Source organism: Trifolium pratense, linkage group LG4 (genome assembly GCF_020283565.1).
Source record: "Trifolium pratense cultivar HEN17-A07 linkage group LG4, ARS_RC_1.1, whole genome shotgun sequence".
Taxonomy (NCBI): Eukaryota; Viridiplantae; Streptophyta; class Magnoliopsida; order Fabales; family Fabaceae; genus Trifolium; species Trifolium pratense.
Genome location: NC_060062.1, coordinates 52,937,779 through 53,064,682, shown reverse-complemented (window position 1 = coordinate 53,064,682; position 126,904 = coordinate 52,937,779). Strand labels below are relative to the sequence as shown.

Here is a 126,904-nt window from a genome sequence, read left to right as displayed (position 1 = left end):
AGAGAAAATTTTCTCTAAAGCATGCTACATAGGCAAAAATTTGGAGGCTTCAAAATAACCAAGAGTAAAATACACAGCTTGTTGAAGACGAACCGTCACATACATGTTATTGGTCATATATCTAGCTCCAAAAAATGCATGTTGATTTTGACCGCACACATAACTCCATTATAGAAAAACGTAATCCACAATTATTAGAAGACATAATTCATAATGATTATGAATGAAAGATGTAGAACATAAAGACGGTTGTAGTTTTAGCACTTTTTTTTTTACCGGAAAGTTTTAGCACATATACAATGTAATATCCACAATATTATGAAATAAAATAATGGCAAAAGATTTGGTTAATCTAAATATATAGTGACTTCAGCTTCAATCCTATAAGAAAAGCCAATGAAAAATTTTAAGAGTATCATCAAATAGTTGTTTGAATAAAGCGATGATGATCCAAAATCAATTTTTTTTATTATAGATAGATAGATAGATAGATAGAAAGTTGTAGAATTGTAAAAGTTATATTATTTATTTATTCACCTAGAATAAGAAGTTGCATGAAATTTTTTAGAGGTGTCAAATCATCACAATGCTTGCTTAATAGATAGAAGATAGATAAATAGATTTGAAAGTTGAAAATAAATACAATATTCTAACAATTACTTAAAGCTTGCAACTGTGGAACAAAACACTAAATGACAATTTTCAACCTGAAAAAAGATAGAGATAATTAAAAAAGTTATTAGATATGATGTCTTATAAGATCATAAGAGCAATCAAACAATTATAATTTACAAACTTAAATGAAAGACAATTATCTCATACCTATGTATATCAATTTCTTAAACATTGAGTCGCATGCTTGGGAATGTAACTATATATATATAGAAACACACACTAATGAATTTATGTAATCTTTAAAATAAACTAACGCAAAAAAATGAGAATTTGAAACAATGATGCTTAGATTGTTGAAGTTCCTTTGAGCAAGAAACACATTTCAGTACAAAGAGGTTGATAGATTAAGAATGAACACACAAAATGAGTATTACAATTGCATGATGTGAGAAAGTGGATAGGTTATTGCACATTTATACAGGATACTACTCAACTACAAATATGTTTAATTTTGTAAACGTTTTTTATATATGAAAAGTTGTGCTCTTTCAAGTTCTAGAGGATTAACACAATCATAAATTATATGAAAATTTTCCGTTTTGTTTTAGGAGTATTTAATTTTAGTTGGTCCCTTTTAATTTAATTTTTCATTTTTTCATTTTTTAGTATTGATATATCCTTTTGTAAGCAATTTTATTAGAGGTGCCACATCATCACAATGAAGGCTTTGGAGCAACTCAACCTTCCTTTTACTAGTAAAAGATTGCCACTATTTATTACACTTTCTTTCATCAACTCTGCATATTATTATTGAAGAGTAATTTTGTAAATTAAGTCGTATGTATATATTTTAGTTACTATATTTTTAGGGTCCGATTGGTTCGAGATAGATGGAGGGGAGGGTAGGGTAGGTGAAGAGGGTAATCTTGACAAAAAAATATTTCTTTTTATTAAATCATTTTAAAAAAAAGAATTTTTTATTCTTGAAAAAAAGAAACAAAATTTAAAAACAAATTTTTTAAAAATGTTCCTCACAATTTAAAATGTTCTATGAATTTAAAATATTTCTTTTGCCAATTTAAAACGTTTTTTTAACCAATCAAATCTCTCTAATAATTGAGATTTTTTGTTTTTTTTTTTAATTTTTTTTTTCAACAATAAAAAATTCTTTTTTTAAAAAAAAAATGATTTAATAAAATGAAATATTTTTTGTCAAGATTACCCCCCTCGCCTCCCCTCCCCTCATCTACCTCGAACCAATCGGGTAAGGTTTAAAAAAATGATCAATTCTAAAAATATAGCACATTTTGATTTTAGTTTTTAAAAATTAAAGTAGGATGTTTTAAAATTTTCCTACTTTGTTTTTTGTCTCTAATAATAATTTATATTCATGTTGGTTTGTTAACTTGTGTTTTGTCCCCGGAATTCGAACCCGGGATTCCCATTTATTCATTTTAAGAGGTGAATTTCTAACAATTAGACTGCTAAAAAGAAAATTGTGCTCCAAAAAATATATAAATTTTAAAGAATTCAAAAGGAATGTATAAATTTTACATTAAAAAAATGATTTTTAGTAGTAATTTAAAATAGAATAATGCTAGCAACACACTTTTTAACGAACACACTCCAACACACTCTCTTTTATTGGTTGAAATTCACATGGGTCCCATAAAAAATGTGAACCCATATAACTTTTATGAGACCCATATAAATTTTAACCAATCTTTTATATTATAAGCTTGTATACACAAGCAAACTCTAAACCCTAATTTGTTTTTCCTGTTTTCCCTCCATTTTATCTTGCAATTTTTATTAAAAAATAATACAATTTTGTTTTGAATAGGATTCGAACTCGCAACCCGTCAATGCAAGACAATATTTCCAACCAATATGGCATGTATACCAATCGTGATTAAAATTATGTGCAATAATTGATAAGCACCATCAATTTTAAAAGTATATCATATCAAAATTATTGTTGACTATATTATTCATCACGAAATATTTTTATGTCTTTCCTGATCAATATTATTTTTTCTACCGGATCATAAATTTAGAGAATAATTATCATGTGAGATTTGGAAAGTTATTATCACGTGTAATTTGGAAAGTTATTATCAAACTCAATTCTGCTAAATCAATTTTTTTTTTTTGCAATACAACCCAAACACAACCATAGTCATGTCACTAATCACATTCATTATTTTGATTTTAACATTGCAGATTTAATATTAACAGATGATCAATTGATACAATATGCACTAGCAGACCAATTGTGATTTAAATTATGTCCATAAAGTGTTAAGTTCCATCAACTTTCATAGGAAGGATTTCATACGACAATTAAACACCATCAATTTTCATTGCACAATTTAAACAATTAAAAACCGATAATCTCTTATATTATAAGCTTGCTAACATAAGCTAACCTTAAACCAAATTTTTTCCCCTCTCATTTTCTCTTTCTTTATATTGCAGTTTTATATTAAAAAAATACAGATTTGTCATCGAACCTGCATCCCTTACTTACAATAAAATCTTTCAACCGCTAAAACATGTGCTTCAATTATGAAAGAATTTAGGAATCCTAATATGTTAACCCTATTTTCAATAAATTTGAACGGCAGAATTAATCAAAATTTTTATTTATTTATGAATGTCTACTTAAGTTTATGTTATTGATTATGTCATTAATTTTTTTTTAACCTTTAATTATCATCAATTTTTTAACCTTTAGTTATCAGCAATTTTTTTTAATAAGTAAATAAAACGATGGGGTTCCAGAATTATTTAAAAAATATATAAAATATAAAATAAGCACATAAACAAATATAGAATAATTAGTCCATGAAATTCCCTATACTACTCTTATTGAAAACGCTCTTAGAATTTTTGTATTTTATTTTTTATTGTTACATATTACACCTAATTAGACCCATGCACCGCATGGGTCAAAGTTCTAGTAGAAGAGAGTGTGTTTATTAAAGAGTGTGTTACTAACACTTCTCTTTAAAATATTCATGTTGGTTTCAATTTCAAGATAATTTTGTTTCATATATATATATATATATATATATATATATATATATATATATATATATATATATATATATATATATATTACGTATATACTCTCTCCGATCTTATATGTAATAAAAAAATTATTTTTTAAATTCATTAGTATAAAATTAATGTATTTAGACAATATTAAAGTCTAAATGCATTAACTTTACCTTAAGAACCATATAGGATTAACAAAATAAAAGGATGATACATATCATATTTATTTACTTTACTTGTACATGCACAACTGTGAATATATCATATTGACTAATTGAGAATATAGCCAAAATGATTAGTCGTTTTGTCAATCATATCATTTTTATATAAGATTCTGGGTTTATCCTTTTGGCTCATTTGTCATATGTATCGCATGAGACACAAAGACCATCGCAATTAGTACATTAACTACTAGTATTTTGCCTTTAAATCTTGAATGTGAAAGATGAAAAGATGTAGACGTTTAGAGTAAGATATTTATTTATTTATTTTCAGCTTAACTACTCATTTGGTCCTTATATTTATTTTAAGTTTTAATTTGATCTCTTACGTTTAAAATTTATCAATTTGGTCCTTACGTATATTTTAGGTTTCAAGTTAGTCTTTTCCGTCAATTTTGTCACATGTGGTAGTCAATTTGCATATGTGGAGGACATATGACACTTGGACACACTGACACGTGTACTGTTCAAACGGTGTTAGTGACAAAACAAATAGAAAAGACTAACTTGAAACCTAAAATAAACGTAAAAGACCAAATTGATACTTTTTAAATGTAATTGATCAAATTGAAACCTAAAATAAACGTAAGAGACCAAATGTGTAGTTAAGCCTTTATTTTCATTAAATTAATATTTTCATCACTAACAGTAGAGATTAATATTTTGAAATAACATAGATCTATTAAGGAGTTGACATCTCCTAATAAATATATTTTTTCATATGCATCGAAAAATAATAATAAAATGCAAGATAAAATAATTAAAGATTCAAATATCTATTACTCATGTTCCATTTTTTTTTTAAGAAGCCAAAACTACAAACACAAGTTGTACTTAATCGGGAAGAAACAAGAGTCATACGGAGGCTAAAAAGCACACCCCCACGTAGAAACAATTACATACAAAGTTATAAACTCAAAAAATACAACTAAATCAAGTGATTTCAAGCCCTAAACATAGTGGGTTAAACCACCACATATTCAAATCGTAGCTAAAACTTTTTTTCTTAATCTTCAGCCGCCAACAAAACACCGAAATTGCATAGAATCACTTTCACGAAAAATTCTTTGGTAAACACAAATATAAAAAAGAGGTGTTAGACACACTCACAAAACAAACAAAAAATAAAAAAAAAATAAAATAAAATAATGTTGATTGATGTGATTATATTATTTTTGTTTTAAATTTTTAGTTTAGTAGTATGTGTGGCTAAATAAAATATTATTTGGATATGTCCCTATGTAATTCTTCCTCCACTTTCACGTCTCTTTGTTACCCAAATTGCAAAGAAACACTCATGTTCCATGTTGTTTAGTAAGTAAGATATTTAATTTGACAAGTGACAATCAAATTTAGTATAACGTACGAAAGTTGTTCAACAAACATACGTGGATTGGATTTTGATCGATTATCTCATTCACCATGTTAATTAAAGCAACGGGTCACAGCGCATTACCGTTTTGCTAATGAGATTCATAGTATTCGGAGGATGCTAGAAAATGACTGAGAGGTGGTTATTACTCACACGCTGCGTGAGGAAAATGCTTGTGCGGATGTTTTGACAAAAATGTGTGCTATCTCGAACTCGCCTTTGGTGAAGATCTCTACTCCGCCTAGTGATCTGTTGAGACCTCTTTTAGAGGATGCTTGGGGTGTAGAGTTTATTAGGGAGTAATCTCATTGTTGTCTTCTTTTCTTTTCTTCTCTTATGTAACCAAAAAAACCATGTTAATTAATTAATTTGCATAATTGTACTTAAATTTATTTATTTATTTTTTGCATCAGCACAAATGTGAGACAATTGCTTCATGTTAAGACTTAAGAATTATATATGTAATTAATAATTGTAGTGGTTTGGATGAGGAGGATTAGATGAGATAATACTACTATTGTATACCAGGTCTTTAATTTCATTTTCACAATTTTGTTTTTAAATGAATGATGAGACCAACTTATCACCAACTGTGGACATATTCCTGAATTATAGGATTTATTTTATTTTATTCATATAATTTTTTTTTTGTTGTTTCTCAACTATTGATCTTTTTATATGATATATTCTTTCAACTATTTTACTTTAATTTTAAATTATTAATTAAATTTATTTGTCTTTCAACAATAATTATTTTTATATTAAATTTTCTCTACCTTAAACTAATGCACCATTTCTTCATCCTAAAATTTTGTTATAAAAAAAAAATTTTTACATGGGAAATATTTTTTTCCTCTGACTATTTCTTTTCCCTAATAATGTCTTGTGGAATGATTTTTAGTTGATCAATTAAATATGTTTTTAGTCTTTACATAATTATGAGTTTTTGAATTTAGTCCTTCAAAATAGAGTATTTTGAAATGATTTTATTCACTTTTAGTTCTATTTATATTTTATAGGGACTATTTTCAGGGACTAAAAATATTATTTTTTATAAAAAGTTTTTAAAATAAGGGCTATTGTTACAAATTTTAATATTATTGAGAACTAGAATTACCATTAAAATTTTATAGGAAATAAATTCGAAATTATATGAAAAATGTTAAACAACGTTCCTGGGTCAATAGTTAAGAAAACTAAATAGTAATATAATCTTGAAAGTAGTGCATTCAACGTCTTGAAATTTAACCAAAACATTGAGCTTAAGTGGTTAATGAGCTCCCCTCAGATGAATCGTTCGGGAGAATCTGAGTTCGATTTTCGGTGAGAACAATTTTTTGTTAGACTTTACTTACTTTCCGTTCAAAACTCTGGATTACTAAGACCCTTTTTCCCTAGAAACCAGAGGGTTAACGCTAATAAAAAAATGTCTTGAAATTTTAAAAGAGAATATTTTCAACTTAAAACTTTTGCTTTTGTTTCTATTTTTATTTTCTTAACCATTACCTCAAATCAATGACACTATTTAGCATGACCCAAAATATATTTAGCATTTTTATTTTTTTTAGTTGACATCATATATCATTTATTGGTCCACCACAATCTGAACGTTTCCTCAATATTTTTTTCGACAATTGTTCTATAAAAACTTGAGATCGAATTCTAGTAAACGATTTATTATTATATTTTAGTCAAATTTTAAATTACCAGATCTCATATACATGAGAATCGGCAAGTTAAGAGTTAACACAAAAAAAAAAAAAAATTAGATGTAATTAGGGGCGGATGCACATAGAGCACATTGTGGCTAAAGCTACGCCAAACATGATTGTTTGTTTAGTGTATTAGATTTCCAATTGCGTGAGCTCAATGTTAGATTTGATGAAGAGAATATTAAATTTTTACAATGTGTTTCATGCTTGAGTCCTTCATTGTTATATGCAGCTTTTGATGTGAAAATATATTGTGGATGATTGAGCTTTATCCAAATAGTTTTGTAGATGTGCCGGAAGTGGTGACATTAGCTTCAGAATTATGTTAGAAATGTTCGATGTGACCTAAAATTTGCAAAGTTAAGAAACTTTGAGATCTTTGTGCAAAACTTGTGGAAACAAATAAGTGCATCACTATGAAGCCCCGATACGTGACACGATACCGATACAATATGACACCGATACAATTTTTTTTCAAAATACCCGATACGATACGTCCGGGATACGTTATTTAAAAATTAAATTTAAAATTAAATATATAAATGCACAATATATAAACATAACTGAAATCGATAATGATAAAAATTAACATTCAAATTACTTATCAAAATAAAAAAACAAAGTGACAATTACATATATTAAGTACTACCCAAAAAGGAAGGTGAGATGAGTGGTTCAACTGGTTAAGCTACTTGAGTTAAAGGTTAATGAGTTGGAGGTCCAGAGTTCAAATCATGACAAGGAGAAAAACTAATAAAGACATAGTTGGTAACATCATACTCTAACATTCAATACTTAAGAGAAAATACAAATTGCATCAGTCTCCTCTCATACGTTTCCATCATCAAAGAGCATTAATTGTCCGATATTTTTTCGATCGATATGCGTATCAGAGAAGTATCCGACAAGTATTGGTTATATTTTATTTTAAAAAATAATATTAATTGCTGATACTTCTCCGATACGATACTTCTCCGATACGTGTATAAGAAAGTATCAGACGAGTATCGGTATCGAGTACGTATCGAACACGATACTTTGCCATTTTTGGAGTATCGGGGCTTCAAAGGTGCATCACATTTGATATGGTTATAAGCTTATGAAGTTTGGTCTTTGGTCTTGGCAGTAGCAACCACAAGCGTGAAATGTGTTTTTTCATCTATGAAGTTTATAAATAGCGGTAAATTTTAATATGGACCACTTCATCAAGTGATCCATGGTGGACCAGTCACGAATAATCTTATAACGAATACGAATTTTACAAAATTCACCGTTGAATTGAAAGTTTAGATCATATAGATCATCCACGGAAAAATTTAGAGAAATTGAAAACTATTTGATATGTTATTGAGACACATCAAGATTAACGGTTTATTAAATAACGTAAATCTTGATGGGTCTCAATAACACATCAAATGATTTTCAAAAAAATTTAAAAAATTTATGAATGATCTATACGATATAAACTTTCAATCCAATAATGAATTTTGTAAAATTCATATTCGATAGATCACTTGTCCACGGTGGACTACTTGTGAAGGTGGTCCACCGTAGCATTAGCCTATAAATAGGTAGCTACGTAACAAAATGAGTGATCAATGGTTAAATAGACATCTTATAATTGTTAATTTATAGAAGGAGTTGTTCTTGGTACAATTAAAAATGATGTTATTTTTTTTTAACAAGCTAAAATGAGATATATTAAGATAAAATAGTCTACCTAGCACAAGACGTACCAATGTAGACTACAATTATTTACATAGAGTCAAGTAATTGAAATCCAAAATACAAAAAAATCAAACAAGGCCCAAACAATGATGTTATTTTTACCGATCTTTAAAAAATAGACGGTAGACTATTTTCATTGCAAATGCATTGCATTAAACAATATTATTATTATTTTCTTATTCATAGTTTCTTTCATAATTAACCCCACTAATATGTAATGTCTGCCCCTGAATACATTTTTTTTTAAGAAAATGTAATCTATTGTAAAAAATATATTATACTAGTTTCTAGTTCGTAAATATGACACATACACCTACACTGTAGTGGTTGGATTAAGAGGATTAGATTAGATCTATCAGATCTTTCATGTTCATTGTTTTTCTCTTTTGTAAATGATATTAAATATTAAATTATGTATGAAGCTGAAGATTTGTCATTATTATTTAACGTAGAAGTTTTTTTATACAATAATAATTTAACGAGTAAGCTTTAATTTGCTCCTTATTATCTAATTTGAATAAAATGGAACAAACTGCCTACGTAAGTGAATATTTTTTTTATGAACACGCAAGTGTCAATTATTACTTTAATTTGTTTTTCAACCTACGTACCATTGACATGTAATAGGCACAACAAGATATTACTACTATTTAATCTCTGAGTTTATTATAAGATTAATATCTGAATCGATAATAGGACATTTTGCTTTTGTTTTATCGATGTTGAGCTATCTCTTAAAATGACGATTTTAGAAATTGAATTGAGATTATTATTTTTAGAGATGAGTAGTTATGTTGTAAACTCTCTTAATACCATATCGATTGTAACAATATTGTTTAAGACATGTATAGTAGAATATTTATAACTATTTATCAAATAATGAGATAATTTTATTTAACAATTGCACATTAACCTAGAATCTTGAATCTTTTGAATTTGGAGTTTCACATGCTTACAACATAACTCATTTGTTGATGAGCAAAAAAAGAAAATGCTAATTTTATGTTAATTTGTTGCAGTGAGGTTCATAGTTCATACCATTCTCACGATTATATGAAACTTGATTAGGGTTAGGCATGACAATGCGGCGGGACGGGTTTTGTCCTCCCCAAACCCAAACCCATAAAATTTGGGTTTTCCCAAACCAATCACAAATTCGAGCGGGGATAAAAATGATAACCCCAAACCCATACCCAAATGGGGATCGGGTATCCCCATTACGCATCTTTCCACATGAATTTAGATTATATTTTAGTATTTTTTTATTAAAAAAAAATTAAATGTCCAAAATTATTTTTTTTCAACAATATTTTTTTAAATAAAGAAAAAAAATAGAGAAAATGGTTTGTTTAATACTCAAATTAAAATAAAAAATAAATACATGAACCTAATTTAAGAGATTGTTTAAGCGTTTCTAATTTAAAAGAGGTAAAATCTAATTTTTAGTATAAGCGGGACGGGTTCGGGATGGGTATCATTGTACCCATTACCCGCCCCAAACCCATCTTTTGAAATCGGGGAAAACTCAAACCCGAACCCAAACCCATCTTTTGAAATCGGGGAAAACTCAAACCCGAACCCAATCCCAGTCAACTCGGGTATTTCCCGTCAAAACGGATATGATTTGGATGGGTACCCGCGGATATGAGTTTTATTGTCATGCCTAAATTTAAGGTATATATGTTTGAAAAATTATAGTTTCCATCTTTTCTTATTCTTAGATTCTCACACAACAAAATTTGCATGATTTAGCTATTTGAGAGGTGAATGTTGTCAACAGATAACACACCAACAAATGATACATTCAATTCAATTTTGTCATATGGCAATCTTTAGACTAACACAACAGCCGGGGCATTTTAGATTCCTAATATTATCACCAGTAAGTTCAACTTGATACCTCACAAAAGTTTCAAGAGTAACACATCGGCTATGAAAGTTTGGAATTTGATCTTTAGGTTGAAATCTTCTTGAACTCATGATACCGAAAAAGACCTTCTCCATGGTATGCAAAACAAATTTCTTCGTTCTGATGTAGATCAAATACCTCCCTCATCTCATTCCATCCATCCATAAGAAGAGGATGATTTTGGTCTTTGTTGAATGTCACAAGATGGTGTTTATATCGATAATCCATGATTCTTCATTTTGCAGGAAGTTCTTCGCCAAACTCAAGAACAAAAGCTGGATCCACCTCTCCAAATCTCTGATTCAAATTTAACCATTCAATTGATAAATTAGTTTAAACAGATATGAATATATTGTCATTCAACATTATTAGAGAATCAAATCAAATTTTCATAAATAAAACAGAGTATATTGATTTACCTGATTAGTGAAAAACATGGTTGTAAAAGTACCGATTGGTGTGAGATCGATGTAATCACTGTAGTAAGTCTCCATGAAGATGAGAAATGTTGCTACCAAACTCTGTTTTACACAAATGAAATAAAATGGTTGTTAATGGGGTGATAACGATGAAGCTTTATCAAATGGTAGATAACACTATATATTATTTGATTTTACACTATTATGACCCACGAGTTCTAACATGAACAAGTCTATCAAGTTGTGTATGGTGCACAAATAGCGATTTATATTATAATCGATACGAATTTTACAAAATCTACCGTTGGATTGAATGTTTATATCACATAGCAGGGACGGATCCAGGCATAAAAAACTGGTGTGGCTAAAATTAAATATCTCTAATATAATTTTGAAGTTAATGTCGCACCACCATTTTTGGCTCATCTACAAAATCACTTGGTTAAATTAAGCTCAACTATTCTCAATAATTTTTCACATCTAAAGCTCCAAATGACAATGAGGGACTCAAATTTGGTGAGTGGTGGCTATGGGGAGGTGGGCGATGAAGTTGATTGATGAAAAGGGAGAGAAACATACGTGTTTTGTGTTCACTACTTCAATTAAAGACAATTCTATTTTTTTTTTTTAGCTAAATTGGACAATTGGTCTTTTAACTTATTTATTGGTTTCATATTGGTCCATTAACTAATTAAGGTTACAAATTGGCCCCTTAACTTTAATTTTGTTTGTCATGTTAATCATTTTCGTTAGTTTTTCTCAAAAAAAAGTTAACTTTGTTTTATGTTATTCGTTATATGTACGCATAAATGATTTATTTATGAGTAATATTGGTAGGCGTGTTAAGAAATACGATTACGAGTTCATAAATCTTTCTTAGACCAAAGATAAAATTAACGTTTTTTTTAGTAAAATTAAAGGAAATGATCAATATGCCAAACATAAATAAAGTTAAGCGATCAGTTTGTAACTTTAATTAGTTAAGAGACGATTTGTAACGTTAATTAGTTAATTGCCCAATATGAAACTCATAAATAGTTAAGGGACCAATTGTCCAATATAACCTTTTTTTTTTTATGAGTCATGCTAGCTAAATAGTACTTGGGAGCACTTGTTAAACATATTAAAAAAGGAAATCAAAGATAAAATTAATATTGAAAAGATTACTTTGTAGTAGTTTATTTTTAAAGTATTAAACACACAAAATAAAAGATAAAATTTCCTTATTAATATATTTAAGTAGTATCCGAAGACAATATTTAACACAATATATATATATATATATGTTTATAAAAAAAAATATCAAAAAAATCTGGTGTGGCTAAAGCCACACCATGCCCCTTAGTGCATCCGTCCCTGTCACATAGATCATCTATAAAAATTTTGAATTTTTTTGAAAATCATTTGATATGTTATCGAGACTCATCAAAATTAACGGTATTCAATAAAAACCCATAAACCATTAATTTTGATGGGTCTCAATAACATATCAAATGATTTTTTAAAAATTTCAAAATTTTTATAGATGATCTATATGATATAAACTTTCAATCCAACGGTAAATTTTGTAAAATTCGTATTCGTTATAATATAAATAGCTGCTTGTGCACCATGCACAACTTGATGGACTTGTTCATTTTAGACAAAGTCTGACTTTATATTCTTTTAGAGTCAAAAGAATCAATACAAGTACATAATAATAATAATAATAATAATAATAATAATAATAATAATAATAATAATAATAATAATAATAATAATAATAATAATTACCTTATCAGATATTCTATCAAATTATTCCCTCCATTCTTAATTACAAGCAAAAGTCAACTATTCAGGTTGATTTAATAACTGATGAATCAGGTCTATAATATATACCATATACATTTAATTATTCAACAACAAATATTTAACAATGAATCTATAAATATATACCTCATCCGTCCCAACACTTTAGTCTTTTTTAAGCTTTGCACGAATAAAAAAACATTATAAAGATCGATAAGTTATATAATTTTTAACCTGACTTTACTTTATTCAGAAAAAGAAAATATATAATTAAAAAAAATAAATATCTTTAATTAATGTTTTGATTTTTATTTCACTATTTTACTTTTTAATAAAATAAGATAATTCTAAGGCGCGTGCAACGCGCCGAATAAACTTGACGACCTAACAACCCAACGAAATAAAACGCGCCGCGTCCCGTGCATATGCACGGGTATGTACCTAGTATGTTTGAAAAATTATAGTTTCTTTCTTTTCTTATTCTTAGATTCTCACACAACAAAATTTGCATGATTTAACTATTTGAGAGGTGAATGTTGTCAACAGATAACACACCAACAAATGATACACTCAATTTTGTCATATGGTAATCTTTAGACTAACACAATAGCCGAGATATTTTGGAACTTTTCTCTTCCCACCCCCGTGTTTCTTTTCTATATTCCATGTTTTTTTTTTTTTTTTATTTTTACTCTTGTATAAAAATTTCGGCACATGTTTTTTGAAACTTTTCTAATTCAAATTCGGAAACTTTCCGAAGTTTTTTTCCAAGACAATAAAAATTTGAAAAATACATTCAGAAATATTTCTTTAAGAGTAAAAATGAAAAAATGGGGATAAAAAAGAAACACAAGGTGGGGAGAGAAATCTTTGGGATTTTGACACTAACTTGGGCTGGCCCAAGAAAAAGATCGCATAACACCTTCAAAAAAATAATTTTTTACTTAAAAAAAATGTCACATATTCTACTATTTTTAAAGTAATAAAATTTTATCAAGTCCAAAAAAAGTAATAAAATTTTAAGATTAATATTCTCAACAAAAATTAAATCGATTTATTTTATTATCTGTTAAAAAAGAAACCAAACCAAAGATCTTGCACTCAAATATTAGAGGCTACCATTAATCTATTGATACATATTTAATATTTTATGAATATTACAAATATATAACTATTATTATATGGACTCAAAATTTTGAGACCATTTTCTCAAAATGACCTCAAAATTTTGAGGTCCGATGCCGCTGCACACCCGGAACATGGGTGTGGGTCAGCTATGCTCTTTGCCCCTTAAATTGACTAAAATTCTCACATATCTCTAGGGAGATATCTTCCGGTAGTACAAATTTTACCGAAAATATCTCCCGATAAGTGTGAGTATGCGGTCATGTGGGGAGGGGGAATAGCAACCATCTTTGAACATGTTTTATCAATGATTGAACGTTTAAGGAACCATTGAACTAGATTGAGTAATCAATGGAAGGAGATGAAATAATATAGAAAAGGGGAAAAAGTTATACCACACAGACACATACGGGAAAATAAAAAAACTCAATTTAATACCATGTAGTAAACTTTGTGTTAAGAGGAGAAAAATCACAGTCTAATTATATAGTTGATCATTATCAACTATACAAACTTGTATACAATATTTTATGGAGTTATGTTTAGTTGATTTTGCATGATGTACAATCTTTTTTCTTCTCCATAAGGATCCAGCTACTTACATTTTATCATAGTTTATATAGTCAGAATGAATGAATGAACAAATAATAGCACCTTAACTATAGCTAGCCAACGCAATGAGGATTAACAATCATTGTGAGCTTTTGCTTTTATAACCAAAAAAAAAACAGTGTAAACTTGTTGGCTCAAAATATTTCATAGTTCGGAAGATAAAAATTACCTTTCAACGAGAAATCCGCATTTGTCCAAAAGTACACATCTAGACATAAGAGAAGAAATAGGATGAGCCGAACTAGGTTTTGCAATGTAAAAATCTGCATTTGTGTCCAATAGTACACATCTATACATAAGGAAGGAAATAGGACGAACCGAACTAGGTTTTACAAAGTCTGTCTTGTTCAATTAAAGTCAAGTTTAGTATGTTATTTGAGTAGGTCGGTTTGGTAAGTTCAAATTTTTTTTTTTTGAGATTTAATATGTTTTTTAAACTAAGTAATCTTTTAAGAAACCTTAACCTTGTTGATTAGAAATAAAAAGAACGGCTTAGTCTTAATCTGACATAGGGAAGTACGTAAATTATATCGATTTGCCTGACCTATTCTCACTCTTATCCAAACTACACAAAAGCTGTGCTTATGGACAGCATTTGTGTATATAACCTAATTCTTTTACAAGCCAATGTAGCTCAATTTTGTCAACATCATTTTACGTAAAAATTCTTGCTAATTCGATTTCTTATTGCTTCTGAACTTAATTTTTCTTTCTGGGTATAATCTGATCTTTCTTTGTCAAAAAAAAGGAGTACACGCATTTATTGAACATTTTGTAAGGAATTTGATAGAAAGCTCATGAAATTAAATGTTACCAAAGCGGACTTTAAGATACAAAACACATAAAATTGATGGATGGTTTATGGTTAAAATTTATTGTGTATTTGTCATAATTTTAAAGTATTTAAGCAAAATAGAGAACTGTTAACGAAATATACCACTATTTACCCTCCAATTTTTGTGAATGTGCATATCCTGTCATGTTTTAAGTAAATATATCTAAATAAAACTTTAAGCATGAACATAATTGTTATACATATTCTTTTTTCTATCACAATCACATTGGTATGTTAGATCATCAGATTTTAACATAACCATCTGACCCCATAATATAATATAGGTCTTATGTAAATATAATTGGTAAAATTATGTTCTCACTAACATGCAAAACCAAGATTCTGATTTCATTGGCCCCTTGATACATGCTTTTTCCACTGTTGACATTCTAAGTTGGATTATCAGTAGAGATGTTGCAACTACAAGAAGTGTACATTTCTTCTTTCACCATATCATCTACATCTCTAAGTATTACATCTCAACCAAATTAACTTTTCATAATACATAAACCATACTCTATAAATAACAAGCTAAAACACACTAACAAATCAGTGAAATCACACACATCCTACAATGGCTGCAGTGTTTTGGGCATTGGCATTAGCAAGCCTGTGCTACCCTCTAGCCTCAATTGATGCACAATCACATGCAGCAGCACCTTCTAAATTGCCAATTGAAACTTCACCATCTGTAGCCAAACAACAACCTGTTGTAGCAGCAGCTACTCCTACTTATAACAAACCCGTAACCGCAAACACGGCAGCTGCACCGTCAAAGTTGCCAACCACAAATCCATCTGCAACTTTACCATCAGTAGCCAAACAGCAACCTGTTGTGGCAGCAACTTCACCTACTTCTAACAAACCCGTAACCACGAACACGGCAGCTGCACCATCAAAGTTGCCAACCACAAATCCATCTGCAACTTCACCATCAGTAGCCAAACAGCAACCTGTTGTGGCAGCAACTTCTCCTACTTCTAACAAACCCGTAACCACGGTCACGGCAGCTGCACCATCAAAGTTGCCAACCACAAATCCATCGGCAACTTCACCATCTGTAGCCAAACAACAACCTGTTGTGGCAGCTACTCCAGCTAGTAGTACAAAGAAACCACCAGCAGCAACTTCTCCTACTTCTAACAAACCCTGGACCACAATCACGTCAGCAGCACCTTCCAAATTACCAACCATAATCCCTGCTGCACCTTCCAAGTTGCCGACGGCAGCATCGCCAACTTCTGGCACTCCTTCAGCGGCTAAAAAACCACCAATTGTGGTAGCAACTTCTCCCTTTTCGAGCAAACAACCAACCACCACTCAACCGCCTGCAACTTCAAAATCATCTCCAGTATCTAGCCCTGTAAAATCACCAGTTCCTAAAGTTACGTCACCAACATCTTCCCCTGTGAAGTCACCAGTCCCCAAAGTCACAGCTCCAGTGAAGGCACCAGTTCCCAAAGTTACATCTCCAACATCTTCCCCTGTTAAGTTACCAGTTCCAAAAGCTACAACTCCAACATCTTCTCCTGTGAAACCACCAGTTCCCAAAGTAACAACTCCGACATCTGCTCCTGTGAAACCACCAGTTCCAAAAGTTACAACTCCAACAGCCGCACCTGTGAAACCACTGGTTCCGAAAGTTGCAACTCCGATAGCTGCACCTGTGAAACCACTTGTACCCAAAGTTACAACTCCAACAGTTGCACCTGTGAAACCACCAGTTCCAAAAGCTACCGCTCCAAAATCTGCACCTGTGAAACCACCAGTACCAAAAGTAAAACCTCCAACATCTGCTCCCGTGAAATCACCAGTTCCTCCAAAACTTGCTCCTGCAAAATTGCCAGTCCCAAAGGTTACACCAGCATTAAGCCCCAAAACTCCATCCCCTAAAATTCAACCACCGCCACATCCACCCAAAAAAGCACCTGTTTCTCTTCCACCTATTTCACTTTCACCATTACCATTGCCACCAGCTTCTTTACCACCAAAGGTATCCCCGACACCTGCAAAGGCACCAAAAGCACCGGCACCAGCCAAAGAAACACCAGCACCAGCCCCAGCACACAAAAAGAAAGCACCCGCACCAGCACCCAAACACAAAAAGAAAGCACCAATATCATCACCTGTTCCTTCCCCGGAAATTAACCCACCATCACCTGCACCAACACCAATAGACGCACCATCATCAGTACCAGCACCAGCACCTGAAGATGATGCGCCACAACCACCACCCCACAAGCACAAGAGAAGAAGACACAAGCATAAGCATAAGAAACATCACGCAGCGGCTCTAGCTCCAGAACCTACAAGTTCAACAATCATTAGGAGGAGTCCCCCAGCACCATTAGCTAATGATACTACTCCAGTGGAATCAGATGAGCCACCATCACCAGCACCAAGTCCCAATGCGGTAAAACCCTTTTCCATCTTTATTTAAGTTACACTACTATAATTTTGGACCTCTTTGGTCTGGATTATGCTGCATTACCACATTCATGCAATCTCAGTCATCTGATTTTCACAGGAACATTTGTACTCTAATTTTGTAAAACGGATCTAAATCACGCAGTTAAAATGTGATTTGATCAAAGATCGGATGGTCAAGATTCACAACAATGTGAATGTGTAATTGCACCCAATCCATTTCCTATACAAACATATATAAATGTCAATAGAATACGACATGTATCATGAAATTGGATTAGTTCAAGTGGAGAATATTTTGGTTCTCCTTATATAAGATCTTCATTTGAATCTTGTAGATATAGATATTAGATGCTAAGAGAGATTTGTCCCTAACAAGAAGAGACCACTTGGCTTGAATTGAACTAATCAGGGTCCAATGTGAGTTTCAGTAATGAGTGTATATCAAAAACAAAAAGGACAAAAATATACATAGTTAAATCTTTAACAATACTTTAAAATTTTGAATCTTGAAATTGTGAAAATGACCGTATAAATTATTTATGTGTCAAATACAAAGAGCTTTGTGCATGAGATACCAAATCTTATGATTTTATGTTTCACAGAGTGGTGCAACATCTTACCAAGGGCAATGGAGAAAGATGTTGGCAACTAGTGGACTTGCTATCGCCATTTTGTTATGTTGAGTACCTGCAGCAGATGCTATATATACCAGGCTCATATGACAAAACAAGGATTGATGCGAAGCGGATATTTGGTTTGCAAAAATATAAAATTATTTCACATGTATGGAATTGAACATGAAAAATTACACCCATAAATTATTAAATTTTTTTATCCTTTTGTTCTTTCATTGTATTGTGGTCTTTCTTCAAACAACATGAATAATATGAGATTTTGAGTTATCAGCAAAATGCAAAGCGAAATGTGAGTGTCTAATTTACAATTTGTGAATCGAAATTCGAAAGCCGAAGGCATCTTCTTGCACACTAATTAGATCATGAACACCCAATTGCTTAAAATAAAATAATTATGTGTAAACTAGTACAGTTGCTCCACTTGACATCAATTTTAAGCTTAACCTATGAAGTACATGCATAGACACACTGACACGAGACACGCCTAATCTGAGAGGAGTACGTGCTTCATAGCTCACAACCCTTACAACCCCTAATATTGTAGTTGCCAATGCAATTTAAAGCAAGTATATATAAAACTCTAGAATCTAATAGCTAGCTATATGTAGTGAGGGTCAAGTAAACATCAAAATTGGTTTAGATCAAAGTTAAGAAATCAATAAAATTTAAAAATGATCATAATAATTGCAAGAAAGTTATTAAAGTTGTAGTATCATACAAGTTCAGAACACTGGCTAGGCTAGCTACAATAACCAACTACACAAATACATTTAGTACCCTAAGAAAAATGTTAGAATTAGTCTTAGGTTTCATTTTCAAAATCCAATCCTTGGTCTAATCAAATGATTAATTGAAAATAATTGTAATTAAGAAATGGTTACCAAAACCTCTGACCCTGTTCCGCCGATTGATTCCTCAGCCGCCCCCTTCACCGCCCCCTTGACCCGGTTTGGGAACTGTTTCAATTTGAAGAAATGAAGAATTGGATTTTATTTATGTTTTGCATTTTTCATTTGTTTTTTACTTTGTATTAAAAAAAAAATTACTATTTCCTTTGCAAAAAGAAAAATAATTTATTTTACTTATTTATTTAGGTGAATTTTTTTGGTACTCTAATGTTTTATTGTGAGAAAATTTATTTTAATTTTAACATAAATTTATTAAAATGAAAATATGACATGGTATTAAATTTTGTTTAGAGAATACTGATATGATATCCGACTAAACTTCGAAGAATCCATTCAAGTGTTAACTTAAATTAATTATTTGATTTGACTCTGATTGAATTGATTGAGCTACTGAATCATAATTTAGAGATTTTACAATTTGATCTCTTGTTCAATTTTTGCATCGATTGTTAATGTACGTTCATTAAACTCCTTCTAATGATATGCTCTATGTAAAGTTATTAAATTTATTTTTTAATTTATGAAGTTCTTTTTAGAAAATTGTATTGGTAAAAAAAAAATCAACTCATGTTCTATTTCTATGCCCATCTATTTATTTAATTACTTAAAAAAAGAGCAGTCTTTACTCTGTATTTGTAAATTTTACATAATGTGGTAAGTATAGGAAATAAAGTACAATACAAGACAAGGTAGAAGTATATGCTAAGATATTTAGTAACATTGCACTTTCTCATTAAATATTTATTTATTTATTTATTGTTAATGAAAATTGTGTATACATACATATGTGGATGATGATATATTCCTACAAATCCACTGAAAAAAATAATCAAGTTGATCAATGTTACATCAACTTGAATGAGGATAATTAATTAATCTATATATACTCCTCATCAATGCAAAATATGCCAATTGGCATTATTATTATTATTATTAGTCTTCTTCTTCATCTTCCACTTCATGAAAAGGAAGAGGCACTGTCTTCACTGCCCTAAACTTGCCTGCATTATTTAGATGCTCATTCTCCAATCTGCATCAATCAAATATTTATTTATTTATTTATTAAAATATTGTTGAAAGTGATGTATCATGTAAATGCTACAAGTATCAAACAAAACAAATTATGCATTTATGTATAGTCATAGAAATTATGTACCTGAAGAAATTCCATAGTCCTCTTCTAATAACTTCAAGTGCTGCTAGAAATAAGCTTGTTACTCTATAGTCAACATTTTCAAAACTTGAATGGAGGACAGTTTGCAACCAAGCAAGCCTCAGAGTAATATTTAACACCTGCATAAGATAAAAATAATCCATATTTATAATCAGAAAATAATCATGATTTAATGTCTTCTTAATATTTAGGTGCATGGTATAATTATCTTATCAAAATTATATATCACACTTTTGTGACATTTTATCTTGAACACCTAATATTAAAGTTGACTATTCTATTTGACAAGTATCTTGGATATGATAATGAGTAATTCTTATCTATCAAGCATTGGTACAGAAAGGGAAACCAGATACGACATCGACACATGCATGTAGACACGAGAAATAGTTTCAAAAAATAAAAGTAATTGAATGTAACTATACACGTGTCGGTGTCTATGTGTGACACTAACACATATCAGACATCAGACACGCTTTCAATCTGAAGTGTCGATTCTATATAGACACGAGTAATAGTTTGAAAAGGTAAAAGTAATTGAATGTAACTACACATGATGTTGTCATGCCGATGTCTGACACTAACACATATCAGACACCGGACACGTTTTTAATTTGAATTGTCGATTCTACATAGATCGTTATCAACATTTAGCAAATGAGTGTGATTTATGTACCATGGAGAAGTAGTAACTAGCTTTTCTTCTTAGCACTAATTCATTCCTTAGCCAAGGATTCTTAGAGTTCATTTGGAGCAAACCCCAATCTTTTACAAAGTCCCAATACAATTGATACAAAGTTGCTACACTTGACATGATCACAACAACACATAACCATCCAACACTTTTATCTTTTTCATAAGCAACTTTAGCACCTGCAGCTAACATAGCTGAAACATATTTGCCTAGATTGATAAGGTGACTTGTTTCCCCTTCATCAAACCATCTCCTTGCACACTAAAAACAAATCAAGGAACATTAATTAGTTCTTCACATTTCTTAATTCAAAAGTAATTAAGCCTATGTTTGGTATCACGGTGGACACGCCAGAATCACGGTGATCTACTGTGATTTCATAGAAGCTACAAAGTGTAGCTCTTAAAAAAACACGGCAAATCATCGTGATTTTGGCATATCCACTGTGATATCAAAGGCTAAGTTTGAGAATAAGGTTAAAGAAAGGTATAACTATAAAATGTTTAAAACTTTTTACCTGCATTGCTCTCCAATAATATGGAAGAAAGGACACTGCATAAAAAAGATCTCTATAGAGTTTTACCCTCATGCAGTATCCATAGTCTTGAGTCTTGTAGCTCCCAGTTACATAGTAACATGCCATAAACTCTAGGGTCCTTAGCATTGGAACCTATAAAAAAATTGTAACTGTTAATATAAGAGATTAATTCTGAGTCACTGTCACTGTAAAATCTTTTACACTGTCAACCAATCACAAACTGTCATTTATATGACTTTTAAGACATATATGATATATGATTTAAGTCAAATACTTCAATGATTGAACGGTTAGGATTGATCGACAGTGTAAAAAATCTTTACACAAGCAAAAGCACTACCTGACTGCAAAGTTGATCAGCCATAAAAAAGTCCAGCATGACAACCTAAGGAGCAATAGAAAATCCAATGAGATCATGAACAAAATATTAACAGGACTAGATTTTTTGACTAGTGACATGATAATATAGTAGGAAAAAATATTGTACCTTGTAAAGGGGTGACCAAACTATGTTCCTTATTACACAAATGAAGTTGTACCGGCTTGACCGATATATAATGTTGAAAGGGCATATAAGTAATAGTAAGAAGGCCTGCACATGTAATAAATAAAAGATTATGAACTGACAATGTAAAATCGTTTCACTCATCCGTCTAATATCGCATCTCAGTGTATAGATATTTGTTGAGATATTTTACAAAGTAATATAACAATCGGTATCATGATGATCGAAATATGATTGAAAGTTGATATAATGTACAAAATTAAGAACTTACCAGAAAAAGTAGGCCAAGAAGGAATTGAACTTGTGCATAGGAATACCCTTTTGTGAGTAGAGTCAAATGAAAAAGTAAGACTCCAACCACAGAAGTCATAGACATTGTACAAATCAAGAAGACATCTTTGTACTTTAGTTCCTTTGTTGGAACTATCTCGAAAATAAATCTATAGTTTATACGAGTCTTTCTCCATGCATAAATGTTGCAGCCATAGAGGAAGAAATGTAGAAATATGAGACTAAACACACTGCAAAAACATAACAGAAACATATGATTAATTTGCTGCTTTAGTACAATTGCAGATAACAAAGCAATCTTTTAAAAATCGATCGGAGGTCGAACTAGTCAGACCTCCGAGCTATGGTTCAATCAGTTGAACCATGATTGAACCAGATAACTAATAAATAATATAAAAGAAAATGAATTGATTGCGGTTCAACCAGGTTTGATCTGGTTCTGACAAATTAAAAACCGACTTTGGTTGAACTAACCGGCCGGTCCAGTTTTTAAAACAAGACAATGTGGTGCAATGAAATTCCTTTTACTTACCTAAGCACAGGGAAGACAGTTTCCATGTAGATTGAATTTTGGTGTCTTTTGTATAGTCCAGTAAGATGAGCCATTAAAACATATCCACAAAAAAGTGCCAAAAAGCATCCAGTAAATAGTCCTGATTTATATCAAAAAGATTCAGTTAATCTCAATAAATTAATTAATTTTACATTGAAGTTTAATAAGAATTCAACATTTTCAGTTAACTTTAAATTGTGATTACAAAGTTAGTTTAAGCGGTAATTTCACAAGTTCTTATATGATTAATTGTGATGTGCTAACTGTATAAAACAATGCATATATTATTAAACTTTCAAATAAAGAAAAAAAAAGTAATCATAGACTTGTTTGCCTCTTGTAAATAAAAAAGAAAAAAATATTAAAATGCATAAAAGGAAAATATTAAAATGCATAAAAGGTTATGCATTTTTAAGTGTTATATACATGGCTGCATTCAAAAGTGTTTAGTAAAGTAGGATCAGTTGCTTTTATTCACACAAAGACCTAGTGTAGTGACTAAGGGGTCCATGTTATGTTTTCCTTGGATTGTAGTGGTCACAAAGCAAACAAATTAAAGGCTCTTTACTACAATGATTAACAAACAGAAAATAAAATAAAAAAGGATAAAAGTTATTTACTCACCAATGAAGAAAGGTAATGCATGTGATTCTTTCCTAGGATGAATTGGTCTAAGGTATTTCATTGCCTTTCTATGATCATCTTGAGCAAAGTTTTTGACAAATAATTCCTCCACTTCATCCATTAACTTCACCACCTATAATGTTTAGGACAAATAAGTAAATAAAATTTGGTTAACAAAGTTAAAAACTACTCTCTCTCACTTTTTCGGGAATGGATTGTCTCCCATGATATTTTTCACCGGTGAAATTTCAGCCACTTAATTGTTTTATCATTTGCAATTTTAAATAAAAAAAAGAAATAAAAAAAAAAAGAAAAATAATGGATGGTAGATGTGTGCACTCAATCTCATCAAGTGAAAATCTCACTAAAGAGAATCCAGCCCCACTTTCTCATATTAATTAACTGATGTTTAAGGTTTAATAAATAATTTAGTTCAAATACATTGTTGCTGTAAAGATTTTTGGCATTGTCAATCAAAAATCATAAAAAAAAAAAAATTGGACTTTAATCATAACTTGCAAAGTCACATATATGATTGGTTGTGACTAATTAATTAACGGTGTAAAATATTTTTCACTAATAATGTGCTAATCTTACAAATTAAGACTTTAAACTCAAGTGGTTAATGAGTTCTCCCTATGACGAATCGTTCGGGAGAATTCGAGTTCAATTTTTGATGGGAATAATTATTGACCAGACTTTACTTATCTCGCGGCCAAACTCTGAATTACTGGGGTCCCCTTCCCATGGAACCAAGGAGTTAATAAAAAAAATCTTACAAAAATAAATAGATAACTTAATGTGTTTAATAATTTTACTAAATAATTCATATTAATCATTGGCTAGGGAATGATGCACACATTATTTATTTTTTTGGTCAAGTTGCACACATTATTTATTTGGGGGGAAATGTTTGGACAAGCATATCTCATTTTTTTTATGTGTATGATTTTAGGCCATGTTTGGTTGCAGACATGATTTTAACTTTAAGCCACTAGATATTGTTGGTAACATTTTGAGTTGCATAGGATAACTAGTGGCCAACATTTCAACATGATTTATTATATAGTATCACCACCAAATATATTCTTTCATCAAAGGTTGACATGAGAGTAGTAAGATATTTTGTGACATGTTGATTTGTGTCTATTATTTACCTTGTCTGAATTGTTGAAATATGAACTCTCAACAACTTTGAGATAGATTGGAAGAATTTGCTTTTCTGTGACCTGAATGAAAGTGAAGAAATAAATCATTAGAATTTTTTGTTATTAATTAAAACCACTAATATGAAGAACTTCAATTTTAATATTAAAAATTTGTGTACTATCTAATTTACTTTACTTACCTTGTCAAATTTCTTCAGAATCTTTATAAATGCAAGCAGGTTCAAATTCCTAAAATAATCAAAATGATGAAACAAACAGTTACATAACTTTCTTTTTTCCATATCAAATTTACAACTTAATTAAAGTTCATTATTAAAAATACTACTATTCTCGATTTAAATATAAGCAAAAGTCAAAATGTATCTGGTTTGACGAGATACATTTTGATTTTTGCTTATATTTAAGTCTGAAGGCAAATGTTAATGGATCATATTAGTTTCCAGGTTTTTAACCCTAGATGATCCAACTAGTCTTTCAGTGTCCCTTAGCTCACCAACCGAGTTATCTATTTGCGACTAAAAAAATTAGTTGTATTACCTATAATCATTCAAATATCCAAGGCCCTTATAGAGCTCAATGAAACCCTTTTTGATCATCTTTTCTGCATGATGTAACCTTGTTTTGTTAAGATGAAGAACACCACCTTCTGGATTAAATTTCCTTGAAGATTGGTTGAACAAATCTTCCATTACAAGATAACTAATTTCTGATAAGGTTTGTGATGGAGTTGTCAAAGGAATGTTTATCCTCACATTTTTTCCTTGGGACCTAACAATATGGCCAGATAATGTCTTCAATTTACCATCTTCCCATTTCAAATTTACTGATTTCTCCTCTTCATTTGATTGAGTAAAGTCCTCTTCTATTTTCTCCAAATCCTCTATTTGTTCTCTGCTCCTAACAGAGTCATCCTCTGTTTCCAATATACAAAGTTTTAGATTCACATCATAAATAAATAGAAAACACATAATGCTATGTTGCACCGGCGCTTCAGATTTGAAAGCAGGCTCAATGTCTGACATGTGTCGGTTTTAAATACTGACACGACACCAACACATTTAGTTACATTCAATCATTTTCATTTTCTCTCAAACTATTAGTGATACCTAGCTATGTGTCAATATCAATGTCGTGTATGATGTATGTGTTGGCACTTTTAACTAGAATAACAATAAAATTCAACTATGATATGATACACATTTTATTGATTGCTTAGTTTATTTTTGCAAGGGAAGTGAAGTTTAAATTTTCATTTTAAGGAAAAATTTCCCTTTTTTGATAATTTTAAAATTAGAGATAACTACATAATTAACTAGATGTCACTCCATAATCATTTTGTAGAATAGTCTATTTTTTTCTTAATTTAGAACCCTTTTCTCCATAAAGGTCCAATTTAGGTCATACTCGCATAACTTCTTAATTAAGTGCTTATAGCATAAGCGCTTATCATATAAGTGTTTATGTACAAGCTATTTCTATAACAAAGATTAAATTCTAATTATTTTCATATAGCTCTTAAGTTTTTCTAATAAATTTTCCTAAAGAACATATGAATATGTCATAACCTATTTTCATCAGGTCTTTCAAGCAGTCTCACAAGTGTTTATTTCCGTACATAATCTCAGTGAATGCACACATTGCTAAAGTTAAAGAAGATAATTTTGATGACTTACCACTATTATAGAATGATGAGATAGATTCTTCCTCTTTGGAGAGTTGAGAAGATTTCCCTTTACCTTTCTTCTCAATGAAAGCAGATTTGAGCTCAATAAGAATATCCATTTGTTTCTTCAAGGACTCTCCTCTATCTAGAAACTCTTTCTCCTTTGTCCTATAGAATGTATTTACCTTATTGAGATTTTGGTCTAAACATGCAAAAAATTCTTTAGTAGCATCAGTGTCAGCAAATTCATCTAGCAATTGTGTCTCATACATATCACCTTTACTTGTTGATGAAACAAGTTTCCTATGAACCTGAAAAACACAAAAAAAAAAAAAAAAAAAAAAAACTATCGTGAGTCAAAATATTTTATAAAAATATTGCGGAAGGAAAAACTATTTTGATAATGGCAACACACTAATGACCATTTTATAACTGTCTGAAAATTGGACTTCGTCCATTGTGGTTACGGAGTAAAGCTCTTACCACTGAATGGACACCTCATGGACTATCAGAAGTCAAATACAATATTTAACAAAATTAACATTCGAAATCTTATATATTCGAAATGAATAAAAAAATTACTTGAATTGGTTCATGGTCTCTTTGTTGATGGCAAAATAAAGAGAACTTTGTTAGTAATGAAAAGGGTGATTTCACTACTAAACTAATTTGATGATTGTTTGGTGTAGTGTTAATATTGTTAAGAACTTGGATTTTTTTAAGATCCTTCTTAAGTTTCCAATAATCAACAAAAGCTTCTTTCCATTCTGGAATAAGTTGTCCCTCAAATTGCTTAGAGAATTTAACCATTTTCCACTCTCTTTGTTGTATATGTGATGTGTATATTGTTGATGAGTGTTGAATGAAAACACAAGATGATATTATATATTGGAACAAAAAGGGTGTTTGGTTGATATGCTGGTACTGATACTGTAAAGCACAATTCTATAATATACTTAGATACTATATGCTTCTCCACTTAGGGAATTAGGAAGATGTGGTGGTGGCTAGATTATGCCGGAAAGTGACCAAACCGCCACCGGATATGATCACTTCATAGCAAACATGTTCTCATGAAGATTTTCAAAGGGTGTTCTAAATTTAAAGAGAATTGGAGAGGAGACAAAGTATACTATTCAAAATGCATGCAGATAAGTGGCATGTGACGCAGCACGGAAGCGTGAAGGAAAAACAAGCGCTAATCCTTTTAGATAAAGGTTCTTAAGCGCTAATCCTTTTAGATAAAGGTTCTTAAATCCACCAGATTTCTGGAATCCACCAGAAAGAGTAATTTGGAATCACCAAATTTGAGAAAAATCTCTGAATTTTATTAAATCAAAAGGTTGCCTTTCAAGGCTACAATAGTTTGGTTTAAATAGTGGTGAAAAATAAAAATAACAAATATTCTAAAAGATTGTAAAAATAAAAATAACAAACCTAGCTAAATAAAAATAATAAATCTTGCTAAAATATAAAAATAATAAATCTAGCTAAAATATAAAATTAAATCTTCACTAAATCTTTCGAAAATATAGTAAAATTAAATCTTCACTAAATCTTTCTAAAATATAGTAAAATTAAATCTTCACTATTTTCCAAGTGAACCTTTCTTGTGCGTCACTTGATCTTCAATCTGGCGCGGCCAACCTTCCTACATCACCATGTTATTTTGATTTCTATACATATTTTATAAATAAAAGTTTAAGCAAGCTAGATTACGAGAAATCTTTAGAGTTTGAGAAAGTTTGGAAGACTCAAATTAAATAGCACATACAAAGATAATTACACATTATCTCTTAGAATTGAGTATTGGGTCTAACTCAACCCTACAAAACTGACTTGTGTCCCGATCATAAATCTAATTGCAGGCAGCCCAGCGGATCGTGAAAGAAACTCTAATACCATCTTAGAATTGAGTATTGAATCTAACTCAACCCTATAAAATCCTATACTTTATAAACATAGATTCAGATCATCTCACATCAGCTGCGGGATTCGAATTCAAATACTTGTAGGGTTTGAACTAGATCTTCACAAATTGGACCAACTTATGTTGATAGAGTAAGAGTGGTCATGTTATTGTCACATAAAGATGGCCACATTTAACGTACAAACAAAACCATTTTGAGAAAAAGATGTGTTGGTAAGAATCAAAGGTATTTTGATTTTGGATAGATTTTACATGTGATAGTGTTCAATATGTTTAAGTCATAAAATTTAGGGTTATCATGCTTGTAAAGCTAAGGTTATTGGTTAAATTTTGTATACTACTACATAAAGTTGTGTTCTAATTAGACCAGCCTGATTTCCACTAATTTGATGATATACTAGAAAAGGTTTCAATTATTTTCATGATCTCCACTTTCATTTTATTTATTTTCAATATGTCCACTATTATATATCCTTTGGCCGTGAGAAAAAGAGAATTGTTCCATTCTTCTGCAAATGTACATATTTGATGTTTCAATTGACATATGAAACCAAAAAAAAAAAAAAAAACTCCAATTGACATATACTTTTAAAATAAAATATAAGTAAATGTTGGGCTAAAAAATTTGCTAGTAGCTCAATTGATAGTGCGAATGTATTGAACATGTACTTGAACTTCAGGATGCGATGTTCGATTATCACATAAGACAAAAACTCTACTAGAGAGGAGATAGAGAAGATCGTGAGGTGACGGTGCCGCGCCTGGTGAGGGGCTCGGGCTGTTACACAGAGGCTCTGATAACATTTTAGAATTGAGAGTTTGACCTAACTCAATCCTATAAAACCAATTTATAAAGTTATGATTGTCTCTACTTTATAAACTCATGTTCAGACCATCTCTCATCGTGGAATTTCATAATAGTAACTAGTAGCTCTTTATCCATGTGTATTCCACCTATATAGTAATATTGTAAAATTGTATACACAAGTATTTGATGCTTTGCAGAATATGATTAGGTAGTCCATTTTTAGTTTTACAACAAGGCAAATCTTGCTCACTTCATTTCAAGATTTATTTTATAGAATATTTATACCTGGCTACGTGAGGTGGAGCATATTGGGCTCCTAAACCCAACCATTTTTATTCAATTTGTTGTGGAATAATTTATCCATACAGCATATAGAATGTACTTAAGGATAATTAGGTTAAAATTAAAAATATTCCTTAGTTCTATTCCTTGGTTCCATGTTCCTAGTCTACTCCCTTTCAAAACGTGATGGAAACTTATCATAAAAAATTTAAAATAGAAATAAAGGCTAAAAATTCCAAAATCTAGAGTCATGTGGAAGAAAGTCATGGGAAATTCAACTCAATTTCTTGGCCAAATTCTAGTAAAAGATTAGGCCCATTTAGTAAATAGTTACGGATCGGATTCAATCCTCGACTATTAAACGCCAACAAAAACTTTATACTTGTAATAAAAAAAAGTCACTGCGGTCTTGATTTTTTAATTAAGTTACTAAAATTAAGAGTATACATTATATTGTTGGGCTTAGTGTTGTCATTTAAAAAAGCTCTAATGATATGAATATGCTTAAAATTAAAGCTAGGTTTTCTTAACAAGAGCTACTTCAAAATAATGACAATATAGTATATAAGCAGAGTGGTTATTCAAAATAACATAAAGATAATTAAAGATATAACATCATTGATTAGAGACATAAAATTAGACCAACGGTTCTAAGATGGTCAAGGATTATGGCCCTTTTTCTCAAAGTGTGCATTTTTAGTTTATTTTAACAAAAAGGGTGCAACACTTTCAAATATGATATAAGCAAAGTGATGCAACACTCTTTGATTATAAAGAAGTGATGCAACACTCTACAACATTTAAATGCTACAACAACTTGGGAGTACGAGTCTGTTACACTTTGTTACATGTTAATTATTATTATTTTTTATATTAACTTTTAAATTTGAATTCTTATGAACAATTTATTTCGAATTGAAGAAAGACCCACAAAATTGACAGTCCATTTACTTTCTAAGCCCAATACAACTCTCCACAAATTATAAACACATACAAATAATATTGGAAAAAACACTTGTTGTTTTTTTGAAGAAGAACACTTGTTGTTGTTGTTGTTGTTGTTGTTGTTGTTGTTGTGTTGAAGTTGAATCGATGAAGTTGGATAGACAAAAAACGATTGAAATTGATGAATGAAGTTAAATGCACCTTTCGAATGAGACAATTTGTAATTGAACATTCAACCCCTGCAAATTCGTAACTTAACCTTTTGTTGTTGCATATTGTTTCTATATAACACTATTTCAGATCATAGCTTCTGAAACCGGAACCTTTCAGATCTTTCGAAATTAAAGTGAATTTTGCATTTTACAATACAAATGAAACTATGTCCAAATTGAGGGTATTTTTAAGTTTTTGAAGGGTCTGATTGCAGTACGGTAAGCCTAAAGAGCAATTTTCCTCCACTCCAAACTAAGGTGCATGCTCTCTACGATACACAGCCCATAGCAGATAAATGACTCATGCTAGCTCCCTATGGTGTACTATTTATAGCGGATAAATGACTCATGTCATGAGAATTGCATTCCTCACTTCACTCACACATTGGGACCCACAAGAGACGGTTATTCATATTATTCCCTACATATTTATATGATGGCCAAGTCTATGGTGAAACAGTTGGTTAAGTGGTGCACGGTACACAAGTCGTGAATAACACTATAACGAATACGAATTTTACAAAATTTACCGTTGGATTGAAAGTTTATATCATATAGATTATTCATATCAAATTTTACATAAATTGAAAATCATTTAATATATTATTGAGACCCATCAAAATTAACAGTTTAATTGTTTTTATTGAATACCATTAATTTTGATTAGTCTCAATAACATATCATATGATTTTAAATTTCTTTAAAATTTGATGGAGATTGTCTATGTGATATAAACTTTCAATCCAACGGTGAATTTTATAAAATTCATATTTGTTATAGTGTTATTCACGGCTTGTGCACGGTGCACCACTTAATCAGCTGTTTCATGTTAGACAAAGCCTATATATGCATATACACTCATTTAACTCATTTCATACACACTCAAAATCTTGAGTTGTTACTAACTTGAGCATTGAAGTGCTACGCAGGTACTATTTTCCACCGTACCAGAGCTCAGTGTTATATCAGAGCACAATTCATTTTAAAATGAGTTTATTAACCATTTGACCGCAATTACTTGATTTACGTATTGTTAATTTAGTTACACGGGTTTTACCAAAACTATTTGAATTGTTTTGTTGATTATGGTGGTGTGCCAAAGGAAACTCTTGGCTTTGGGATTGATAGCCTGTAATTGTTTCTCATAATTGTGAAATATATTTTGCTCATTATTAGTAGAATAGGTCATCAAGACTAAACCACTATAATTTTTTATGTTATCTGTATTTTCTTCTTTCTTCTTTAATTTTTTGCTTTTATTGGTTTTGATTTCTTTGTGTTTGGTTGATAATTGATTTCTTAATTTCAACGTGTCTGTTGTTTTCATTGGTTACAAGTTTTGTTATCAATCCATAACAATACATGATTGCAAAATGACCACTATTATGATTGTATATATAGAGAACTGTCAACGTACGTCTCATACTCACATGAAATTGCACTGCATTTTGTACTATTTTATTAAAAAAAATAAAGTAAAAAATTTTAAACTACATAATTTTAACAATCTGATTTTTTTTTTAAAAAAATAATTGAAAAAATAATTTGTTTAAGGTTCACCTATAAAATAACAATAAGCAAATGGACGTGGTTTAAGACATATTCATCATTCAGGACAGACTGAGACAAATATTCATGGATACGGTACTTATATAAGGTTAACAAAAAAAATTATATAATGGATTGTTACGTCAAAAAAAATTAATGGATTGTAAAAATTAAGTAAAAAGGTTTAAATGTATGATTGATGTTTGACTCGAATGGTCAATAAGGCAACACGCATAGAAACTCAATTTTGTACGGCTTAGCATAATATGGACATTGAAAAACTATAATTTGTCTATTTATCGACAATAAAATGTGCATTTTGTCTTTGTAAATACTCTTAGAAATTTAAAGTTTCTTTTTTGTTTTTTTTTTTGAGAAAGAAAGTTTCTTTGTCTTGAACTAAAATATCATCCACTCACCTTAAATTTTTATTAAAAGAGTTGCATTATAATTTCATTATTTTGCCATGCTATGATATTTTTTAGGATTGCTAAATATGTTTTAAAAAGTGATAAAATATAGTTATTAATATATAAACTAAAATGGGTTCAATTTTCATTAACAATTCTTCATTAGAAAATTATTGTCGTTTCTATAGTTTTTAATATACAAGAATAAAATCTATGTAAAGTTATAATTTTTTTATTAACTAATTTTTGTCCGATAAAAATATCAAGTAGCTTAATTTAATAAGAATTTTTTCATACATAAGAAAAGAAACCACATGTTGGCTCCTTTTTAATGGAATGGACATGAATTGAATATAAAAATAAAACAACACTTAGGCACAAAACCACAATTGAATGGTAAATAAAGGAAATCAAAACTCCACTATTTTTCGAACTTTTCTAGAGCTTTTGTTTCTAAAAAAAATAAGCAATTAATGAAGTGTTGACACGCAATTATCATAACTTTGCCATATATATATATGTTGATTCCATTGCTTTGTCAAGATTACTCTCATTCACTAATATTATAATACTATAGTTAATCACAATTTCAGAAATCACAAGAATCTGATACGGACATATATAGTTGGAAATACACTTATCTTGAATGCAGTTGGAGCTATCATTGGAGATAATTTTGAATATTTTTGTCTCAAAAAGACCCATCTACTCATCTCTTAATAATTAACAAAAGAACAATGCTTATTGATAAGTCTATAAGATTTATAAAATAAAACTATAGAAATTAATGGAAGAATTAGGAAATAAATTTTTTAGAATTAATTTATCAACACTAGCAATGTAAAACAAAAATTCACTGTCAATCACTTATATATAATTATCAAATCATTGAAAATTTTAGCTAACTATTTCTAAACTCATATACATGAGTAATTATTGTAATTTTATTTTTTTGACAATAATTATTGTAATTTAATTTGTCGACAATGTTTTGCACACTTTTTAGACTATCATTATTGTATGAAAATTAATTTTTCAATTTCCAAATAGAAAAACAAGAATGAATAAAACAACGGATTGGTTTAAATAGAAAGGAACTTAGACCCCTTAAACAAAAGATCACAGATTTGATCTCTGAGATTAGTCAATATTGCTAAATGACGATGAATTTTTTTTACATGTAATATGGTAATCCAAAAAGAAATTGTATATAAGGCATGATTAAATATGAAGTGGATATTTTTAGTGAGGCACTAAGGGCTCACTAAGAAAATCCACTTCATATTTGAACTAGAGCATTAGTAAAAAAAAAAGTCATTAAAAAAATCACTTAAAAGAATAACTTTTTAGTTATTAAACTACTTTCTCCAGACACAATTATAAGAAGAAAAAAAAAACTTTTTAGATTCATTGAAAAAATAATGTATCCGGTCTATATTATTGATCAGATACATTATTTTTTCAATTAACCTAAAAAGTAATTTTTTGCTTATAATTATGTTCGGATGAAGTAATAATTAAAATTTGAATAGACCTTATATGAAAATTTAAAGGCATAAAATTGTGTGACCCTGAAATGGACGACTCTCTACGATCAGGAATTGATGCGACCAAAGATTTGAGTTGTCTAATAAAGATCATACATTTATATTTTGAGTTGTTAACTTTTTTAAACCAAATCTATTTGAAATTTAAAGCAAAGTATATGATTTTCATGATCTAACCACAGTAATAATTGGTAGACTGCAAGACTACATCTTGGTCATCTGAATATGTTTTGCTTAACTATGTTTTCTTGATCAGTTCTAAATTATTAAGGTCTCCTTCATTTTTTTATTTTTATTTTTTAAAAAAACGAAAAATTAATAAATAACTAAAATATAGATAAAAAAAAGGATAAAAAAATATCAAAGCATAACCAAATTATTGTTCACTAAACAACACTGTTTGTGTAAAGGGGACGATATCCATTGGAAATCGGAATCAATATTGGTATATACTTATATACTTTGAATCATTTTTACACTATTATACAACTTTAGTAACTCCGGTGAGTATAACTCAGTTGGTAAGGACATCACATTTTATATGCAGGGGATATAATTTGAATTTCGAACATCGCATTTATCTATTTTAAAAGTGAAAATTTTAATAACTAAGTTACCTAACAAAGTAAATGCATAGTTAGTAAATTCTTATTTTATGGTATAGGTCTATTCAAATTTTTATATAGGTTTATTCTATAAGTGTAGCTCAAATGATAGCTACCAGAGATATTATTGGAGTGATCGGGTTCGAACTCCGAATTTCACATTTCTTCACATTTATTAGTGTGAGTGTAGCCACTAATCTAAGAAAAGAAAAATTGAAAGACTTAATTATTTGAAGTAGTTTTATAAACATAAATCATCAATATAATATAATCGCTCGGCCCTACCAAAATGTCTTGTGCACCTTGGTTTGGAGTAAAGATCCTAGAGAGGGCCTTGGAGTAAAGGTGTGTTGGCTGGTCTGCGCCAAGACAAGGCATAGCAACATAGGATGAATTTTAAGTGTGAAAGTTTCACATCGGCTATGAATGAGATGAATGTTAGATTTATAAGAGAAGTGATCCATTAACCTAATGACTTAAGATTTTTTGGTGAAAATGTGACATTTTCCTCTTTTGTGGTCAGGAGCATTTGACCAAACGTTTCTCGAAATTGGATTCTTTGATGCCCTTTCTATTCAGTCATTCCTCCTGCTCTTAATCCAACTGCTGCTAAATAAATTAATTAAAAGAAATAGTTTGAGAGAGAGAGTATGAATAGAAGGTTTTTTTTTGACGAAAGTATGAATAGAAGGCTGAGATGATAGTAGTCCAGACAATAGGAGATAATAGGCTGGAGAGGATCCAGATCCATGTTTCTCTCGAGCTCCCCCGAGACTCCACAACAGTTTGGGGTAAAAAATAGATAGTCATTTATATATTCATTTGAATCCGATTATCTCCACTTTGTCACATTCAAGCACGATCTTGCATTTCATTTTAATATATTTTTCATTAAAAAAATTAAAAGTTTAAAACTACGCGGTTTCAATCATTTGTTTTTTTCTTTTTAACAAAAAAAATGGTTTACTTAAGGCTCACCTTAAAAATTAAAACAAATATATAAAATGTAAATGTAATTTAAAAGTTTGTTGAAGGAGTTCCCTTGAGCTTAGCCCGGTTGGTAGGAACATCATATTATATATGTAGGAGCCGGAGTTCATTCCTGAACACTACACTTATCTACTTTAAGAGTGAAATTTATAACTAGGCTATTTAACAAAAATAAAAGAGTTTGTTGAAGGGTTTCTAAATTAAGAGGGATAAAAATTTAGTTTTGATACATACAAATGAGGCGGGTTCGAAGACGGATTGGGAGTGAGTCGTATATCCCCATTACCCGCCCAGCCTCCATCTATTAAAATTGGAGAAAACCAAAGCCCAGTCTATTCAAAAAAATTAACGTCAAAATTGGGACAGATTCGAACAAGTACTTACAAGTATGAATTTTGTTGTTATGCCTAAAATACAAACATAAGGAGAAACTTTTCTCACCTCAAAAACATTTTGATAGCACGGATTCGAATAAAATACAATTCTTTCGTGTTTGATGCATGTTTTGGACAAAAAAAGCTTCTTTTTTTTCTTTTTCCACAGAAATATTTTTGAAACTATGTGTAGTTTGTAAGAAATATGAGATTAATAAAGATGTTCTCAAGATATAAATGACTTCTATCATATTTCAAGTATAATTTTCTTTTGGTGGTTTAGAGTTTGACTTCCAGTTTCTACGTTTGAAAAAAAGTAATTGGAAAGAGAAAATCTACCTTATATATTTCACAAATTTCACAATAGAGATTAGTCATCATTTACAGTGTGGTAACTTCGTACATAGAAATCATTTATATTTTTATGATATTAAAAGGAGAAAGAGAGAACACAAAACAAAAACCTCTTGAACAAAAATTTATCGATAGAGTATATCCGAAATAAATAAATAAATATACATTGACAAATGTATTCTTTTTAATGGCGGAAATGTGTTTGAATTTTTTTTTTATTTTTTTTAGTTAAGTGGAAAATATATATTATAATTTGAATTGGTTGTGAGTTTCACGAAATTAATTAATGTATGTCACCGTCGTTTTAACAAAATTATAATACTTCCGTAATTTCCCCAGACCCATAGTCAATTCAAAATACACTCAGAAAAACATGTTTCATTGTATGCTAAGAAAGGAAACTTAACAAATACTATTAGGTAAATTAAAGGATTTAAATCTATTTTTTGCCAAGAGAAATAAAAATTTAAATTTAGAGAAAATTTCCACATTAGAAAAAGAAAAAAGTGTAGAACGAAATGTATGGCTTTAGGTGTATGCATGGAACCAATGATATGCCATAAAATTAAAATAATGGTCTGATTAGGATAGCATAATATATTTGGTGCGCCCTTAGCCTCGTCTCGTGTCCCAATCCACCTCACCTTTGTCTTCTTTCCTTGTTCTTGTTCATCATCATTGGTACTATATATCAATCTTACATTCGACTACGTTTTTTAACATTAACATATATTTGACCCCACATGCCATATGATCTTGTTCATATGTACATGAAAATGACATGCTTTTTTCTTTGTTGGGCTAGGTTAACAATATATATTTGAGTGGGACTAAGCTAAGATATTAGAATACTTTTATGGGGACATATTCAAAAAAAAATGTTGATGCTATAGCTAGTCCTATACCTTCAAAGTGTTAAAGTGGAAAGTATGGTGAATTAATAATTTTTCTTTTAACATTTTGAGGACGGGTTGGGGCCTTTATCGTTGGGCAAACGCATCCGATTGATTCTAAAATCTTTTCCTAAACTATCGGAATACAATGGATTCAACAAGCACGTATGGATAAGTTGGGCATAGCTATTTCAATCTCTCTCGCACTCGCTCTCCTGATCGACCAGACTAAATCGATACAATGAAGATAACAGATGGTTAGAGTGACCCTAGTGTTATGCTCCTCATTCTAAGTAAATTTTTAGATGGAGATAGAGTTGTTGAATTTTTTTTTTTATAGATAAATTTAGTGGCTAGTTTATTAGGGAGGAATTTGTTAGCAACCAAACACTAGACTTTCTTCTTAATACTATTTCAATGCCTTAACTCACATCACTAGGCTACTTATTCAACGACATAAATGGAGACATTGCTATATATGTAGCACAACGTGTGGATACATAACCTACCATTGTTCTTTGTAGTCTCTTAGGTGGATTTCTTAGGCTAGCTTTTGAGGTGACATTACGTTACCAGCAAAATAATAATTTTGTTAGCAATTAGGAGTGTATTCTTTTTTCTAGGTTTAACCCTATCAAACTAGTTAATAAGTAGTTTTTGGACTAACTTTTGAGTTTGTGATACCTACTAAGTAGAGATATTCTTCCTTTTCTCAAAATAAATGAAGAGTTTTATTACTATAGGATAGGATGTATAAGGACGCATTTCTAAAATTGGGGAGGAGGAGACCATGATCACGACAACTCGACAAGGAAAACTTAAGAGCGTTCTATGTGATTTTTTTTCCTTATTATTACTATAGTAAAATTCTGAACAAGTGTATCAAACTCGATTTTAACTACGATAGTGGAGCCTCCCTCACCCATCTTTGAAGGTTAGATCTTTTTCAAATTTGATTTAGGCAAGGATGGCTAAAGGGGACAAAGAACAACTACATCGGTCAATAGTTGCTAATGGAAGAACCTTGTAAGTATGATCCAACAAAAGCAATTGTACCATGGTGGCACCCTTATCATCTTTAAATTGTGTTACGTTCTGATGTTATCGAGAACATCACCTAACTTGAACCGAGTCAAGTCAATTCGTGTAATAATTTTGTTGTTTTTCTTCTAAATTTATCAATATCAATACCTGTTTCTATCAACTAGTATTAGAGCCAACAATTCTAAAAAATTGATGGTTTTAACAAGAATGGAATAATGTATTAAGGCTTTAGAGCATGGTTTTCAAGGCTTGCTTGCTAAGAAACAATAATATGGAAGAACTCAGGCAACACTTGGAAACACAAGAACAGTTACAAGCCTTGACTAAAGCCATGTAAGAAAAAAAAATTGTGTACACAAATACGAATTGCAAAGTAAAGGAAGTGTATCACGAAGGGCATATAGTATGGGGGCATCAATTTTTTTTTTTTTGGATACTGGGGGCATCAATTTAATTGTAGAATCCATGAAGAAAGGTGGAGGAATTTGAAATTGAGCCACTTTGGAACTAGTTACAACCATGGTTGTCAAAATCACTTGTTAACAAGTAAAATCGCTAGACGATTTTAGGTTTTTAGGTGTGAAATGTGTTAAATCGATGGTAAAATTGAGCTTGGGTGAAACTGGAGTTCAAAGCTATTTTGGAAGAGTTAACTCGCAGTAAACTTAGTGGAATCGCATAAAATTGGGCAAAGTTTATTTGATTTCACAAGTTTAGCTTTAAAAAAAAGAAAGAAAAAAAATTCTAGACCCAATTTACTTCCCCAAGCGCATTTAGCAAACTTTTCTCACGATTCTTCGATTCTTCCTCAATCTCACTAATTGCTTCTTTTTCCCTAGTATCACATGACACTACGACATAGCTTCTTCCGACACCAATTTCTTCCGACCCCATTCTTCCTCCTTCAGACTTCAATGGAACATGGCTTCTCAACCCAGAAGACTCGAGTCACACGAGACAAAGTCACATATCTTCTCCACCTTCATATATATATACATGTACGTACATAATAATTGAATCTATGTACCTAGCCTATGTTCTATCCTGCAAATAACTAGAGAGAATGAGATCAATCAGATAATCAAACAATTGATAGTTTTCCATTAGCATGCAACAGAAATAGAGGTCAATTAGCTTCAAAATTTGGTGCTATGCCATGGGGCAGCAAGATTTCCTTCTTAAAGTACAATGTACATAAGCTTTTTTTTTTCAGAAGGAACAATGTACAGAAGCTAAGAACAAAAGAAAGGACGTGTTTACTCGGAAAGGGATATTTATACAGAAGCTGACAGAACCACAGGAGACAGATACAATGTAGATCCTTCTATGCCCATCTTTTTTGTACAAAAGGGAAATGATTAAACATATACATTTGGAGTTGACGTGGCTCAAACCATTTTCTCGGTGTGCACACCTCAAGTTAGTTTAAAGAAAAATGTTATTCACGACATACTACAACATGCCGAAATCAGAATACGTTACCAGGAAGCAATCATGTAAAGAGTCTCAAATACCACTTCCAATTTTAAAATCTGAAAGAGTGGCAGTTTTTTGAGCCTCAACTGTTGATGGTGTTTCCTTCTTGTCAATCCCAAAAAAGGAGCAATTCTGGAATGCATCCAGGCTATTGGCTATCAAGCGATTCAGTCCACTATCACTTAAAATCGGATCATCGCTGTGGTACTTATTAGATGGTATTTCCAAATCCAGCGGTCCCAAAGAATCCGGCTGCCACACAAACAAAAAATTTAAAGATGGGATGGTATACAAAGTCAAATGTATTATGAAGTACTTCAAAAGCTTCAGTATATAAGACAACACTAATGGAAATGTTTCAAAGGTCAAAATTATAGTTCAACAGAGATTCAAATATTTTACGTTCATTAACTTATTATTTTGATTGATAGTTTAAATGCATGCATGTTCGAAATATTACAAGTATGTTTGTGACAACTACTTTCTGAGATAAACTTCCTCCAAATTGTCTTGCTGCAAGAAAATATAAACAGCAAAAAAGAGTATAGAAAGGAAAGTACCCAATACATATCTGCAAGCCCATTAAAATCCTTTGCTAAATGATACTTGATATCTGCACTGGACTCACAATTGTCCATAGGCATAGGGTCTGTTTGAGCAACATCATCCACAAGGCTCTCTTTTTCAAGTGAAAGCTGCCATAAAAAGAATGAAAGTTAAACCTTATTACACTTTGCAAGCATTGTTCAGCAGTAGATAACAAAAATCATGAAATACTACCTTATTCAAATTTTCAAAGCTTCTTTCCGGAACCTTTTTATCAAAATCTAAAGAAGCAGAGAGAGATAAACAAGGACCATCATCATGATGAATAACATCCTTTTTAAATGAGAAAGCATCACGTGTTTCTTCAGCATCCCAGATGGACGACATAGGAGATACCAGAGTTGATTGTCCCATTTTGTCGTGGTGTCTAGATATGTGAGCGGCAATAGCAGCATCAAAAGAATCACTAGTAAAAGGAATTTGATGAGCACTGCGACAATTATCAGCAATAAGAGGATCCATGCAATTATAATTGAGATCCTGGGACACTCCTGAAAGTAGGTCCCCCACACTAATGTTGGTAAGGCTGTCAGCCCACTCACCAGCTGACAGGCCCGATCCACTGTTTGATTTCAACACATCCTGAATACATAAAAGAGGGTTAAAGCTTTAATCATGGCATAATAGACATGGATGTTGATAATTTGATACAGTACGCAACTTAACAAACCAAACAAAAACAGTAGATTAATAAACCACACAGAAATTTAAGCAATGCTTAATTGAACATAACAATCTAGAAAACAGAGATATGGTACAGACCACAAGAAATGAAAATATTTGTCATTTGAACCAACAAAGTTCACTAAAGTGGAACTTAAAGATCCTTGACATATAAAAATGAAAATCTAAAGTAGGACCTTCAAACTAATAGATGTAAGGGAGCAAGATATGAGAGGATGACAATTACCATGTCTTCCAACTGTCTAGCTATAGCTCCATTTGTAACATCTTTTACATGCAATGAAATATGAGCTGTAGGTCCACAAGGTTCCTCGGTGCTTGTATTCTGGTAGATACCGCCATCTCTAGTGTTGGGTAAATAGGTTGAAGTAGAGGTAAGAGCACCGTTTATGTTCATGGATGTTTCACAGTCTACAGAGCGCTCCGTGGAGTAATTATTAGTTGATGGCTTAGGAAGTGATGCCGAATTCACAACCTGATCCTTCATATTATCACCACCATTTTTGGATTGTCTAACCGTGCAGCTGGATGTTACAGGTGCTTGCATATTTAATGTCCCGTGCTCAGTATTAGAGAACCAACCATACCTTCAAAAAGATATGTAAATATGATCATATTCTGATCTAGATATAGAAAAACATGAGTTTTACCCTATACGTTAACTGCAGTATAAGGATATGGGCTTTTCCTAGTGAAGAAAAAGGAGTAACTGCTTCAAATATTTGAATTTATACAACCTTTACATTACTACAAGTATCTTAACTTTCACACATGAAAGATCAATCTCAATTTTGCCTCCATCAAAACCAATGAATTAAAAGCTAGAATCCAAGTTTTTAAAAATTCCATTTGTATGCTTTATTTTTAATCTATATCCCTTGTAATAATCTGATAAAAATAAGACGACCTTATTCCATGCACACAAGACCTTCATGCTGTATTCTTTTCACTAGCATGTTTCCCAAATTTCAATTTTAAATGTGTTCACTGCCTTTGTACTACAGGCAATAAAGGACTCAAAACACTCAATAAGAACACCTTCAATCTGTCCCGTAAAGAAGGAAAGAATTTCCATTTTACTTGTCTGCACAGAATACCAAATATTCTATTGATTTCTTTAACTTCATACATTTAAAAATTAAAACCATCTTTTTTAATTTTCCCTCATCAATTCAAGATTTCAATATAATAAAGCCTAATTAATTAACCAATCAATAATACAGCAATGGTTTTCACACGTTCTTTTATCAAAAATATCATATTAAAAACTTCAAAGTAAAATGCATTATTATATTATTGGTGCTTAGTTACTGAAGATATAATAATGAACGAAACCAAGATGGCAACATGGAAAAGAGATACCTCAAACGGAATAAAGGTGGACTTCCTATCGCTGCATATATATCTGCCGCACTAAGAGTAGATTCCTGGTTCCATCTTTGATAAGTATTCAAATTTTCCTTTTGAACACCATAAGGAAAAAGCATCAACTCTCCAACTGCTATGCTTGTATTGCCCCATTTACGGTTTAGATGTTCTAAAATTGATGATATCTTCTTTCGTGTACTAAGTGTAAGCTCCAAGTATGGATTATGTTTATCCTACGAGGGGAAAAGAAAGAGGCACCATAATATGTAATTGTTTACAGAAATGAAAATCACTTTCACATTGGTAAAGTAAGATGCTTTTGGATTTATCTTGTACTCACCAATTCCAAGGCTCTTCGAGTGAGTTCATCAATTGGGAATAATTGGAGCTTAAGTTTCACAATATTCTGCACATTGTTATCAACAGAGTGATTTTGTGGAAGTGTGGATAAAGAGGGCAGGACATGATCAACAGGATCAGAACAGTTTTCCCCTGGAATGAACATTGATAAACCAGAATTAAGTCACAGCATATACCTAGAAAATTCTAATAGGGGTAAGGACCAAATACAAATACCACCACTGTAATAGCTACCTGGATTCTCCTGGTCATGTTCAACCTCTTTAACAGTAGCAGCTCGCTCCAAATGCTCAGCAGCATCTGCAACTAAAGAGACTCCAGCAATTGCAGCCTTCTCCCATTTTCTATATGCAGCTGCTGTGGCCATACCTGAAAGAGAGATATAACAAACTTTTTACGATAATAGTAAACAAAAAAAAAAGTGTGTCAAAGATATATATATATATTATCACGAAAGGGAAAACTAGTTTAAAGCAGAAAACTGATCAAAGATCTTGAAGGGAATTGAAAAATAATCACCAGATTTCTTTCTCTGCCTCGTAGGTTTTGAGTTATTTGAATCTCCCTTAGCATTATTACGGTTAACACCCATGCTCACATTGCGTTTCAATGGTGGTTTGGAAGGTCCAAGTTTTATAATATTTTGACTCTCGACAAGAATCATTTTAACTGCACGGGTATCATTTCCTGATGCTCTGGCTTGATTTGAGACAGTGTTAAGAACAGGAGGTTGACAATTTCCACCCTGCAAAGGTCGCTTCCTTACATTCTTCTTCCGGTCCTTCAAAAGTTGGTGCTCCTTCATGGAAGAATAATATAGGTCAGCTTCAGCATATACTGAGCATATTAAAAATAAAAAAATGCAAACGTTTCCAGACAAATGCAAATAGTTGACTGACCAAGGCTTCTAAAAATATTTTAAACCGTCGGGGCTTTAGGTGAAGCTTTGAAGCTTTAAATCTATACTTTTCCAATAAAGACCACCTGTGTCACAGATCAGATAAGTTGAGAAGAGAACATATAGTAATTTGTGAGAAACTTTCAATGCATGATATTCTGAGAACAATAGTAGTATACCGCAAAAACATTTTGATAGAAAGTATAACCCAATTGTTAAGGAAATTACTAAAAGATGATAAAATAAGAAAATACACTGTAAATGTAAAAAGATTTTACACCATAACCCAATGATGTGTTGCTGATAAATATTCAGCCATTAACTGGGGTCAGGTAGAAGGAGAAGCGAATAGCATGGAATAATTGACTAGCACATAATGAGAAAATTGACTAAGAAAGGGTACACAAACTTCAACCACCTGACCAATTGGCAGGAGGATGAAGTACTAATTAAGAAAACTAGAAATTACAGAAAGAAAATGGGAAAGTTTTATCGATATGCTCCCCTACCTTGAGGCAAGGAAACCCAACTGCAGAGGAAAACAAAGAACTTACAATAGAAGTCCCCAGGTATTAGAGTGGCCACTCCCCCACAACACAATGACAAAGGTATTTATAAAATTCTTATCAATGAAAAGATTCCATACAAAACTAACAAGGCCTAAACCTCTTGATTCTTCGGCCCATAAACATTCCTAATTTGGGGGTTGGGTACTATCAGAGAGTAGTGAGGAAACATATAAGAAATCGGTAAGGATAACTTATGAGCAAAAGAGAGGAAGAAAACAAGAGGAGAGGGGGTAAAAGGTAAGCAGACATGAATTGAGTGAGATGGAAAGCACTCGGGATGGCTGGGAGGTGCTTTGTGCAGAACTTCCCAAGTTACATTCTCTTCTAATCTTAATTTTGTCGACCAATTTAGGTACCTATGTATCTAAGGAGCTTAGTCTTCTTTATTTCAACAGCTCAACTGTTTCCCAAATTCCTATGAGTTATGAATTGTGCTATCATTTAACGAGTTTGCTTGACATCTCATTTAGTAGTTAGCATAGCCAAATTCTTGAACTGTTGTGGCAACATATCATTGAGTGGTTGTATATTAAAACAATTCCACACTTAAGAGCATCAAACATGAACTCAGATCAGACACCCAATTGATTCTTTTTAAAGAAATATGCACTTTTAAACATTCCCCTTAGCATATGGTCTCTGATGCAGAAATGAACTTAACTCGATGTAAAAATATATAGTCTACATCTTCCATTATATGTATAAATTTATTTAACAAACAGCCATTTGAAGTTAAGCTATGTTACCAACGAAGCATTGCAGCATTGGTATCTTTTGAATTTTTGGCATCCAGACATAATTCTGGACCGAGAAGTTTGTTCATCCGTCTCACAAGCCGATAGTAATAATGCCTAACCTGTAAGTCATTAGTGAACCCCGAAAGAAAGAGGAGTGAGAAAAGAAAAACAAGCCAATTATCGAAGATGAAATAAAACTAAACACCATCATTAGTAGGGGAATGAGAAAATTGAAAGGGTAAAACAGCTTCGTAGAGCATACCTGATCCTTGTTTTTACTTTGTACACGTGAAGTGATTTTCTCAAAATTCTACATTCAAGGATATTGCGATTAGCAGGTTTATGGTACCAAAAGAAATAAAAACATCAAAGGTGATAATAACAGATAAGTGTACCTTCCCAACTTGTCGTAATGCGGTGAAGAAGCTTTCCTCTTCTTGACGAGTCCAAGCAGCCCATTGTCGTGTTGGTTTCTTTGGAGCTATATATAAACAACAAACAGGCATGTGTAAAACCATCAACACCACCTCTCAACAAACACAACCTGCTAGAACAAATCAAACAAATGTAAACTAAATATCAAAAACTAACCTGGCTGCTGAGGCAAGACGGCAACATTTGCAAGAGATGTTGAAACAACAGGATCCTCGTTTTGAACAGAAACAACGGTCTCAGAATGAAGTTGAGTACTCAAATCAGTCAAGATTTCCGCCTCAGTTTGCATCTTTTCTTCGTCACCTGCTCATGCTATTCAAATTCAAATGCACCAAATGACACAGTTCCCTGACAACATCATCAACAAAAATTAAAACTATAAGATAACCGAAAACTGTGCCTTAGCTGCAACTCACAAGCATAACTTGAAATAAAAAGCGATCGTAATTGTCGAATACAAATACAAAACACAATTCACAATGTAGGTTACAGACAAACAAAAATCAATTCCTATTCCTACAAGCTTTATACCTAAATAAAATTCACATAAATTTGAATGACACTCTAAAAACTGATCCTAATGAAACTTTGATTGAAATTTATGTAAAAAATTCGCGAAAGTAACAAAATTAGCAACGAATTTCAAAATTTTGATCGATATAATTTTTATATAAGAATTTCCAGAAAAGGAAACAACGGAGGAATTGAGAGAAGTATTGTACCTGGAGAGAGTGAAGGTCGAGGAAAGGAAGAGAAATTGAATATCTGAAAACCCTAAATCGATGGGAAAGGAATATGAAAGATGAAGCAAGAAGATCCACGATGAAGATTCATTCTCTGTTCAAAATCAAAACGCTTCGTTTCCAGTGGTTGCAAATATTTTTTTCCTATTACTCACAAATAATGTATTTTATTTATTTGTAATTTAGTCCTTCATTCAAATTTTATTGTGCTTTGGTACTTAATAAAGTTTTGGCCTTTTTTTCGAAATTGGATCCAAATTAAATGGTTGTAGTTTACCTAAGAGCACTCAGATGAGATGACGCGAGTCTCTTCCTTAACCAAGGTCTTGGGTTTGATATCTGGTTTGGGCATGCAGCAATGTTAAAACTCTTAGGGAGAGTTTGCCACACCATTTGGGTCCCACAAGGCTCGAGGGATTAGTCTCTGCAGTTGCGCGCAGAGGATATCCGGTTTACAAAAAAAATGGTTGTGGTTTTTTTTGGTTTGGTGATTTTTTGTTTGAAACTGATCGAAACTAACCGATGTTCTGCCTTAATCCATATTGGTCTTTCCCCATGATTCAACAATGGTTTCAGAGTCGATGATTCAACGTAGAATTTGATCGGCTCAATGTCGAAAGTCTTTTTTATCAACGATGGTCATGGCCTAACATTAGTATGAGATGCTTAGTTTGGCTTAGTGAGAGAGCGTGAGTGGCATATGTATTGGTTTAAAGTATAGGAGGCGGAGGGAAGATTAATAAGTTAAAGTTGTTAGTGGTTAGTCCCACATCACCTATAAATATAAAGAACGTTAAATATATTAGAGTGGTCACTTGTATACCTAATGTCTTAAAATTTTAAATGAAGATGTATGTATCATTCTCCGCACATAATTTATTGTGCCTCTCTGACAAATGATCTTTTGGCACCACAAAAACAAGCAAGCAAGAAAATAGGCATATAAGAATCCTATTTTAATAGATGAAGTCTAAACATATTTTAATTTCTAATTAAGCTATCTTGAAAGGAGGAGTTTTAAGAGAAGGGTTTGCAAAAGGGCCTTCAACTAATCCCTTTGCAATCATTCTATAAGCTGCTTCTGTTAAGTGTGCTCCATCCCAATTTATTTGTTTTGAAGGGTCTGAACAAACCGTCGTACCAGTAGTTCCACATGGTTTCTTTACATCGACATTGTATGGTGCATTTGATCCACAACATGCTTTCAAAATCTCGTTCTTGTCAGAAGTAAACCCTACGACGCACATAATTAAAATGGGGATCATGTATAATCAATCAATTTAGCAAGAATATATACATCGATTTAAAAGAAAATGAGTTCACCACACACCATATTTTTGCGGTGCTTGATATAAACGTTTAGCATCATTGTAGTAGTCAAAATATATTATCTGAGCTTGAGGATTATTTTGTCGTAATGTGTCTATAGCACATTTGAGTTGTTCATTAAAGTATTCCACTAAAGTATTGTAGGGTATCAAGCACCCAAGTTCATCATAGTCTTCTTTTTTCTTACTATCCACAATTGATAAAAAAGCAGCATTACACCCTATTGGAAAGTTACCAGGAATCACTAGCTCTGTCACTCCTTCTTTAATGGGAGCTTCTAGGGTGAAGTCAAAAAAATGACTTCTTAAAAGAAGTCAGGTCAACTGTCCAATAGGAAGATAGCTGATTCCACATCAGCTTTAGTGTGTTATGAAGGTTCATGGTGAGTCTTTTTATTAAAAGTTTTGGTTATTGCAAATCAGTCCCCATTAAAGTTAATAATAATTTTCTAGTTTACAACTAAAAACAAGTTTTATTTATGAATTAAATTGAATAATAATTTACAAAAATAACAAAGTTTGAATATTTGACAAATTTATTTCTCCAATTGAAAACCCTAAATTCCCAAATTCCCAAATTCATCGTGTTCTTCATTCTGAACCGTATTCTCCCTGCTCCTCCTTCTCCTCAATCGAACTCTTCGTTGTCCTCCATCTACCCCATCGTATTCATCTCCTCCATCTACCCCATCGTATTCATCTCCTCCATCTACCCCATCGTATTCATCTCCTCCATCTACCCCATCGTATTCATCTCCTCCATATACCCCATCGTATTCATCTCCTCCATCGTACTGTTCTTTATCCCTCATCTCCTCTGTCGTATTAATCTTTGTCGTCCATCTCATCCTTCGTGTTCTTCTTTGTTATGAATCGCTTATCTTCTACCTTATTGTTCCTCTTCCCCTCGATTTGTAGCAAATTATAGGTTGTTCGTGTTTCTCTCAACTTCACAAGAGTTCAACATCGTCGTTTTCTATCACAGGTAAATGAAATTGATTTTAATTTTAGTTCGACAATAATTACAGAATTGAGGTATTTATACTTAGCCAAAAAACGATAGATTTGGAAATAGGTTTTGGTTTTAAAATTGAAGTTGATTTGAATTCTTTGCCACAAAGATGATTTGGTATTAGGGTTGTATTTTTATTTAAATATGATTGTAGTTCTTACCCAGTAACTTATGAAATTGGGGATTAGGGATTGTATGTTCAAATTATCATCACTGAAGCTGATTTCAATTGTTACTCAGGAATATCAATTTTGGGTTAAGGGTTTTGCTGTTAAATTGAATATGATTGGAGTTCTTACCCAATAAAATATGGAAATTGTGGCTGATTTTAATTGTCAGCCACAAAGATCAATGATTGTAGTGTCTGATTTGAATTGGGAATTTCACTGTTTGACACTCTGTTAATATGCCTATCAATTTAAAACTTAAGTTATAGTGTGATATTATTCAAGTTTAATTTGTGTGGCATTGTTAAATTTGCTGCAGTTAAGTTATGGATAGCAAGGATAGCAATGAGTCAACTGTGAGATTCTCAATAGAGAAAGGAAACAGAGGAGCTAACAATTGACAATTTGAAGTACATGAATGACGTGACTTAGCATAGGAAATTGTTGACTGTAAATTCTTGGTTGTAAATTCTAAGATAAGTTCATCTAATTAAACTTACATTGCATGATATATTATGTTATGCTCCACATTTGAGTTGAACAATGTAAAGTAGTTTTTACAATTCTTGGTTGTTCAATGTACCTTAAGTGATTACACAAACAAGTCAAAAATTATTATAATCTGAGTTATACAACGATTTCGTATATAATGCTTTGTACTTAAGTTGAATTTGACATCGATTATGTTAATAAATGAATACATACAAAGTTTTGTTATCTGGAAATACCTAATTTGCTCACAATGGTAAATTTGTAATGAATTGCTTAATGTTTAATTGTGTTGTTTGACGTTGAGTTAAACTTGCTTATATTAACCAAAGTTTTTTTTTTTTTTTTTGAAGCAGTTTAGAGGGATTCGTAGCATGTTGATTTGAATTCAAAATGTGAAGGAGAGCATGTGAATGCTAAAGTTCGTTTTCAAAATAGTAGCAAAAGAGGTATGTAATAATAAAAGTTAAATAACGCATGTGTACGTGTGTAACACAAATTTTTTGTTTTTAAATTACGTTGGAAACAAGTACATTATGTTTCCATATAATTTTGTATTAAATATGTTGGAAACTAGTAATGTACAAGTAAAGCACAACCAAAGTAAGTCAAACATATAAAGCACTACCAAAGTAACTCAAACATATAAAACAACCAAAATAATATCCAAAAGACTTAAAGAAACTGAAACATCCAAGTGCCAAAACACATTACAATCCAAAATTAAAGCAACTGAATGAAGTTTGTAAAAGCTTCACGTTACAACCCAAAATTAAATTATCAATCAAAACAAGCATAATGCCCCAAAGTCTCACGCGTTACCCAACATAGAACACAAATTCAAACTTTAACCAACGCCCTTCTTTTCTTGTGCTGATCTTCCCAATACTTGGTAGCATTTGACACGAGTTCATTCTTCAACACATTATTAGATGAGAGACAAATAAAAAGAGCTAGCTTCATCCTTGTGGCCGTAACAACCTGAATACAATTATTAAACAGTTAAATAAAAACACAAATATAAGTAGAGGGGACAGGTATAAGAAAAAACCAAAGTGTGTTTGCTAGACTTACAGCTACGTTTTCATAATCATTCATGTACCCACACTCAATCATCCATTTTGCAACCCACACTCCGCAGTCGTTGCTACAGTCAGTCATTTAAAAGCATTACATTAGTGTGAGAGTCATTGGTAAAGTTGAATAAATTTAAATTATAGTAAGGGTTGTTGAGACGTACGATCCTTGTCGCTGGAATGGGAGTCCCTTAGTGTTAACAAGGGGGTAGTTTGTGATTAAACTGTCATGGTAAGTAGGATTGACCAGGCCAACAGTAGGATGTAGCAGAATTTTCTCGACAAATATGGTCTAGAGTGAAATCCAAATATTGAAATTAAGTTAATACTAAAAAAAAAAAACAATTTATTTCAAAGTAAAACGAAGTAGGTAGCACTACAGTGAATGCATACCACTTGCATTATGGCATGACGTCTCTCATGAAATCTATCAGCATCAGGCAGAGAGTCCAACCAAACAAGTTGTCTATCCAGCAGATCAACAACCAGTAGGTACCAGTGTGCTCCCCCGTCGTTCATAGGAATAAAAATCTATACAAAAAAAACCTAACATTTAGTGGTATGAAAAGAATTATCAAACCACAATTAACAAATTAAAATATAGTGCAGTAACATTGTAACCTTGGTAACACCACTAGTTGGTTTCAGGAAGGTAGTCTTATACATTTCCCTAATACGATCAGCTGTGTAGTTGGTATTCAGAGCATATTGCTTAAAAACAAATGCAGCTTAAGTCAACAATTAATAATTAATACTTAATGGATGTAACATAATTAGACGGGTTAGTGTTAATCACCGCAAAATGAGTAGGCAAATACCAAACCTTCCTAACTTTGCCTACTGTAGTGTTTAGCCAATTTGTTCTGTCAACTATGAGATTAATAATCTGCAGGGAAAAAAGTAAATGAAATATGTTATAAATTTTATTTAAAAATAGATGACATTAAAAAATACTTAATTTACCTCTTCGTCCACCGGGCATCTAGGCATGAGAGACTTAAGTGCCTTCCTATCTCCATATAAACCCGATTCAGTTCTAACCAAAACTTCATCACTGTAAACAATAGATGGTATGCAGTGTTAGTATAAAATATGAAATTTCATACAAAATATTAACAATTTAAATACCAGCAGGTTTAAAATACGCACCCCAGCAGCTTCTCATCATCTCTCATAAAGACGTATGCAGCAGTGTAAGTACATATGTCATTCAAGCACATCTTTCGAGCAGGTCGAAATGTCATCGGCATCCACTGTTATTAAATAGGAGTGAAACAAAGACTCATGTAAGTAACAAAAATTCACATGATGGTATAATTGGTTGTATTTAAAAATAGGGTAAATATAGTTAGGGTTCCAACTAGTTAAAGCTTACTTCCGGAATATATAAAGGAACGTCAGCACCCTCATAACCAAAAGAACTTATTGGATGATAGTTTAAGTAAAAATCATTGTCATCATCTTGTTCTGGCTGGCAGAATAGTTTCCTGGTTATCCTATCATACTGAAAGTCATCGAGTGTACTAGGACCATCAAATTTGAGCTTAATTTTGGCTGGGGCTGATGCGTTGCCCTTGGTCAAATCAATATCTGGCTTTGTTGGCCTTGTTGCGGTTGCTGCCTTTTTTTTAGCCGCACGTTTACGGTCCAACTTAGGGGTTGAAGCAGTGGACTCGTAATCTTTGTCGTCATCACTTTCATCCAATTTTCGGCTAGAATTGTATCTACTGCACACACATATTAATTTACCATTTATTAGTATTACATACAGAAAACAAATTATTGTGAACTAAATCTACTAACCACATGAACCCCTTCTAAACCCCAAAAACAGAGCACTTTAAAAAACCATTAAAAACCCTACCAATTTTAAAAAGTCAGTAAAACTGTTTTTACAATGTGTTCCTCTTAGTGTGTGGTCTATATTTGGTCTAAGCTTCAATATGAAGAAATATGCAGAAATATGAAGAAGTAGGGTTCTATATTTTATACAATTTCATTGTAAGGTTACAATAGTATGTGCTTAACAAAAATTAGTTTGATTGGCAAAATACACACTCATTTTGATGACAACAAAACATTTTGAGTATTAGTATCAATCTTGCTTATCAATTAAAGGACAACAAACGTATTAAACAGATCTACAACTTGAATAAAAATGACTTAAAAGGTATAAATCAGATTTGTATGATTTGTTACCTGGAGGACAAGTCAATGTAGTTTTTTTTTACCGTCTCTTCTCGCTTCTCAGAGTAATGCTTGCCTGTTTGTACTGAGGTAGTGGTAGTTTTAGATGTCATTTTAACTTTCTTAGTAGTTGCATGTTTTCCAGATGTGATTTCTCTCAGCTGTTTTCGTGTTCTGGGAGGAGAAGGTCTTGTCATTTTGGTGGTTGATGAATGCAGATTAGGAATGCAAAAGGATGGCTTGTTGGTTTTGTTGCAAAAGACCAGCAATTGAAAGGTTGTATGCTTAGACTTAATAGATGCTAGGTTTTGCAAATGAAAAGTAACATGGGATGTATAATGATTAAGACTCTATGTACACGTTTTAGGAGGCTTAGAAGTGGATTAGAAGTGGAAAAGTCATGTCAGAATTTTTGTGTGCTCAATGATACTTTTTTGTTTAAACCAACATCCATTAATGTGGTGTAGGCTGTGTTAATACTGTTTAAATTCGAGTATTATTAGTGAATTGGTTGTTTTTTTTTCCTAATCAATTAGTTTTTTTTCAATTACGTATTTAATATAAAAATATATATTACTTTCGATTCTAAATTTATACGGTCTATAACTTACGGCGGATCGTCCGTAATCTAAATTTTTAATTTTTTTTTCAAAAAATTCAATTTTAAATTGATTAGCTCTACTCTCGAATAAACTTGAATTTCAAATTTCTTAAAGATTATCGGAGAGTGACTTTCGGCGTATCCGTCGTATTGTTACGGGTACGGTCTATAACTTACGGCGGATCGTCCGTAATCTAAATTTTTAATTTTTTTTTCAAAAAATTCAATTTTAAATTGATTAGCTCTACTCTCGAATAAACTTGAATTTCAAATTTCTTAAAGATTATCGGAGAGTGACTTTCGGCGTATCCGTCGTATTGTTACGGGTACGGTCTATAACTTACGGCGGATCGTCCGTAATCTAAATTTTTAATTTTTTTTTCAAAAAATTCAATTTTAAATTGATTAGCTCTACTCTCGAATAAACTTGAATTTCAAATTTCTTAAAGATTATCGGAGAGTGACTTTCGGCGTATCCGTCGTATTGTTACGGGTACGGTCTATAACTTACGGCGGATCGTCCGTAATCTAAATTTTTAATTTTTTTTTCAAAAAATTCAATTTTAAATTGATTAGCTCTACTCTCGAATAAACTTGAATTTCAAATTTCTTAAAGATTATCGGAGAGTGACTTTCGGCGTATCCGTCGTATTGTTACGGGTACGGTCTATAACTTACGGCGGATCGTCCGTAATCTAAATTTTTAATTTTTTTTTCAAAAAATTCAATTTTAAATTGATTAGCTCTACTCTCGAATAAACTTGAATTTCAAATTTCTTAAAGATTATCGGAGAGTGACTTTCGGCGTATCTGTCGTATTGTTACGGGTACGGTCTATAACTTACGGCGGATCGTCCGTAATCTAAATTTTTAATTTTTTTTTCAAAAAATTCAATTTTAAATTGATTAGCTCTACTCTCGAATAAACTTGAATTTCAAATTTCTTAAAGATTATCGGAGAGTGACTTTCGGCGTATCTGTCGTATTGTTACGGGTACGGTCTATAACTTACGGCGGATCGTCCGTAATCTAAATTTTTAATTTTTTTTTTCAAAAAAGTAGCATTGAATACTAAACTTCGAAACTGGTTTATAACATGATTTTCACAAAATAAGTACTTCGAAATATCAATTGTCATTCAAATACATTGTCAATTTACACATAGATTCTTATCAAAATAAAAAACACTAAACTGTTTCAAAACAACACCAAATATCATTTCAAACTCCTAACATAAAAGGTGTGGTCATCATAGATGTTGCTTGTATTGAAGAGCAGCCGATCCCCAACCTTAAATCCATTGATTCCAACAACTTCCCTCCAACCGCTTGAGATCGTTACCGCAAACGGATCCCTTTGATACTCTAGCTCGCACCTGTGCTTTTCTCTAATGTCTCCAATAATGATTATTTGATCCAGCATTGTGTCGCACAAATACTCCCCCATCTCTTCAGGCAATGTCTGCAACAAAGAACATAAACATAATAACCATCAATTTTTTCATTTTATGTTCATATAATTAAATAAAAAAATTAACGATAACATTTTGATCGAGATACCAACCAAAGATTCCACAATTTCAGGATCCTCCGTCATAGTAATTTCGAAGGTAACCGCCTTTCGGAGAGCTCGCGACTTTGTATGCCAAGTAGGAAACTTGTCGGGAGTAATTGGGTGATCTTTAGGAATGATCTGAAACTGGTCATTACCAAAATATTTGAAGAAAATTGGATGATGACCTTCAAACTTATAGTGTGTTCTTAAAGTCGTCCAACCAGCTGTAATTCTAGGGACATCACCATCGTTGTTGAACAATACTCGGAGTCGAAGACCTTTTGAATCAAACAGCTGCCAAACTTGTCCCAACTCAGCTTTGTGATCTTCATAAAAAGTTCTTTCAACCTCTCCCTTGACCTAAAAAGGAAACAAATAAAAAAGTTATAAAAAAATTGACAATTTTTCATAAACAAATTGACAATTGTCCTTAAGCAAATTGACAATTTTGCTTAAGCAAATTGACAACTTTCCTTAAACAAATTTACAATTTTCCTTAAAATAATCGTGATGTCTAATAAAATTAGATTCAAATTTTTTACTCAGATAGAAAAAAAACTACGATGCTCTGTTTTTAAGCAAATTGACAAGTTTCCTTAAACAAATTGACAATTTTCCTTAAGCAAATTGACAATTTTCCTTAAAATAATCGACAGGTCTAATAAAGTTAGATTCTTATTTTTTACTCAGATAGCAAAAAAAACTACGATGCTCTGTTTTTTTAACTCAAACTCAAACTTTCTCTTTTGTAACAAAAAAAAAACTCAAACTCAAACTGTACAAAAACTAAAGAAATCAAACCAACAAACATACCTCTCCTCTAACATGAACGGTCAAAAAGTAACCCCTTGCTGGTTTTTGAAGAATATCGCCAACAGTTTCCACCATTTTTTGATATCTGAGATGGAAGGAGATGAAGTTTGCGATGGATAAAAATGGCGTCTGGGAGATGAAGTGTGAGACTTAACAATGGCGTGTGGGAGATGAAGTTTGTTTTGGAAAAATAGCGTGTGGGAGTAGATGAGAGAACTTTAATTTTCTGTCTTGGTAGAAGAAATGAAAAGATTTCGGTAAACACAAAACGTTTACCAAGGTTTGCAATGATGATAATGGGGAGGGGAATTAATTTGGGTGTTATTGAATCGAAAAGACACAAACCTGTCTAGTTGAGATTAACGAATGAATCGTTTAGTTTGGTTTTGAGTTGTCAAAAGTCACGCGTGATTTGATAAACGTTTTGGATGGTTGGATCTACAGAGTGTGTCATCCGATGGTTGATGTTAAACGGATGACTTTCTGACTTACATACTAACCACCGTCCGATTAAAACGAGTTTTAAATGGCACGTTGGTTGATGTAAACGCGTGTGCGAAGGCTGCACCGGATAAATGAGACGATTTTACTTATTTATTTTTGTTAGTCAGTTTATTTTTGTCGTAGAAGGAACTTAGTGTCTCGGTCGTATTATTAGGGTTACGGTCTAAATCTCACGGCGTATTCGTCCACAAACTCAACTTTCAATTTTTTATTTTTATCAAAAAAATTAACTTCTCATTTTATTAGCTATGCTCTCGGATAAATTTTAATTTAAGTTTGTCGGAGAAGGAACTTAGTGTCTCGGTCGTATTGTTAGGGTTACGGTCTAAATCTCACGGCGTATTCGTCCACAAACTCAACTTTCAATTTTTTATTTTTCTCAAAAAATTTAACTTGTCATTTTATTAGCTATGCTCTCGGATAAATTTTAATTTAAGTTTGTCGGAGAAGGAACTTAGTGTATCGGTCGTATTATTAGGGTTACGGTCTAAATCTCATGGCGTATTCGTCCACAAACTCAACTTTCAATTTTTTATTTTTCTCAAAAAAATTAACTTCTCATTTTATTAGCTATGCTCTCGGATAAATTTTAATTTAAGTTTGTCGGAGAAGTAACTTAGTGTATCGGTCGTATTATTAGGGTTACGGTCTGAATCTCATGGCGTATTCGTCCACAAACTCAACTTTCATTTTTTTATTTTTCTCAAAAAATTTAACTTCTCATTTTATTAGCTATGCTCTCGGATAAATTTTAATTTAAGTTTGTCGGAGAAGGAACTTAGTGTATCGGTCGTATTATTAGGGTTACGGTCTAAATCTCATGGCGTATTCGTCCACAAACTCAACTTTCATTTTTTTATTTTTCTCAAAAAATTTAACTTCTCATTTTATTAGCTATGCTCTCGGATAAATTTTAATTTAAGTTTGTCGGAGAAGTAACTTAGTGTATCGGTCGTATTATTAGGGTTACGGTCTAAATCTCATGGCGTATTCGTCCACAAACTCAACTTTCATTTTTTTATTTTTCTCAAAAAATTTAACTTCTCATTTTATTAGCTATGCTCTCGGATAAATTTTAATTTAAGTTTGTCGGAGAAGGAACTTAGTGTATCGGTCGTATTATTAGGGTTACGGTCTAAATCTCATGGCGTATTCGTCCACAAACTCAACTTTCAATTTTTTATTTTTCTCAAAAAAATTAACTTCTCATTTTATTAGCTATGCTCTCGGATAAATTTTAATTTAAGTTTGTCGGAGAAGTAACTTAGTGTATCGGTCGTATTATTAGGGTTACGGTCTAAATCTCACGGCGTATTCGTCCACAAACTCAACTTTCAATTTTTTATTTTTCTCAAAAAAATTAACTTCTCATTTTATTAGCTATGCTCTCGGATAAATTTTAATTTAAGTTTGTCGGAGAAGGAACTTAGTGTATCGGTCGTATTATTAGGGTTACGGTCTAAATCTCACGGCGTATTCGTCCACAAACTCAACTTTCAATTTTTTATTTTTCTCAAAAAAATTAACTTCTCATTTTATTAGCTATGCTCTCGGATAAATTTTAATTTAACTTCTCATTTTATTTCTCTCGGATAAATTTAACTATATTTGAGAGTTTATATCTTCTACATTAATTCTGAGAGTAGAGCTATATGTGCTGCATTAAATTATATATAATCACAGCCCTGTGTGATGTTGGATGGCTGAGATTTATCATATCAACTTTTAATCACAAGCATTAATGTTTATCTGACGGTAGCCACGCCTAGTAGATTGACGCATGCTCTGTACCCAATCATAGTCTCAAATAATGCTATATTAAGACCTCATTCATTCATGTTTCGAAAACCCTAATTTCTCAATACTCATTTCTTCTCTCCATCTAATTCGAAAACCCTAAATTCACAATTTTTCTCAGACAATGTCTTCCTCATCTGTTGCAAACTCAATGGCAGTCCAAATCCCAGACTGTGGTTGCAATAAACCAATGAGGATGTACATATCCAATTCAGGCGAAAATCCAAAACGACGATATTGGAAATGTCCAACTCATGGGGTAGGTTTGCTAACATATCGTTGTATACTTGGTAATTCTGTTTCGATCATACTTTGTTAGGACTTAGGGTTGAATAAGATTTTGTTGATTTGAAATTTAATTTGAAAATTACATTTGAAATTACATTTGCAGGGAGTTCAAAGTTGTAATCTTTTCGTTTGGGATGACGAAATTGAAGGCCACCCTCCTTATGTGCGTCCAACTGCTCGTCCAAATGCTCGTCCAAATGTTCGATCAAATGTTCGTCAATCAGAACCTGGACCCAGGAATTATTTGGATTACAAAGACTCAGAGAGAAACTGTGGGACAAACAGTTGTGGTTGCAGCTGCTCAGAATTGTTCCAAGATGTGGCTTCAATTCTTAAAGAAAATCAATTTAATAAGGGGGAGAAGATGAAGATGAAACTGCACAACGAAAGGAAGACATCAAAAATGTTTAAGAATTTGTTGTTTTGTTCTTGGATTATTTTCTTTGTTTATGTTATAATGTTTACTTAATTAATTTAAGTAATTTTGTTCGAAATTTTTAATTTCCCAAATATTGTTGGATTGTGATAATCGTTTTTTTTTTTTTTAATCTTAATTTTTACAAGTTTTGGTTTGTAAAATCGAAGTTTAAAATTCAATGAATGTGGACTAAAGAAGTGGACATTAGGGATATGCAAAAGATTGGTTAGAGTGATTATAGGGTTGTGGAGTCATTATAGCGTTTTTCAACTTCCCAAAGTTAATAAATCTGAAAAAGTATACCTCTTATTTGAGCTTATCAATACAATACCATCATTAACTGCTAACCAATTAATTTAGACATAGGGGCATGGAATTGGAGTTTACTCTTAAATAGTAGTGAAATTGGAGTTTACTCGAAAAGTATACCCAAAATCAGATGTTTATTGAGCTTATCAACTTCCTTCATAGTAGTGAAATTGGAGTTTACTCAAAATAAAATCTTATAGTTATTTGAAAACTAAGTGAACTACGACTATCCTGACTCTTAATGGAGTTGTTTCGATTTTCACCAAAACAATGTCTTTTTTCCATAACATGGTCTTGTTTTTTTTTTGTTTGACATAACCATGAATAATCGACGAAGCAATTTAACAACATAGATATATCAGGCCAAATAAGGTAGAGTTTAACTGATTGCATTCAAAATACCACATTGCATTCAAAATATGTTGACAAACACATGTGTTTGTCAACTGATGTCTGGCTACATATAAAAGTAGCATTTTTACACTTAATATTCAACAACTACATAATTAAACATAAAACAGAAATAAACACATCAACCAAACTTCGATTCAGCCGAACATCAAGTGAAGTCAGTTACAAGTCTACTAACGTATCAATGAAACAACAATTAGGTCGTAAGGCGGATTCATAGAAAACTGGAGGATGTCACCAACTTTTGGCTTGTGCAAATCAACATAGTCATACCAACCATCACCAATGTATCTCTGCAACGAGCGTCCGGAATTTAAAATAGCACATTCATAAGTACGCTTCGTCTGCGCAGATCGTAGGTTAATCTCGGTCTTCCCTAATAGAGCTTGCTTCACAACCCAGCTAGGAATATGCTGTAAAAATAGGATAAATACGCCGTGAGATGATAAATTTAATCACTAAAACAAAGTCAATAACAGTTAATACATTTGGTTAGTTATTGGTGTTAAACTAAAACAAATTCAAAAACAGTTAAACTAATACCAGTGTTTGTTTTTTTTTCAATCTCTGCATAGCTTTAGTTACTGGTGTTATCCATATCACCTTTTCTTTTCTGACCACCTTAGGAGCAACATTCTGAACAGCCGTCTTACCAACCCTCCTAGCACCGTTGTTATCAGCCGTCTTATCAACCCTATTAGCACCGTTGTTATCAGCATTCCTATCAACCCTCCTAGAAACCCTCCTAGCAAACCCCTTAGCAACATTATCACCTTCATCGTCTGAACTTATCCATATTGCGTCAAAAGGTTCTGTCTTAACTGGTACCACGCCTATTGTCCTAAATAAACAAAGGGAAACAACAAACGATTGTAAAAGTTCATACATCAATAAACGAACACAAAACATACCTAATAAGGAAGCGATAAGCATCAACAACTCAAATAACAACCTCTACAACAAAGACAAAATTTGGTAAATCAACGAACCATCAACGTTTCAGATCTTGATGTATGAAAAAATATAAAATTTGTGATTTAACAAAACTTCTTTTTTACTCTTTTTATCAAAAAAATCACATGCATATCTTATTGAAGACATTTACAGGGTAACTTTTTCAAAACTAACTCCTATAAAACGATTACAAAGCACAATAACACTTAAATCCTAAAAACATGCGATGAAAAGAAATTAAAAACACAACGAAAGGAAGCAAACGACAACGAATAATACAAACCCATGTTGTCGATCAAAAGCGAAAGCGAAAAACAGTGGAAAGACCAACCTTTGCTTCGATGAGGACGCCATTCTGGTTGCTCCGATCTTCAGTTTTGGACACTAGAAGAGAAGGGTAAGGGTTTCGTATTCGTTCGTGATGTTGGAGAAGGGAAAAGTGAAAATCTTTCGTTTCCCTAGGAAAATATTAAGTACCGAGTACCAAGACACAAAAGGGAAAATCTTTTGGTTTCCACCCATATGTGGTGTGGTTATGGTATCCGTTCAAAAGAAAACTTTTGGTTTCCACGCACGTGTGTGTTTGCATTTATTCAATTTTTAAAATTTTACTCCTTATTGGGAAAAAAATTACAATTTATAATTTTAAAAATTAAAATTTATTTAATTTACTTTACAATTTTTTTTAATATTTATATTTATTAAGAAAAATTACAATATATAATTTGGATATGCAAAAATCGATCCAAATTAAACCGCATAATATTGGATCGGATTTTTTTTATTTGTAATCCAAAACAGAAGCAAACCGCAAATGAATTTATTTTTCGGATCGGATGAGTTTTTGTCTCAAAACCGATCCAAACCGAACCGCGAGCAGGTAAATTCGAGCGAGGTGGAACATTTAGTTTATTTAGTTTATCGGTGTCGGACATAATTTAGTATAATTATTAGTGTCGTTGTCGGACACCGACACAGACACGCCTAATCTAAGGATTATCGGTGTCGGACATAATTTAGTATAATTGTTAGTATCGGTGCCGGACACCGACACAGACACACCTAACCTAAGGAGCATCGGTGCTTCCTAGTCCGAACAGCCACAATTTGTAGCAACAATTACCAATGGTACTTATTAGTTTACAAAGAAACCATTTTTTTTTTCTTTTTTACGTCGAACATATATTTTTTTGAGTATGGGGTGATTTTGTTTCCTTTATGCCTTTATGTTTTGTTGGTTTTGCAACTCATCTCATTTTCACACTTTTTATGATAGCAAAATATATGTTCATACCACAAATAGAAATACCATAATATATTCATAATTGTTCAAGCTTAAAAAAAAGACATACAAATCACCGAGTCATTAAACATAGTTCATACATAATTAAAACACCATTGATTACAACACTATAGATATCAAAGCAGTAGGACATAGAAAGAGGACGCGGTCCAATCAACGACGATCTTCGCGGCGGATCAACTTCACTATCAAGCGGGTCTTAGAGCTCGGCACAATGAAGTTCAACTTGTCACCAATCCTTGGCTTTAGGTCTTCCAAATAGTCATACCAACCATCTCCAAGATATCTCACAAACATCCCTCTGTCGGGCGGAGCCAAAATACTGCACGGATAAGTACGGCCGTTGTCCACTGAATCCAAAATAATACCTTTCTTATGAAACAACACTGATTGAACGATCCAAGATGGGACATGCTGCACAGTTTGCAAACATTAGTAATAACAATGAGAGATTAAACTATAATTAGTAATACATAAAACCATAAACTAAACTCATAAACATGTTAAAAAAACTCAGTCATACCAAACAGATTACTAACTCAGTCATAAACTTACCAATGTTTGAGGCTTCCTCCAATTCCCAAGAGCCGCAGTAACCTCCTTTGACCAGCCCCATTCACCAAAACGATCCTCAACAACCTCTTCATCATCCGAGCTGATGTAGATTGTTTCAATCTCTTCCTCAATGTGGACAACATTTTTGTTTTTGTTCCTATTTCAAAGCCACAGATTATAGTTTAAATACACCATTTCGGAATAAATAAAAAAAAATTACAAATGCAACGAAATCTACATGCAATCATCATATAAGCAAGTTACAGTGACCATTTCATTATTTTTAATTTTTTCGGCAAATAAACATGAACAACTACATGAACTGCTGACAAAAGTTTTAAAAAAATTAAATTTTTCCTCTTTTTAATTAGAGATCCAACATCAATCAACTATTTTCTCCTTTTTTAACAAAGGATTCTTATAGATCAATATTAAAAAAAAAGTATTTTTTTAAAAAAAAAAAAAAAGAAACAACAATAAAAAAAACGAGCATGGCATCTGAATCAAAATAACAAAAAACAACAATAGAAACGGCGTTAACTACACGAACAGCTCGAAGACATGGGTATGATGCAAAAGCAGAAACCTTTTAAACAACAACATCAGAGGAAAGACGAGTTTTTTACTACGGCGAATGACAAATCTAACCTTTGCTTCGACGATGATGCCGTCGCTCTCGTCGATCTTGTCATTCTTCAACTTCAGAACGGATAGAAGTGTTTGTTGTTTTTTTGTGGACTTAATGGAGAAGGAGAAGAAGTATGGAGAAGGAGTGGAAGTGAAGAGGTTTAGTATGTGTTTGTATTGGAAAACGCGATACCTACAGTTACACGCATATATCCGTTCCAATATCACAATGAAACCATTTGGGTTCCACGCACGTTTGGCGTATCCTAACTTCTCCCTTTTTATTTTATTTTTAATAACAAAATTTAACACAGATCTAAAAAAAAAATTATAAAATTTTATTATAATTTTTTTTTTATTATAACCACATTTAGAAAAGTATTCCGACAATAACGCAGGAGTCAAATTCGAGCGAGGTGGAATATTTAGTTTATTTCATTTTAATGTGCAAATCATCTCATTTGATTGAGTATATGTCGTATTGACGAGATAATAGGTCGTAGAGTAGCTCGGGTGAATCGGATCATAACCACATTTAGAAAAAGTATTCCGACAATAACGCAGGAGTCAAATTCGAGCGAGGTGGAATATTTAGTTTATTTCATTTTAATGTGCAAATCATCTCATTTGATTGAGTATATGTCGTATTGACGAGATAATAGGTCGTAGAGTAGCTCGGGTGAATCGGATCATAACCACATTTAGAAAAAGTATTCCGACAATAACGCAGGAGTCAAATTCGAGCGAGGTGGAATATTTAGTTTATTTCATTTTAATGTGCAAATCATCTCATTTGATTGAGTATATGTCGTATTGACGAGATAATAGGTCGTAGAGTAGCTCGGGTGAATCGGATCATAACCACATTTAGAAAAAGTATTCCGACAATAACGCACGAGTCAAATTCGAGCGAGGTGGAATATTTAGTTTATTTCATTTTAATGTGCAAATCATCTCATTTGATTGAGTATATGTCGTATTGACGAGATAATAGGTCGTAGAGTAGCTCGGGTGAATCGGATCATAACCACATTTAGAAAAAGTATTCCGACAATAACGCACGAGTCAAATTCGAGCGAGGTGGAATATTTAGTTTATTTCATTTTAATGTGCAAATCATCTCATTTGATTGAGTATATGTCGTATTGACGAGATAATAGGTCGTAGAGTAGCTCGGGTGAATCGGATCATAACCACATTTAGAAAAAGTATTCCGACAATAACGCACGAGTCAAATTCGAGCGAGGTGGAATATTTAGTTTATTTCATTTTAATGTGCAAATCATCTCATTTGATTGAGTATATGTCGTATTGACGAGATAATCGGTCGTAGAGTAGCTCGGGTGAATCGGATCATAACCACATTTAGAAAAAGTATTCCGACAATAACGCACGAGTCAAATTCGAGTGAGGTGGAATATTTAGTTTATTTCATTTTAATGTGCAAATCATCTCATTTGATTGAGTATATGTCGTATTGACGAGATAATCGGTCGTAGAGTAGCTCGGGTGAATCGGATCATAACCACATTTAGAAAAAGTATTCCGACAATAACGCACGAGTCAAATTCGAGCGAGGTGGAATATTTAGTTTATTTCATTTTAATGTGCAAATCATCTCATTTGATTGAGTATATGTCGTATTGACGAGATAATCGGTCGTAGAGTAGCTCGGGTGAATCGGATCATAACCACATTTAGAAAAAGTATTCCGACAATAACGCACGAGTCAAATTCGAGCGAGGTGGAATATTTAGTTTATTTCATTTTAATGTGCAAATCATCTCATTTGATTGAGTATATGTCGTATTGACGAGATAATCGGTCGTAGAGTAGCTCGGGTGAATCGGATCATAACCACATTTAGAAAAAGTATTCCGACAATAACGCACGAGTCAAATTCGAGCGAGGTGGAATATTTAGTTTATTTCATTTTAATGTGCAAATCATCTCATTTGATTGAGTATATGTCGTATTGACGAGATAATAGGTCTTTAACCCTTGGCAAAAACCTATCGTTAATAATGCCTCGTTTAATTTGAGTAAGTTGGGATATTTATTATTATTTATTTTTTGTAATCCACTTATTTTAAAATGACTTTATGTTTGGTCCTTTTTATTTAATTTAATGTAATTTAAATGTGTTATAGAAACTAAATATAGATCTAATTTTTTTTGAAACATGATCTAAGTGTATAAATATATAATTACGGAATGAAACATTTACAAATGAAATTGTCACAGTCTAGCGGATATGTTATTTGTCCATCATGTTCAGGTCCCTGGTTCGAACCTCCTCTGTTCCACTTTTTTTTTTAATTTATTTCCACTGCAGTTAACAGTTAAAAACAAATTTAAAAATGTAGCAAACAAGATTCGAACCCACATCCTGCTTGCAATATGAAACACCTTAAACCACTGACACACTTGTAAACCATTTGCATTATTATGCATTATGAATCTTAAAATAATATCACATTCAACCTTCAGTTTTATAAAATTTGCATCAAGAAAACCTTCCAACCATCAATATAAGCCTGAATCAGTGTTCATATTCAGCAAACAATATGAACTTGCATCAATTTCACAAACATTACACCCAAAATCATCCATAAACATTACCTAACTATTACCAAAATACATTCAAATCTACTCAAAATAGTCAATCATTCTTAGCAGATTTCATAACATGTTGTAGCAGACCATAGCATGAACTTTGACCAACATTCGTTCCATGTTGCATTCCTTGTTGCATTCCAGGTTGCAGTCCATACATTGGGTATATGGGTTGTAGGGGCATCGGTTGAATCATCGGATGTACGATAGGCATCATAGGATACAGTTGTTGATTCATAATTCTGCTTGTGCTCTGTAATTCCATATGTTCAGGTGTCGTAACGGTAGCAGCGCGGTATCTCGGCGGATACAAAGTTTTGTTTTGCACACTTCTTTGAACATTGCAAGCTTCTTTTCTTTTCCTTTTCTGAAAAATCAACATAATTGCTTATATAATTACGCAATATTTAAACCAAAACCAAATCAGCAATTTGGCTTTCAGAATATAATAACCAAATAACAAAAAATACAAATATAATACCTCAGCAATTTGGCTTACAGAATCAGAAATCGACACCGAGTACAAATCGACATTCGGTTCTGCCACTTGTTCTGTCGTTTGTTGTTTACCCTGCAAATTTAACAATATCAATTACAATGCTCGATAACCAGTAAAACATTATATAAAACTGACAAACAAATAATGATTTATTACAATTACCGAACATCTCTTCGAATTAGGAGTTGTATTTTTGCCATTTGAACGGCGCCTGCCAGATTTTGCGACATTATTCTTTTTCTTTGGAGCACCTTTACACTTAACCATAACTGGATCGCCTACTGCTGACTTTTGTGTACCGATTGCATCATCATCTTTACTGCAATACTTTTTTTTCAGCTGCATCAGGTCTTCCATTATTTGTGCATAAACACCATCTTTTTTTGAAGCTTCTTTGCAGAACTCTGTTAAAACAGTACAATATGAACCAAAACGAGCTTCGGCAATCGTATTCAAATCAACATTATCATTAAAATTGCTGGTGTTCAAAAACTGAATTTTTGCATCCTTGGTCCATCGCGTCAAAACCAAATTGCTTGGGATACGATCAACGTGTTCTTCCTTCATTACGTAAAAAATATGAGAACACGGAATGCCACGGGACTCAAACCTCTTACATGAACACTCAAATGTCGAACCATCATAAACAACACTTCTTTCATAACCATCCTTACAATATTTTGTCAATCTATAAGCCTTCCTACCCCCGACTTCGCTTTTCTCCCTAACTATCAATTCACCGGCTTTCAATATTTCATGTCTAACTTCTTTGAAAAGCTCCGCCGTATATATTTTACCAGCATGACTCTCAATCACAGGCAGTTGCGTCGACAACACAGGATCTGTAGACGATGATTTAAAATCAGCAACCAACTCATTATTTCTATAATCTCTCAAAGCCTGATCAAAGTTGTTCATAAATTCAAAAATGCATCCTTGCTTCCTGACATAACTCTTAATTATTGCATTAACAGCTTCGCACTGCGACGTAGTTCTTATACGTCCAAAAAAATTATCTCGTAGATATGCAGTAGCCCACAGTGACCTATTCTCGTACGTTTTGACTACCCAAGGATGTCCTTGCACTCCATTTTCTTTAATCATTTGTGACCAATACTCTTCAAATTCATCTATTGTAAAATTTGAGTACATGGCCTTTGAAAAACCGTCCAAAAAATTATTTCCGTTCTTCACATTCTCACTTGCATTCTTATTCAAATGCCAAGCACATAACCTATGGTTAGCATCGGGAAATATCTGTTTTATGGCCTCTCTCATTGCCCCATCCCCATCTGTTACCACCGCTTTTGGTTGTTTACCTTCCATGCATTCTAGGAAACACCTCAACACCCACTTATACGTCTCCGTCGTTTCATCTGACACCAATGCAGCACCAAAAATTACTGTTTGAGAGTGGTGGTTACACCCTGAAAATACAACCAACGGATAGTTGTACTTGTTCTTCCTGTAAGTCGTGTCAAATGCAAGCACATCACCAAAACAAAAATAGTCGGTCCTACTAATCCCATCAGCCCAAAAAAGAGTCTTCATTCTTCCATTAACGTTGTCTACAGCATACTCAGCATAAAGCATGGGATCACTAGACGACTTCATATTCAGGTAGTTTAAAGCTGCGGCAACATCACCATCTTTAATAACAGCACGCATTTTTTTATCAAAATAGTTGTACAAATCTTTCTTTGTAAAACCAACATCAGCATATCCACCCTTCTGTGCAACCATGTACCCCATTATATGACATGTTCTAATGCCACGTTTCTGAAGACTATCCACCTGAGCCTTATCTACTTCAGAAATTTTACGATATACGGGGTGTAAGTGCACAAACCTAGCTGGGGTTAATTCATGGTTATGAGTCTCTTCAAAAGCTGAAACTACATATCTATCTTTTTCAGCTTTGTATTTCACACGAAGCCTGGCTCCACATTTAGTGCGGGTCAACCGTCTATGTTCTAATTTCCTATCTACCCTAACTAAGTGTCTCTTCTCTCTTACACCGTGTTTGTTGCATACAAACTGCTTCATTTTTATTACTTTATTACCTTCACTACCTCTTACCCTACTATCACCTTTCCTAACAGCAAAACCATTATACTTACCATAACGGTAATAAAAGTCATAAGCTTCATTAAGAGTGGCAAATTCCATAGAACGAATTTCTTCAGCAGTTATGGTATCAAACCTTATCTGGCTATTGCATCCAACTGCATCTCCATCATCATTGCCATTATCAGCTGAATGATCGCCATCCACTGATTTTTGATTCATATTAGATATCGAATAACTTTCTTCATCGTCCAACTCCTCGTCCCATGAATCACGTTCACTTGAATGAATGGAATCAACATCAACATCAACATCAGCAGACTCATCATAGTTTTCCATTGTTATCCTGAATTAACACAAGTTGTCACCAAACAAAACTCAGCTCAGCATCAATTACAAAACCACCATATTACCTAAACACTAAAATCAAAAGGTATCTAACCTAATTCCCAAATTAATTTACGACCTCCACTAGAAAACCCTAATTCACAAATTGAAATCAAATTTAACAAACCCAAATTAATATTTGATATCATTATATCTTAATACCTAATTACAAATAAAGTTGTAAATCGTTTACCTTAATACGACTCAATACGAGACGAGCATCTGATTTTTGAATGTCGAACTCGAACTTCGTTCAACAATGGTGGAGGAGAACGATAGAGTCTAAGATAAATGAGGTTGGGTGGTGAGAAAATAAGATGTTGATGAACGATGAAACGACGAAGTTGAAGAAATCACTTCGTTCAACAATGGTGGACGAAGAACAAACAGGTTGGCTGGTGAATGGGGAAATACGAACAATGAAACAACAGATATTGTGATTTGATTATTTGATTATTTGCTTATTTGATTTGATTATTTGATTTGATTATTTGGGAATTATGATTAATAAAACAATATTAAGTTTGGGGTAATTTTGTAAGTTTTAATTTGTTAGGGACTTGTTTGCAACATGAAGATGTATGGTAAGCCTTCTACACCATATAATCTTATGTGGCAATTGACTAATTCAACTGTTTCATTAATTGGACACGGTGGCGACTTCTTTCAAGAAGTGAGTTTTTTGACTTCTTCCTAGAATTTTCCTTCTTTAATTAATGCCTACCAAATAGAAAGAAAATATATAAAGCAAAAATATCGTTACATTTATTCATGTTAATTAATGAGATTAATTAATTTGATAATATATAATAAATAAATTGTTAGTTCTTATGATTGGATCAAACATTCAAATACTTAATATTGACATAACATACTGAGGTAGTATTTGCAATTGCTTCAACCATTAAGGGCACGATTTCTCGAATTTCTGTAACGGGTTTATTTGTGAGAACATAAGACAAAATATCATTTCCACCGATCTCTCCAACAAAAAACAATGATTTTTTGAAGTAGCGATCACACGCTGTTTCATAGTAGAACAATAGTTGTGTTAATTAAACATGTTGAGAAAATAAATATTATTTGACACATGTACATTAATTAATCAAAGAGTTATATATGGTATAACCTTTTTTGCTTTTACAGAGGGATGGTTTTAGCTCCTTAAACCAACCAAGTTGAACACTTAACGAGTTATTTGTCCCTGGTGGCGTGACTGCATGTTGCGCGAAAAACTTATATTCAAGTGCACTAGAACCAGCAAATGCAAAATTCACTCCTTTCATAATGTCTTGATCTTTGGTGAGATTATGTAAGGCAGGCAAAAATGGCAATCCATATGCCCCAGCTACAATTAAAATGGTCACAATTTAAAGATAATTGCATATCCAAAATGTACGTACTGATGTTATTTTTTGTAAAAAAATGCTAAGTACTGTTTTATTTTTTGTTCCTTTCACACTAGAATATTTTATTGAAATTACTTAAAATTATAAAACATGAGTGAAATTACCAATAAAATCGATGATCAGTCGTCCATTCGACAAACGCCCAGCTGGATGTTTGAAGTATGTTGAGCCATAAGGACTATTGCTAGGCATGGGACCAAAACTCTTCATAGCATTTCCAGTGTCACTTATAGAGTCACCAAAGTTGAAGATAGCTTTGTATGGGAGATGATTATCATTTGAAACAACATTTCCAAAAAAAACACATGTCAAGGTGATGATGCAAAAGAGAATAATGATCTTCATATAGATATTGGAAATGATTAATATTTTGATGTATGTGGTGATGAATGTTCGATAAATGGGATTGCTAAGTTTTATATATTGTACTATTTGATATTTAAATGATGTTTTTCAATGAATTCACAAACACAAGTTTGTTTGTGCAGAACATTATTTCCATGGAGATTTTGATTCTTTCTATATTTGGTTCTTATTCGTGATTTAACTACTTTTATTCTCATAATGTGTGATCAGCATTTTTTTTTTGTATTGGTTCATTTTATGGTAGCTACTTACACCTATACTAATTTATGCACTAAAATTCATTGTATAGACGACTAAAATTAATTTATGCATAGAGACGATAACAAATTCATTGTATAGTCAACTAAAATGTGATTTCCTCCCTCTAACGTTATGTATCTTACATAAGAAAATTATTTAGTATTATACTACTTATGCTAATATTTATTTATGTATATGATCAAATTTTAAATCAATCACATCCAACTTTTGTTGACTACACTTTCTCTTAGACTAGTTACAATGGAGTGTTGAATCTCTCTTTCAACAGTTGAAACCATTGCATTTGACATGTTGAATCTGATGTGGAAGAAAGAGGTGATGAAGAGTTTAAACTGTGTTGAACTCTGCAAACCGGGACAGCTAGCGCGTTTTAATTGATCCAGACAGGCGCATGTGGCACACGCGCCGACAGCACGCGTGTGGAGTGGTTACGCGGAGAGAGAAACTGTCCTAAAGATAAAAGGCAGCGATGTGGCAGCTGCTGATTGGTCCAGTGGATTTTTATGATTTTTATCCTTTAAACTCAATTATCTCATTGCAAATTAATTTTTTAATTTTTTATTTTTTTACCAAAATTCGTGATTTTTTTTCTCTACAAATAGAGACTTGGTTCATTTCATTTGGACACAGAAAAAAAAACCAAATTTTTCACTATCTTAATCTATTATTATCTTTCTAATTAGTCTTTATTTTGAAGTTTTAATCTTTTTTTAGTGAAATGGATCCCAACAATTCTTCTAATTATCCCAACAATTCTCAAAATCCCAACAATTCTCAAAATCCCAACAATTATCAAAACTCCAACAATTATCAAAACCCCAACAATTATCAAAATCCCAACAATTATCAAAATTCAAATCAATTTTTCAATCAACATCCTCAAAACACACCTAATTTTGGTTTAACACCAAATTTCAACCAATCATCCTTTGTTCCAAACTTTCATCCATATTATGGAACTATGCTGAGAAATCCATCTCAAACACCCCCGTTTAATGGTTACATGCCGATGGTTAATGAAAATTTTTCGAGTGGTGGTACAACTAACTTTCCCGAATTTTCAACACAATTAACTATTGTTAATGAAGATTCAACTCCTGTGAGCAAGAAAAACCATCAACCATCATGGAACACTGAACAAAATTTGGTGCTAATTAGTGGGTGGATCAAATTTGGAACAAGCAGTGTTGTCGGGAAAAACCAGAAAGGTGAAACATATTGGGGTCAAATTGCTGACTATTGTAATGAGCATTGCTCATTCGATCCTCCGCGTGATGGAGTTGCATGCCGAAACCGTTTTAATTATATGAACAAAATACTGGGTAAATGGATTGGCGCTTATGATGGCGCTAAGCGTCTCCAAGGAAGTGGTTGGTCCGAGAATGATGTTTTGGCAAAAGCGCAGGAAATATATGCATGTGGGAAGAATGTTCGGTTCACTTTAATGGAAGAATGGAATGCTCTCCGTGATCAACCACGTTATAGTAGTCAAGTAGGATCTGGAAGTAGTGGATCTAAGAGATCTCACGAGAGTGATGCATGTGGCTCAAACTCTGTAGGATCTAGTGCTCGTCCTATAGGTAGGGATACAGCCAAAAAGAAGGGAAAAAAGAAAGCTTCCACACCCACAGAGGTGGTGGACAAAGAATGGGATACTTACATGAAAATGAGGGAGAAAGAGGTGGAACATTTGGCAATGGTAGTTTCCAATCAACAAGAGAAAAACAGACTTAAGAAAATGAAAATGTATCTGAAGTTAAGTTCTGATGAGAATCTCGATGACCGGAAGAAAGTCATGTTGGACACATTGGCCCAAGAACTGTTTCCATAATTAATTTCAATCAATGTAGTGTTTGCTTTAAATATTTGTCTGTAGTGTTTGCTTCAATTATTGTGATTGAATAAGTCAGTGTAGTCTTTGCTTTAATTATTGTGATATGTCAATGTAAGGTTTGTTTTAAGTATTTGTACTACGTGTTTGCTTTAATTATTGTATCCACCACCCAACTTGCTTTAATTATTGTGTCCACTACCCAACTTGCTTTAACTCTATACAATAATTATTTGAAATCCGTCAGTGGACCAAATTGAATCTATATATAGGGACTCATCCATTTATGTATCAAGATCCTAAATCTCACCCAATCTACTTCCAATATCACAAACAATGGATCCATCAAGCGATGATTTTGATGTCGCAGCCTACTTGCAAAATCGTGAAGTTGAAGAAACTTATGTACTCAACCGATTTAGAGAGCGTCGGAAAAAAATATTGGAAGATGGTGCACCTCGTAGTAGAAAATATGTCAATAGAGATCATCCAGCTGCAAACCAAAGACTAATTGACGACTACTTTGCCAATGAGCCTACATATGACGATGCAATGTTTCGTCGTCGGTACCGCATGCAAAAACATCTTTTCCTTCGAATCGTTGGGGACCTTTCAAGTAGTGATAACTACTTCACTCAGCGAGCTGATGCTGCCAAGAAAGAAGGTATATCACCTTTAGCAAAATGTACCATAGCAATGCGAATGTTAGCATACGGTATGGCAGCAGATGCGGTCGATGAGTACATCAAAATAGGAGGTACTACTGCATTATAGTGCTTACGTAGATTTTGTAAAGGAATCATACGATTGTATGAGCAAGAGTATCTCAGAGCACCAACCCAAGATGACCTGCAAAAAATACTACATGTAAGTGAACTACGGGGGTTCCCAGGGATGATTGGGAGTATTGACTGCATGCACTGGGAGTGGAAAAATTGTCCTAAAGCATGGGAAGGTCAATTTACTAGGGGGGATAAGGGAACCACCACAGTTATTCTTGAAGCAGTTGCATCTCATGATCTATGGATCTGGCATGCCTTTTTTGGATGTCCGGGAACGTTGAACGACATAAACGTTCTAGACCGTTCACCTGTTTTTGATGACGTGGAACAGGGAAAGACTCCAAGTGTGAATTTCTATGTGAATCAACGTCCCTATGATATGACATACTATCTAGCCGATGGTATCTACCCTTCTTATCCAACTTTCGTCAAATCTATTAGACTTCCTCAAAGTGAACCCGATAAGTTATTTGCAAAATATCAGGAGGGATGTCGGAAGGACATCGAACGTGCATTTGGAGTGCTTCAAGCTCGATTTAAAATCATCCGTGAACCAGCTCGCTTGTGGGACATAGCCGATCTGAGTATCATCATGAGGTCTTGCATCATATTACATAATATGATTGTTGAGGATGAGCGAGATTCATATGCTCAACGTTGGACCGATTTTGAGCAGTCTGAGGAAAGTGGATCTAGTGCACCGCGACCATATTCAACTAAGGTATTACCCGCTTTTGCAAATCATGTGCGTGCTAGATCTGAGTTCCGTGATCAAAAAGCTCATCACGAATTGCAAGCAGATCTAGTGAAGCACATATGGACAAAATTTGGAATGTTTCAGGATTAAAGATGATTTGTTTCGTATTTGTGTGTTGTTTCGTATTTTAAGTTAGTTTGCATCGTATTAATTACGTAACTTATGTGTTGTATTGCATTTTAAGTTAATTTGTATCGTACTAATTACGTTATTTGTGTGATGTATTGCATTTTAAATTAAGAAAATAAAAAAAAATATTTAAATAAATTTTGTTAAGTGTATTATTTTAATTTAATTTTAATTGATAATTATAATGTTATTTAATCATAAAAACAAAAATTAAAATTTAAATAAGAATATGAAATAGAAAGTGGTGGGGTAGAGAAAGTGGTGGGGTATGGTGTTGAATATAAAAACTATTAGAGAGGGTAAAAGTTGAATGTGTGTTGAATGATTAGGTGGAAGAAAGAGAAAATGATGTGGAGTGAAAAAGTGGGTGTTGAATATTTTTTGGTGTTGAAACCATTGTAGATGGTCTTATATTTAGGATTAGCGAAAGTTATAATTCTTGTTGAGATTAAGAGTAAGTAATAAATAAGAGCATATTAATTAAAATAAATAAATAATATTTTATTCATATTCTAAATTCTAAAATGACATATGAGAAAATTAAATATTTCAAATATTACACTGAATACTGAATATGGAATGAATGGAGTGACAGATGAACTTGAACAAACATGAAAAATCTCATTTAATTTTATATTATTTTTAATTAATTTATGAGAAATGCTACTTATCGCGAATAGGAGCATCACGAACGTGTAGCGAATGACGTGGCATCTTTTAGTCCACCGATTTGCATTATTTCCATTAATTTATTTTGCTCTTGTTTATCTCTTCTCTCATCCTCGTCTTCCAAAATTTCTTATTCTAAAATTTTTAACTAGTCGTTTTCATCTCTTCTCCATAATTTCTCTCTTAATCTCTTGTAACCAATTGAGGTCTTTTTCTATTACCTCTCAAGGCTGACCTCTTTTCTCAACTTGGTTTTTCTTTTTCTTGTTTGAAAGAACTGTTAAGATGGGGTTTTGGAAAGTGAAGATTTTGATAACAAACTACTCTTAGAAAGTCTTTGTTTTGAGGGTGTATCGGTGGAGATGAACTGGTTGGCTATTGAAGAAATCGAATTTGTTAAGTGGTCAAAAAATTGGTGGTTGAAGGTTCCTATTTCCTACTCTTTTGTTCAATGTTTGCTGGGATGTTCAATAAATTAAGCCCAAAACTTGCAGGAGTGTAGTTGATGGTGTTCTGTTGAAACTTTCAGAGCATATTGAAATCATTTTTGGTTCATGATGTTGCTAGCAGAAGGTTTGATGCATTTTTCTTGTAAATGGAGTCATAATGATTTGCATAAATTTGATTTTGTTTACCTGTTAACAATGATCTATTTCACGAGGCTGTATTTCTTGACAAAACAATGATGGGTATTTGCATAGATTGATGTAGTTACTAGTAATATATAGGAGTACAGTAAAAACGAAAAAAGAAAATATTTCCTTCGTGAAAATTCGCGAGAAGTTCATTCGCGTTATATAGCAATGCTCTTAATTTATTAGGTTCAAAACATCTTAGAAACATGTTTCCTTATCTGTTGTGCCCAACTCAATGACTAGTCCAATATAGGAATGCATATCTCATTCGTACTTTGAATATAACACAAATGATTGGATAAAAAAAGTAGGGTATTGCTAATATGTGCCCTTAAAAAATTCAAAGATAGATATATTTTCTTAATTAGATGCTTGAATTATGATAAAATATTTCCTTTTTTCAATCACTAACATGTGCCCTAAGAGAACACCTTAGTTTTTTTTTCCAAAAAAGTATTATATTGGCTACTTTTGTGATTTCTATTAAAATTAAAACTAGAACATCGACCCGTACGGTGCACGGGTCTTATTAGTCGTAAGATATATAATGATTAAATAAGATATGATAATTCCAATAATGTAATTAAGGTATATGAAAAAAGTTGAGTAACATTAAACGATAGTTCAACAATAATTTTGGAAAAATATTCATACAAAGAAAATTATGTTATATTACGGAAGACTTCCTTATAGACCACATTCGGAGTTTTAGTCGTATCATCACTGTCGTCATCAATGATCAATATTTTTAATCCTTTTCTAGAAGTAACTTTTGAAATTGCAACATACAACTGACCATGTGAAAACACTGGCGACGGAAGATATATCCCAACATGCTTTAAAGATTGTCCCTGACTCTTATTAATAGTCATCGCAAAAGAAATCATTATAGGAAATTGTCTCCGTTGAAATTTAAAATGAATTCTCACGTCAGATGGTGTCAGAGAAAATCTAGGTATGAAAACCTGATCACCAATATTACTTCCTGAAATAATTTTTCCTTCAAGAGCATGTTTTCTCAATCTCGTAATAATAAGTCTTGTTCCATTGCATAATCCTAATTTTTGATTCAAATTCCTTAATAGCATAACTGGAACTCCAACTTTAAGTCTCAACTTGTGATTTGGAAGTCCCGATGTAGAAATCATGTTCAAAAATTCGGGAGTATGACCATCATCCACTATTTGACCGTCTACATTTTGTGTGAGTGGAGTATCATAACTCAAATATGTTTTTTCTTCACCAAGAATTAACTCTATATATGTGTCGACTATTGAATTTTTAGGAGCTAGTATAACTCTATTTTAGAAATACGTTATATCGTTCATGTTTTGTAAAAGTTAGGGATAGGTGCTTTCAACAATAGAAGCAAGAGGATCACCTGAATTTGGAATCAATAAATCTGATAGAATGTCAAGTTCTAAATTATCGTCGTTGTTATCTCCAATTTCTCCAATTTCTTAATTAGATGCTTGAATTATGATAAATATTTCCTTTTTTCAATCACTAACATGTGCCCTAAGAGAACACGTTAATTTTTTTTCCAAAAAAGTATTATATTAGATACTTTTGTGATTTTTATTAGAATTAAAATGTCTTCATCCAAACCCTCTTTCTTAAAACTAATATCATTACTTCAATTAACATCACAACTCTGCCTCTAAGGGTTTGAACACTTAGCAAGTGTTAGAGAAAAAATTCAAGAAGAAGTAAAATGACTAACAATAGATCTACCTTGGGGATCATCCCAAGAGGAGGATCAGCAACTATGCCACAATTCCACTATGGTTTAGACTACTCTTTATGGAAAGGAAAGATGCAACTTTTCATTAGAGAAGAAATATTTTTTTTGTACTCAAAAGCTCATTTATTCCTATCAATTGGTATGAGTAAACAAGAGAGTGAAAAAGTGGAAATTTGCCTTACTGCCAGTAAACTTTGTGATACTCCCTCCATTCTTAATCATAAGCAAATATTTACTTTTTAGATTCATTGAATAATTAATGTGTTTGACCCATATTATAGACCAAATTCATCCGTACGTTATTGAATGAATCTGAAAAATTGACTTATGCTTATAATTAAGAACGGAGGGAGTACATTACAAACACATGAAGGCACAAGTCATGTCATTGAAATCATAATTGACACGGGTGTAAGGAAATATGAAATACTCCTATGAAATATTCTTAAGATTCATTGTCATCATAAATAGGTTGAGACTTGAGATCACTTAGAAAAACCTACTAAATACATGATAAGATCATAAAGATATTGAGATGTCTTCTAAGTTCTTGGAGACAAATGATGATCGTCATATTCATTAAAACACGTGACGTGTCACATTCAATAAATGATGTGTAACACATTATTGGATGCATGTGTAAAATAACTTTACACTGACGGTGCACAACAATTAAACTATTTATATAATGTATAATGAAAATAAATATCCTACATAAAAATAATGAAGATAAATATTGATTTGACTTGAAATAGAATAAAATTAAAATTAAAAATACTATATAAATGTTTAATTTTTTTTGACTAATAAATGTTTAAAAATTAATTATAAATAAATAATTAAAACACATAATTAATTATATATAATTAAAGTATCTTATATAAGAATACCCTTTTCAATATGAATATCAATTAAAGTATCTTAAATAAATTAATATCAATTTCAATATGAATATGAATTAAGAATACCCTTTTATTTGCTAAAAAAAAACATACCCTTTTATATTCTAGACTAGACTAGATAATTAAACCACTAATTTTATCAAACATTTTAATAAACTTATCAACTATATATCATCAATAATTAGTCATAAGATATAAACTACTCCGTACATGTTTTGTAAAAAAAAAATATATATAAACTATATGTCATCAACTCAACTAGTTTATCAACCATCACCATTTTTATGAAACAAAGCCAAAAAATACTAATCAAAATGCGTAAAAAAAAAACTAATGAAATACTCCCTCCGTCCCGTAATATAAGTAAAAAAAAACCTCTTTTTGATGTCCCAAAATATAAGCAAAAAAACAATTTTTTTAATATTAAAGTTACAAAATTACCTTTAGTCAGAATTCACTATTGTTTAGTTTCCCAATAAACTTTTGGCTAGTTAGCTTCTTTCAATATGACTTTTTAGTTTTCATCATTTAAAAAGCTAATTTTTTCCATTAACAAGAAGTAATTATAACAAGGGTAATACGGGAAACTCAATTGTTTGTTTTGATAAAATTTAGAGTTTCTTAATAAGTGTGAAAACTTTTTTTTTGCTTATATTCTGGGACGGAGGGAGTAGTGATGAAATTATGATTTTTCCCATCGAAATTACTCCATACTCCCTCTAGTCTTTAATATAAGAAGAAGTTGAATTTCCGGAGAGATGAATTTTTTAATCTATTTAAAAAGAGTTTAATTATTGTGCACCGTCAGTGTAAATATTTTTTACACATACATTCAATGACGTGTTGTCAAATCATTTAATGAATGTGACACGTGTTTTTAATTATCATACATGATATATCAGTATATTATTGGACGCATGTACAAAATAACTGTAGACTGACGGTAGATATAAATTAAATTCATTTAAAAAGTAGTCCAAGTTGTAAGAAAACCTCTCCATTGGGGGATCCGATCTATATACAATCCCACAAAAACCAACTGTATCGTTACTTATCTGTTACACATTCCAACCAATCAAAAACCTTTCCTCTTTTCCCCTTTTCTCTCTCTTTCTCTCTCTCTCTCTCTCTCTCTCTCTCTCTCTCTCTCTCTCTCTCTCTCTCTCTCTCCTCTGCAATTCTTCATCACTTTCTCTCCCAAATCCGACATCCTCTCTCAAGATTCACTGTCAAACTGCCAATTGTCACAAAAATGCCATCTCAGACTCTTCCCATAACCAATCTTCAATTACCAAATCTTCATTCTTCTTCTTCTTCTACAACTACAATGTTACTTAAAGATAACAACAACAACGATGATGATGATGATGATCCATCGAAGAGTCTCTTAATCTCTTCTTCATTCAAAGACAACAACAAAAACAACAAGATCATGTCTATTAAGCCTCTTCTATCAAGATCTTCAAGCTTCAACTCAATTGGTGGTGGTGGTGGTGGTGTTAAATCTTTTTATCAGAAAAGACGTAGACGTGTTGCCAGTGATGAATCATTGTCTTTTGTTTCTAATGGAACTTCTAATTCTAATAGATCTTCTTCTTCTTCCTTTGGTCGTGATGTTAGACATGTTGCTTCTGAAACTTTTCTTTTGACTCGTCTTGGATTGAAGTTGTTGTCTTATCTTGGGTATGGAATATCTATTCTTCATTCATTTCATCTTTTATACAATAAATAAATTATATATATATAAGATAATAATTACACACGAATTAATGTTAATATCTAGGAGACACAATATTACTATGTGATCTGAATTTGTAATGCTTATTGTTTATGTAATTTGCCTTGTTTCGATAGACCATTTAAATAAGCACTTATTTGGATAAACCATTTAATTAAGCACTTAATTGTATACTAGTAAGTGATTATGTGATCTTCAATGTTGACTGGTGGTGTGTTTGGAAGATTTTTTTGTGTCTTTGATTTCTAATTTTCTATACTCAAGTGTCACGGGGTTTTGGTTTGTACTAGTAAGATTACGACGGAGTAATAAATATTTGAGACACATCTATCTTTATGTAGTAGAAAAGAAGATCTAGAGTATTCATTCCCTTCATAGGAAATATAATATGTGCACTGTTAGAAGATAAGTTGGACACCTTAAAACTAATGATTACACTGTCGCGATGATTCTTAAAAAGCCTTGTGTTTAAGGGGTGTTTCGGTGAACATCTTAATTAAGTGCTTCTTCAATTAACATTATCACATGAGGGTTCAAATAAGCTATTTCTACAAATGAAGAGAAGATGGGGGAAATTCTACATAAGTTGATTTTACAAGTTATCATGGAGAACTTGTGAAAATAAACTGAAAACAGTTTTTGGACATATCATAAAGATAATTTTGTAAGCTAAGCCCAAATAAGCTCTTCCAATTGCTCTTAATCAATATAGGAGCACCTTTTAAGACTCATATTGGTTGTGGATTCTTGCATTATGTTCTTATGTTAAAAATCTGGACATAATTACCTACTTTATGGATGCTTTCTAATCACTTATTTCTATTCAGGGTAGGCTATAAATGGATCACACAATTTCTTGCTCTTGGTTGTTATGCTTTATTGCTTTTACCAGGCTTTATTCAAGGTTCGATTTCAGTGATCTATGGCATAATTACATGCTTATAATTATATATATATATATATATATATATATATATATATATATATATATATATATATATATATATATATATATATATATATATATATATATATATATATATATAAATTATTTGAAAACATTTATATCAAGCATCAATATTATGTTGGAGAATAAGTATTTTCCTTCTGTTTCACAGTTGGATATCATTATTTTTTCTCTAGTCAGATACGCAGAAGTGTAGTTTATGGAGATAAACCACGAAATAGGTAATTTTTTTTAAAAAAATATTTTCTCTCTGCATTTATAAATTCTTAACTGATGTAATTTTGATTAATAGCTTATTTTCTTTTGCAGGCTTGACTTGTTTTTGCCTAGAAATAGCGACGGCCCAAAACCAGTTGTTGCTTTCATTACTGGCGGAGCCTGGATTATTGGGTATGTGATGCTTATGTTTTTTTTTCTTTCTTGAATTTGTAATTCGATGAAAAAAGGTGCTAGACAGATCTTTTGTTGTTGAGAAGGCATTCCCTATTCATCGAGTTTTCTGTTCATGTATGAGCTTCAATTCCTATTTATATATTTTACTAAACATGAAGTTCATCACATCCATGTCGACCCTTAAGCTTTGTTGATGTTTGACTACAGCATGATGGTTATAAGAAGGTTTTTAATTGATTGAGGTGCATCGGGAAATTGGTCGAGTCGAACTCTATAATATCTGATTTAAGTTTATAATATTCAACCTCAAGAAGGGGAAGTTTATAACTATATACTGTGTTTTTCAGTTCTGATTTTTGTCACACCTTGCTATCAGATGCTACTACTAATTTCATTTTTTAAGTGATTCATGTGTTTGTGTGTGTCTTGTGGAAAGTCACTTCAGTCGTTACAAATTTTGAAGTATTTGTGCAGTTACAAAGCATGGGGTTCTCTTTTAGGTCAACAGCTCTCGGAAAGAGATATCATTGTGGCATGCATAGATTACAGGTAATCTTCTAACTGCGTTATCATTGCTCAATCTCTTCTTCTCTGATACTCTCATTGGTGCTTTAGGTCCCAATCCTCGTGTTTTTAGATTGCACAAAAAAGGACTACTCATTGATTCTGTTCAGAATATCAAATATTGTTATATAATCAAATTTTGAAATCTTTTCGTTTGGGTTACGAAATTAGGCCTTCACCACTCACCACAGAGCCAGCATCCACGGGATTGAGAATTTGAAGTAAATAGATAAATTGATCCCTGAACTTAATATCTGGTTTATCTTTTGTCCTTGAAAGTTCGGTGTGTACACATTAATCCCTAAGCACGTCGATGGCCACTGATCAAAGCGTAATGGAGTTGCTATAATGGCATGCTAACTACACAGTTTCATCCTTCTGTCCATGGTCATTAAGCAAAGTGTAATGAAGTTGCCAAATTTGCACAAGTTCAAGTATCAAATTATCTATTTACTTCAATGTATGCCATACTTAACATGACACTCATGTAGTTAACATGCCATATCAGCAACTCTGCTAAACTTGATTGGTAGTTGACAGAAAGACATAATTGTGTATAACTTGACACAAGGGGGACTATTTCTAAATACCGATAATTTCAGGGACCAAAACTAAACTAAGAGCCACTTTCAGGGATCAAATTATCTATTTACATGGTCTAAAATCACCTCTAGGGTTATAATTCTAGAATCTATATAAGTATCTGGTAGTGTCATTGGTGCCATTAACATCATTTCTTTGCAAGAAAGCTTCCCACATCCATTATAAATTCCAATTGAAAAAGTCGTAATACTATACTTTATCTAGTGCAGTCATCTTTCCTTCAAAATGATACGTGAATTTAGATTTCATTTAGATGACAAAAGCGGCAGGTTATTTGAAGTTCACGTCTAACATACTCAATGGTTAATGCAATGCATATGAATACTTTCCTTCAAAATAATTCGAGAGTGGAAATAATTGGGTTTTTACCAATGTGATGAAATCTCTACCCATATCTTTTGTTTGATATGGTTCCTAATTCCTAATTAAAATATTCTTTTGTAGATATAATTTCAATTTGCAATCCACAAACCACAATTGTGACTACTGACCACAGTATTGCAGATTGAGTGATCACCACAACTGCATCGCGAGTCGCGATTGCAGTTGTGGCTTCATTGGCTTCAGTTTGTGACGTCCCTATATTGATATAGAGAAAAATAAGGAGATAATTAAAGAAAGGAACAAGAGAGTCAATTTGGGCTCAATTATGTCTAAGCAATGTTTCTAGGAAAAAAAGGTGCAAGTAAGAAGGATTATATTTAAGTGAGAGAAATTAGGGAACAAAAAGAAGGGAGGGCTCAACTTCAAAGAAGGCCGATCAAGTACACTCTCCCTCTGAAATTAATAATGAATAACCTCGGAAAACACATTAGATATACCAGGATCAAGCTCATTACAATGTGATGAACATGATCAAAGGCTACACATAACACAACCAAAGAGGAGAAACTACAGACACTAAACAATAGAAATAAAAGAAAAAGGAAGGTGTCATAAGTCGAACATAACTCTCATTACCAAGAACACGAGAGGGTAACCTATTTATGAAAAGCATAACTTTTAACAGCTCCCTCTTTTTATGAAAGAGGAATAGACACCGGAAAATTAGAGCTCCTGTAATTTTAAGTAGATAATGATTCTTCTTTTATCAATGCCATTTTGTTGAGAAGTACTGTCAGCACATGAGTTCATATACAATGCCATATTGCTTTAGTGATAAAGAGAAGGTTTGGTAGACATACTCCTAACCATTCAGAAAAATATGTTTAACGGATTTGCTGAATTAAGTCTGAACCGTATCATAGAATTGAACAAGCAGCTAGTACACTTCTATGTTGTCCGTTTTCAAGAAAAACCAAGTTACTTGAGTACAATTATCAATTAATCAAACAAATCATTTTGCATCATAAATATTTGAAATTGATACAAGACCTCAAACATTAAAATGAATAGTATCAAGGTGTTCAATGCTTCATTATAACTAGGAGAGAAATTACAGAACAATGTTTAGCAAACTAAGCATCAGATGAAAAGGCTCAACTTGCTCTCGAAAATAATAGAGACAAAAACACACCTGTTAGAAAAGTGAAAGGAGTGTGTTACTTGCATATATCTTCTTCGTATTGTAGTCTCATCGAACATATCATTGTGCGCAGAAATTTTCCTCAGGCAACCATCAGTGATATGATAGAAGATGCTTCCCAAGGCATCTCATTTGTGTGCAACAACATTGCAGAATATGGAGGTGACCCTAACAGGTATATAATCATCATCTGATTCATGTCATTGCAGGGTACTCTTTTTGTCGTTCTCTGAAGGTAATGGATTCTCTTGATCACCGGTGATCATTTTTTCATGTGTTTTTGCCTGCACAGAATTTATCTAATGGGACAGTCAGCTGGGGCACATATTGCAGCGTGTACAATTGTGGAGCAGGCAATCAAAGAGGCTGGCGAAGGAGAGAGTACTTCTTGGAGTCTTTCCCAGATTAAGGCTTATTTTGGTTTATCCGGAGGGTATGCAACCCGAGCATTTTCTTTGTAAAGTGTAAATTTTGATTGTGATGTGAGGAAGCATTTTGATTTATGTTCATCATGTTCAATGATGGATTAAATCTTTAATTTATAAAAAAGATATGTACAATGATTACAGATTGTTCTAGTTATGGTTTTATAGTGGTTCTTAATGCTTATTGATTTACACCTAAATTTGCATTACTTATTTGTTTTGTTTCATTCTTACCTCAAATCAGGTATAATTTGTTCAACCTAGTAGATTACTTCCACAGTAGAGGCCTCTACCGTTCCATCTTTTTAAGGTACACTCTAAAACTATCGTAAACTGAGTCTGAGTTTAGTTAATATATGATTCTCTGCTCTTTTTGTTGTGTTAAACTTTCAAATGACAGATTTGATCTATTACAGTATAATGGAAGGGGAGGAATCACTACGGCGGTTTTCTCCTGAAGTAATGGTTCAAGATCCAAACATTGGAAATGCTGTTTCTCTACTACCTAATATGGTTCTTTTTCATGGCACCGGAGATTATTCCATACCGTCAGATCAAAGGTTTGAACCTCTTTCAAAAGGGTTTTCAAATTATGTACTGACAATAGAAAACATCAATTTTTAGATGAATTTGTTATGTTTTTAAATTTTGATGAAGCACGGACAACTCTGAGATTAGGTGTGTCTCTATGTCCGACACCCATATGACATGTGTTTGACAATTAAGACACGTGTCCGACACCCATTTTTTTTTATATATATATGGGTTTTGCTAACGTACACCCGCTTATTTTTAAGAAGGTGTGTGTTAACAAGTTATAACTAAAAAGTAGTTAAATACACCCTAAGGTGCATGTTGCTAATGCACATCTTCTAGAAAATAAGTGGGTGTACGTTAGCAACTCCTATAGGCATTTGCTATAATACACCTACTTAATTTTTAGAAGGTGTGTGTTAGCAAATGATAACTAAAAAGTAGTTAAATACACCTTAAGGTGTATGTTGCTAATGCACACCTTCATAAAAAACAGTGGGTGTGCATTAGCAAATCCCTATATATATATATATATTTGTGTGCGTGTGTGTTTTTGACATTAGCAGTGTCGATGCGTCTGTCGATAGATTTTGTTGAGATATCCATAGGGAGCTATTTTTGAGTGCAGAGTGTGTTAATTATTTTAAGCAATGCAAAGCTTTGTGTTATCACTGAAATATTTTAGCAAGAAGTTATTAACCTGATTGTATACAAGAAAGATTCGAGTAAGTAAGAATCACTTACTAATTTTGTGAACAAACTGTTGAACCCTTGTTTGAGATAGGTTAAATTTAGTTCTATGCAAATTTTGCTTTTAAATGGATTAATTAGGCGCTATAAGACTAATAGCTTAACCCTTCAAATTTGTGAGTCTGTAAGTATACAATACAATTTCAAGACAGGGTATTCAATTTGTAAGGTGAATTTGAAGTCCAATTATTTTGCTTCTTTTTTCTAAAATGAAGCATTTTATTTCAAAAATATCTACCGTTTCAGCTTTTGAACTTTTATATACATTTTGTTTTTGGCAGTACATCATTTGCTGAAACTCTTAGAAGACTTGGAGTCAAAGCTGAAGCAATTTTATATGAAGGGAAGACTCATACAGACGTGTTTCTACAGGTTATTCACCACTTTGCATTTTCCATCTGAAGTTACATGAACTCGATCTATATTACCTAAAATCAAAGGCTTGATCGGTTTATTCGATCAATATATGAAGATAAAATGCATTATCTAACTGTATCACTCATTTTACCTCTCTCTGAACTATCTTATTTTTCGCATTTTTACTCTGTCAAAATGTTTCTTTTTAGGAGTGGCGTTTACTAATTTTTCTGGAAAAAAACTTCTCATGGATGATTAACCTTGTTTAAGTAACCATTTATTTCAATTGCCTATGCCTTTCAGGATCCTATGAGGGGTGGAAATGATGACATGTTTGATGATTTAGTAGCATATATTCATGCTGGCGATGCTGAGGCCCTCTCTAGAGATGCATCAGCTCCTCCAAGGAGACGCCTTGTACCCGAATTCATGTTAAAGTTAGCTCATACTGTCAGTCCTTTCTAGCCAACAAACATAATTGATTATATTCATTTTTGCTTTGTACATAACCATTATTCTGGCTTGCTAGATTACTTATCAACTTCTTAGGTTTAGAGGACTTTTGATTAGTATTTGAGGATTCATTTCACACTGCTATAGAACCAAAATCTTCGGCTATCGTGATTCACGAAAACTTTGTTCTGATATCTGAAGACATATTGTTATTTGTGGAAGCATCAATGTGGATGATATTTGTAATATTGACCATAGGAACATAGTGGTTAGGTTTTTGTAATGAAAAGTTGTTACAACTTAGGTTTAGGATTCTTCTGCAGGAGTGTAACACTTAGCAACGGTTTGAATTCACGCTGTTTAACTTTGCTTCCATTTGTTAAAAATAACCCAACAGATTGTGATTCTGAAATTTTTTAGTTGATAAATTATGTTATGATGATTATTTTTTTTATAAGCAATGTTATGATGATTAACAAAGAAAAAATATCATAGTTTGAAGTTTAAAATATCTATCCAAACATAAAAAATGTAATAAAATTTAGTCAAAAAAAAAAAAGTAATAAAATGAATAAAGATAAATGATTATATCATTATCTCAAATTAAGTTAAGTGACCACATGAGTAATTTTGCCAAAAAAAATAGGAAAGGAAAAAAATATCAAATATTATAACGAACTTTGACTAATAGCATCTCTAATGATGATGCCACTTTGAGTTTGATATAATACTTATGCAACTCATACATATTTTTCTTAAATGATACAAAATTCTGTAATTCTTTTTCCTTTTTGTTTTTGGTCAAGTGGCCTGGTGGATAGAAATTCCACCCTTAGAGTGCATAAGTGAGATGACCGGGGTTCGAATCTGATCCCCTACATATATAATGCAATGTCTCTGCCAACTGAGCTAAATTTAGGAGGACAAAATTACACAATTCTTAAGCAATTCATACTAAATAAATTACCAAAAGAAATAAGTCAATATTTAAGGTACATTATCATCGATTTAAGTCACATTGTTCTAATAATAAAAAATAAAAAAAAAGTACAGATCATTAGTGAGAGTTTATTGTGTTGTGTGTATCCAATAAAAACGAATATGGCCTTTGTTGGAAACGAATATGGCCTATGCATTCATAGCTAATGACGCCTTTGTTGGAAACAACAAGAGTCTTCTTCACTGTGAGTTTGTTGTGTTGTGTGTATCCAATATTACTCAGTTGACTTGACTCCTTAAACCATGTCCGTGAGAGTTCCTCTTCATGGCTGGAACTACGACTACGATGTGTTCTTGAGTTACCATGACAAAGCCTTATGTAAACCTTTTGCAGCAGCACTGTATTCAGCTCTCACACAGGCTGGACTTGTTGTTTACATTAACCATAACAATCTTCCAACCGGAGATCAGACAAATTTCTCAGCAATCGAAGCTTCTAGAACTTGTATCATCATTTTCTCAAGTAGTTTTGATGCTTCAAAATGGTTTCTAGAAGAACTGGAGAAGATACTGGATTGTCGTGCAAACATAGGACAGGTGGTTGTGCCTGTTTATTATAATGTACAAGACTACCATGTACGCAGTCAGAAAGAAAGTTTTGGAAAAGCAAAGTCAATGCGATATAGAGCCGCGCTCTCTGGAGTTAGCAACATGCTAGGATTTTTGCCATGGAATTTCAGGTACTCTCTCCTAAAACTAAGTAAATAATAATAATACTCCTTCCGTTTCTTTTTAAGTGTGGTTTTGGAATATTAACACCAAATTAGTGAAGTGTATTTTTGCACCTTTTTCTTCCTAGTATAGCCTCATTTTAATCCACTAATAAATTGCTATGTTTTTGTACACACTTTCTCTTTCAACCGATATATATTACAATGTAGCTTCCAACCGAGCTATATATAAAAAAGTGTAACAGCTTGAGATCATAAGAGAGAATTATTTATTTCAATTTCTATCCTTATACCTGCAATAGGTATTGGTATTTATCCGGATTTCATTTTCTCATTCTCGGTTGTTTATGTTGTCGCTTATGCATTTTATCTTGGGCTCGTATTTTATAGGGACGAAAGGGAAGGTATCAATAACATAGTACACGATTTGACTCGTTTCATAGAAGACAAATTCTTTTTCGTTGATAAACACCTAGTGGGATTAGAAGCTCGTCTGCAAGATGTTATTCAACTATTGAGCAAGAAACAATCACAAGATACCATAATTCTGGGGATATGGGGGATAAACGGGATTGGTAAAACAATCATTGCAAAAGCCATTTATAATCAAATGGGTAGCAGTTTTAAGGGCCAGTGCTTCCTTCACCTAAATGTTAATAAATATTTCCAACATAGAAATGACCAAGTTTCTTTACAACGACAACTTCTTTCCAACATCTACAAAACAACAGAGATACAGATTGATACAGTTGAATCAGGAAAAATGGTATTGCATAAAAGCCTTCACCGTACAAAGATATTTCTTGTACTTGACAATGTGAATAACTTGGAACAGTTGAATGCTTTGTGCGGTAGTCGTGAATGGTTTGGTCGTGGAAGTAGAATAATTATCACAACAAGAGATAGAGATATACTTCGTAAGTTTGAAGTTGATCATACATATAGAATAAAATATATGAACTCTACTGAATCTCTTGAACTTTTTAATCGGCATGCATTCAAAACTCTGAGGCCTATAGAAAGTTACACTGACCTTTGTCGAGATGTTGTTGAGTACTGTGGTGGATTTCCGCTAGCTCTTGAAGAAATTGGGTCTTCTTTGTTCGGTAGATCTGTAGCGGAATGGCAGATTGTACTGGAGAAACTCAAAACCAATGGAAACCATGTCGTAATGGAGAAACTGAGAATAGGTTTTGATGATTTACAACATGAGGAGAAAGAAATTTTCCTTAAGATAGCTACTTTATTTATTGGGATGGATAAAGATGATGTAATTCAGACTTTAAATTATGCTGGCCATCAACCCGATATTGGACTAAGAGTCCTTGTAGACAAAAGCCTTGTGACTATAGATAGCAAGAACAGGATTGGAATGCATACTTTGGTACGAGCAATGGGAGGCGAAATCACAAGGCAACGGTCAAGGGGTATGGCTGAGGTGAGTAGATATGTGCTCCGCCCTAGCTACTTGATTTATCGTTAATGTACATATTTTGTTTCTAAATTTAAAAATAATGCCAAAGGAAGGAAGCCGAGTGAACATTAATCTAAGTTTTTAACATTTGATTTCATAATTTATGAAAATAATGTCAAAAAGTAGTATCAAAGTTCAGGTATCAACTCATAGTTGATGTCAATTGCTTACAAAGTTTACAGTTACTTATATTTAAGTTTTGGTGATTTGGTTATTATTTCAGACGAAGATGTACGATGTGTTCTTGAGTTTTAGAGGAGAAGACAGTCGCGCCAAATTCATTTCACATGTCCATTCGTCTCTTCAAAGTTCTGGGATTTATGTTTTCAAAGACGAGGATGGGATTCAACGAGGAGATCAGATCACAGTCTCATTGTTGCAAGCAATCGGACAGTCTAAAATTGCTATTGTCGTTTTGTCAAGAAATTATGCTAATTCAAAATGGTGCTTGCTGGAGTTGGAAAGAATTGTGGAAATGGGCAGAACCAATGGTACGTTGGTTCTACCAGTGTTCTATGAGGTAGATCCCTCAGAAGTACGTTATCAGACAGGAGAGATTGGAAAAGCTTTTGAATATCTTATATCAACAATATCAGTGGATGAATACACAAAGAGGAAATGGAAAACAGCACTCCAAGAAGTTGGTGGCCGAGCAGGGGTTGTCATCATAAATTCCAGGTAAAAATGATCATACGAGACAAAAAAGAAAATCTACATTTTGTACAATGCTTATATAACTGTTTGTTTATGCACTTACTCTTGGGATCATATTCTATAGGAATGAAAGTGAGGATATCAAGAAAATAGTTGAACTTGTTACTCGTTTGCTAGACAAGACAGAATTGTTTGTTGCTGACCATCCGGTGGGAGTAGAGTCACGTGTACAAGACGTTATTCAACTATTGAACAGCCAAAAATCAAAAGATCCTCTACTACTAGGGATATGGGGCATGGGAGGGATCGGAAAAACAACCCTTGCTAAAGCAGTTTACAATAAAATTCGTCATGATTTTGACGGAAAGAGCTTCCTGTTCAATGTCAGGGAAGTATGGAAACTAGATAATGACAAAGTTTCTTTACAACAACGACTTCTTTCAGACATCTACAAAACTACAAAGATAAAGATAGACACTGTTGAATCTGGAAAAATGATATTACAGAAAAGACTTTGTGAGAAAAGGATATTTCTTGTAATTGATGATGTGAATCATTTGGATCAATTGAATGCTTTGTGTGGAAATCGGAAATGGTTTGGTGAGGGAAGTAGAATAATCATCACAACAAGAGATGATGATTTACTAAGTAGGCTTGAAGTTGACCATGTATACAGAATGAAGGAAATGGATGACAATGAATCGCTCGAGCTTTTTAATTGGCATGCATTCAAGCAACCAATTCCAAGCAAAGGTTTTACTAACCTTTCGAGGGATGTTGTTAAGTACTCTGGTGGACTGCCATTAGCTCTTCAAGTAATCGGGTCCTTTTTGTTGACTAGGAAAAGGGAAACTGAGTGGAATAGCGTACTGGAGAAACTCAAACTGATTCCAAATGATGAAGTGTCTGAGAAGCTCAGAATAAGTTTTGATGGTTTAATTGATGATGACATGAAAGATATATTCCTTGATATTGCTTTTTTCTTTATTGGTATGGACCGGCAAGACGTAACTGAGATATTAAAAGACTGTGGGCATTTTCCAGAAATTGGAATAAGTGTCCTCGTACAACAAAGCCTTGTAACTGTTGATAGAAAAAACAAGATTGGAATGCATGATTTGTTACGAGACATGGGAAGAGAGATCATTCGTAAGAAATCTAAAGAGGGAGGCAAGGAGCCAAGTAGATTATGGCGTTACGAGGATGTGCTTGAGTTGCCAAAAGATACCGTAAGATCTTCATGCATGGTTTTATTTTTTACATTGCTTGTGTTGTGTTTTGCCACTGTGCACTGTATAAAACCAAAATATCTCAGAACCTTAAGCTATCAAGCAAAAATTATACGAATGGTTCTATATTATATCTCTAACTAAACATCTGATCTCTAATGTAGAAGGATGCAAAATGAATATATCTGATTCATTTTTTGCTACTTCTTTTCTTGTAGTAGACGACAGTCTTCAAACCTAAGCTGTGTGTTTTATTTTTCATACCATTTTGTTTCACAGAGTACTTTAGATGTTAAGGGATTGACTTTAAAGATGTCAAGAATGGACTCAACAACTTATTTGGAAACCAAAGCATTTGAGAAGATGGACAAGCTTAGATTGTTTCAACTTTCTGGCGTACAACTAGATGGAGATTACAAATATCTTCCAAGACATCTTAGGTGGCTTAGTTGGCATGGATTCCCTTTAAAGTGTACACCTTCAGACTTTCATCAACAAAGTCTAGTTGCCGTTGAATTCAAATATTCCAAGCTCGAACGAGTGTGGAGGAAGTCTCAGGTATAAATTCAATTTTTTTTTATGGCATTGTGAGGAACTCAAGAATAACAGTTTTATTAAGAATATTTGTAACATTTGAATCCATGAAACTATCTACTGGTTATAATTCACCATTCCATTTCAAGAATATTAAGAGCATACTTTTGTCTAACTGTTTGTATATTTTCTTGTAAATTTCTTTCTCTAATATATGTCTTCACACTTTCTTTACTTGCAGTTGCTGGTGAAGCTGAAAATTCTTAATCTTAGTCATTCTCATAACTTGAGACATACCCCAAACTTTTCGAACTTGCCAAATCTTGAAAAGTTAATACTTAAAGATTGTCCAAGTTTGTCTTCGGTTTCTTCTAATATAGGACAGCTTAAAAAAATTCTGTTAATAAATTTGAAAGATTGTACAGGCCTTCATGAACTTCCAAGGAGCATCTATAAGTTAGACTCGCTCAAAACTCTCATTCTGTCTGGATGTACAAAAATTGACAAGTTGGAAGAGGATATAGAACAAATGATATCTTTAACCACCCTGGTTGCGGATAACACTGCTATAGCAAAAGTTCCCTTTGCAGTAGTAAGATCAAAAAGCATTGCATATATTTCCCTCTGTGGCTATGAAGGATTTGCGCGTAAAGTGTTTCCTTCTATTATCCAGTCTTGGTTATCTCCAACAAATAGTATCCTATCCTTAGTTCAAACATTTGCAGGAACTTCATGTCTTGATATCACAGATGAACAAAATAACAGTTTCTATTGTCTATCATCAATTTTTGAAGACCTTCAGAATCTTCAACGTCTTTGGTTGAAATGTGATTCAGAAGCTCAATTAAATCAAACTGTAGCTAGTATTTTGGATAGCTCCAACACACGGAATTGTGAGGGATTCTCGACTTCAGCATCAATTCATTCCCATAGTCAAGTTTGTATGTCAAGCTCTAAAAATTCCTTGACATCCTTTTTGATTCAAATGGGAGTGAGCTGCAATGTCGCCAACATTCTTAGAGAAAGTATTTTGCAGGTTCTCTCTTTCTCCTTCCCTTACTTACTTACCCAAACACAAACCCAAGTCTTTCTATATTTGTTTTATATGTCACAGACACTCAAAGTTCAATGCACATGTCAAACTTGGCTTATAATGGATCATATATGTAAAATTTAAATAATTTGTAGGTATATATATGTACCTCAATAGTATATATTTACCTCTCGGCTGAACTCTAGATTACCAGAGCCCCTTTCCTTTGTAAAATGTACGGTTAAGAGTTAAGACTAAAGAGTCACTCACAATAATTGTATATTATTTATGTTTCATTATAAATTTGTCCCCCTTGTTTGGATTAGGTTTAATTTTTTGTTCACATACATGGATTGTACAGAAAATGCCTCCCATTGGGACTGGTTTCCTCCCAGGTGACAATTATCCCAATTGGGTAACCTTCAGTAGCAACGGTTCTTCTGTAACTTTCGAAGTTCCTCAAGTGGATGGGTGTTCTTTGAAGACAATCATGTGCATTGCCTATTCTTCTTCTTCTTCTTCCCCAGACAATACAACAACAGAAGGTTTTAAAGTTGTATTATTGATAAATTGCACAAAGAACACCATTCAGGTGTACAAGATAGGTGCATTATTAGCATCTTTTGACGAGGATGAGTGGCAGAGAGTAATATCAAGTATAGAACCTGGCAACGAAATTAAGGTGGTGGTTGTTTTTTCAAATGAATTCATTGTGAAGAAAACAACAATTTATCTTGTATATGATGAACCAATTGAGATTAAAAAGACTAATAATCATTGCCATGATCCAAATGAAAATGTAAGTCGGTCTTTTTTATTGTTATGATGCATGCAAGATTACTTTATAAAGTTTACTTATCAATCCTTCTTTCTTTATCTTTATGTTTATGGGATATTAGATATTTGGTAGACTCTTCTTCGCCATTCCTTCCCTTGCTCGAGCTGTTATGATTTCACGGCCTTTCTGGTTCTGTTTGGCTGGTATTATGGTTTGGTCGTTATCTCATCGCCGTTCTGAAAAACGAAGAAGAGGCAACCAACCTATTCTAAGGTACCAAACAAACCTATATTTTTTTATTCTATAGAAAAATTTTGTTGTTAAAAAACATCACTTTTTGTTTGTCAGCTAAGGTACAAACCTATATCTTTTTGCTTTGTGTGAAATAGGGAAGTTAGTGGCATCCACGAGCTCTCTTTAGACAAAAAACCCTTTGGTTGATGTACAAGAAGTAGTGAAGAGACAAGTTTAAAAGAGGTACTTTATTCCATTCAACATGGATTGGTTCCAATAATTTCAAATTACTGAAGCCATAGGATGACTAGAATTCAAAGCAATAGGAGAAATTAAGCAGAACTAGCAAAGACAAATATATAAGAAATAGGCCCAACTGTCGAAACATAATGGCATGGTCCTGGAAACTCTTAGTACGCTACTATCTCAACTTATTGTTTGTAAATCCTAACTCAACTATCATTGTCGATATTATTAGGTCAAACATCTTCATATTCAAACTTGAAACCTCATAGTATACGTGAATTTCAGTGATATTTTTTAATTTGTGTTAGGGAAAAGAAAAAAAAGTCTCGATGACTATAAAAATTAGTCTTTATATATTAATTTTTTTTAAAATAAGGATTAAAAGTGATTAATTTTATGAAAGACTAGACTTAAAAATTTGTGACGGAATATATTTAACCTAATATACAAATTCAGATTTTTTTTAATTTATTTCTATAATACAAATTCAGAACATTAATTGGAAAGTATCCTTATTATACCACTTATTCTTCATATGCAATCATGTCACATAACACATGCACTCTAATATTAAATTTGTCTAATAAAATTTATTGAATTTCATTTGATCTACAAGAAATCAGTTTTGCATACATGGTAAACAAAACCACACGTGTAGTCTTATAGGTCAAGCATGCTTAGTGGAAGAACAAATTATGAGGTAGCCTCTCTCAAGTGCATCAAAAAAAATTGTCTGCCCAACTTTTTCTATGTTCACACTACATTTTCAGCTCACCTACTTCTATTGATGGAATAAGATATGGATGTTTTCTCTTCGGGCCCCCCGTGTTTCTTTTATACCCCCCAATATTCCAATTTTGCCCTTGTGAAAAATTCGGTTCGCAGAAACCGAATTTTTTCTAGTGCAAATTCAGAGTAAATTTCGGTTTTTAGAAACCGAAATTTGTTTTCAAGGCAAAAAAAAACTTCGGTTTCTACGAACCGAAGTTTTTTCAAGGGCAAAATTGGAAACTCAGGGGGGATAAAAGATTCATGGGGGGTGGGGAGAGAAAACATCTAAGATATGCTTGTAGAAGAAATCATCAGCAGTACTCTTTCCTAAAACTGTGTTAGAAAGGGCTTATTTATACCTTAATTGAATTTATCTTATACCATAAGCAGTGGCAATTAGGGGTGTACGTGGGCCGGATTGGGTTGGGTTTGACCAAAACCAAAACCCGAACCACATAGGATACTCCGGATTGGGTCGAGGAAAATAACCACCCGTTATAACATTGGGCCGGGTTGGGTAAATCCACTAATTTCCGGGTTGGATTGGGTTGGGTAGTGGGTTACCCAAATTATTTTTCTATTTTTTTATATTAAATATTTAAATGTCGAATCATCATATTTTTCATAAAAATAACTCAACCATTGTATTTTTTTGAAAAATAGTGTAACTTTTTTCACTATAAAAAATAATCACCTATTTTTCGTGTAAACCCACTAATTTACGGGTTAGATAGTTTGCTACCCAAATATTTTTTTTTGCTTTTTTTAATATCAAATGACCAAATGACTAAATGATGAATTATAATATATGTTTATGAAAATTATTCAAGCTTTTCATTTTATTTTTTAAATAGTGCGATAAATTATCATATTTATTTATAAGAATTATTCAATCTTTCTATTTTCTTAAAAAATAGTATAAGTTATTTTCAATATAAAAATATTTAATGATCAAATTGAAAAATCTTTAGTATTTTCATAAAAAAATACTTCAAAAAACATAGCACTAGTGGGTAAGTGGGTTTTTTGGGTTGGGTCCGGTTTTACCCGTAACCCAACTTTTTTTATGGGTTTTTCATTTTTGAAATCCATATTCACCCACTTGCCCGACCCAACCCACTTTTTTGGGTTGGATTGGGTGGGTTTGACCGGGTCAACCGGATTTGCCCAATCCATGTACACCCCTGGCAATAGCATACATTAGCAAGGTAGTGGATTTAGATATAATGAAATTTGTCACCTTATTTTAAAACACTCAATTTTCATCTTTCTATTAGATTTTTTCACTTAAAAATACCGGCGATTTAACATATTTTAAATAATGTAACATACAATCTGATGATTATTTTTTTATATGTTAAATATGTCACATCAGCGTTCTGTTGAAAATTCGACAGCGAGGACCAATATTACTAACAGCTAAAAAATATAGTGATTTTAAAAATATTTGAAACATATAAACTAGTAAAAAAAAAAGATTAAATTGAATTAATAAATAGTATTAAAAAATTTAAAAACCAATAAATAATAGGTTAATGCAATATATCATAATAATAAAAAGATAAACAAATATTAAAATATATGTATGCGGTTTGGTTTGGTATTGAAAAATCAATAAAAAATCCAATTTGATCCAGCAATTTTAATAATTGATTTTTTTTATTTAAAGAATAATAATTTTCAGCATGATACAAAAACGCAAAATAGCTTATGTTATTTTTTAAAGGACTGTGCATGTATAAGACTATTTTGGTTTTGGTACATAAACAAAATGACAAAGCTATCAAAAACTTAAACACAAATGAGAGAATCGGAGTTTGAACTCAGTCATAGACGTCCGACATAAAACTATTTTTTTAAATCATCAAAGCACTTTTTTATTTGTTAAAAATATCACTTTTTAATAATCCCTAACTATAATAGCCCCTATATTTCTTCTATAGACACTTAATTAAGGTTTCAAAGTCCAATTGTTTAATTTTGTGAAACAAACTACCAACTTAGAATCGGGCACATATTTACCTATCAAATGCTACTAAATGGATGCAATGTGAACCTAGCTTCTTCTAGCATGAACATTATCATTATATGTTGAATATCCTAATGCTGCCACAACCACCCCACTACTACTACTACTTAATGTCATATTCATGAGTCATGCCCCTTTTTAACTTTACTACTACTATATAACTATGCTACTTGGTCCTTCTAATTCAATGTGCCACATACAAACCAAACCAATCATACTAGTAAGTAATTCAAAGTCATAAGATTTTCACACAAAAAATGGTCATGGATTTCAATGCTAGAACATTCCTTGCAATAGTGGTGATGTTTCTTTTGGCATCAAGTGTCTTAATTATGGAAACTGAGGCAGCTGGAGAATGTGGAAGGACACCAATTGGGTCAGCAGCAGCTAGTCTAAGTCCATGTTTGGGTGCCACACGTAATGTGAGGGCAAAAGTTTCACCAGCTTGTTGTGCTAGAGTTGGTGCTTTGCTTAGAACTTCTCCAAGATGTCTTTGTTCTGTTCTTTTATCACCTCTTGCTAAACAAGCTAAGATTAATCCTGCTATTGCTATCACTGTTCCTAAGAGATGCAACATTAGGAACCGACCTGCTGGAAAGAAATGTGGAAGTAAGTAACAAACAACTAATTTTTAATTAATAGCTACTTAATTGAACTAAATTAATCTTCATGAGATTCTTATTTGATTTTTTTTTTTTTGACAAAAGATTCTTATTTGATTTAGTATGTGTTTGATCGTGTTATACTACTAGTTGTAGCGTGTCGAGTGAGTAGTCTTGGGATACAAGAAATGTCAAACTCGTTACAGTTCCAAACAGACAGTGCATATTTGAAAACGCGTTTAAAATAGTAAGATGACCGATCAAATTAAAATCGTTAGTTGTTTGTAGCTTCTAACATCTCCTTGCAAATAGATCTTCTACCTCAACATTGTTAAATTGAAAAATAAAATTATTTTACTTAATCTAGTTGTCTACAACCGGCTGTAACATAAAATAGGCTAAGTCAAAATAATGAACATAGTTGATGTATTTCAGAAAAATAATTGATTAAATGCATGAATGACATCTTCTATTGGTAATTCTCCAATTGACACAAACAGAACATGTATGCATATTTTACAAAATTGGTCAAGATTTTATGTAGTGACTTTCCTTTTGAACAATTGTGTAATGTGATTAATTAACCTTGTCCTTTTTTCTTTACAGAGTACACACTTCCTTGAAATCAGAACAGGAGAATAATATATGTGATCTGAAGTATTTAACAGATTAGAGAGCTAAATAAGTTTTGGAATATGGTATTTTCTACTTGGAAAGTGACATATGCCAGACTGTAGAATTTTGTATTTCTCAGTGTATTGTTGTATGGTTTGATGTATTGCGTGATATTTATAAAATATACTAATTACTATTGATATTTATTATATATACTAATTACTATTATTTTGTTCGATACATTGTATTATATATGCAGTGTTGGGGTTCGAACTCCGAACACCCCACTTATCCATCTTAACTTAAGGGTGAAATTTCTCGCCAATGGACAATTTGACAACAAAAAAAAAACTACATATGAGTGTTTTTTCTCAAAGGACAGAGAAATAATATAAAAGATCGATCAACGTCCAAGACATTAAAGATCAGAAATATACAAATGTCATAAGAAATAATACAAAAGCATCGAAATGGCACAACCAAATCGGTCAAGAATACTGAATTAAGTTCAAGATAAAACAGCCACTCATAAGCACTTAAGTGATTGTAATAGTCATTGGTAGTGATCATCATAAGAGAAACTTTTTACTTTTGACATTAAAACCACTAATTTTCCTATATCTAAAGTGGTCCATTAATTTTGTCACATTGAGCAAAGACCACTTGATTGTGGTACTTCCAAATTAACCAAAAACGTCATTGAATGAAGATATTCCTTCAGAACCTTAATCAAAGCTGTGAATTGAATCAGATGACAGTAGCTATTGTTTTTTGCAAAACACAGTGAATATCTATCTAACCAAGACAAGATATCTATCCATAATATTTCAGATACATCGCACTCAAAAAACAAGTATTTGGATGTTTCTATTGAATTACATCCATTCACACATAACATAGACGGAATATTTGAAACCCCTTCTTTTAGTTTCCTTGTATCAATCAATTAATTTGTATAGTTAGGTTTACGAATATCTCGATGTATGCATGTATATTAGATTACGAAAATGGTAACTACCTTGAGCCTTGAAAAGAGGAAACATACAGATAAAGGAGAAAAGGAACAAGGGCAAGAAAGCTCGAAAAGTTCGAGACCATGCTCATGTTCCTACACTGAACTACTTCATACACTAATCTTACTTATGTTCAATATTTTGTTTTTAATTTTTTTCAGCTCCACCAACACATGTAATCTATCTCCAATGTCAAACTACTAGTCATCAACAGGATCCCTTGGAGTTTCATCTGCATTGCGTTTGATAGTCATGACAGGGCATTCAGCATGCTTCCAGCAAAATTCACTAACAGTGCCAACAAAAACCCTACAGAAAACATCACACTCAAACCGATTACTGACCGTAAGTTACTCATTGAACCAATGAATTAGTCACTAGTTGAACATATCGAACCAATATATATTCAAAACTTCAAGAAATCCATAACATGCTCATTCCATATTTAAAATTTCATACCATACTTCAATAGACATTCACAATTTTATTTATAATATCCTCATCATGGCTTTAATATAAGTTAACACATCATTTATAACAATTAGCTATGTTCATTACATCCTTAGTAACATATTTCAGAATAGATTGAACTCTAGGAGCTATGATGCATTCTTGGAATTTCATAAAAAATCAGACAATTCATAATGGAAAATAAGAGGCCGTGCACTTACTTTTGGAAAGGTCCAAGACCTCTGCATCCCACAACTAGTAAATCTGGACGGATCCGTTTCACCTCATTCAGTATCACTTCTTTGGGATCACCCTCCTTTATCCATGCTGCACAGGGGACCTACACGTGTATAAATATTAGCTTGCGGCGCCGTTTGGATTAGCTTCTAATTTACGATAGCTTAATTAAAAAATCTGTTACTATTTTTCACAAACAAAAGTCTCAACGAGTTTATAGACGTTTATGAAGGATTTAGATTCTCTCATGTGGTCAAGTGGTTATAAATCTCAACCCATAAATGAAGATCAAACGACTGATATTCCTTGACAGTCGAGAATATGAGCTGTCCAATCTTCATCCAACGGTCGAGTTTCCTTGGCTATGTTTTTCTTGGCAGTAAAAATCTAAGTCCTTTTAAGAAGTTAAACAAGATCTTCTCAAGAAATTAAGATACAAATGCTAATGTCAACTTCTATAAGAAATTATTGTTTAAAAACCTCAGTTATTACAAGATTCTTTAAATATTTCTTTTACCATAAGTGCTCATGCAGAAGTCATCTACTCAAAATCCAAGATCATATTTCTTTTAACATTATATTATACAAGTAGAGAAGAAAAAGTATTACCCCAATTTCATTACACTTATTGACAAAGTATTCCAGCAGATGAGTCCCCCCAACCGTTTCTTTCTTTTTCATGTTCTTAAAGTCGCGACCTACAAGAAATGAAACAAATGTACAACCATTAGATTGTAGTTCCCTTTATTTTTCTTTGTAAAAAGCTATGTTGTTAATCTCGGATAGCGGCGTGTAGCGCCGACCCTCAAAAATGCTATTGCGGTATAGCGGGTAGCGCTATAGTGGTATAGCGGTCATGTACAAATTAAACATAAATTCCAACAACATACATAAAATAGAAAAATACCCAAAATTAAAAGGACTTTCTTACTTAATAATTATACTAAATATTGTCATTTACCATCAAAATAGGTTCTAAATAAAGACTAATAACATTCCATGATTTTATTTCTCCCGATATCCCCAACTGATGCTTCTTTGCTCTTGTTATTCCTCCATTGGAAGGGTGAAAACAAAAATCACAAATAATTGTTTTCTTGCTGCTGTCTTTATAAGAATTCCACTTGCAACCTATATCAAGGTTGTCACCAGTAGGCTTAATGAAGCCTCTCTTATCAGCAGTTCTAGAAGATGGTGCCATTGCGCTACCAAACCGCTCACTTATGATTTATTTTCAAAATAAGGATTTTCATCAATTTTTTTCCCTCCAAAACGCTAAAGCGGTCAAATAGCGCTACCAAACCGCTACGCCACCGCTACCAAAACGCTATTTTCCTGCAAATAGCGGCCGCTATTTCCGCTTCTCTAAATAGCGGAAAGCAGCCTTATAGCATAGCAGAGAGGTGGTAAAACGCTACGCTATAGCGCCGCTATTAACATCCTAGGTAAAAAGTAAATAAATGCCTCACTGGATTAGATTCAAATTCAAAGTAAAGGGTTAACAAATCACAAAACAGATAGGAAAATGCAAAAAACTATGGCAAGAATGCATTAAAAAAAAGTTACTGAACTCAAGCAAGAAATGTGGTTACATCATTAACTTATAAACTATAACATGTTTTCATAGGTTATCCTAGTGATCTTATTGCAATAAGCCGAAGACAACTTATGGACATATCATAAGCTATTTCTATAATTCTCCCAAACACTCACAAGTATCATGTATAAATAGATAATATCCAATAAGTCGTTTTTCACCAATGTTGGTTTACAAGCTTTTTAGAGAGGTTTACTGAAATAAACATAAAAAAGTTTGAAGACATATCATCAGTTGTTTTCAAACACAAATATAGTTTGAAATAAACTCTAAATCAGTTCTTCCACAAACACTTCTTAAGTAACAAAACCAAACACTATTTGCATAAATAACTTAATTAAGAGCTTATACCATAACTTCACTTATCATATAGTTATTTATGTATAATTGTTTTTATAACAAAAGATAAACTAAAGTCGAACCTTTTTCATATAAGGTATAAACTATTTTCATAAGCTATTCTGAAGATCTCATGAAAATAAGCTGAAAACAACTTATGAACATGTCATAGTCTGTTTCTATAAACTCCCGCAAACAGTCTTATAAGTGTTTATGACAATATATAAACTCAAATAAGTCAATCCAAACACTTACTAAGATCACAAATCATATATTGGAATATGGAATGCTCTTTCATCACAGTTATAAGTTGTTTTCATAAGCTATCTCGATTCTTGAAAAGCTTATAAAAATAAGTCAAAAACAGCTTACAAACATGTCATAAGTTGTTTTCTTAAGCTCTCACAATCGGTCTCAAAAGCCATGAAGCACGGACACGGAACCAGACATGGACATGTCGACACCGATAATAATTAGAGAAAATGACACAATTCAATGTAAATAATTATAAGTGTCGGTGTCTGATACACACGCGTGTCCGACATCGGGACAGGTCTAATCACAGGAGTGTCGGTACTTCATAGACAAAAGTGCTTATAAGTTATATAAATCACTATAAAACCTCAAATAAACAACTAATCCAATCATTCCCTAAGATAACAACTACAAACACCACTACAATCTCATCAAACTCAATCTACACACAATGTCACCAACATCAAATCACACTGTAATCAACAGAAAATTTTCAAAAAAATTGCATATATAATTTTTCAAGAATTCATAAAACAACATCAAAATTAATTTCAACAACAAATCAAACATGAAATACAAGACATTAAACCAAAAAAAAAAAATCCAAAAGAGGAAGAAACGAACCATCTTCAGGAACTTGAACATGAAGAAAAAGAAGATTGAAAGCAGAAACATTGTTACGAACGATTTTGTTAATCGTCCATTCGAAAGCACCTTTGCTACTGATTGAAGGATTTGGATAACCCTTCAAGCTTGACTCGTTCACTCCTATCATTATCCGAGTCACTTCTCCCATGCTTGATTGACTGAGTCAACTCGTTCTCTTTCTCTTCTTTTCTTTTCTTTCTCTCAACGATTTCAATTTCTTTGAGTTGTGTGCTTTTTTAATCTCGTTTATATACATTTTGTTGGGAATAATATGTAAATTTTTTTTATTTTTTATTTTCTAATATTTTAGATTTATATTTAAAATAAAATAATATTAATATAATTTAATTTATATACATTGTCGCTGTAAAATTATTTTACACATACTATTGGTTTTATTTTTTATTGTGAAGATTGAAGACTAATTTATATAGATTGTATTTGTTTGTTTTCTCGAGTGGTTAGTTGATTTTTGATGTGCTAATTACCTTTAGCACAACTTGAGTATAGTTGTTTCACTTCGTAGCCATTAGACATTCCGACATTCTTTTGTTGTGCTTTTGTCCTGAGTGATTGAGTGCTCTTGATGGCTAAACTTATGTCTTAATTGACTTTGTTGATTTGCTTCTACCTATGGTGGTTAAGTGTTGATGTATTGCTTCCTCCGAGTAGTTTAGCATTGAGTTGTGGTTTCTACTTGATGGTTAAGCTTTTACCCTTAGATGGCTTTGATGACTTGGGTTTCTTCCTTACCATGGTTTAGCACTACTAATTGTTTTCTCTAAAAAAAATTATATCATTTCACATGTCAGACTTAAACGTGGTAAAACCTAGCTCAGTCTAGCCTATTACAAACTTTATTGAAGTGTAATGTCAATTTCTCTTTTCCTTCCATGACTTTACTTTTTCTCTCCTTTTTTATTTTACAAAATTTATTTAGTAAGCATTATAACCCTCTCATATTTTCGGCTTATTTATTTAGTTTTTCTAGTCATCATCAAATTTACGAGTTAAGGTTATCTACATTTTTACCATTATTAATGTTTTGGGAATATAAATGCAATAATATAACATTTGGTGAGTTCAACTATTTAGGGCTAATTTGAATTAACTTATTTTTGAGTTTATGCAATATAAATTAGTTTTTATGCTATTTTATAAGTTTACACTAGTGAAAAATGTATTTTTATAATCTATATTATCATAAACTACATTGACAAACTTATGATAATATGTAAAAATTACATAAGCTGTTTGCATAAGTTCAAAAATAAACTAATTCAAATTGACACTTAATATATATTTAAAAATTATTTAAAACTATAGTAATAAAAAGGAAAAATGGAATGTACCCAAAAAAAAAATTGAAGGGGATCCCTCAAAATTGAAGTCCTATAAAAAAATGGTGAGCTTCTTCTTCGAAGTTTCTTTTCCGTCGCCACCCTCCGCTACTCCGCCGTTGTACCACCGTGCATAACCTCGCTTAACTCATTGGTTCTCTCTCACACGAGTCTTACCATCAACAGTAACGCGTAAGCCTCCGCCATGTAAAAACTTCACGATTTCTAATAATTGAATTCATTGCATCATTATTTTCCTTTAATCGATTTATAATGTGCTTTGCTGATTTTTGTTTTTTTTCAAGTTTTACTGGCAATGATGATAAAAAGGCCGGTCTTACGGCTGCCATTTACTTCTTTGGTAGTAGATTGATTAATGCTTTCGTGAAAGTGTTTCTTCTGAGCCAGTAAACAATCTTCATATGATTTAGGGCCCGTTTGGATTTGACTTATTTTTGAGCTTATGAAAATAGTTTATGCAAATAAATAAATGTTTAGGTTAATTCATATGTTTTCACTTACAAAAATTGTATTTTTATAAGCTGATTTTTTATAAACTGCTCGAAAAAACTTATAATACATAAAAACTTATTTATTTGCATAAGCTGTGTTTTACATAAGCTAAAAAATAAGTTTAGGGTTTACATGAATGCTTATACTGCTTTTCAATAATTTTTACAGATTTGTGTTTTACTATTATAGATTGGTTGATGAAACACAACACCAAATCAGACTGACTGTCAACATTTTTCTTCAAAATCCAGAAGCCTTTCCCCGTTTTGCTGCTGCTGGAGATATAATTCGGCTTTGTAATGTTGAGGTACAACTCTTTGTGTGCAATTGTCATTTGTCTAGGCGTGGTTTTTAACACACAGTTCTATGTTTCTAAGTTTTGTGACAAAATCTAACTAAGCTTAGAGTCAGCCAAACCCGACATTTGATATAGGCTGGTCGTTATACGTCTCCACCCTTCATCATCTGATCTCCTCCAACCTTCCATGTCCATACCTTCTTCAACACTTCACTAACGCAACCTTATCACTCTCTCAATGCCACCTAACATCACACTCAAGCCCTCTTCCGCATCATCTTCATCGCCATTCAAAAACATCACCTTCCCCAAAAACAACAAGAACAAAAAGAAACCACCCAATCCAACACAACCCATTGACCATTCCCACCTCTCACAACTTCTCTCCAAACCCAATTCAGACTGGGTCATCTTACTCAACCACCAACTCCATTCCAACAAATTACAACTCACACCCCCTTCACTCTCCACCATTTTCCAAAACATTCAAAACCCATTACACTCCATCAAATTCTACACATGGGTTTCCACTATCAACCCTTCACTGGCTAAAAATCCTTCCATTCACCGCATTTTAGGTAACACGTTATACCGAAACGGTCCCGTTCTTCTTTCTGCTGAGTTTCTCAATGATGTTCATAAATCAGGTTTTAGGGTTAGTGATGATTTGTTATGTGTTTTGATGGGTAGTTGGGGTAGGCTTGGTTTAGCTAGATACTGTGTTGATGTTTTTGGTCAAATTTCATTTTTGGGTATTGCTCCAAGTACTAGGTTGTATAATGCTCTTATTGATGCATTAGTTAAATCAAATTCTATTGATTTGGCTTATCATAAGTTTCAACAGATGATTGGTGATCATTGTTTTCCTGATAGGATTACTTATAATGTTCTTATTCATGGTGTTTGTAAGATTGGTGTTGTGGATGAGGCTCTTCGTTTGATTCGACAGATGAAGGATAAGGGACTTTCTCCTAATGTTTTTACTTACACAATATTGATTGATGGGTTTTGTAATGCTAAGAGGGTTAATGAAGCTTTTGGGGTTTTCGATATGATGAAGGAGAGTAAGGTTTGTTTAAATGATGCTACTGTTAGGACATTGGTTCATGGGGTTTTCCGTTGCGTTGGTCCGAGTAAGGCGTTTGTGTTGTTGTCTGAGTTTTTAGATAGGGAGGAGAATGTTTGTTTCGGTAAGTTAGCTTGTGATACAGTACTGTATTGCCTTGCGAATAATTCAATGGCGAAAGAGATGATCGTGTTTATTAGAAAAGCCTTAGCTAGAGGTTATGTCCCTGACAGTTCCATTTTCAATGTTATAATAGCTTGTTTGGTTAAGGAAGCTGAGCTGAGAGAGGCGTGTGAGATGTTTGGAATTTTCAGGAAGCAAGGTGTGAAGCCAGGTATTGGTACTTATCTTGTACTTGTTGAAGCTTTGTACAAAGATGAATGGAGAGACGAAGGGGATCAAATTTATGATCACATGATTAGTGATGGGTTGATTTCGAATGTCGTTTCATATAACATGTTGATTAATTGCTTCTGCAAATCAAACTTGATGGACAAAGCATCCAAGGTTTTCAGGGAGATGCAATTTAGAGGCTCCACTCCCAACCTTGTTACTTTCAATACCCTTATTAATGGCCATTGTAAGGATGGAGCAATAGTCAAGGCACAAGAGCCGCTAGAGATGCTTTTAGAAAATGGGCTTAAACCTGATATCTTCACTTTTAGTTCTATAATTGATGGACTGTGTCGAATAAAGAGGATTGAGGAAGCTTTTGAATGCTTTAATGAGATGATTGAATGGAACATCAATCCAAATACTATTATTTACAATATCTTGATTCATGCTTTATGCAGCGTTGGGGAAACTGCAAGATCAGTGAAGCTTTTAAGAAGAATGCAAGAGGAAGGAATAAGCCCTGACACCTACTCCTATAATTCTTTGATTCAAATTTTTTGTAGGATGAATAAGGTTGAGAAAGCTAGAAAGCTTTTTGACTCAATGACAAGATCTGGCTTGAATCCTGACAATTACACATACAGTGCTTTTATAGTGGCACTTTCTGAATCTGGGAGATTAGAGGAAGCCCTGAAATTGTTTTACTCAATGGAGGCGAATGGTTGCTCTCCTGATTCATATGTATGTAACTTAATTATTAAAACATTGGTTCGGCAAGATCGTGTTGAAGAGGCTCGAAAGGTTGTAGAAAGGTGCCGGCAGAAAGGAATATTTTTGAATTGTATTCCTAATCCGTAGATCGGTTTTCTATTAGTTTCTGGACTCTTCTACAAAATTGAGAGTTCTGCGGAGAAGATATTGAAACAAGACACAGGTACCTTAGATTATAAAGCTCTGTTGACATGGAGGATTTGTGTTATGTTTGGATGCATTAATTAGTTATGCACATGTATGTACTCCTACTTAACAACCCATTGGGTTCTAATTGAATTTTGGAGATTTCTTTGTTAGCTACCTTAAATGTTAGTAAGATGTTATATATGCAAATAAATATTCGTTAACATGATGGAAGTCATGACAACAATCAATTGAATAATGGCTTTGTCTAACATGCAAAAGTGAAATAAGGCTTTGACTAACATTCTGCGGCCTGTTGTTTGATTATTCTTTCTTGCTTTTTATTAGATTTTGTATGTTTTGATTGTTTGGTCCTTTAATTGAAGGGTTCGGTTTTGATGCTTTATTTCTTTTGCAGGGTTTGATTTTGATTCTTTATTTCATTTCCAGATTTCAATTTGTTTCTTGTTTTATTTGTTATTCTATTTTGTATATTGTTTCTTTTTCAACTAACAATGGATTCAGGATCTTTGAGTTCTCCCGACATCAAAACTGAATCACACGATTTAGGAACAATTTATTCAGAGAAAGAATTCCTGAGAAAATGTAAGAACAATTTTCCATTTTTCAAATCATTCAGATTTGGGTTTTAGAGTAGTGCTAGGGTCACACCCTCTAACACACTCTTTAAACACACACCAATGTTGTGATGCCACCTCATCTCTTTCTTTTGTTTATTTCCTGGTTACCGGTTCCAATTTATTTTCTATTTTTTATTATTTTATTTTAACTCCTCATCTTCTAGATTCACCCAAAAGCCAAAACTTATCTCTTCTCTTTCCCAGCCATTGCTAATCACCGTACCTTCCTCGTTCTCATGCCAAAGGTCCAAAGGAAATTGTCATTTTTGTTCATCCATCAAAGTCTAAAACAATAAAAAAAATTCACCCATTGACCAACACTATTACGTTTTTGTTCAACAAAGAAATATAAACAGACCCACCAAAAATTGAAGGTTTAAGAAACTAAAGGGAATGAAGCCTTGATTTTGAAAATGAAGGTTTAAGAAATTTGGGGATTTAGATCTTTGTGAATTTTAGAGTGAGAGAAAGAAGATGAATGAAAGGGAAAGGGCTTAATGACAGTGAATTGTAAAATTAATTTTTTAGATCCATCACAAAACCAAAAAATAAAACAGACCAATAATGGTAACTGAAATGTAGTCAAAGACGACTGCAAGAGGTTGGGATAGATACGGTGGGGATAATGAACAGCAGCAGGCAGATCGATATCTCTATGGTGTTTTTGGAGACTTGAGAGGGCAATGAAAAAGACAAAAAAAAAAAAGTTTTCTCTCAACTTCTTCAACCGGTTATCCGCTAAAGAAATAAAAAAAAGAGGATGACACGGCTTCACAACATTGGTGTGTGTTTAAAGAGTGTGTTAGAGGGTGTGACCCTAGCACTGCTCTTGGGTTTTATTGTAAATTGAGAGTTTAATCATCAAATTAGCGATTTTAGAAGTAATTTGATTGGATAAGTAGTCTAATAACATTCATACAATTTTGCAGGCAATCAAAGATTGACAGTGGTGAGTCTCGTCTATCCAAGTTCTGCAAATACTCACAAACTTTATGGGTTCAACTCTCTTGCTTTCTCTTGTTGGTGGCTTCATCTCAGTACTTATTTGAATAGATCACAACTTGCTTGCTTTTTGGATCACTAGAAGTTCTGGTAAGTTCTTCAAAATCTCAATTTTTTTATCAGTAGTAATCGAACTCGGTACTTGAGAGTTTACAACACTCAGTGTCCTTCTTTTTTTTCATTTAATAATTGTAGGCTTTGGCAATGGTTACCTTTCAAGCTGCTTCAGATCATTTACATCCAAATGCATGTGGGAAATCAAGTTGTATGAAAGGCAGAATATGATTCATGTTTTACAGATAAATGAGTTTGTTGGCATTGGGTATTGGAGGAGTAAGAGGATCTATGACTGCTTTTGGTGCTGACCAATTTCAAGAAAATGATCCAAATGAAGCAAAAGCTCTTGCTAGCATTTTCAATTGGCTTTTGCTTAGTTCGGCTCTTGGAGCAATTACTGGTGTGGTTTGGATTAGTACACAAAGAGCTTGGCATTGGGGATTTTTCATAATAACTATTGCTTCCTATATTGGTTTTATGTCTCTTGCTATGGGAAGTCTTTTTATAGAATCAAAACTCCAGGAGATAGCCCCAGAATCATAATTGCTCAGGTCTAATCTCAATCTCTTGTTTGGTTCCCCTTAAAGAAAAAGCATTAATGATTAATATATGGCGGTCAAAACCAAATTTATTTTGCTTTGAAGTTAACAATCTAAAGAGATACTAATAGCATTATTTTTGTAGTAATTTATAAGTTGAGCTAAATACAAAATTTAAGATTATTAGAGAGATTAGTATTACCTTAATTATTTGTAATGATATTTTGTTTACTACAGGTTATTGTTGAGGCAATTAAAACTCGAAAGCTGTCAGTTATATGAAATCAGTGACAAAGATGCAATGCAACAGTGGAGAAAATTGTTCACACAAAACAAATGAGGTGACTTTCCTGCTCTCCTCCCTGGAAACCATCTATTGTTTTCACCTTCACAATTTCTGATATTGTGGCAAATTTAGAAAGCGCTTTCACTCTGTGATAGTAGTAGTCATGGTAGCATTTCTAGTGCTACAATCTCTATTGGATCTGACTGATACTGAAAATGTTACATGATTCTTATTGAAAATGTTAAAGATTTAGGAATGTGATCTAACATTAGGCTGCTGTGTAGAATTTTGTGAAACACAATAGCCAGTAAATTTGATCATTTTACAATTTTAGTATCATTTGTTAATGCATGTGTAAATTTATTTGCAACTTCTCTTTTAGTCTTTTGGTTTGAACTACAGGCTAAAGCCATTGTATTTGATGTTACTTTTAGATTAGAGCATTGAAAAGTTCAATCTTGAAGGTCTTGGTCTCACATACTGTTTAAATGAATATAATCAAAATTAGCTGTAAACTTTAATTAATTCATGTCCAATTTTGAACTAATTTAGCCATTGTCTTCCGAGTTAGATCGCTGCTCTTTGATTGTTTACTTTAATGTATATAACCAATCACCAGGTCTAAATGCTGCATGGTGCATTTTCTTTAGTGAATCACCATTGCCAATTTAGTCTGAAATCATAGGAGCCATGCAATTTAGTTCTTGAAATAACAAAATTCTAAAATGATCATTGAAATGATACAACTTTGATCATGTTAGCTCCTTTAGGACAATTTCAGGGACTAACCAATAAAGACTAGTCAATGCTTTGTATTTTAAACGTGAAATCCACTTGCTCAATCGTCATAGTGATATGAAATGAAATTATTACTAAATTTTTTGGTTTTAGCATTTTGAATATATATTACTCTGGATGCCGTAGTTTTTGAATATGAGGGTTTTAAACAAAAGAAACATAAAACTTTGCAATACATCTTTCCGTTTGATCGGATAGAAAACTAAATTGGAAAGATATCATAACTTTAGGTTAAAAATATAAGAATACAATGTTTTATGTAGCTAAATTGCCGATGTCCAACCCATTATTTCATGCACCTATTTTAATATGTGGACCCTGTTAGCTTGAATCATATTACTCTATTCCGAATTCAATGCAGGTTTCTAATATGATGGTTTTAAACAAAAGACCCGTAAAATTTTAATGTTAGTAGCTCAATTAGTAGTGGGAATGGATTGAACATGTACTTGAACCCCATGGTACATGGTTCGATTTTCACGGAAGACAAAAACTCCACTAGTGAGGGGGTGGAGAAGATCGTGAGGTGACAGTGTCGGGACCACCTAAGTTGGTGGGTCGGGATGTTACAAAAAAGGGGGAAGAGTGGGTGTTGAATGTGTTAACTTTTTCTAAGCTTTTTCTTAAAAACAGACTTATCAGCTTCTCAAGTAGTTTAGAGTCTGATGAGTGTTTGTTTTGAAAAGAGTAAGTAGCGGATAATAAAAGCAAAGAGAAAGAGAGGAGACAATACAAAGTAATTTTATATTGGTTCCTCCCACAAATTGAGAGTAGTCTAATATCCTTGCATTTCCAATGGAGTTCCACTATAATCACAAAGAATACAATTGCTCAAGTACCAAGCAAGAGATTTCACTTTGCTCAAACAGCTAGTAAGAGATTTCTATGCTCAAGCACCCAACAAGAGACTTCCCTTTGCTCAATCACTAAGAAAGAGACTTCCAAAAGCTCAAGTTCAAATGACAAGAGACTTCACAACTAACTTAATCAAATAAAGCTAGAGATGCTTCTACTCTTGATATACAATCATGAGATGTAGTCAATACAATACTAACTCAAGACTCAAACTTAGAAATTCTAAAATACAACTTTGATGAGAAATTCTAAGTGTCAAATTGTGCTTAGATTTTGATAGAGTTTTGGTATAATCAAATTATGCTTAGAGTCTTAATCTTTCTTCACGTCTTCAGTTCCTTATATAGGCATACATATGAGATACGTCGGAGAAGACTTTAGACAATTCTTGAGTCCAGGAGAAGTTTCAATAAGGACTTTGGAATGTTGCCTCTAATGGATAATGTCGTTGCTAACACATTTGAAATTCATTACTGCATATGGAATTATTCGTTCAATCCCTTTGTTCAAGAAGGTCTTTGCTGGTTTCAACATGTGATCAGAAGAAGACAAACTTGAGTCTTAATCTAATTCTTGAGTTCTGACCTACATAACTTCAGCTTTTCATAATTGGCTTTCAGCTCTTTATAAGTTATTTGATATATAAAATTCTTAATTCTACATAAGAATTTTAGTCTATTGTCCTGCACACTTGAACATGCATTAGCAAATCCACTTTGTACTTTTATTATGTTGTTATCATCAAAACCCAAGATGAATTCCTCACAAACCAATTTTGTTCCAATGTACAACATTGGTAAGATAGGGGGTGGAAATAGAATAATAATAATACATTTAGTGTGGTGAGAAGTTAATTGTCAAAAAGTAATGTGGAGAAAATAGAAATAATAAGAGATTTGATAAAAATAATTGGGTAAGGATGAGATTGTTTGTTGGGGATTTGTTTGGTTAATGAGGATAAGGTGAAAAATTTAGTTAGGAATTAGTTTGCGAAATTATGTTAGAAAATATAGAGATATGGATCGCTTTTGAAAGATTTAGTTGAGAAAATGAATATTAGTAAATTAAAAAAGTGAGGGTGTAAATAGTAGGTCTGTGTAGAGTTTTAGTAAAACTAAAGAAGTGGGGGTGTAAGTAGGAAGTCTACATAGATTTTTTGGAAAAACTAAGAAAAGGGGAGGTGCGAGTAATAGTAGGATTACAGAGAAAAATTTCATAGAAGTAAGAACAAGGGTTGTGCGAGGAGAAAAACAAGGAGAACAAGAGAGCAGGATTTTGCCGTTGGAGTTTCAAGCTTTTCAGCGAATTCAAGGTAAGGGGTGGATTTGTTCATCATAAGGGAGCTTAAGAATAGATAATTGACGAGTCCTTAACCTCGTCTCTTTTTCTTTTCATTTTCGTGTTCTTTAATCATCTATGATTCCTTTAAATGTTGTTACTTGCTCTGTAAATTCGTGTATGTTTATATATCTAATTATACGAGTAATTTGTTTAAATTCTGTGAGGTTTCTACTATCGAAAATAGGAGATCTATATGTTTTCTTCTATGAAGTATGGATACTCCTTACATTAGCATGTCCGGTGTCGAATATGTGTCGGTGTTGGACACCAACACTTATTATTACACTTAATTATATTATTTATTCAAATTGTTATCGGTATCGGCGTGTAAATTTAATCAAAGTGACATAGACATACCTGTGTCAACAATGGACATGCAAAAAATCAATAGGCAAAATCCTGGAGCTTTTGTTAGCTCTGGATTAACATACATCTAAATTGCATTATATCCATAATCACCATATTACAACCATGCTTCTAATTTGTTGGCATATCAGAGTACAAAAATTAGACACAAGACGAACATAAAACTCACTATAATAATTTCTCCATAATCTGAAATACACCAGGATGATGGAAGTATCACAGTAATTTTATATCTATAATAACCCATCATCATCATTAACATAATAAAGTTTACATTCAAAGAAAACACAAACTACCAAATAAAAAGACAGTTAAAAGATAATGCGAAAAAAAAAAAAGAAAAAAAAAAGAGGATAATGATAGAATTAAGATTTTTACCCCAGCGGCCAAAACTCGGCTTCAGAACGCATGCAAAACTATCAAGTCACATGCATATGGCGAGTTTGTCGGTCAACTCATCCGCTACGCCATAATCAATGCTCAGCTCTCTCATTGGAGGGATATTCTCCGATGCATATAGCATAATGCGAGGGAACCTCACATTGTTGTGATCATACATAACATACTGAGCAAATACATTTGGACTCGAACTATGGCTCACATAGCAAGCAACATTTCTCATTGTTGACACATCCAGAGAAAAATCTAACGGAGGAATTGATGGATATGATGGGCGCTCATAATTAGTGTATATCTGAGATAAATCCCCCCATTCTGCCCATCTATCTGAAAACCAATTAGGATATATCAACGAGTCGCCATTCATTGTTAAAATTTGTGCTTGCTCTGGAGTCAATACAACCCCTGTATACTCGCAGATAAAAGCTCCGGCCTGAATAAGGTCCAAGGACCTAACTCCCCAACCCGTCTGAGTAGACCTAAACACTTCCAGCCTAAATTTGAGCCCCTTTTGTGCAACACGATTCCGACAATTGGGAGGACAAGAACAAAAAGGGCCACATTCAAAAATCAAAGGCTTCCCTCTCACAAGCAAACCCTGTAGATTATAAGGAAACTCTCCTCCATTCTTCATAGAGCAAAAGCAACCATAAGTACAAGCTTCCACACACTGGCAACCTGTAGCTTTCTCACTCTGATGAAACATACACAACGGAAAACTAGTATTTTGAAGATACTCATAATAAAGTGGTTCTTGATTGTCATCTATGTCATTAAAAAGCCTAACCGGAATACTCTCCCTAGTGTTAGAAATATCAACTGAAAGACAATACATAGGCTTAAAATCCAACCCACTTTTCTTAATATCTCTAGCTTCTTTGAGAACAACACTACCCAACTTAGCTTGCCCCTCGGTTCTCAAAAGCTTATACTTGTAAACTCCAAAGCCAGATTTTCCAACATCAAACCAAAAATCAACAATCCTATATAGTCCATCATAAATATATACCATACCAGAACCAGACGCACTCCCTTCATACTTCATCCCGCGAATCACCCTAACCTCAATGCCATGATGCATACTCCTTTCCAAAGCAAGGTTTCCACCATCCAATTTTTGATCACAAATTTGCCTCGAGGAATTCTTCTTCTGTCCTCCATGGCCAGTGTAGATTATAACATCACCGTTATCCAATTCCATATTATCCTCATAACCACCAGAGACAATCACACTAGTGGCAATTGGCTCGCCATTGGGAGACTTACTCTTAGGTAAATAATCAATGCCAGCTTGTATTTGCATATGCAAACCAACCACACACAATTCCATCCTAAAAAGAAACAAATCACCAACATAAATACCGGGTATTGGTCCAAGTATCCGCTTATCACGATACAGCCACAACTCACGCTTCCTCATCAATGTCGCTGCCCTCATATCACCACGAATACGGTTGCGAACACGACCCCTTCTTCTTTTCGGTGTTTCAACATCAACCCTTGCAGCTCCCTCCACAATCCTCGCTTCACCTACTCTCATCTCAACCTCCATCAGCGCAACCTCATCAACCAAACTTCTCTCTTCCGCCAGCCTCCTCTCCTCCATCAGTCTCATCTCTTCCTCCATAACCGCAACTTCAGCCGTCATTCTCCTTTCTACTGCAATCCTCTTCTCCTCCTCCTCGATACTCACTACAGCGCGAAGTGAATCATAAACCAATCTAGTTTTCCTTATCAACTCACGTGAATTTATTTGATTCTTCACAGTTAGATCTGACATCCTTACTAGCTGCATCACCCGATTAGCCATGTTCCTTACCACAAAAACCTGCGAGTTTGACTCTTGTCTCTCCGGAATGACGACAAGAGCTTGATCTTTATTTTCAAACGATTGAGAATGCATAGGTTTCATGTCCAAAGAACAACTTCGAAGAACTTTCTTTTGACTGTCCACAACTATATGAGCAGCTGTTTAGAGTCAGGAGGAATAGGTCGACTTTTTTTTGTTATGGAAAGTTAATGTAGTTTCGGAGAAGGTTCAATCCCCGTCGTTCGCCCATCAATAAATGGACCATGACAAACATACAATAAAATAATCTACTACATGGGGCCCGTGACAAACGTTTTTCCGCTTTATCATGAAAAAAGCTGGAAAGATATAATCATTTTAGGAGAAAAAGATAGGATTCAGTATTGTTTTTTAAACGTCTTTTCGATTAATGGGGCAGAAAACTATAAAGATATCATCATTTTAGGTGAAAAAGATATAAATACATTGGTATTTGTAACTGAATTGTCGATGCCAGACACATTGTTTTGTGCACCCATTTTAATATGAGGGCACCATTAGCTTCAATCATATTACTTCATATTCAAAGTAGTTTTTTTAATGAGGGTTTTAAACAAAATAAACATAAAATGTTGTAATACGTGGGACCCATGTCAAACTTTATTCCGTTTGATCGGGTAGAAAACAACAAAGATATCATCATTTTTTTTGTCAGGTAGCCTAGCGGCTTGAAATTCCACCTTTAAAATAGATAAGTGGAGTGTCCAGGGTTCGAACCGCGCCTCCTGTATATAAAATGCTGATGTCTCTACCAACTGAGTTATGCTCACGAGGACAAGATATCATCACTTCAAATGAAGAAGTTTAGAACACATTGTTTTATGTAACTATATTGTCGGTGCCCAACTCATTGTTTAATGCACTATTTTAATATGTGGGCCCCATTAGCTTGAATCATATCACTCTGGATTTAGTCTATTTTATGAACATGTGAGTTTTAAACAAAAAAACCATAAAATTTTGCAATATGTGGGGCCCATGTCAAACATCTTTCCACTTGATAGGATAGAAAACTTGAAAGTTATCATCACTTTAGGTGAAAAAGATAAGAACACAACGTTTTCTGTACCTAAATTTGTCGGTGCTCAACTCATTATTTCATGCACCTATCTTAATAAGTGGATCCTGTTAGTTTGAATCATAATACTCTGGATTCAGTGTAGTTTTTTAATATGAGGGTTTTAAACAAAAGAACCATAAAAGTTTGAAATACGTGGGGCCCATGCCAAACTTTATTCCACTTGATCGGGTAGAAAACAAGAAAGATAGCATCACTTTAGATGAAAAAGATAAGAACACATTGTTTTCTGAAGCAAAATTGTCGGTGCCCAACTCATTATTCAATGCGCTATTTTAATATGTGGATCTCGTAAGCTTGAACCATATTACTCTGGATTTTGTATAGTTTGTGAATATGAGGGTTTTAAACAAAATAAACCATAAATATTACGCAATACATGGGGCCCATCCCAAACATCTTTCCGCTTGATGGGGTAGAAAACTCAAAAGATATCGTCACTTTAGGTGAAAAAGATAAGAACACATTGTTTTCTATACCTAAATTGTCGGTGTCGAATCCATTATTTCATGCACCTATTTTAATATGTGGATTATGTTAGCTTGAATCATATTACTCTAGCATTAGTGTAGTTTTTGAATATGAAGGTTTTAAACAAAAGAACCATACAATTTTGTAACGTGTGGTTCCCATGTCAAACTTCTTTATGCTTGATCGGGTAGAAAACATGAAATGTATTATCACTTTAAATGAAAAAGATAAGAACACTTTTTTTTTTTTTACTAAAGAACACATTGTTTTTTGTAGCTAAATTGTTGGTGTACAACCCATTATGGTGTCCAACCCATTATTTAATGCTCTATTTTAAAATGTTGACCCCGTTAACTTGAATCATATTACTCTAAAAATGCATGCATGGGACTACATTATAGAGTTAATCTGACGCAGTACGGAAGCGTGAAGGAAAAGCAAGCGCTAATCCTATAATAAAACACAGGTTCGCAAGCGACAAACCTGTTAGATAAGGCTCTAGAATCCACCAGATTTCCGGAATCCACCAGAAAGAGTAACTAATCTAGAATCCACTAGACTTCCGGAATCCACCAGAAGGAGTAATTTGGAATCCACCAAATTTGAGAAAAATCTCTGTATTTTTATTGAATCAAAAGGTTGTCTTCAAGGCTACAATAGTTTAGCTTAAATAGGAGTGAAAAATAAAAATAACAGATCTCCTAAAAGATTGTAAAAGAAAATAACAAACCTAACTAAATAAAAATAATAAATCTACCTAAAATATAAAAATAACTAACCTAGGTGAAATATAAAAATAAGAAATCAACCTAAAATATAATAAAACTAAATCTAACTAAAATAATAATATACAGAAGAAATCCTCCTACATCAGTCTCCTCTACCTCAAAAGAACTCGACCCCGAGTTCTCGTTTTGATAAAGAGCTTCCTTTGCAGGTTGACTCCTCCAATGAACAAGAGACCACCCTCCTGGATCCCATTGAATGAAGTGAAAGGACCTGTCTCGTGTCAACACATCTAAATGACCACCGGGGTTCCATCGCTCAAAGATAGCACACAAAATTGGAAATTTATCACAAAAGGGTATTTGACCCAACTCAGTTAACATGCTTGAGTTAGTGCCGAAACCATAAGATTTAAGGTAAAACCCGAATGGAACCCGATCTACAAGCAAATCCTTGAGTTCAATGTGACGGCTGTGATGCGGCGGTTTTGCTGAGATGGAAGTCGCTGCATGCATCCTAGTGTCCGGAGGTTCTAGTGGCGGTGAGGTTGTTGCCGGATTTCGCACAAATACATCTGGCTTAGACGGAGCCGCCACAGGTAGGTCGACATCAAGTTGTGGATCGCCAGACTTGCACAAGACAATTTTTTTATTCCTAGTTGAAGTCTCTTCACCTCCCTTTTCGGACACAACTTCCTCATCCTCAGAACTCGAGTCATCAGTAGATGGGTTGTTCCGGTTGTTGTCGTCGTATCTGTTGTTGTTATTGTTTTTATTGTTGTTGCAGTTTCGGTTGTTGTTAGCGACGTCGTCCCCCCGTTTTGATAAAGAGCTTCCTTTGCAGGTTGACTCCTCCAATGAACAAGAGACCACCTTCCTGGATCCCATTGAATGAAGTGAAAGGACCTGTCTCGTGCCAACACATCTAAACGACCACCGGGGTTCCATTGCTCAAAGATAGCACACAAAATTGGAAATTTATCACAAAAGGGTATTTGACCCAACTCAGTTAACATGCTTGAGTTAGTGCCGAAACCATAAGATTTAAGGTAAAACCCGAATGGAACCCGATCTACAAGCAAATCCTTGAGTTCAATGTGACGGCTGTGATGCGGCGGTTTTGCTGAGATGGAAGTCGCTGCATGCATCCTAGTGTCCGGAGGTTCTAGTGGCGGTGAGGTTGTTGCCGGATTTCGCACAAATACATCTGGCTTAGACGGAGCCGCCACAGGTAGGTTGACATCAAGTTGTGGATCGCCAGACTTGCACAAGACAATTTTTTTATTCCTAGTTGAAGTCTCTTCACCTCCCTTTTCGGACACAACTTCCTCATCCTCAGAACTCGAGTCATCAGTAGATGGGTTGTTCCGGTTGTTGTCGTCGTTTCTGTTGTTGTTATTGTTTTTATTGTTGTTGCAGTTTCGGTTGTTGTTAGCGACGTCGTCCCCCTTAGTCGTCAATGCCGTCAACTTATCCGACAGAGCTTTGACCATTATAGCTAAATCGGCAAGGTCTGCCCTCGTCACCATGGCTGATCACGTTAGGAAAAGAACAGGAGAAACTTGCTCTGATACCAACTGACGCAGTACGGAAGCGTGAAGGAAAAGCAAGCGCTAATCCTATAATAAAACACAGGTTCGCAAGCGACAAACCTGTTAGATAAGGCTCTGGAATCCACCAGATTTCCGGAATCCACCAGAAAGAGTAATTAATCTAGAATCCACTAGACTTCTGGAATCCACCAGAAGGAGTAATTTGGAATCCACCAAATTTGAGAAAAATCTCTGTATTTTTATTGAATCAAAAGGTTGTCTTCAAGGCTACAATAGTTTAGCTTAAATAGGAGTGAAAAATAAAAATAACAGATCTCCTAAAAGATTGTAAAAGAAAATAACAAACCTAACTAAATAAAAATAATAAATCTACCTAAAATATAAAAATAACTAATCTAGGTGAAATATAAAAATAATAAATCAACCTAAAATATAATAAAACTAAATCTAACTAAAATAATAATATACAGAAGAAATCCTCCTACATCATAATCTCTTACTAAAAACTAAGGAAATGAAAAAGATTAAATAGCCAGACTCAAATATTTCTCATCTTTAAGGGTTAATACTAGAAGTTTGAGTCTAACTTTTTATCACTATTGTCATACTCAAATTGTATACTTACTGCATCTTTAAATTTAGAATCGCAGTGTAAATCTATGACTGTCAAAAGTTATACTTTAAGCTTCAATAAAAATTCTACAAACAAACCAAACATGCACTTTGGATAACCCAATAATTGACCTCATACTCAATTTATTATATATTTCTATGTGACTGAAATTTGAAAGGAGATGAACAGAGCCAGACATGTCGAGTGCCGACTATACATCAAGAGCCTGTTGCAATTTGTCGGAGTATCAGAGCATGCCGGCATATCAGCGAGTATTGAGTATCAAACCAACAGACATGTATCAACAATAGCCATACAAATTCAATAGGCAAAAACCTGGAGCTTTTCTTAGATCTGGATTATCATAAAATTTGCTTCTAAACCATCTAATATTCTGCATTATATCCATAATCACCAACCACTAATATTATCTCTGTACAAGCTTTGACCTTACATTATATACAATGACAAAAGTAAATAACATCTGAGCTACATGCTTACAAAAGATGGTGCTAAGACTTGTAAATGATTAGCCCAAGAACAGGAATGAGCAAACAAATTAAATCAACAAAGTAGCGAATAATCGCATAAGTTCAACATTAAGCATACTCCAATTCCTGATCTTCATGACTGCACGGAAAAATGCATGTGCTCTAGTCAACATGAGTTGGACCTAAATAGGATGACGTAATAGCTATTAAGTGATTTTGGATACCATGACCATAAAGAGTTCATTTAGGAAGTACTTCCAAAAGTTCCATGAAATTTGGTAAGGTTGAAGCCTTCTGAAAATCATGGCAAGCTGCGAATGAAAACCAAAACAAAATAGTTAAGTAACTAAGCTCAGCACAAAGCAAAATATTGAGAACCAAGTTAATAACAAAACGAGGAAAGGGAAACAAACCGTAAAACAAATAATACACCAGTAACCCATAATGTAAAGAAACAGAGCACCTAATAAATCTATGCCCTTGGCCCATAATAGTGTATATATTATCGTTAAAATAATAAGATCTATGATACAAATAATGATTTAAAAATTGTGTTTCCCTCATTTACAATTGTGTTCCGCTCTTTGCAATTCATAACACATAGAAATATCAAACTGTATGAATAAAATGAACCATTAGGTAACGATACGAACATTTTTTTTTTGTTGACAAAAGTAAAGAAACAAAGTTAAAAAGAGTAAATTCAGGGAGGGAAGAGTTGGTTATGTGAAGTTGTGACTTTGTAAAAATTCATATCGGTGAAATGGCGACAGTTGAAGAGAGATAAATGGAAACATTTGATCTGCCTAGACCAAGCAAGCACACACAAACTTCATAAAAGGTACATATATGAGAGCAATCATGATTCTGATATGTTTGAAAAGAGAAAAAAAAGAGTACAAAAATCAGACACAGACGAACATAAACCTTAATTTCCATAATCCAAAGTACACCCGGATGATGGAAGTATCACAATACTTCTATATCTATAACTCATCATCATCATCATAATAAAGTTTACATTTGAGACAGCACAAACTACCAAACAAAAAGACACAGTTAAGAGATAATGCAAAAAAAGAAAGATAATTGACAGAATTAGAATTTTTACCACCAGCTATCCATGGCCAAAACTCGGCTTCAGCAACCTTTCAACACTATTAAGTTACATACATATGGAGAGTTTTCCGGTCCACTCATCCGCTAAACCATAATCAACGCTCAGCTCTCTCATTGGAGGGATATTCTCTGTTGCATATAGCATAACGTGAGGGAACATGAGATTGTTGTGGTCATATAGAACATACTGAACAAACACATTTGGACTCGTACTATGGCTCATATAGCAAGCAACATTTCTCATTGTTGACACATCCAGAGAAAAATCTAACGGAGGAACTGATGGATAAGATGGGCGCTCATAATCAGTGTATATCTGAGATAAATCCCCCCATTCTGCCCATCTATCTGAAAACCGGTTAGGATATATCAAGGAGTCGCCATTCATTGTTAAAATTTGTGCCTGCTCACGAGTCAAAACAACCCCTGTATACTCGCAGATAAAAGCACCAGCCTGTATAAGGTCCAAGGACCTAACTCCCCAACCCGTCTGAGTAGACCTAAACACCTCCAGCCTAAATTTGAGCCCCTTTTGTGCAACACGATTCCGACAATTAGGAGGACAGGAACAAAAAGGGCCACATTCAAAAATCAAAGGTTTCCCTCTCACAAGCAAACCCTGTAGATTATACGGAAACTCTCCTCCATTCTTCATAGAGCAAAAGCAACCATCAGTACAAGCTTCCACACACTGGCAACCAGTAGCTTTCCCACTCTGATGAAACACAAACTGTGGAAAAGTAGTATTCCGAAGATACTCATAAAAAAGAGGTTCTTGATTGTCATCTATGTCATTAAAAAGCCTAACAGGAACACTCTCCCTATTGTTAGAAATATCAACAGAAAGACAATACATAGGCTTAAAATCTAACCCACTTTTCTTAATATCTCTAGCTTCTTTGAGAACAGCACTACCCAACTTAGCTTGCCCCTCAATTCTCATAAGCTTATACTTATAAACTCCAAAGCCAGACTTTCCAACATCAAACCAACAATCAACAATTCTATATAGTCCGTCGTAAACATATACCTTACCAGAACCGGACGCACTCCCTTCATACTTCATCCCACGGATAACCCTAACCTCAATGCCATAATGCATACTCCTTTCCAAAGCAAGGTTTCCGCCCACCAATTTCTGATCACAGATTTGCCTTGAGGAATTCTTCTCTTGTCCTCCATGGCCAGTGTAGATTATAACATCACCGTCATTCAATTCCATATCATCCTCATAACCACCCGAGACAATAACACTTGTAGCAATCGGCTCACCATTGGAACACCTACTCTTAGGCAGATAATCAATGCCAGCTTGTATCTGCATATGCAAACCAACCACACACAACTCCATCCTAAAAAGAAACACATCACCAACATAAACTCCAGGTATCGGTCCAACTATCCGCTTATCACGATACAGCCACAACTCACGCTTCCTCATCAATGCCGCTGCCCTCATATCACCACGAATACGGTTGCGAACACGACCCCTTCTTCGCGGAGTCTCCACTTCCACCCCTGCAGCAGCTACCCCCACATTCCTCTCTTCACCACCTCCCATCTCAGCTTCCATCAATGCAACCTCAGCAACCAATCTCCTCTCTTCAGCCAGCCTCCTCTCCTCAATCAACCTCCTCTCCTCCTCCACAACAGCAACTTCAGCAGCATTTCTCCTCTCCTCAGCCATCCTTTTCTCCTCCTCAATACTCGCTAACACGCGCAACGAATCATAAACCATTCTCGTCTTCCTCATCAACTCCCTCAAATTTATCTGATCCTTAACACTCAGATCCGACACCCTCACCAGCTCCATAACCTGATTAGCCCTCTTTTTAACGACAGCAACAGCAACTTGTGAACTCGACTCTTGTCTCTCCGGAACAACGACAAGAGAACGATCATTATTATTCTCAATCTCGTACGACTGAGAATCAACAGAATCTACAACATGATTAGGGTTCAGATTTAGGTCAGGGTTACAAACGTTGACCATATTCTCAACAGAAACAACATTATTGGAATCATCGATTCCGAGAGAAGGGTAAAAGGATTTACCGAAAGTAGAATTGAATAGCTGAGAAACACGGTAGAATTCATTGTATAGGTCAGATTGTTCATTTTGTCCAGAACCAGGAGAGTAAAAGGGTTGTTGTTGAGTATCTTGGGTCGCAAAGAAATCATCAAAAGGTTCCGGCTTTGGAACAAGTAATGTCTGAAGCGGTTGTCCGGCGGAAATGGCGGTGGTTGGTGGTGAAATGAAGGTGGTTGATGAATTTGGGGGTAAAATATTAGGGATTTGATGAGAAAATGCAAAATTAGGAACATTAATAGGATGAGAAGGTGTAGGAGATGGAGAAGGGGTTTCAAGGGTTAAGAAAGAATCCATTGTTGAAGGAAATTATGATTATGGTGAAATTTTGAGTGACAAGTTATAGTTTTTGTTTGAAGAGAGGTTAGAGTGAAAATGGGGAGAGTGAGTGAGTGAGGTGCGGTGATGAAATAATATTTATTAATTTAGTAAAAGAGAGTTATTAATGCCTTATTTTATGAGTTTTTCTAAGGCTCTCTCTTCTATAAAAATAAATTATAAGCTAACTTATAATTGAAAAGTTAGTTGATAGTCGATGATGGTCAATACTTATAGCTGAAAAGATAGTAGAATAAAATTAAAGTGTTTGACAAACTTACGGTTGTAGATACAAAATGACATAAAAATTGGTTAGTGAGTAGTTATTTTATTTTTTTAAAAAAAAAATAGAAATAATAAGGTTAAAAATGGGAAAATATTAAAAGTTATAGGTTTATACGCTACTTGAAATAGTATATCAAAAAAACGTTATAACTAGTTAGAGAAGCTCGTCACCAAACACTTCATATTTTTATCAAACAAGTTTATAAACTATCTTATTGAACTTACCAAACAGTGATTAAGTTTTATTAATGAGTTAATCATGTTTTCTCTTTCCGCTATTTTCTCTCATAATTTATTAACGAGTAACTAATACCTATTTTTTTTTCTCTCTTTTTCTCTCTCCTTTCACGGTAGAACCAACCAAGTAATCAACACTAAATTGGAAAGAAGGAAAAAAAAAAAAAGTAATATGCAAAGAAGAATTAAGCAACAAACACTACGTAATAGTTAATAGAGTAGGCAGGGAAAAATCAATTTTCTTTTTAAAAAAAAAAAAAAAAACCTCATTAATAATAAGATCTAGAAAAATCTTGTATAATGTTGCACATGTTAGAAAAATAGTAAAAAATGAAATGAAAGTGGAGAACAATTAAAGTGACGGTGGCATTGGGGTATTTGGTACATTTTGGAATATTGGAGTTAGAGGTGTTGATGTATAAATAATACAAAAATGCTTGTTTATGAAGTAACAATTTTTTGTATTTTTGGAAAGGACGCACTTTTCTTTTTATATGTTACTAATATATATGTTAAACTAGTTTATGGCCCCTGCGTTGCACGGGTTCGGCGGAACACTATTTAAATATCAATTATGAATATTGTTGATCATGATAAATTAAACAACCATTTTTTTTTTTGAAGAAGTTAAATTAGTCCACCCAAATTGGCGCCAGAGAGAATCGAACCTCAGACCTCAAGAGGAGCACACTCCCAGGTCCCAAGTCAATACCAATGCACCAACCCAAGTGGGTTAATTAAACAATCATCTTATTATTTGATGTTTTTGTAATAGTGATTTTAAAAAATTTATTAGCATAAAAAATATGACTCCCCGTCAATTATAAATTTTTATAAGTAATAATTTATAATAGTAATTTTAAAATCTTTATTAGCAATAAAAATTGTCATCTCCAAGTGAATTAGAGTTTTTTTATTAGTAATAACTTGTAAGAGTGATTTTTAAATTTGTAATTCAGCGATAAAAATTGTCATCTCCTCGTAATTTATAATTTTTTTCAATATCGTAAATTATAAATTTTCTTCAGTAAAATATTTTTTTATCATTAATAATTTGTAATTGTGATTTTCAATTTTTTTATCATCAATAAAAATGGTCATCTCCCCAATCATGATTGTTGATTTAAATTAAGAAAATGATATAACTTAATCATAATTAAGTGGACTAAGCAAAATTATCATTAAAAACATAGATGCAAACTAAACACAATTGTTCAAGTGATGTAGAGATGATAGCAAGTTAACAAAAAGTTAACAAAAGATAGTGAAATTAAAATTTGTAATTGTCATTTTAAAATTTTTATCAGAGATGAAAATGGTCATATTCCCATAAAAAAATGCATTTCCCCGTCAATTATAAAAAATGGCACAAACTTTTATTAGCAATAAAAAATGCATTTCCCCGTCAATTATAAATTTTTATCAGTTATAACTTATAATAATCATATTAAAACTTTTATCAGTGCTAAAAAAATTTATCAGTAATTACATGTAACAGTATTATTAAAAAAAAAACTTGTAATAGTAATTTAAATTTATTTATTAGCGATAAAAATTATCATCTCCCCGTGAATTATAAATTTTTATCAGTAATAATTTGTAATTGTGATTTTAAAATTTCTATCAGAGGTGAAAATGGTCATCTTCCCATAAAAAAATGCATTTCCCGTTAATTATAAAAAAATGCCACAAACTTTTATTAGCAATAAAAAATACATTTTCCCGTCAATTATAAATTTTTTATCGGTAATAACTTATAATAATCATTAGTGAAGCCTTCAAGACCTGTGATATGTGTGCGTCTCAAATAATTTAATTTCTACCTAAGAGCATCCTTATAATAATCATTATTAATTTTCTCATGAATTAATATTAACAATTTGTAATAGTGATTTTAAATTTTTGTATCATCAATAAAAATTGTAATCTCCCCGTGAATTATAAATTTTTATCAACAATAACTTGTAATAGTGATTTCAAAAAATTTATCGTATATAAAAATTATCATCTCCCAGTGAATTATAATTTTTTATCACTAATAACTTATAATAGTGATTTTAAAAATTTTATGAGAGATAAAAATTGTGATCTCCCCATAATTCCAATTTTTTCTCTCTCTCTCTCTCTCTCTCATGTCCAATTAGAATGCATGCAATCAAATGCCTTATAAGTTAATATGTTGGAGTTACAGGAGTGGAAGTAGAAGAGTGGGGAGAATATAAAAGTGAATTTGAAACATGTAATTCTTTGTTGCATGTAGGTTGGCTAGATGTAGTTTTGCTATTTATTTTCTTCACAAAGTGGAAGCAGGGAAGTATATTGCTTTTGCAACAGGTTCATTGCAGGTAATTTGAGTTACCTTATATCAGTATTTAAGTATGTCATTTTATTTATTTGATGTGCATGCATTGATGAATATTACTCAAATTCAATGAGCATTTAAGTATGTCATTCCATTTATTTGATGTGCATGCATTAGTGGATATTAGTCAAATTCTATCAGTATAAGAGAGATGGAACATATCAATGTTAAACTGATGAAAATTTGATGTGCATTTCTTGGTTAGGGGATAATAAAGTTATTGATATCTTTTCTTTTTTTTTTGGTACAAAAAGTTATTGATATCTATTTAAGTTGTAATTGGATTTTGGATAAATGACTAAAAACATTTGATTATAAGCTAATTTAATTGTTTTAATCAAAATTTCTATACTTTAATCGCTTTCTATAAGATTTTTTTGCTAAACAAAACATAGAAATTATGAGACTCTTTATAAGA

At 32.8% G+C, this 126,904-nt stretch overlaps 13 protein-coding genes, 1 non-coding gene and 1 pseudogene across 20 annotated transcripts; 7 read left to right on the top strand and 8 right to left on the bottom strand.

Annotated features, from left to right (window-relative positions):
- The first annotated feature begins 15,608 nt into the window (after positions 1–15,608).
- LOC123924438 (proline-rich extensin-like protein EPR1) lies at positions 15,609–18,737 on the top strand. Its single transcript, XM_045977328.1, has 2 exons — positions 15,609–17,809; positions 18,429–18,737. The coding sequence occupies exons 1-2, from the start codon at positions 15,971–15,973 to the stop codon at positions 18,507–18,509; spliced, it is 1,920 nt and encodes a 639-aa protein (XP_045833284.1). The 5' UTR covers positions 15,609–15,970; the 3' UTR covers positions 18,510–18,737.
- Positions 18,738–19,990: 1,253 nt separating this feature from the next.
- On the bottom strand, positions 19,991–27,725 carry LOC123924437 (phosphate transporter PHO1 homolog 1). Its single transcript, XM_045977327.1, has 14 exons — positions 27,163–27,725; positions 26,591–26,891; positions 25,455–25,830; positions 25,097–25,145; positions 24,906–24,977; positions 23,749–23,881; positions 23,104–23,224; positions 22,552–22,801; positions 22,263–22,367; positions 22,116–22,160; positions 21,755–21,907; positions 21,220–21,498; positions 20,526–20,662; positions 19,991–20,399 (listed from the first exon to the last, which is right to left on the bottom strand). The coding sequence occupies exons 1-14, from the start codon at positions 27,388–27,390 to the stop codon at positions 20,303–20,305; spliced, it is 2,346 nt and encodes a 781-aa protein (XP_045833283.1). The 5' UTR covers positions 27,391–27,725; the 3' UTR covers positions 19,991–20,302.
- An 11,906-nt stretch (positions 27,726–39,631) lies between these two features.
- LOC123924436 (TSL-kinase interacting protein 1) lies at positions 39,632–46,590 on the bottom strand. The gene is made up of 14 exons (XM_045977326.1): positions 46,378–46,590; positions 45,812–46,003; positions 45,616–45,701; positions 45,483–45,530; positions 45,230–45,339; positions 43,916–44,000; positions 43,536–43,815; positions 43,251–43,385; positions 42,997–43,148; positions 42,651–42,889; positions 41,515–41,875; positions 40,779–41,186; positions 40,559–40,693; positions 39,632–40,250 (listed from the first exon to the last, which is right to left on the bottom strand). The coding sequence occupies exons 2-14, from the start codon at positions 45,942–45,944 to the stop codon at positions 40,029–40,031; spliced, it is 2,394 nt and encodes a 797-aa protein (XP_045833282.1). The 5' UTR covers positions 45,945–46,003; positions 46,378–46,590; the 3' UTR covers positions 39,632–40,028.
- An 800-nt stretch (positions 46,591–47,390) lies between these two features.
- LOC123924435 (GDSL esterase/lipase At5g45910-like) lies at positions 47,391–70,114 on the bottom strand. The gene is made up of 5 exons (XM_045977325.1): positions 69,874–70,114; positions 69,490–69,708; positions 69,232–69,384; positions 47,729–48,001; positions 47,391–47,632 (listed from the first exon to the last, which is right to left on the bottom strand). Exons 1-5 carry the CDS (start codon positions 70,112–70,114, stop codon positions 47,391–47,393), a joined length of 1,128 nt encoding a protein of 375 aa, XP_045833281.1.
- On the bottom strand, positions 65,251–68,315 carry LOC123924434 (protein FAR1-RELATED SEQUENCE 5-like). Its single transcript, XM_045977323.1, has 3 exons — positions 66,069–68,315; positions 65,889–65,978; positions 65,251–65,774 (listed from the first exon to the last, which is right to left on the bottom strand). The coding sequence occupies exons 1-3, from the start codon at positions 68,310–68,312 to the stop codon at positions 65,454–65,456; spliced, it is 2,655 nt and encodes an 884-aa protein (XP_045833279.1). The 5' UTR covers positions 68,313–68,315; the 3' UTR covers positions 65,251–65,453.
- Positions 70,115–71,114: 1,000 nt separating the features above from the next.
- Positions 71,115–73,856, top strand: LOC123922891 (annotated as a pseudogene).
- A 2,017-nt stretch (positions 73,857–75,873) lies between these two features.
- LOC123922890 (ATP-dependent DNA helicase PIF1-like) lies at positions 75,874–77,192 on the bottom strand (the record flags this gene model as incomplete). Its single annotated transcript, XM_045975556.1, has 2 exons — positions 77,126–77,192; positions 75,874–76,391 (listed from the first exon to the last, which is right to left on the bottom strand). Coding segments are annotated over exons 1-2 (585 nt in total), but the record flags the coding sequence as incomplete, so codon positions are not given.
- Positions 77,193–78,888: 1,696 nt separating this feature from the next.
- On the top strand, positions 78,889–86,566 carry LOC123924433 (probable isoprenylcysteine alpha-carbonyl methylesterase ICMEL1). Of its 3 annotated transcripts, none has more exons than XM_045977320.1 (12): positions 78,889–78,958; positions 79,000–79,528; positions 80,411–80,487; positions 80,702–80,771; positions 80,860–80,940; positions 81,418–81,492; positions 83,709–83,810; positions 83,928–84,068; positions 84,305–84,370; positions 84,477–84,620; positions 85,626–85,716; positions 86,005–86,566. In XM_045977320.1, the coding sequence occupies exons 2-12, from the start codon at positions 79,098–79,100 to the stop codon at positions 86,164–86,166; spliced, it is 1,440 nt and encodes a 479-aa protein (XP_045833276.1). In that variant the 5' UTR covers positions 78,889–78,958; positions 79,000–79,097; the 3' UTR covers positions 86,167–86,566. The 3 variants fall into 3 exon arrangements, with proteins under 3 accessions (XP_045833276.1, XP_045833278.1, XP_045833277.1); XM_045977322.1 differs by having other exon boundaries at positions 78,891–78,958; positions 78,994–79,528; XM_045977321.1 differs by having other exon boundaries at positions 78,934–78,958; positions 78,990–79,528.
- Positions 86,567–86,998: 432 nt separating this feature from the next.
- Positions 86,999–94,296, top strand: LOC123924431 (disease resistance-like protein CSA1). The gene is made up of 9 exons (XM_045977318.1): positions 86,999–87,833; positions 88,215–89,262; positions 89,522–89,976; positions 90,077–91,181; positions 91,461–91,739; positions 91,957–92,751; positions 93,110–93,547; positions 93,648–93,799; positions 93,916–94,296. Exons 1-9 carry the CDS (start codon positions 87,397–87,399, stop codon positions 93,965–93,967), a joined length of 4,761 nt encoding a protein of 1,586 aa, XP_045833274.1. The 5' UTR covers positions 86,999–87,396; the 3' UTR covers positions 93,968–94,296.
- Positions 94,297–96,979: 2,683 nt separating this feature from the next.
- Positions 96,980–98,223, top strand: LOC123924430 (non-specific lipid transfer protein GPI-anchored 15). The gene is made up of 2 exons (XM_045977317.1): positions 96,980–97,415; positions 98,015–98,223. Exons 1-2 carry the CDS (start codon positions 97,064–97,066, stop codon positions 98,029–98,031), a joined length of 369 nt encoding a protein of 122 aa, XP_045833273.1. The 5' UTR covers positions 96,980–97,063; the 3' UTR covers positions 98,032–98,223.
- Positions 98,224–99,022: 799 nt separating this feature from the next.
- Positions 99,023–102,794, bottom strand: LOC123924429 (universal stress protein A-like protein). The gene is made up of 4 exons (XM_045977316.1): positions 102,539–102,794; positions 100,333–100,421; positions 99,708–99,826; positions 99,023–99,345 (listed from the first exon to the last, which is right to left on the bottom strand). The coding sequence occupies exons 1-4, from the start codon at positions 102,708–102,710 to the stop codon at positions 99,237–99,239; spliced, it is 489 nt and encodes a 162-aa protein (XP_045833272.1). The 5' UTR covers positions 102,711–102,794; the 3' UTR covers positions 99,023–99,236.
- Positions 102,795–103,889: 1,095 nt separating this feature from the next.
- Positions 103,890–109,993, top strand: LOC123924428 (putative pentatricopeptide repeat-containing protein At3g16890, mitochondrial). 4 transcript variants are annotated; one of them, XM_045977313.1, is made up of 6 exons: positions 103,912–104,094; positions 104,605–107,049; positions 107,538–107,618; positions 108,583–108,745; positions 108,851–109,263; positions 109,489–109,993. In XM_045977313.1, exon 2 carries the CDS (start codon positions 104,952–104,954, stop codon positions 106,971–106,973), a length of 2,022 nt encoding a protein of 673 aa, XP_045833269.1. In that variant the 5' UTR covers positions 103,912–104,094; positions 104,605–104,951; the 3' UTR covers positions 106,974–107,049; positions 107,538–107,618; positions 108,583–108,745; positions 108,851–109,263; positions 109,489–109,993. The 4 variants fall into 4 exon arrangements, with proteins under 4 accessions (XP_045833271.1, XP_045833270.1, XP_045833269.1 ...); XM_045977315.1 differs by having other exon boundaries at positions 103,890–104,094; positions 104,605–107,618; XM_045977314.1 differs by having other exon boundaries at positions 103,890–104,094; positions 104,584–107,618.
- Positions 104,214–104,310, top strand: LOC123882583. Its single transcript, XR_006799906.1, has one exon. It is a non-coding gene; the product is annotated as a small nucleolar RNA snoR113 (small nucleolar RNA).
- A 2,853-nt stretch (positions 109,994–112,846) lies between the features above and the next one.
- On the bottom strand, positions 112,847–115,638 carry LOC123924427 (histone-lysine N-methyltransferase family member SUVH9-like). Its single transcript, XM_045977311.1, has one exon. It carries the CDS (start codon positions 115,206–115,208, stop codon positions 113,322–113,324), a length of 1,887 nt encoding a protein of 628 aa, XP_045833267.1. The 5' UTR covers positions 115,209–115,638; the 3' UTR covers positions 112,847–113,321.
- Positions 115,639–119,630: 3,992 nt separating this feature from the next.
- On the bottom strand, positions 119,631–123,783 carry LOC123924426 (histone-lysine N-methyltransferase family member SUVH9-like). Of its 2 annotated transcripts, XM_045977309.1 has the most exons (3): positions 123,251–123,706; positions 121,188–123,136; positions 119,631–120,387 (listed from the first exon to the last, which is right to left on the bottom strand). In XM_045977309.1, the coding sequence occupies exons 1-2, from the start codon at positions 123,579–123,581 to the stop codon at positions 121,242–121,244; spliced, it is 2,226 nt and encodes a 741-aa protein (XP_045833265.1). In that variant the 5' UTR covers positions 123,582–123,706; the 3' UTR covers positions 119,631–120,387; positions 121,188–121,241. The 2 variants fall into 2 exon arrangements, with proteins under 2 accessions (XP_045833265.1, XP_045833264.1); XM_045977308.1 differs by having other exon boundaries at positions 121,188–123,783.
- Between the last annotated feature and the right edge of the window lie 3,121 nt (positions 123,784–126,904).

Coding starts and splice junctions, on each gene's coding strand:
- LOC123924434 (XM_045977323.1), bottom strand. CDS start 68,312: ATGGAAAACTATGATGAGTCTGCTGATGTTGATGTTGATGTTGATTCC. Junction 65,979..66,068: donor CTAATTCGAAGAGATGTTCG/GTAATTGTAATA, acceptor TTAAATTTGCAG/GGTAAACAACAAACGACAGA. Junction 65,775..65,888: donor CTGTAAGCCAAATTGCTGAG/GTATTATATTTG, acceptor TTGATTTTTCAG/AAAAGGAAAAGAAAAGAAGC.
- LOC123924436 (XM_045977326.1), bottom strand. CDS start 45,944: ATGCAAACTGAGGCGGAAATCTTGACTGATTTGAGTACTCAACTTCAT. Junction 43,816..43,915: donor AAATATTTTTAGAAGCCTTG/GTCAGTCAACTA, acceptor TCTTCCATGAAG/GAGCACCAACTTTTGAAGGA. Junction 41,876..42,650: donor CCACCTTTATTCCGTTTGAG/GTATCTCTTTTC, acceptor ATCTTTTTGAAG/GTATGGTTGGTTCTCTAATA.
- LOC123924437 (XM_045977327.1), bottom strand. CDS start 27,390: ATGGTTAAATTCTCTAAGCAATTTGAGGGACAACTTATTCCAGAATGG. Junction 22,802..23,103: donor ACTGTCTTCCCTGTGCTTAG/GTAAGTAAAAGG, acceptor ATGTTTTTGCAG/TGTGTTTAGTCTCATATTTC. Junction 21,499..21,754: donor ATTATTGGAGAGCAATGCAG/GTAAAAAGTTTT, acceptor ATTTGTTTTTAG/TGTGCAAGGAGATGGTTTGA.
- LOC123924438 (XM_045977328.1), top strand. CDS start 15,971: ATGGCTGCAGTGTTTTGGGCATTGGCATTAGCAAGCCTGTGCTACCCT. Junction 17,810..18,428: donor CAGCACCAAGTCCCAATGCG/GTAAAACCCTTT, acceptor TATGTTTCACAG/AGTGGTGCAACATCTTACCA.
- LOC123924426 (XM_045977308.1), bottom strand. CDS start 123,581: ATGGATTCTTTCTTAACCCTTGAAACCCCTTCTCCATCTCCTACACCT.
- LOC123924433 (XM_045977320.1), top strand. CDS start 79,098: ATGCCATCTCAGACTCTTCCCATAACCAATCTTCAATTACCAAATCTT. Junction 83,811..83,927: donor TATGGAGGTGACCCTAACAG/GTATATAATCAT, acceptor TTGCCTGCACAG/AATTTATCTAATGGGACAGT. Junction 84,621..85,625: donor TCCATACCGTCAGATCAAAG/GTTTGAACCTCT, acceptor TGTTTTTGGCAG/TACATCATTTGCTGAAACTC.
- LOC123924430 (XM_045977317.1), top strand. CDS start 97,064: ATGGTCATGGATTTCAATGCTAGAACATTCCTTGCAATAGTGGTGATG.
- LOC123924431 (XM_045977318.1), top strand. CDS start 87,397: ATGTCCGTGAGAGTTCCTCTTCATGGCTGGAACTACGACTACGATGTG. Junction 89,263..89,521: donor GGTCAAGGGGTATGGCTGAG/GTGAGTAGATAT, acceptor TTATTATTTCAG/ACGAAGATGTACGATGTGTT. Junction 92,752..93,109: donor TTAGAGAAAGTATTTTGCAG/GTTCTCTCTTTC, acceptor TGGATTGTACAG/AAAATGCCTCCCATTGGGAC.
- LOC123924427 (XM_045977311.1), bottom strand. CDS start 115,208: ATGAAACCTATGCATTCTCAATCGTTTGAAAATAAAGATCAAGCTCTT.
- LOC123924429 (XM_045977316.1), bottom strand. CDS start 102,710: ATGGGAGAAGTGACTCGGATAATGATAGGAGTGAACGAGTCAAGCTTG. Junction 99,827..100,332: donor ATAAGTGTAATGAAATTGGG/GTAATACTTTTT, acceptor ATACACGTGTAG/GTCCCCTGTGCAGCATGGAT. Junction 99,346..99,707: donor GGTCTTGGACCTTTCCAAAA/GTAAGTGCACGG, acceptor TGTTTTCTGTAG/GGTTTTTGTTGGCACTGTTA.
- LOC123924435 (XM_045977325.1), bottom strand. CDS start 70,114: ATGAAGATCATTATTCTCTTTTGCATCATCACCTTGACATGTGTTTTT. Junction 69,709..69,873: donor ACTGATCATCGATTTTATTG/GTAATTTCACTC, acceptor TTTTAATTGTAG/CTGGGGCATATGGATTGCCA. Junction 47,633..47,728: donor TCAAGCACCGCAAAAATATG/GTGTGTGGTGAA, acceptor TGTGCGTCGTAG/GGTTTACTTCTGACAAGAAC.
- LOC123924428 (XM_045977315.1), top strand. CDS start 104,952: ATGCCACCTAACATCACACTCAAGCCCTCTTCCGCATCATCTTCATCG.